The sequence below is a fragment of the Engystomops pustulosus genome, chromosome 6 (assembly GCF_040894005.1).
Source record: "Engystomops pustulosus chromosome 6, aEngPut4.maternal, whole genome shotgun sequence".
Taxonomy (NCBI): domain Eukaryota; kingdom Metazoa; phylum Chordata; class Amphibia; order Anura; family Leptodactylidae; genus Engystomops; species Engystomops pustulosus.
This window is the reverse complement of record NC_092416.1, coordinates 56062924-56207102: the sequence shown is the minus strand read 5'-3', so window position 1 is coordinate 56207102 and position 144179 is coordinate 56062924. Positions and strand designations below refer to the sequence as shown.

Here is a 144179-nt window from a genome sequence, read left to right as displayed (position 1 = left end):
TATGCCCCTTGTTTCCCACAAAATAGTTAGGGATCTCTAAAGTTTTTATAGATCGTCTGCATTTTCCTTCCACACACATGTATTTCTCAAAGCAGTCAGTTGACCACCCTACCATATATCTTTGGTAGAATATGTAAGCTCCTACAACATCTCTCAGAGGTCTAGTATAGATTAGATACATCTTAAATACATGTTCTGTTTAGTCTAGTAATATTTGATGGGGTTCCCCTGTTACACTGAACTTGTACAGCTCCTTGCGCTTTGGAGCGAGACGTCTTCCTGTAGCTGATGACATCTCCCACATTCCTTGTAGCAGACACTTACATGACACATAGTATGATAACTCACCTCTTTGGGCCTCAGATAACTGTATCTCACAGTAGGCAGGGCGAGGGCAGTGCCACTTCTGTTATGTGGGTTATAAACTCAGGGCTGCAATGCATATGACAGGGCTCCATGCACTGCTCAGCTGACTAGAGTTAGTTCCTTTCTGGAACAAATCCAAATTCTTCCTTTGAAAAGAGAGGAAAAAAAAGGAGACTTCTCGGTTTAAGCCAATAGCAAACCTGAGAGCGGCAGTGGAGGAGTTGTGCAAGAATGGGAAGATATTCAGAAGGGAGGGGGGCTGAATATGAGGCTCAGGGGGAGGGAGTAAGAAAGGATTACTGTTACTCCGCTCTCTATGGAAATACTATGTATTATTATGTACAGTATTATATAACACTAGTGTATTCTGTTAAGAATAAGGGTTGACACACTTTATAGGGGCCACTGGTAAGGGGGTTATAAGTAATGCAATTAAATATGAAGATATGTTTAAAGGAGTATAATTAGAAATAAGTGAAAAAAAGGGTTCCAGAAGACAGGGGTAGCATGATAAGAATGGACACTCCCAAAAAATTCCTGTAGGAAATTATTAAAATGAAAAAGTTATTATTTCGAGAATGTTGAATACATACAAAATAGTTTGGGGGTCACCTAGAAAAGAATCCTACATTAGTAACATGGCACTTATAGTAGTAGCGTGTTCCACAAAGAATGTGTACAGTGGATTGCAAAAATATTCATACCCTTTAAACTTTTAAACGTTACAGCCAAAAACTTAAATATACCGTATTTTCCGGACTAGAAAGTCTTGCTAAAAAGTGCCTTCTTCTTATGGTGCAAAGTCAGAAGATGTCCTGCCACCCTGACATAATAATAATCTTTATTTATTCCGTAGCTCTTTAAAAATTAGAAGGGACATATACAAATAAAATAATACATTACAGAGTATAATTGGCATAAACCTGTACAGGAGGACCATGAGTGACATCATCGGGTCACATGACACAGAAGCATAGGCAGGAGTAGTTGAGGCTGGTAATTAAGAAGGAATGAGACGCTGGAGGGGGCTGTCGAGGCTGATAATATAGAGGAGATGAGATGCTGGAGGCAGCGGCGTAACTTGAATCTGTTGGGCCCCTGTGCAAAATGTGTGCCAGGCCCTCCATTACAATGTATTGTTTATAGTACTAGTCAGCTCATATTGGAAAGTTACATCATATGGGCCCTCTAGGCCTCTTGGGCCCGTTTGCGATCGCACACTCTGCACCCCCTTAAGTTACGCACCTGGCTGGAGGGGGCTGTGGAGGAGAAGTGGAGGCTGGTTATAGTACCGTGTGCATATAGCAGAGCTGTCTATATTGCAGAGTTGTATGTGTGTGACCACCAGGAAAATTTTCAGTTGGTGTCAAATATATTTTCCTTTCATTTGATGTCCAAATATAGGGTGCGTCTTATAGTAAGGTGTGTCTTATAGTCCGAATAATATGGTGTGTTACTGATGTATCTTGTCCATTAAAAGTAGACACTCAGATACACTGCGCCACAACTTAATTCATGAGCTGTTTGGTGTGTTCCATGGTTTCATGATGTTGTTTGTTCACTAATGTTTTCTATCCTCTAAAGCAGTGATGGAAAACCTTTTGGAGACTGAGTGCACAAACTACAACCAAAATCAACTTATTTACCATGAAGTGCCAACATGGCATTTTAAGCAGAAACTTATTGCTACCTGTTCATCCACATCTTTCAATCGTATCGGCCCCAGGAGGCAACCAATACACTTGAAATAAGGAGGGCAAATTCAAACTCTCGTTGTAGCTTCTCTTCAGGGTCTCTCTGTTGAGGAGGAATAGTGGGTCCAGAATGAGAGCCTCTAAAGATAATGCAGTTCTGTCAACACCTTCTCACTCTTCCCACAATTCCAAATAGTCAATGAAGTGTCGCTTTAAAATAGCGCTGAGAGCAGCATCTCTTAAGTTGCCTGGGACTGCAGGAAGATTTGGTGGATTTGGTCTTATTTGGTAAACTCTGTCCTGGAGTGATGGTCTGAGTGCCCACAGAAATGGCTCTGAGTGCCACCTCTGGCACCTGTGCCATAGGTTCGCCACCAATGCTCTAAGGCCTTCACAAAACAGTTGTAGGTATGTTGAGAAGTTGGGCTTTATTGGGGTATCCCATGATGCATTTACAGTTTTTATTGCACATTTTGATGTGTTTGTCAATGTAATAAATTCTCTATGTAATACCCATGCTGTTGGAAGATGCTGCTGCACTACTGTACATCTATTAGCAAGACACAGAAGAGAAACTCTGAGTTCAGCTGGAGGGCTCATTCATTCCAGAAAAGATTGCCTCTTATCCCTATGAATGAGAACAACTTCTGTTTGTTTTACTGCCCCATCACCTCCCAAGTGCACGTCTCGCTAAATATACAAAAAAGAAGTGCTCTGATTTAGTCTACAGCAGATCCTAGCTTGGATTAGAATTACCATAATACTATTATCTGCGCCACAAGGTTCCTGGGGCCGACTATGAATCAGCAAAGGGTCTCCCCGGCCCCCCCCTCCAGTACCAATATGATTTAGGTGTTCTGGGTGACAAACTACCATTCTCCCATTACAGGCTATAACTTTGGAAATCATTTTATTTACTTTTGATCAGGCTCGATATAAGCAAGGCAGTAAGGGAGTGTTACGCCATTGAAGGTGTATCTTGGGCAGTTTGATGATAACCACCGGGAACAGTCTTAAAATGTTAGGTATCAAACTTTACATCTTGATGAGCTACATGGAAGTCAATATCCCAAGATATTCACCCTGAGAATATCTGGGGATCTGTCAAGATGGGAATAGAAATGTAAATATGGAAGGAGAGTATTCCATAGTAAAGCATGAATCACAGCCACCGTATTAAAAACCCCACTACGTGGGCGTGACCTGACTGCCTATGAGAGAGGACGTGTGAGCTCGTGGCTCCGTCCCTGCACTCACCTTTCAGCCGCAGACCACCGCTAACTTGCCTCTGATGGGGAGAAGTAGGCAGAAGAAGACCCCCAGCAGCTCCGTGCCAGCTCCGGTGAGCCCTCCCGGAGGCTCCATAGAGCCGTTCCTGATGAGGAACATGGGGTCCGCTCGCGGACAGGCGCCATCTTGGCCTGAGCCACAGCAAGCAGGCTCCCCTCTCATACAGCGCAGCAGCACCCGCTTGGCAACCAGTCCGGGCAAAGAAACAACGCCCCCCATCTGCTAGATCGACGCCTGGAAGGTCCCCAACTGTCACTTCGATCGATTGACTCTATAGCACACAGTGGATGGCTTAGAGGGTTTGACTCATATGCGCTTTCATCAACTCTGTCTATTTTTCTTTTCCCCTATAGGGGTATAATAGCTTCGTACTAAGGCTTACGAGGTGGTCTAGAATTTATGTTTAATATCATAAGGGTATGTCCCTGATTAGGGGACGAGGTGGGTGTGGGGGGGGAGAGGGGGGGGGGGAAGTTGCGGGTATGTTGTCTCTTGTTGGCCTACGGTTCACCTTCCTAATACCTAGGGGTATTGCCACTATCGGAGACCCATTTGGGATCCAGTTGGTAGTTGGGGGGAGTAGAAGCCCAACGCCATTTTCCCCCTTGCCAGGTGCTCCAGGCCTGGCTTTACTAATTCAATTTCTTTTTGTTTTAATGTTTTTTCTATGTTTCTTATTCAATGTTGAGATATGTGTAATGTCTTACGTGGCCCCTATTTCCTCTTTGTTCTTTCCTTCCCCCAGGAGCCGCAGCTTCTCCAGAACAATGGTCTGTATAGTGGCCAGCGGGCCATATACTAGGTGGTGTCGGTCTCGAACACACGCAGGAGGGGTGAGCATGACTGGATTGCTAATGTTTATCCTTGTCCTATGAAATGGTTAACTGTGTCACGTTAAACGTCAACATTAACGTTAAATGCCGACTCTTACTAAGAGAGCTCCGTCTGTTGAAAGCTGAGGTTGCTTTTATACAAGAGACCCACTTTGACCAAGCAGGGACCTTCAATTTTGCCCGACACCACTTCCCACATGTATACTCAGCCTTCCAGGATAGGAAAAGAGCAGGGGTGGCGATCCTATTATCAGGTAACTGCCCAATAACTGTCTCTACCACTCACATAGACCTTAATGGCAGATATGTTATATTGGAGGGTACACTGAGGGGTCAGCCTCTTATACTAAGTAACATATATGCCCCAAACACAACCCAGATCCCATTCCTGAAGCGCATACTCCGGAAGTTACAGTCAATGCCCCCGGCGGCCCTGATATTGGGAGGGGACTTCAATATGGTCTTCTCCCCTACAGTAGATAGGTTATCCTTGTCTAGTATTCCCGCGTCAGGGGCTCAGGAGCGGTTAGCAAGGGAATTCATAGTTTCATAGTTTCATAGTTTATACGGTTGAAAAAAGACACTTGTCCATCAAGTTCAACCAAGGAAGGGAAGGGATTGGATGAGGAAGGGATTTAGGGGAAACAATCCTATATAACATAACCATCAATGTTATTTAGGTGTAAAAAGGCATCTAGACCCTTCTTGAAGCTCTCTGCTGTCCCTGCTGTGACCAGCGCCTGAGGCAGGCTATTCCACAGATTGACAGTTCTCATAGTAAAAAAGCCCTGTCGCTTCTGGTGATTAAACCTTGTTTTCTCCAAACGGAGACAGTGCCCCCTCGTCTTTTGATTTGATCTAATCTGAAACAACTTACCACCATATTTTTTGTATGGACCATTCATATATTTAAATAAATTAATCATGTCCCCTCGTAGTCGTCTCTTTTCCAGACTAAATAAATCTAGTTGTTTTAATCTTTCCTCATAACTAAGACCCTCCATACCCCTTATCATTTTTGTGGCTCTACGTTGAACCCTCTCCAGCTCCAGGGCATCCTTTTTATGGACCGGTGCCCAGAACTGAACAGCATATTCCAGGTGTGGCCGAACCAATGCTTTGTATAGTGGTAATATTACATCCCTATCACGAGAGTCCATTCCACTTTTGATACATGACAAGATCCTACTAGCTTTAGAGGCAGCTGATTGACATTGCATGCTGTTATTCAATTTATGATCTACTAGTACCCCCAGGTCCCTCTCAACAAGGGACTCTCCCAGATTTACTCCCCCAAGGACATATTTTGCCTTTGGATTATTGGCCCCCAGGTGCATAACCTTACATTTATCCACATTAAACCTCATTTGCCAAGTGGATGACCAAACATTCAGTCTGTCCAAGTCACCCTGCAGCCTATGAGCATCCTCCATAGACTGTATTACACTACACAGTTTGGTGTCATCTGCAAAAATAGACACGGTGCTATTAATTCCTACCTCTATATCATTAATAAATATATTAAAAAGTAGTGGGCCAAGCACAGAACCCTGAGGTACACCACTCATAACTGGTGACCATTCCGAGTATGAATCATTGACCACAACTCTCTGGATACGATCCTTCAGCCAGTTTTCAATCCAATTGCAAATTATTTCTGCCAAACCAATAGCCCTAATTTTACCCATCAGGCGTCTATGAGGGACAGTGTCAAATGCCTTTGCAAAGTCCAAGAACACAATATCCACAGCTGCTCCTCCATCCAGGCATCTGCTCACCTCTTCATAAAAGCAGATAAGGTTAGTTTGACAACTTCTATTCTTAGTAAACCCATGCTGGCTATCACTTATTATTCTATTTGATGTCACATACTCCAGTATGTAGTCTTTTACTAACCCTTCCAATACTTTCCCCACAATGGAAGTTAAGCTTACAGGCCTGTAATTGCCTGGCGAAGTTCTAGAGCCCTTTTTATATATTGGCACCACATTTGCCTTGCGCCAGTCACTTGGCACCACACCAGACATTACGGAATCCCTGAAGATGTTAGACAGTGGTACAGCAATAACAGAACTGAGTTCTTTAAGAACTCTGGGGTGTAACCCATCTGGTCCAGGAGCTTTGTACATATTGATTTTATTGAGCTTAGATTGGATAATGTCTACATTTAGCCAGTCTAGTATATCACAGGGTGCATGACCCGCACTGGCACCACCCAAGTCAGAAGTGCGCAAGTTAATTAGAATGCACTCACTATATGACCTGTGGAGGGTCGACCACCCAGGAGACCGTTTGTTCTCCTTTTATTCTCACCCGCACTGCTGTCACACTCGCATTGACTACTTTTTTGGAAACATATTAGCTTTGCGTCTTTTGAGCTCGGCAGACATTGGCACCATATCATGGTCAGATCATGCGCCTGTCACAGTCACCCTCTCCCGCACAAATTTGCCAACGAAACTATGCAGATGGAGACTAAATGAATCTCTGCTCAAAGACCCGGCGCTCCGTGAACAAATGCGGGCCGCACTCAACACATTCTATGCAAAAGAGAGTTTAACTCTCCCTTCTAAAATGGCACTATGGGAGGCGCACAAAGTGGTGGTGAGGGGCGAGTGCATGGCTATGTCTGCTAGACTGAAAAAGACAGCATCGGCCTATTATTTAAAGATAATGGCAGCAGTGAGGGAGTTGGAGGAGAAGATGGTGTCCCGGCCTAACACTACTACTTTGCAAGCCCTGATAGCAGCAAGGGAACGTTTGAAGGAGCATGCGCACCAGAAGGTAGAAAAGCTCCTGATATTTTCCAAACAGCGTTACTATGAGAAAGGCAATAAGGCTCATACAATGCTAGCTCGTATGCTTAGAGAGCGGCACACGAATGGCACTCCGCAGGCGATCAGAGATGAAAAAGGGGACCTTAGATATCACCCTAGAGATATAGCTCAAGCATTTCAAAAATACTACACTAAGTTATATTAAATGGAGAAAAGTCTCTGGCGGGCACAGCCCCAACGATACCGCCGACAGTCCAATGCGTGGCCCGACTCTCCAGGGGCAGGGGTGATCACGGCAGGACTTTCCAGCGGTGCTCAATCAATGTATATAAGAAGATATCCATACATAAACATAGAAAGAGATGACGGCACTCACCGGTTCCAAAAGCATGAAAAGCGTCCTTTATTGGTGGGGAAGCATGCAGGGGGGTATATTCACTACCAAGTGGTCTCCCACAGGATGTTAAAGTAAGGCAGCAATTGCTACAAGAATACCTGTCCACTTGCCATTTGCCGAAGCTGACGGAATCCGCGGTGGCCGGCCTTAATGCCCCTATCTCTAGGGAGGAATTAGATGAGGTAGTGAAAATACTACCATCGGGAAAATCCCCGGGCCCGGACGGGTTTACCTACCTATATTATAAAGTCTTCATCGACGACTTAGCTCCACATATGCTTCCCCTATTTAACTCCTTTATGGAAGGGACATGCCTACATAGGGATATGTTATATTCCTTTATATCCCTTATACCCAAACCTGGTAAGGACATAACAGCCTGCAGCAATTACAGACCCATTGCCCTCTTAAATTCAGATTTGAAGATCTTCACCCGCATCCTGGCTAATAGGCTCAATAACCTACTCCCCTCCTTGATTAATAAAGACCAAGTGGGTTTTATACCTTGGAGGCAGGGGTCGGACAACACTAGAAGGGCAATTGACCTTATAGATGTAGTCAACCTGGAATCAAAATCAGCGTCGCTCCTTAGCCTGGATGCGGAGAAGGCCTTTGATCGCCTTGATTGGTCTTTTATGTTCGCAACCTTGGAGGCATATGGTATAACAGGAAGGTTCCTGACGGCTATACAATTTCCCTACAGCAGTAGTGCGTTTTCCTCACGCTATGTCAGGCCCTCTCCCTATCCGGAACGGAACCAGACAGGGCTGCCCCCTCTCTCCCCTCATATTTGCCCTGTGTATTGAGCCCTTAGCAGGCAAAATCCGACTGCATCCAGATATTAAGGGAGTATTAGTAAGGGACAAAGAATTTAAAGTATCACTTTTTGCAGACGACATATTGCTCACATTAAGGTCCCCCCATATCTCTCTCCCAAATCTGCATACTGTACTGCAGGAATATGGGCGCTATGCTGGGTATAAGGTAAACACCTCGAAGACGGAAGCCCTCCCATTGAATATTCCGACTACGGAATTATTATTACTACAGCAGAACTTTAATTATCAATGGAAGACGGACTCTGTCAAGTATCTTGGGGTACAAATAACAGCATCATACTCCTCTCTACATAATGCTAACTACCCACCCCTCTTTAAGGAATTGAAGGCAATGCTAACTAGATGGAGGGGACACCATATTTCCCTGCTTGGTCGAGTGGCAGCAATAAAAATGTCTTGGCTACCAAAGCTACTATATTATTTCCAGACGTTGCCTCTGAAAATTCCACAGGCGGAGCTCAAGGCTCTACAAGGAGCAGTTTTTAACTTTATATGGGACAACAGGAGGCATAGAATGCCAAAATCAGTCATGCTTGCCCCCAAAGCCCGGGGAGGACTAGCAGTACCGGACATAGCCCGGGAGGGGTATCTCAACAAAAAAATCTCGATAGAGACTTGGCAAATTATATGGAGCAGAACAGCCAAGTCGTCCATTTGTACCACTTACAAAGAATCTCAGTACAAGGTGCTAATGCACTGGTACCATACTCCAGCGCTGTTACATAGGCTGAATCCAATGGTTCCGGATGCCTGTTGGAGGTGTCAGACTGAGGTAGGCACACTGTTCCATATCTTCTGGACATGCCCAATTATAATCCCATTCTGGCGACGAATAGAAGCTCTCACTGGGGAGCTGTTTGGTGATGTCGTCCCATTAGACCCTATGCAGTATCTCCTCAATGTCCCCCCACGCAATCTGAGAAAACATCTTTCTAGTTTCTTCTTAAGTCTCTGCACAGCTTCCAAATGCTTGATAGCAAGGGCATGGAAGCAGAGTACGCCCCCGGCAGAATCCGAACTATTCGCTCGATTGAAAGAGATGTGCTCCCTAGAAAAACTAACGGCCTCCCTCAATAATACAATTGACGCCTACAAGAAGGTATGGGAACCTTGGAATTCCTTTTGTGTACTCAATGATTTGTAAATGCGGTGGGTCCTCCCCGGGTGTGAATGATACATCACCTTTGAATCACTAATGCGGCTTTTACTTGAATGTGCATATACCTCTTATTTACTGCTCTGTACACTGTAAATGCAGAAGAATGTATGACTTATCAAGCAATGCATGCATTACCCGCTGTTTTATACTGTGTTTTATTCTATGTTATAAAAAAAAAAAAAAAACACTACATGGAAACCCAAGGTGCTTGCAGTCCGGTTGTACCTATGATCTATGAGCCCCCAGGTGGAAAGAGGAAGAGACGGTTTTATTTTAAAAGGTAGCTTGCCCAACCTCCATCTGCCATAAGTCCATCTCCCGGGTCTCCCTGTGACTTCCATTAGCTCCGCCTGACCCTCCTGCCTATGATTTCCCAACATGATGACTTGGGCAGAGCACAATGATTTTATCTCAGGAATTTGATCTGAGGAACAATAAGGGTGAGTTGGTTGTGGACTTGGATCTATATTAACTTAATCATAACATCTTGAATTATGGAATTTAGAGACATATTGGGAAGGTTACTACTTGATGGTGATATATTGGGTACATTAGACCTAGAAACTAAGGACTTTCTACTTGTATCCAAGCCAGTTATCCCAGTCTTTCAATCATTACCCAAAGTCCATAAGTAAGTGTTTCCTCCCCCCATGAAACCTATAGTGGCGGGCATTGGGTATTTGAATGCTGGGTCGATTGCTTACTTCAACCACTGGTCAAAAAAATAGCGGGGCAGTAAGTATGTACAATCCTTGAAAAATTATGTGTGTATTACAGTGGATGTTACTGCATAATATCCCATAAATACCTAAAAAATGAGCAATTACTACTCTGGTGAACTTTTTAGGGGGTTACAGTAATTATGCTCATTACATAAAGGAGTTTGTGTTAAGTTGATTAAGACACAATTTTTTTTCTTTAGTGGAGAATATTTTTTTGCAGATTCTCCTCTCTCCGCTTGTTTCTTCTCCTCGTTGGCCAACATCTATATGGCTTGGTGGGAGGAACAGTTTACCTCTTCTTTATATGGAGGATTATCAATGTGACATTCCATACTTCATCAACTACCTTAACAGTAATTTGTTTAATTTACAGTTCATTTCCCATTTCAATTCCCAATCAGTTGCATTTTTAGATCTTACATTATACTCTTCTCTAATGGTCAAATATGTAGCAACATGTACCGTAAACCTACATCATGTAATGCAATATTACTTTAAGTCATATCACCCACAACATACCATCTTTAATATTCCCAAAGGTGAACTCATGGGGGCCAAAGAATCACACACAAAAAGTCGATTTATATCAGGAAATTAAATTACTAGAGACACATTTTAATCATACTTACCCAAAGTGAACGTTCACTAGAGAAATACATCATGTTAACAATATAGAGAGAGATTCTCTCTTAAAGATCATAATTTTGGATTAGAGAAAACATATAAACCTGTTTTGCTTATAGTGATGCCATTAAAAATAAAGTATTGAGACTTATACAAGACAATTATATACAAAAAAGGTCCAAAGGGACCTCACTGAGACCCATTTGTCTAAAATATAACTTTTATTTCTCAGTTTAAAATTTAAATGTTGGGAGCTGATTATTAGTTAATTATAGTGATATGCTACAGCACTGACTAAAAATCTACAAAGGAGTGGAGTGGATCAATTCATTCAAGTACAGTCACCGGTGTCAGACACTATAGAGTGTGAGTGTCCTCCTGATGCTCTAAAGGAGACTAGTCTCCTATAAGTGTAACTGGGAAGGCATCTAGTGTGACTCTATTCAACTTAATAGCAATATGTGCTTGACCAAAGCTACAGATTGCCTTAGAGGGTAGGTAATAATAACCCACCTCCACAGTGGTGCCTAGCTATTAGTTCGAAGCCAGAAGCACCTGGTTGATAGAGATTCCCTATTTAGGGATATGTGGAGTGAACCACCTTGCCATGTACTTCCCAGTGAGTATCACTGTATCATGCATAATCATAAAACACCATATCATTGAGCCTCAGGTCTTCTTATAACTAGTATACTCAGTGACTGATGGTGCCACTGCCACTACCTATGCTAAATAAAATGCTCAACAATTATAGTCCCCCCGACATGTTTCGCCAACTGTGTGGCGTCTTCAGGGGTGCCGGGGCTATATTTGATAAGTGGATGGGTGCGTCGGACTAATAAAGGTTCTGTTTGTGTCGTCATTGTTGGCCGACTTCCATATGATTGGCCATTTCGGGTTGGAAATGGCCAATCATATGGAAGTCGGCCAACAATGACGACACAAACAGAACCTTTATTAGTCCGACGCACCCATCCACTTATCAAATATAGCCCCGGCACCCCTGAAGACGCCACGCAGTTGGCGAAACATGTCGGGGGGACTATAATTGTTGAGCATTTTATTTAGCATAGGTAGTGGCAGTGGCACCATCAGTCACTGAGTATACTAGTTATAAGAAGACCTGAGGCTCAATGATATGGTGTTTCATGATTATGCATGATACAGTGATACTCACTGGGAAGTACATGGCAAGGTGGTTCACTCCACATATCCCTAAATAGGGAATCTCTATCAACCAGGTGCTTCTGGCTTCGAACTAATAGTTAGGCACCACTGTGGAGGTGGGTTATTATTACCTACCCTCTACAGGCAATCTGTAGCTTTGGTCAAGCACATATTGCTATTAAGTTGAATAGAGTCACACTAGATGCCTTCCCAGTTACACTTATAGGAGACTAGTCTCCTTTAGAGCATCAGGAGGACACTCACACTCTATAGTGTCTGACACCGGTGACTGTACTTGAATGAATTGATCCACTCCACTCCTTTGTAGATTTTTAGTCAGTGCTGTAGCATATCACTATAATTAACTAATAATCAGCTCCCAACATTTAAATTTTAACCTGAGAAATAAAAGTATATTTTAGACAAATGGGTCTCAGTGAGGTCCCTTTGGACCTTTTTTGTATATAATTGTCTTGGATTGAAATAGAACCCAGTCATATCTTTCCACCCTTGCCTTCGTTGAGACTTATACAGTACCTGTTTTACAAGATGAATTTCTAGTGGATGTTTCGAAAACTACTCCCCCGGTGTGCATCTACGAGAGCACCCACACTTGGGAACATGTTATAGTCTATGTATGGACAAAAGGGTTGCGTCACAAAGGGTTTTGCAAAGGTTTGCCACTGTATCAAGAGAATTTCCTTGTCACTACTGTAACATACCAAATTAAAACTTATATTAACTTTAATACAACCTTTGTTGTGTATTTGATTGACGGCTCCATTTGTAATATCTAATACGTGATATTGCACCAATTTAAAAGTACATATCAGGAGAAATCTCTCAGACATAAAAGATCTCAGGCTCCAGGGGTAGTGGACCCAGTGGACCACTGCAGATGATGATGTAAGCTTACACCTGGGACCGGAATCTAAGTGGGCATCCGGTTTGCACCAGAGCCCGCCGCATAGCAGGTCTGACTTGCTATGGCATGGTACCACCAGGTCGTTCCACAGGCAGGGGCGGACTGGCCATTGTACCCACCGGGAATTTTCCCGGTGGGCCGGTCGGCCCTGGGCCGGTGTGGGGCCGGTCCGGAGCTGGTGCGGGGCCGGTCCGCACTCCCTCCTTCCAACTTTTAACATAATCTATAGTACCGGCATCGTACGATGCCGGTACTATTGATTAGTACACAGACGCAGCGCAGCACCGCTGCGTCTGCGTCTGTGTACACCCGCAGCTACACAGGTCACGCAATTGACGTCATTGCGCGACCTGTGTAGCGTGGAGGAGGCTGACACCTACCTTGTCAGCTGTCCGGCCCTCCCCGCAGCTCCGCGGCTTGGTGTAAGGGGCGCGGAGCAGTGACGTCACTATCCCGCGCCTCTTACACCAAGCCACCAAAGACCGAGGGAAAGGAAGAAACCTGCTACAAAGAGGTGAGTATGATGTTTTTTGTTTTTTTTAATGATAGAATGGGGCAATAATGATGTCTGGGGCGGGGGGTGCATTAGGGCTGGCAGGGGGCATACATTATATGTCTGGGGCGGGGCATTAGGGCTGGCAGGGGGCATAAATTATATGTCTGGGGTGGGGGGGGCATTAGGGCTGGAAGGGGGCATAAATTATATGTCTGGGGCAGGGGGGCATTAATTATATGTCTGGTACGGGGGGGGGGCATTAGGGCTGGCAGGGGGCATAAATTATATGTCTGGGGCGGGGGGGGTCATTAGAGCTGGCAGGGGGCATAAATTATATGTCTGGGGCGGGGGGTATTAGGGCTGGCAGGGGGGCATAAATTATATGTCTGGGGCAGGGGGGCATAAATTATATGTCTGGGGCGGGAGGGGGCATTAGGGCTGGCAGGGGGCATAAATTATATGTCTGGGGGGGGCATTATTCTATATCTGGGGCTGGCAGGGGGCATTAATCTATATCTGGGGTAGGCTGGGAGCATAAACTCTATGTCTGGGGTAGGTTGGGGGCATAAATTCTATGTCTGGGGTAGGTTGGGGGCATAAATTCTATGTCTGGGGCAGGCTGGAGCCATTAATTCTTTTTCTGGGGTGGGATGGGGCCATTCATTCTATGTCTGGGGTAGGCAGGGGACATTTATTATATGTCTGGGGTAGGCTGAGGCCATTCATTCTATGTCTGGGGCAGGCTGAGGCCATTAATTCTATGTCTGGGGCAGGCTGAGGCCATTCATTCTATGTCTGGGGCAGGCTGAGGCCATTAATTCTATGTCTGGGGCAGGCTGGGGGCATTAATTTTTATGACTGGGGTAGGCTGGGGCCATTATTATTACACCTGGGTCATAGTCGGAGCTCTATCAATACTGGGGTGGGAGGGGGGGGGGGTAAAGGAGGTTTCAGGAGAGAATAGAAGAAATAAATTACCCTTACCATTACAGTGTGTTACATTATGGGGCACTATTTGTGTGGTACTAATATTTTAGGGGGCTCTATTACAGTATTTGGGGCACAGTATTGGTGGTAGCAAAAGAAGGGACAATGGGAAAGTGCAGAACATAAGACGTCTGTGTGGTAAACTCTGCAGGAAAGCTGTGTACCTGGAGGAAGAGACAAGGTGACTATTGGAAAAGATGAGGAACGAGTGCAATCCGGGGATCACCTGATGTCACTGGATGCAATAGGTGAGGATCTCATGTGTTTTCTGTATATTATATGTATATGATAAATACTGATTTTTTGCATGTTCTCTTCTGTGTATATATGTAGTATTATAGTAGTTATACTCCTGTACATAGGGGGCAGTATTAGAGTAGTTATATTCTTGTACATAGGGGACAGTATTATAGTAGTTATATTCCTGTACATAGGGGGCAGTATTATAGTAGTTATATTCTTGTACATAGGGGACAGTATTATAGTAGTTATATTCTTGTACATAGGGGGCAGTATTATAGTAGTTATATTCTTGTACATAGGGGGCAGTATTATAGTAGTTATATTCTTGTACATAGGGGGCGGTATTATAGTAGTTATATTCCTGTACATAGGGGGCAGTATTATAGTAGTTATATTCTTGTACATAGTGGGCAGTATTATAGTAGTTATATTCCTGTACATAGGGAGCAGTATTATAGTAGTTATATTCCTGTACATAGGAGGCAGTATTATAGTAGTTATATTCTTGTACATAGGGGACAGTATTATAGTAGTTATATTCCTGTACATAGGGGGCAGTATTATAGTAGTTATATTCTTGTACATAGGGGGCAGTATTATAGTAGTTATATTCTTGTACATAGGGGGCAGTATTATAGTAGTTATATTCTTGTACATAGGGGGCAGTATTATAGTAGTTATATTATTGTACCTACGGGGCAGTATTATAGTAGTTATATTCTTGTACATAGGGGGCAGTATTATAGTAGTTATATTCTTGTACATGGGCAGTATTATAGTAATTATATTCTTGTACATAGGGAGCAGTATTATAGTGGTTATATTCCTGTACATAGGGGGCAGTATTATAGTAGTTATATTCTTGTACATAGGGGGCAGTATTATAGTAGTTATATTCTTGTACATAGGGGGCAGTATTATAGTAGTTATATTCCTGTACATAGGAGCAGTATTATAGTAGTTATATTCCTGTACATAGGGGGCAGTATTATAGTAATTATATTCTTGTACATAGGGAGCAGTATTATAGTAGTTATATTCCTGTACATAGGGGGCAGTATTATAGTAGTTATATTCTTGTACATAGTGGGCAGTATTATAGTAGTTATATTCCTGTACATAGGGAGCAGTATTATAGTAGTTATATTCCTGTACATAGGAGGCAGTATTATAGTAGTTATATTCTTGTACATAGGGGGCAGTATTATAGTAGTTATATTCTTGTACATAGGGGGCAGTATTATAGTAGTTATATTCTTGTACATAGGGGGCAGTATTATAGTAGTTATATTATTGTACCTACGGGGCAGTATTATAGTAGTTATATTCTTGTACATAGGGGGCAGTATTATAGTAGTTATATTCTTGTACATAGGGGTCAGTATTATAGTAGATATATTCTTGTACATAGGGGGCAGTATTATAGTAGATATATTCTTGTACATAGGGGTCAGTATTATAGTAGATATATTCTTGTACATAGGGGGCAGTATTATAGTAGTTATATTCCTGTACATAGGGGGCAGTATTATAGTAGTTATATTCTTGTACATAGGGGCAGTATTATAGTAGTTATATTCTTGTGCATAGGGGGCAATATTATAGTAGTTATATTCCTGTACATAGGGGACAGTATTATAGTCGTTATATTCTTGTACATAGGGGGCAGTACTATAGTAGTTATATTCCTGTACATAGGGGGCACCATTATAGTAGTTATATTCTTGTACATAGGGGCAGTATTATAGTAGTTATATTCCTGTACATAGGGGGCAGTATTATAGTAGTAATATTCTTGTACATAGGGGCAGTATTATAGTAGTTATATTCCTGTACATAGGGGGCAGTATTATAGTAGTAATATTCTTGTACATAGGGGGCAGTATTATAGTAGTAATATTCTTGTACATAGGGGGCAGTATTATAGTAATTGGCTTGTATATGGGAGAAGGTATTGTAGTAGTTTTATTTTGTATATAGAAGGCAGGATTGAATGTGTTATTCTAAATGTGTTATTGCAGCATTATTCTTGTACATAGGAGGCAGTATCAATATATTATTTCTCTGAATTGTACATGTATGGCACAGGGGAAAGGTATTTAAGGCTTATCGGGTCGTGTGTTTGCATCATTTACTGATCGACAGGTCACATTCTTTGCACATTAGATTCACTTACTAGCAAAACATGTTCTTGTTTTGCATTAAGGCCATCTACCAACAATTTGTCTGTTATAACCCCACCCACATTATATGACCACACCCACTTGTTTTGACTCCGCCCATAAAATGGGGCCACTTTTATAGTTTTTTCCAGGGCCGTTTTAAATTCCCAGTCCGCCCCTGTCCACAGGTGTGACTCTGTCTGCGGTGGCATCCAAAGCAAGGTACACAGACATTAGGCAGAATCATAGTCGGCGACAGGCAGGAGCTCAGGACGGGCAGCACGGTCGAGGCAGGCAACAGAGAAGCATAGTCAGGAACGTAACCGGGGTCCAACAGGAAATCCCAATAACAGCGCAGGACATGAGATAAAGCTTTTTCTAGGGCACAAGGCACGAAGATCCATCAGGGAACACAGGAAGGGGCTGGGAATTTATCAGAAATGGCAGCGAGACAGCGCAACAAAAGAAACACCTAAATCTAATTCATGGAATGTGTGTAAGCATCTCTCTACAGTTCATACATGTGACACTTCTAGGTATAGCTCTTGTTGAAAGGGCACATAGACTAGTGAGGGTAGGTGACTACCGACACAAAGTTATGGACAGGGGAGCTTTTTGGATTTTTGTTCTCGGTACCCGATTACCCCATGGACTCAAACAAGTAACTTAACCATCATTAATTATATTATCCCGTTTATTGGTTTTGCTCACTAGGTTTTGTTATGGGTTACAGGTCCGTGTACTCCTTCATGAATCTTTCCTTCAGGTCCTCACACTCTCTTGGGAGTCTGATAAACGCTTCCAGTTCGCTGATACACTTTCTGTGTTCTTTATAATCAATCAAAAGAGCGAAGAAGGAAATCACGTAATGTGTTACTGATCCCTGATTAGTATATTTGTATTTTAAATATAGTGATTGTATTTTTTTCATGTATCTATGTTATGACTAAAGGACAGGAGTAGCCTGAATTGTATCAATTTATTTTTATTATGGTTGGTTTGAACTCATGCAAAGAATAGAGATTGTCGTTACACAAAACATTGGAGTGTTGGCGCAAACCTGACTTTTTGTGCTGATGTATGTACGTGCATGTCCTGCATTTTGCTTTGTGAAACCTGGCATCCTGTCTCTGTGTAGGGATTAACTTTATGGACTGAGTTGAGACAGATTATATGTTCTATATACATATACAGGTAGTCCCCGGGTTACATACAAGATAGGTTCCTTGGGTTTATACTGAGGTTGAATTTGTATGTAAGTCTGAAGGTGTCTGTAGCTCCAGACAAAAATTGGATTTTCTAAATTTTTTGCTTTAATGGGACCAAAGATGATCAATAAAGCTTCATTACAGACACCTTACAGCTGATCATTTTAGCTTGGAACTAAAGGAAAGTTTCCAGAGAGCTTCACCAGAGGTCACAGTGGGCAGAGGGCTCCATCTTTAACTAGGGGTAATCTGTAAGTCGGGTGTTCTTTGTGTTGCTGTGACATCATAATGGGGCAGATTTATCAAGCAGTCTGAAAGTCAGAATATTTCCAGTTGCCCATGGCAACCAATCACAGCTCAGCTTTCATTTCACCAGTGCTCATGAATATTTTAAAGGGGAGCTGTGATTGGTTGCCACGGGCAATTGGAAATATTCTGACTTTCAGCCTGCTTGATAAATCTGCCCCAATGTGTTTTTCGTTAGAAGTCGAACATCAAAATGGAGTTTCAGTAAGGTAAGTTTGTATGAGGTATCGAATCTGTCCTGACATTGTGTGGGTTACAGTCGGAGCTACACATGGAGATCACATGTGGATTTTATGTAGTGTTGGTGAACATCTGTGACATCATCATTGGATTTAGATAATGAGGACCTGTCACCTATAAAACGGCACTAGGAGCTTCTTACTAAAGTGCTAAAACAGACGCAGCAGTGTTACACTGTAAGTGTTATCAGAACCCTCCGATAACACTAACAAACACTGCTACACTGTACACTAGAAACCCCGGACCGCGCTGGAGTGGTCCGGGGAATAGGTGTTGCCTATTCCCTGGACCGCTCCACCCACTCCATAGGCCAGCGGTGACTGCCATGTGTCATGTGGCAGTCACCGCCCCTAAACCCGCCCCCTCATGAATACACCGGACTGCTTCCAGCGCGGTCCATTGTTTGTAGTGAAGAGCGTGGCAGTGTTGTTAGCGGTAACGGAGGATTCCGATAACGCTAGCAGTGTAACACTGCTGCGTCTGTTTTAGCACTAGGAGCTTACTTTAGTAAGGAGCTCCTAGTGCCGTTTTTATAGGTGACAGGTCCTCTTTAAGCTGCTGTGACATGGAAAAGAGCTTTCTTTATCCATACTTAGACTTTTATGAGAAACACCAACTTTTCATATAGTATACATGTCCACCTGCATATATGTGTTACTCATGGGCTCAGATGAGCTTGTGGGTTTATGTAATGATTAAATACCTCCATTAAGGTTCATCTTAACTTGTAACTCATGATTTATTTGTGCATACTTCATGGAACATTAACAGCTTTTCACATGACGGTAGCCAAGTACAGGCGAAAGTGCAGTGGAGATAATAGGAAAGCTGGTGAGTGGTCTTGGCAGATAACATTTAGCAAAGGAAAGCGGTTTACAAGGCCTCAAGACATGGTTCTTGTAAAACTTTTTCTCCAGACATTTTTGAACAAATGAGTCTAGATCAGACCACAGATCCAATATATTATTACCCAGTACATGTTAAAAAGCTTCATTTAGGTTGGGTCAGAGACACCACATTCTTCTGCAAGTATTCCTAGCATCATCCCACTGGATTCCTCACCAGCACCTGATATGCTACAGCTTTACACATCTTCCCTCTTACTTTGAGGAATTTCTAGCAAAATGGACAAATTAAAAGTCTTTTTATTACCACAAGTAATGTTTGCAAGCATCTTGGCACTTACAATGCCCCCACCCTCATAAAGGACAATCGGCTCAGTTTCAGCTCAGTACCTATGCTGAAATATCAATTTTTACTAAGTAGATAAAACATTCTCTAAAATCACATGATGGAAGGATCTGATGTAACGACCAACAGTCATGGGAATTAAAGGAGCACTCCAGTAACAGCTGATTCACTGTAATATACCTTGTGCAGGGCCTGATGGGTGGAGCAGGACTCCAGGTTCTAGCAACAGTCTATTAGTACAGTGAAAATGAGTCCTGCTCCTCCCTTCAGGCCCTGCATCATACAGTACATTATTCAATGTATTAGCTTTCACTGGAGTGTTCCTTTAACTGCAGCTCAATTCTATTGAAATGAATGCTAATACCAGTCCCAAACACTATGCAATGTGTGGCACTCTGCATGGTATACAGAAGTTGTGGATCATTATATGGGGTTTCCTTCTTCTACACACCTCTTCTGGTGGGAATGTATCTCATTCGGTTGTGGCTCTTGAGTGAGAATTTTTGGAAATATTTCTTTGCAGTAAGTTTAGGTCATAAAAAGGGTTCTTCATGAACCCTCAAAAATCTCCAAGGGGACCTTGATAGCTCCCATTTCAAGCATGGTGGCTTCTGTTATTTGGGACAGCCAAAAGTGCTCTTGGTCACAAGGCCGGCTTTGGCCAATCAAATACAAGATGTCACTTCCACTTACATCACAACTGATGTATAGTGTTCTGAAAAAGCCATAGATCAGCTGAAACAGGTCCTGTGGGCCTTGAAATTTTTCGCCAAGACATCAGACTGCCGTGATGCTTGAACTAAAATCCGAAACAGGGTAAGAACACTTCATTTTTTTCCATAGAAGACCCCTTTAAACATTAGTCCAGGACTGGCACTATACAAATGACAAGAGAAAGCAATGCTAAAAAAGATACAAAAACACCAACAATTCAAAGAACAGAAAAGCCAAGCAATGATTCACATCATGTATTGTTTGTTGTACATGTATGTACGTCATGTACAGTACATTTTTACACATGAATAAATTACACTGTGAGAGTCCTCATCTGTGTCCTATATGTCTATATCCTTCTTAAAAGGTGTGAGAATAAACAAAAAGGACAATTAGATGACAGCAATTAGGTCAATAAGAAGCCAATGAGACTTGTACAATGAGAATTGTACAAGACTATGAAAACATGGCTGCTTTCTTCCACAACATTGTCATGCCTGTCTATGCCTTGTCTCTGATAGTGAAGCTCAGCTCTATTCAAGTTAATAGGGATGAGTGAAATACCATATTCAACCTGTGAACAAGGGAGGCGCTGTTTTTGAAAGAAAGTAACCACGTTCCTATAATCTTAGATAACCCCAATTTAACCACAAAGTGACTGAAAGGTAAAGGCCTTACTAAAGCTTTAATGCAGATACTTAAAGAAGCTTGAGAAAACCGATGACCATAGTCTTATGAAGTCGTCACCCTCACAATGCTTTCTTTCTAGAAGCTGATGATGACGTCTGCTTGGCAGGAGAAGTGGTCTCTGATAAATGAAGTGGAGGCACCTTCACTCCCTTCTGCTTTAGTTGTTGGTGAAAATCTGACCGGTCTGTAATTATTTTCTAAAAACGGTGAAGACAAAAAAGAGATAGAGGCATTATATGTGTCCACAAGTCTGATGGAAATCCCATACATTGCAGTAACATCACAAGCCCCATTATTACAGAAGCATAAACCCTGTGGGTGGAATATAATATGTACCAATGCCAAAAATGTATAACTCCATTACTGTCCATAACCAAAGTGTTGGTCTGAGACTCTTTGTCTGTTGTCAAACTAAATGGAGGGAAGCCCTTGAAAGATCCTGGAATCTCTGCGGCTGAGGAAGTCCTGTGAGGCTCTACCTCCTCTAGCTCAATTAAACTAATCAAGATGAGGCTGGGGGAGAGAGGGAATTTGTACCAACACTGATGAGTATAAGACTCCCTTCCCCTGGCCATATTGATCACAGCCATTCAGAGCAGAGCTGATGGGATGAGGGGCAGTTTAGTGCTCAGCAATGTGAGGATAACCTCTCTTTGTGCTTGAAGTAGCTACATTTCTGGAATATAAATTAATTTCTCCCAGTTCTGCTGCTGTTATCACACACAAAGATGTTTTTACACAGCTATCCAGAGCTGCCACCTAATACTGTTTGTACTTTTGCATTATCCTAACTTTAGAGATTCCCATTCATTATTTCACATTCCAGGTAGTCACCCTTTGACCAAGAGCTGTCAACAGTTTTATATTACTGATATAATATATATACACAAAACAAACACTGTTTCACCATCTGCAAGTATATAAGAGTAATCCTGAGAGTGCAGAGAGGATCTCCTTGAGACCTTTTGTACACAATAAATTTGTGACCCACCTTGGGCAAGTAAGAATATGAGTAGTTGCTAGCTGAGATTTTTCCTCCAGAATATTGATTTGAATTAGCATTTTAAATGTGCAGGGTTCAACAACATGTGTCTATGGTGACAATATATCTATGGTCACATCATGGTACCATGATCTGAGCCACTGGTAACAGGCATTATGCTCATTACAACTAAATAGAACCTTGATTTTAGAGTTAACTGCCCACACACAGTGACTGAACTCCATTTATAAAGAGTGTTTACATAAAAGGCTGCCAATAATCATGTGTGTGGCAGTAGGACTCTGACAGTCTCCCGTATGAGACGTATGCTAATGACTCTTTCTATACCTGGAGCATATTTCCCTATAGGATTCATCTCTTGAAGAAGATTAGAGTGAAGTCCAAACTTTATCAGGCTCCTTTATCTCTCAGCTGTCATCGAAAAACGCCAGGAATTTATTTCTTTAATTTCTTAAACGTATATTACAAAGTTTAGTAGTATCATCTGCACTATTGATTTATGCAATTTTAGCAAAAGATATGATACACTTTAAAGTAGGCGGGATACAAGCTGGCGTTCGCATGATATCTGGGGATCCCTGCAGTCAGACCCCTAGCAGTCCTACAATTATACCCTATCGTATGGATACAGAGGTAATTGCCTTTTGTGGCACAGCTCCTTTCAGCCAGGCTTATTACTTGTCATTATTTTTACTACTAGGTCCGGCATCAGAGACCCAGATCAGTACCCTCTTACCTGCATGGTGTCCAGGATTTCATTATCTGAGACTTCCACCTGTGGACCCTTGAATCCCGGGGCTATGTATGCCGCCTGGATTATCTTAGTGCGGAATCTTTCAAACTGAAAGGCAAACATCAAATGCTAAGTATTAGCTCAACTTATCTTCCTGGACCTGGCCATTGCTGGACTGTGCTGCTAACTGTGCAATCCAACAGCTATCTTATATCTAGACAGTCGCTTATCAGTAGTCTCTTCTCTTCTGGCTACTGATGCGTCATGCAGGTTAATAGAAGACATCGGCTGAGCAATGGACAGTAATGTAAATGTGGGAATAGCATAACCGTATATTTTTCTATAAGAAATTGCCTCCCTCCCGAGTATCAGTATTTACAGTGCTATCCATTACCTCTCATTGACTACAATGTGGTACGTCAGGTTTCCCTCTTTGGTACCAGTCATTTCACTTTCTCTAGAAATTTTGAGGAAATAATAGACAGATGCTCCTAACAGATGTCTATATAAATGACAGTTAAAAAGTAAAAAAAGAAATTCTTCCTATATAAAACTGGTGTAGAGCTCCACCCTGTGGTTTCAAATTAAATTGTAGTATCTTGCATGAAGGTTTTATCGTACAAGTAACTTTGTAACTTGCCCATAGTGCCGGACTTGGGTTATTTCCGCTTCACTGCATCTACCTCTTATCTCTAAGTTAAGAAATTGGAGTTTTACTAGTAACTTTCAAAATAAGATGACGTCCTTCTTATCTAAAATAATGACCAAATGAAGACTTTTACCCTGGTCTGCATCGTCTCCAAAGCCACCTTGACGTGTTGCTCAGATGATGCTAAGTCCTCTGACATGCTCTTGATCTGACTTCTCTCTTCCTCTTGCTTTCTCACTTCGGTCTGATATTTGCTGACTTCCTTCTGTAGTCTCTGAACTTCATTCTTTAATTCAGCAATCATTTCATTCCTCCTCATCACCTCAGATTTCAGGTCACACATTATCTGCAATGTAACATGGATTGAGTACTAGGGGTCATGTCCAGGCATTGAGCTTTCACTGCTGTTACCAGCAAGGTCTCCACTCTTAATTTAGCTTCAATTCATGTAATTTATCATCTTTGCATGTATTAAAGGGAGCCTGTCATCAGTGACCTCATTTTCACTAAAGGCAGTTTGCAGAAGCCCTTTACAGCTGGATTGCAAATATGTCTTTCTGCCTTCTCTAACATAATTGTGTGTTATCCTTACCTGGCTTTCTGACAAAATCCTCTGTTTACATGGGGCAATTTTGACCGCTATCTATTGGTAGGTGGGGCTCAATATAGAATTCTCAATCCGCTTTACTCCATATAGAGAACATGGCACACACCAAAATGAATTTTATGATTTTATTTTAGTGAATTTTTCACATAGCATAGCCTTCACCGTGGTATACGATCAAAAGAAATATAATTTACACAGATCAAAGTAATATAATACGTTTTGGTCATCTTGACCTTTGTCAAGCACAATCTGGCTGGTGAGGCAGCGTCTGTGTAGCCCAACCCTTAGGACTACACAGAGGATTCTGTCAGGAAGCCAGGTAAGATACACAATTATGTAATGCAAATTCTTAGAGGAAGCTAAAGGCATATTTTCAATGCAGCTGTAATGGGCTTCGGTAAGCTGTCTTTAAAGGGATATTCCCACAAAGACAAGTTTCTTATATGTACTCAGTATAACAAAATAACACATTGGGGCAGATTTATCAAGCTGTCTGAAAGTCAGAATATTTCCAATTGCCCATGGCAACCAATCACAGCTCCCCTTTAAAATATTCATGAGCACTGGTGAAATGAAAGCTGAGCTGTAATTGGTTGCCATGGGCAACTGGAAATATTCTGACTTTCAGACTGCTTGATAAATCTGCCCCAATCTCTTATTCATTGTTATTAACAAAAATGCAGCATTTCACAGATATAAGTCCAACCTGTCTCTATCAGTCCTGCTATGCATCTTGGATTTCTGTGTGAGATTGTGCAGATGAAATTTCTGTCTGTCTATGCCAGTGGTGGCGAACCTATGGCACGGGTGCCATTTCTGTGGGCACTCAGACCATCACCCCAGGACAGAGTTCATCAAATAGGACCAAATCCACCAAATCTTCCTGAAGTCCCAGACAGCTAAAGAGATGTTTCTCTCAGCACTATTTTAAAGCAACACTTCATTGGAACTGTGGGAAAAGTGAGAAGGTGTGGACAGGGCTGCATTATCTTTGGAGGTCATCTTGCTGGACCTTCCATACTTCCACTCCAGAGAGACCCTGGAGAGAGGCTACAATGAGAGTCTGAATTTGCCCTCCTTCTTTCAACTATATTAGTGGCCTCAGGCAGCCGATACGATTGAAAGATGAGGAAGAACAGGTAGCAATTAGTTTGGGGTCTTGGTCTCCAAAAGGTTCACCATCACTGGTCTATGCTGTGTGGCTGTAACCACGCCCTCTGCCCGGAGCTCAGAGACACTCACTGATCACTAGTGAATGGAATTCTGGTTCTTCTTAGTGAGCTGGCTCATTAAGCTCCTCTCGCTAAGAAGAGCCAGCTCTTCTGGCTCCTGAACGGTTCCCTATTAAATATATAATAGGGAGCCGCAGGCCATTTAGGCTCCCTGCACCAATCCACTTTAACCCAATATTATCGGGTTCAAAGGGGCGTGGTGAGCCGTTTAGGGGCGGGGTTTAGTGAGCCATCGGCTCACTGAGGTGAGCCGGCTCAGGTCGTTCATGCGAATGAGCCGGCTCTTTGTGCCGGCTCGTTCGTGAACGACCCATCACTACTCATCACACCCTGTCAGCACATGGTGAACAGAGAGAGAGGCTGCCAACTACAACCTATAAGGAGATTAGTGACCCGGGGGAAGGGGGAGGTAGGCATATATCTGTTAGATGTAGCAGAGCTCACAATGTAACAAGCTACAAGGACATAAGTGATTCAGGGGAAGGGGGAGGCAGGCAAATGTCTGTGAGATGTAGCGGAGCCCACAGTGTAACAGTGTAATGGTCTATCAGCCTCTGTGTAATCACATGCATCTCTGATCTGTCTCATCACTCTATGTGTCAGTGTGTTAGTACAATGCCAGAATCCAGATGAAAGTGTATATACACACTGTACCCCGTTATTGTAACCACATTGTCAGCTCACAGAACTAGATGGATAGTAATGTGTCTGCCTAGTGAGTCCCCGCCTACACCCTAGTATTTTACACTAAGCACCATAGAGAGTGATAGGAGCTAATACAGCAATAAAACTGAGTAACGTTGTAAGGGTTGTAAAGTAAGGGTTTAAAATGATCTTTATTATGTTAACATCACTAAGGGATTTTCTTTTGTGGGAAAGGGCACAAGTCATGGGACCCTCTTTCCTCTCAAAAATCTATGGGACCCAGTGACCGACACAGGTATGGTAAAAATGTTGTAACACTAAACAGGTGACTGCTTGGGGGTCTAAAACTTACTTATAGGTTTCCCTTTAAGATAAAAAAAGAAGAATTTTTGAAAAAGTTGGCAGAGCCACATCTTGATATATTGGAGTTGGGAGGCATTGCCTGCATATCATTTATGATACCTCTCTAAGACTGTAATTTTCCTGCTCAATTGACGCCATCACTTCTTCATGTTTTCTTTCTTCACGTAAACTTGAAAACTTAAAATAAGTATATGAAGCTACATTAATAAATTATTGCAAGAACACAGGTTCAAATTCTAACATAGACTTGGATTGAGTTGCAGGGAGCAGGTAAATCCCCAAAGACCCCCGTGTCACGGAAGGTCCGTAAATGGAACCTGTCATCAGAGTTTAACCCATCCCCTCAGGGAGGGTATAAGATTTAATTTCTACATTTACCACTTTTTTGTTAAATCTCACCTGTTAACCTTTAAAAAAAAACCTCCTTTACAAGAAAATGAGCAAAGAAGAGTCAAATTAGCCTGAGATGAGTCAAGTTTAAAGGCTGCAGCCCTATCTATATCTTATCTATAGTATTGTCATACTAAAGATAAGAATCTCATCTTTCAGAAAGCATAAGGCTTGTGGTTCTGCTCCAAAAAACGTAGTTTATATTTATCTTTTTTATCTTTTTTTCTGCAGCTCTATTGCAACAACTATTTCTTTAACTGTCCGTATCTGAAGTTCGATAGTTCTGTAGAGCATAGAACCACCAGAATAATGTGAGATGTGATGATATTCTTACTTTTATATAACACCAAAAGTAAAAAATCTTTGCATTTACAATAGAGCCATAGAAAGGGGCATCTGAAGTGACACTCCCCCTGCAGCCTCTGAACTTGACTCATATCAGGCAAATATGACTTGTCTCTGCTAATTTTCATATGACTTTGGAGTAGACTTTTTAATAGCAGACATTTCACATTAAAGAGGAAATTCTAGAAAGAATATTTCATACCAAACTTAACAGGCCTGGAAGTTTAATGGGGTAAAGTCTGCTAACAGGTTCCCTTTAAACCATAGTGAGCCCCTAGCCCTTTTATTCTCTGCATTAGCATTACATGGCACATTATAATTCAGTACACACAGTCATGTAATGTCCAGCTGTATGAATATGTACCTGGCTCTCAGATCTGAAACAGCTCTGGTCACAGGCAAGAATCAGAGAGCAGACTTACAATACAGAACATACAATAGAGATGAAATGAAACGTGTGGATTGTAGTCACCCAACAGGTGCAACCGGTGCAGATGATTCAAGGTAATGACTGCTATTGTCTCCAGAACAATAGTGACGTGACCACATCCAATGATGATTTGACCCACAGTCAGGGCCGGATCATAGGGGGGGCTCCCAGGGCTCGAGCCCCGGGGCCCCCACCATCTTGCCCCCCCAGGGGGCCCCCACCAGCTGAGCATTGTCTGACACTGACTGGGAGCGATGTCCAGCCGTGTTGCTGCAGAGCATCGCTCCCAGACAGGCAGGAAAAGTCAGCGCGCACAGAGCTCGCTCTGCAACCCTGCCCGAACTCTGCTGTGAGCTGACAGCCTCTGGATGGAGTGATGTGCTGCACCGCGGCTGCAGAGCATCGCTCCCAACTAGAGGCAGCTCTCAGTGACCACACAAGCCCTCCCCCGATTGAGCCCCCAACCCTTAGATCGGCAGCCATACTCTCCCTCCGCGATCGTCACCCCCCCCCCCCCCGTGATACTCCCCCCCCCCTCCATACCTGTGGGATACTGTGTCAAGAGAACGGACGGAGCCTCCTCTCAGAGCAGGAAGTGGAGGAGCTGTGCTGTGACAACAAACTACACGTGGAGAAGAGACAACTTACAGGGTAAGTGGCTGTATACATGGGTCTGTATGGCTGTATGCATGTATACATGGGGTCTGTATGGCTGTGTGCATGTATACATGGGTCTGTATGGCTGTATGCATGTATACATGGGGTCTGTATGGCTGTGTGCATGTATACATGGGTCTGTATGACTGTATGCATGTATACATGGGTCTGTATGGCTGTATGCATGTATACATGGGTCTGTATGGCTGTATGCATGTATACATGGGTCTGTATGGCTGTATGCATGTATACATGGGTCTGTATGGCTGTGTGCATGTATACATGGGTCTGTATGGCTGTATGCATGTATACATGGGTCTGTATGGCTGTATGCATGTATACATGGGTCTGTGTGGCTGTATGCATGTATACATGGGTCTGTATGGCTGTATGCATGTATACATGGGTCTGTGTGGCTGTATGCATGTATACATGGGTCTGTATGGCTGTATGCATGTATACATGGGTCTGTATGGCTGTATGCATGTATACATGGGTCTGTATGGCTGTGTGCATGTATGCATGGGTCTGTGTGGCTGTATGCATGTATACATGGGGTCTGTATGGCTGTGTGCATGTATACATGGGTCTGTATGGCTGTGTGCATGTATACATGGGTCTGTATCGCTGTGTGCATGTATACATGGGTCTGTATGGCTGTATGCATGTATACATGGGTCTGTACGGCTGTATGCATGTATACATGGGGTCTGTATGGCTGTGTGCATGTATACATGGGTCTGTATGGCTGTGTGCATGTATACATGGGTCTGTGTGGCTGTATGCATGTATACATGGGTCTGTATGGCTGTGTGCATGTATACATGGGTCTGTATGGCTGTGTGCATGTATACATGGGTCTGTGTGGCTGTATGCATGTATACATGGGTCTGTATGGCTGTATGCATGTATACATGGGTCTGTATGGCTGTATGCATGTATACATGGGTCTGTATGGCTGTATGCATGTATACATGGGACTGTATGGCTGGTGTGGCTGTATACATGGGTCTGTATGGCTGTATGCATGTATACATGGGTCTGTATGGCTGTATGCATGTATACATGGGTCTGTATGGCTGTATGCATGTATACATGGGTCTGTATGGCTGTGTGCATGTATACATGGGTCTGTATGGCTGTATGCATGTATATATGGGTCTGTGTGGCTGTATGCATGTATACATGGGTCTGTATGGCTGTGTGCATGTATACATGGGTCTGTATGGCTGTGTGCATGTATACATGGGTCTGTATGGCTGTATGCATGTATACATGGGTCTGTGTGGCTGTATGCATGTATACATGGGTCTGTATGGCTGTGTGCATGTATACATGGGTCTGTATGGCTGTATGCATGTATACATGGGGTCTGTATGGCTGTGTGCATGTATACATGGGTCTGTATGGCTGTATGCATGTATACATGGGTCTGTATGGCTGTGTGCATGTATACATGGGTCTGTATGGCTGTGTGCATGTATACATGGGTCTGTATGGCTGTGTGCATGTATACATGGGTCTGTATGGCTGTGTGCATGTATACATGGGTCTGTATGGCTGTATGCATGTATACATGGGTCTGTGTGGCTGTATGCATGTATACATGGGTCTGTATGGCTGTATGCATGTATACATGGGTCTGTATGGCTGTATGCATGTATATATGGGTCTGTATGGCTGTATGCATGTATACATGGGTCTGTATGGCTGTGTGCATGTATACATGGGTCTGTATGGCTGTGTGCATGTATACATGGGTCTGTATGGCTGTATGCATGTATACATGGGTCTGTATGGCTGTGTGCATGTATACATGGGTCTGTATGGCTGTATGCATGTATACATGGGTCTGTATGGCTGTGTGCATGTATACATGGGTCTGTATGTCTGTATGCATGTATACATGGGTCTGTATGGCTGTATGCATGTATACATGGGTCTGTATGGCTGTATGCATGTATACATGGGTCTGTATGGCTGTATGCATGTATACATGGGTCTGTATGGCTGTATGCATGAATACATGGGTCTGTATGGCTGTATGCATGTATACATGGGTCTGTATGGCTGTATGCATGTATACATGGGTCTGTATGGCTGTGTGCATGTATACATGGGTCTGTATGGCTGTATGCATGTATATATGGGTCTGTATGGCTGTATGCATGTATACATGGGACTGTATGGCTGGTGTGGCTGTATACATGGGTCTGTATGGCTGTATGCATGTATACATGGGTCTGTGTGGCTGTATGCATGTATACATGGGCCTGTACGGCTGTATGCATGTATACATGGGTCTGTATGGCTGTGTGCATGTATACATGGGTCTGTATGGGGGCTGGTGTGGGTGAGTTGTATGTTACATGGGACTGTATGGCTGGTGTGGCTGTATACATGGGTCTGTATGGCTGTATGCATGTATACATGGGTCTGTATGGCTGTGTGCCTGTATTCATGGGTCTGTATGGCTGTGTGCATGTATACATGGGTCTGTATGGCTGGTGTGGCTGTATACATGGGTCTGTATGGCTGGTGTGGCTGTATACATGGGTCTGTATGGCTGTATACATGGGTCTGTATGGCTGTATACATGGGTCTGTATGGGTGGCTGGTGTGGCTGAGTTGTATGTTACATGGGACTGTATGGCTGGTGTGGCTGTATACATGTATACATGGGACTGCATGGCTGTGTGGGCTGAGGAGTATGTCACATGGGACTTCATGGCTGGTGCAGGGTGAGGTGTATGTTACCTGGGACTGCGTGTCTGGTAGGGGTGAGGGTAGATATATAGATGTATTACTTGGGGGGGGGGGGGCGAGGCGGCTGTGTGTAACGGTGTTGCTGGGGGCGAGGCGGCTGTTTGTTGCTGGGGGCGAGTCGGCTCTGTAGCGGTGTTACTGCTGAGATAGTGGAAAGTGAGAAGGAGGATGTGTATGCACGCTGCACACAGTGGGGGCCTCCGCCAGATTTTGCGCCCAGGGGCCCCCACCAACCTTGATCCGGCCCTGCCCACAGTGAACACTTGGAGCACCCCTGCAAGTTTCCGGGTATGATTGACGCATGTACCTTTTTGGACATGGCCTGTATCTGACTCTCTCTCTCCCTCAGTTCTCTCTGTAAGGCTTCTTTTTCAGAGGCAGATTTTCTCAGTTTGGACTCTTGAGAAGAAACAGATTTCTGGAGGGAGGAAACGACTCCTAAAAATAGTGAAAATACTATATAATAATATGTAAAGAAGGACATTACAGGGATACATGTATTGTATGGGCGGTCCATAACAGGGGTCCAAGTGCCTGAGGGGCTTCAATAGACCTCATGAGGGAGGCAGTATAATAAGTGTTATGTGAAAATGATGGGAAGCGGTTACGAATTTTACATCGAGACACAAGATACATTTGTGAAAAACTTAAAGGAAATCTACCACCAGAATCAAGGATTGTATACCAAGCACACTGACATACTGGTGTGTGTGTCCTCTGGCAGGATCCACTATTCTTTAAGCTTCTTATGCCCTTGTTTAGAAGAAAAAAAATCTTTTAAACATTATGCAAATGAGACTAAGGAGAATAGGATTTTAAAATTATTAAATGAGCCTTAGGGGCTCCAGGCTCCATAGGTTTGAATGGAGCCCGGAGCCCCTAAGGCTCATTTAATAATTTTAAAATCCTTTTTTTGTAAAAATCAGGGAATAAGAAGCTAAAAGTAGAGCAGATCCTGCCAGAGTGGGCACACACCAGTATGTCAGTGCTTGTCTTACAATCCTGGTAGTAAATGTTCTTTAATACAATGAGGAAGGTGTTAAATGTCAATGATGTCAGTGATGTTGCACAGTAGTCTGCATATGGCATTTTTAAAATCAGCATAGTGTTGGCTATTGAAACCTGACACCAGCTAAAAATGACATTCCTAGTGACAGTTTTTCTTCAAACTTAAACAACTTCTCCACATCTACTGTATCTGAAGTCTGTGTCACCAAAGAGGGAAAGCTGATGTAGACACATTGCTAAGTGGAAGGAAAAAAAGTAACAAGAACCATTTTTGTATAATTTGTATAATGAAGTATATGACAAAGTTTACTTTTATCACCTGCATAATTCAATTATTGAGCAAAAAAAACATTTTAAAGTACTGTATATACTCAAGTATAAGCCGACCGGAGTATAAGCCGAGACCCCTAATTTCAACACAAAAAACTGAGAAAACCTATTGACTTGAGTATAAGCCGAGGGTGGGAAATGCATTGGTTACAGCCTCCCAGTATATAGTCTGCCAGCCCCTGTAGTAGGAAAAAAAATAACACTTTTCTCATCTTTCCGACATCCCCCATAGGTCCTCTTGTGTCTCAGACTGTCTCAGACAGAAGAGGACCTACGGATGACGTCAGAAAGGTGAGTTTTGTCTTTATTTTTTTAGTTGACTAGAGCAGTGATTTTCAACCTGTGTGCCGCGGCACACTAGTGTGCCGCGACACAAGGTTGAGTGTGCCGCGGGGGAAAGTTGCCCGAACTAGGCTGCCCCGGTGTCGAGCTGCCGCCGCGCCCCCGTATTTCTGCCCCATACTTACCTCCAAGTCCCGCGTCGGCGATCCGCCCACCTTCTGTAGCTCCTGTACCGCGCGGCCCATGTCACGTGACTGACGCGACCTGACGTCAGGTCGCGTAAGTCACGTGACCAGAGGCGCGCGGTGCAGGAGCTACAGAAGGTGAGCGGATCGCCATTAGGAGTGACGGTACGCGGAAGAAGACATCAAGGGTAAGTATATAAGGTTATTATTTGTATAAGGAAGGTAGCAAGGGTTTTTTTTTTTTATTAGTAAAGGTAGGCTGGGGCTTTTTATTTGTTAAGGGGGGCCTCTAGGGCCTTTTAATTAGTAAAGGGGGGCCTCTAGGGCCTTTTAATTAGTAAAGGGGGGCCTCTAGGGCCTTTTAATTAGTAAAGGGGGGCCTCTAGGGCCTTTTAATTAGTAAAGGGGGGGCTCTAGGGCCTTTTAATTAGTAAAGGGGGGGCTCTAGGGCCTTTTAATTTGTAATGGGAGACCGCTAGGGCCTTTTTATTAGTAAAGGGAGGCTGCTAGGGGCTCTTGATTAGTAAAGGGAGGCCGCCAGGGGCTTTTTATTAGTAAAGGGAGGCAGCTAGGGGCTTTTTATTTGTAAAGGGAGGCCGCCAGGGGCTTTTTATTAGTAAAGGGAGGCTGCCAGGGGCTTTTTATTAGTAAAGGGAGGCTGCTAGGGCCTTTTTATTAGTAAAGGGAGGCAGCTAGGGCCTTTTTATTAGTAAAGGGAGGCATCTAGGGGCTTTTTATTAGTAAAGGGAGGCCGCTAGGGCCTTTTTATTAGTAAAGGGAGGCAGCTAGGGGCTTTTTATTAGTAAAGGGAGGCAGCTAGGGGCTTTTTATTTGTAAAGGGAGGCCGCCAGGGGCTTTTTATTAGTAAAGGGAGGCCGCCAGGGGCTTTTTATTAGTAAAGGGAGGCTGCTAGGGCCTTTTTATTAGTAAAGGGAGGCAGCCAGGGGCTTTTTATTAGTAAAGGGAGGCCGCCAGGGGCTTTTTATTAGTAAAGGGAGGCAGCTAGGGCCTTTTTATTAGTAAAGGGAGGCAGCTAGGGCCTTTTTATTAGTAAAGGGAGGCAGCTAGGGCCTTTTTATTAGTAAAGGGAGGCAGCTAGGGCCTTTTTATTAGTAAAGGGAGGCAGCTAGGGGCTTTTTATTAGTAAAGGGAGGCCGCCAGGGGCTTTTTATTAGTAAAGGGAGGCCGCCAGGGGCTTTTTATTAGTAAAGGGAGGCTGCCAGGGGCTTTTTATTAGTAAAGGGAGGCAGCCAGGGGCTTTTTATTAGTAAAGGGAGGCAGCTAGGGCCTTTTTATTAGTAAAGGGAGGCCGCCAGGGGCTTTTTATTAGTAAAGTGAGGCAGCTAGGGACTTTTTATTAGTAAAGGGAGGCAGCCAGGGGCTTTTTATTAGTAAAGGGAGGCCGCTAGGGCCTTTTTATTAGTAAAGGGAGGCCGCTAGGGGCATTTTATTAGTAAAGGGAGGCAGCCAGGGGCTTTTTATTAGTAAAGGGAGGCCGCCAGGGGCTTTTTATTAGTAAAGTGAGGCCGCTAGGGCCTTTTTATTAGTAAAGGGAGGCCGCCAGGGGCTTTTTTATTAGTAAAGGGAGGCAGCCAGGGGCTTTTTATTAGTAAAGGGAGGCAGCCAGGGGCTTTTTATTAGTAAAGGGAGGCAGCTAGGGGCTTTTTATTAGTAAAGGGAGGCAGCCAGGGGCTTTTTATTAGTAAAGGGAGGCAGCCAGGGGCTTTTTATTAGTAAAGGGAGGCAGCCAGGGGCTTTTTATTAGTAAAGGGAGGCAGCCAGGGGCTTTTTATTAGTAAAGGGAGGCAGCCAGGGGCTTTTTATTAGTAAAGGGAGGCAGCTAGGGCCTTTTTATTAGTAAAGGGAGGCAGCTAGGGCCTTTTTATTAGTAAAGGGAGGCCTTTTAGTGTCATTTTGTGCTATTTTGGTTGGTGGTGTGCCCCAGGATTTTCTAAGTATAAAAAGTGTGCTGCGGCTCAAAAAAGGTTGAAAATCACTGGACTAGAGTATAAGCCGAGTTAGGGTTTTTGAGCACAAATTTTGTGCTGAAAAACTAGGCTTATACTCGAGTATATAAGGTATTTAATTTTTGTCAAGGTAGAAAAACATGGAAGAACACTTAATTGATATTTTTATGACGTTATCTCAATGAAGTTTTTACCTTTTGAAATCTCATAGTCCTTCCTTATGGTCTCTATGTCAGTCTGTAGTTTTTGAATCAGTTGATTTTTTATGTCTTCAAGTTGATCTATGGACACAATGGGCGTCTCTTCACCTTCTTTTCCAGGAGATCCAGAAGATGCACTTCTCTCATTGGAATTGAGGTCATCAATTAAAATCTGAGCGGAATTAAGCACATTGCTAGATTTTTATCAATGAGTTATCATTAACAATATTTTGTTTCTCTACTGTCAGCTGACTGTCTGTACCAGCCCAGGACCACCCATATTACAATACGGAACATCTGTAATACATCTGTAATCTGTCAGGACCCAATGTGCTAAGTAGACTCAGCTGTCAGATTAGTGGTCCTGAGCCTAGCGCCTAGATAGCCCAGCACCGCCCACATGACTGTAGAGAATTTAAAATATTTACATTGATCTTTCACGAACATATGGGGCTGGAGTGAAAATTCCAATTACCCTGGAATCATTGGAGCAGCGACTATCAAGAAGTGAAGACTTTGTAGTGACCTTAATCTGATGAAGATGCTGTGGACTTAAGCACTTAGCACTTCTTGAAATACTGCATGGAACGCTGTACCTTAGCGCTCTGTGCAGTAATAGTATGTCATGGTATAACTGGTATCCGAAAACACGGGGTGTAAGTTGTATCTTAGGGCCTGGTGAGCACATGTCAGCACACTGGAGAGGAGGAGGGATGAGTACTGCTCACCCCTCCCCCTCTCCATAGAGGAGCGCAGGGATGGCACCATAAAATGGCGAAACATAGGACATGTCCTATATTTAACTGTGCACGGTCACTGTGCGATGAGGCAACGTGTACTCACTGCACAGTGACCGAGCCCCATAGGCGTCCATGGGAACCGATATCTAGCCGCAAATGGTGTGTGCGAGATATTGGTCCACAAGTTCCTGTGAATGTACCCTTACAGATGACATCAGTGCAGTGTGTCAACCCATGCAATTTTACCTATATTGTTCCAAACAAAATGCAATAAAAAGTGATTTAAAAATATACAAATGGTCTATTTCATTCCACTCAACAGGAAAGCTGGGTATATTTGTATTGCTACTTTTAGCCGCATCACGAAACTTGTATAGGAACTTTTATTTAATTTTCCGTCAGATTAGGTCACAATTCCTCTCCCGGACTGCAGGGGATGGAGTAAATCCACACAATGGGGGTCATTTACTAAGGGCCCAAATTGCGTTTTTCCGGCGGGTTACCCGAATTTTTCCGTTGTGCGCCGATTTTCCCTGAATTGCCCCGGGTTTTTGGCGCACACGATCGGATTGTGGCGCATCAGCGCCGGCATGCACGCGCCGGAAATCCGGGGGGGGGGGGGGGGATGGGGCGTGGTTGTACGAAAACCAGATGGATTGGGAGAAACCGCCGTATTTAAATAAAAAAAGTGTCGCTTACCTGCATCCGGCCTGGCTTGGTGAACTTCAGTGCACTCCGACGGAATTCTGCGCAGCAGCGACACCTAGTGGACATCGGGGGAACTACCTTAGTGAATTGCCGGAAGACCCGAATCCTCCACACAGAACACGCCGCTGGATCGCAAATGGACCGGGTAAGTAAATCTGCCCCATTGTCCTGTATATTTGTACCCGAGCAATAGGATAATGGACTTATAAATGACAGTAGTTCTTTGAAAAAAAAAAATAACAAATTGCAAAAAAAACATTTTTAATGTATATTTCCAGCATCTGTGTACTGAGGAAATAAAACACTGAAATAAAGACTATTCTGAAATCCTCACTAAAAAAAAATAAAAAAAAATAAAAGAAATATACAAATGGTTGTGCCTAGCTGTGAACCCACGTACACTGAAGTGTGAAAAAGTTATTGGTCTCTTTATATGGCAAAATGAATTTTTTCTGTTCTTGTACAAAAGATGACAATTTTTTTAAATCACTAAAACATAAAACAATAATAGAACAATAATACTTATATAAATCTGGTATATCCATGATCGTACCGATCCAAAGAATAGGGGAGGTGCCATTTGGAGAGTACAGTGAAAGAAGTTAAAATAGAGCCCAAAAGAAAATGGCGCAAATCAGTGGTTTTTTGTGAATTTCACCCCATTTGTAACTTTTTTGCAGCTTCCCAGTACACAGCATGGTATATTAAATACCATCTCTAGCATGTACAAGTTATGAAGAAAACAAGTTACAGCTCTATACATGGAAATATTAAATAAATTATGGAATTTTGAAAGTGGGGAATGAAAAATTGAAATGCAAAAACAAAAAAGAGCTGTGTCCCATGGATAGTGCCTAACTTTTGTTAGTGGGAAATCCCTTTAAAGGGTTAATATAATAATTTATTATCCATGGGTATTACATCTATGTCAACAGAAGAAGGGTCTCTCCCCCAGAACTAGTTGTCAGATTAGATAAGGTTTGGGAATGTTGGATAGTTTAGTTAATGCTGGAGAAAACTCCCAACCAGTACAGAAGAGTAACAGTATCTGGAAGAGGAGTTGCATGCTCAGCCGTGCCAAATGTATATAAAGGGAAAAGTAGCTGTCAGTAATAAATGTGGCACTAACTAGGAACACGCACCACCACGTACCTTTAAAAAGTTTAGGAAAAAATGCAACACACAATTGTGGCACAAAAACATAACAAGTACATGTGCAAGCTCCAAAGACACTTTTTCATGCAAATGTGGACAAAATAATATGTCTGGGCCAATGAGTTATTACCTCGGCTTCCATGGGTATACTCTGGCTTTTTTTCTGCTTCCCAGACAGACTTTCATCCAAGGATACAACTGATGCACATCTTTCAGGACTTGCCAATGGATCCTTATGGCTTGATCCTGACAGTGATTTTTCATCGGTTACACCTACAGGGTGTTCATCAAAGGGTTGCACTTCATTCTGCATGTGTGAAGTTAGATGATCAGACTGATCCATAGAGTGCTATTGATAGAATAATATAGATTGTCAGCAAAAAGTACTAGTTTTATTCTGAAGAAAAACAATTAGTGGAATAGCAATATTCCACTAGGCAATCTGTCTAAACTGAACCCTTGGAAACCAACAGAACCCCCTATAGGAAGAGTAATTATACCCATCTTTCTTGTCATTTAGTGAGACGTTGACTACAATTTAAGAAATATTGTCACGCTTGTCGATGTCTGACACTACCTGTGGAGAGGTGTTGTGGTGTTTCTGGAAGAAAGGTATTCCAGTTTTTCTAAATCATCCATTGTGGACGACAAACTCTCAAAAAATAATTTGTTTTGATGAAAACTTTGAGACACCACAAGGATACCATAGGTGGAGAAGTAGATAGTGGGGCAGATTTACTTACCTGGTCCTGTCGCGATCCCCGCTGTGCGTTGTCCGACAAGGATTCGGGTCTGCCATGATTCACTAAGGTCGTGCGTCCAATTTCCTTCATCTGTCTCTTCCCCGCTGAGGTCCGCCGGAGTTCTTCTTCCTGGTGCATGTAAGTGCTTGATCTTGCGACACAATTTAGTTTTTAAATTCCGCGGTTTGTCTGAATCAGTTGGGCTGTCCGACGACATGCCCGCTGATTTCTGTCCCATGCAAGCCGATGTGGCCGATGTGCCACAATCCGATCGCGTGGGCCAAAAACCCGGGGCAATTCGGTGCAAAAAGGAAATATTCGGGAAACACAACAGAATCACGGTCCGTGGACCCTTAGTAAATGTGCCCCATTGTGGTTTTATTTTTTTGACACATAGCCACATGACTCACCTCTTCTCTTCCAGAGTAAACAGGTCTATGGACATCACTCTGAAGATGAGATACTTCACTTCTCAGATTGGAGATGATCTGATCTTTCCTCTTGCATTCTACTTCAAATCTGGAAAGTCGGTTTATCTCTTCTCCCAGCTTGAGAAGAGAACGCTCCTAAAAACATGTACATTTTTACTCAAATGCATCTGAAAACTTAAAAACATATGAAGAAAGCATGTCTTTTTATTCTGTCACAGAGTTTGGTGTCTCTCATAGTCCTGAGCTTATCTTCCTCTTATAGCTGGGTCACGGAAGTAGTCATGGAACGGTAGCTATTTAGCAAGTATGGAGCTACTACGTTCCCAGAATCATCCAGGATCCTATCTAATGCTTGAACTCCTTCTCCATCTTGCCTAAAACATTAATATCCAGTCAGTAGAGGTCTGACCTTTGTGACCTACTAATTGCTGAAACTAGGTAAGTACATGGTAAGTAACGGCTCTTGACAATTATGCCTGGTTTGTTTTGGAGGGCTGGTCCAGTTTAGCCAAATGATAGAGTATGTTAAAGCTAATTGGTAGATAAAATAGTGAAAATAATAAAGAGATACAGTTTGCCAGAGAGATACATGTTGGGATGGTTGAGAAGATAGTAAGATATTACGAGCGATGGATGGAGAGTTTGATAAACCTAACTAGATGAATATACAGATAGAAAGACAGATACTGTATATAGATATATATTCTTTAGCTCCCTGAGGCAGTGATAACATTGCTTACCTTCTCGTTGAGAATACTTATATACCATGGAGTCTTGATCTCCACCGAGGTCAGGTAGGTTTGGATAGTTGGATTTGCTGAGTAATGTACATTTCCTGAGGAGCAATCTATGGATGTGTTACTCTTGGAGAGCTCAGTAGAATTATGGATGTGAGGAAGTTTTCTGTCTAAATATGATGACAAGAGAATACATAAAGTTATGCATGTGTATATATCTCAAAATACTAGAGGTTTGCTACAAGAAGTTACCTGTGGAGAAAGGGGAGTTGCTATATTTACAGGATCCATGTGATGTTCCATTAGATGTGTGTAAGTCAATGACTTGAGAAGAACCGTAGCTTTCAAATGATGTTGCTGAAAATGTCGGAGACTGCAAAGAAATTAACACTGTCAGCCCATTCACTACATTCAGGCCAGATGCCTATGGGCTCACGTAAACATCAGAACCAAGTGTACTCAGCCGATAAGCTCCTCAGTAGGGGCCAGCCATATAATCGTCTTACACTGTCATACAGGTTCAGCTGAATTCTACATACAAGGAGATAATGTATCTTTGTGCCTAATACAAAAATATGAAACCTAAATAAAAAAAATGCAACCATATACCAACCCATATGCTTTTGTGGCATCAAAACTGCATACGTAAAGTGGCCCCCATTTAGGGTTTGTCCACATTTGTATTACGCTTACAGAAGTGTCTAGCAGTAGCCTAATAACAACGTATACAGTGGTTATATCATACTGCAGGTCACATACATGGACTTCGAAGTTATGGCTGTGTTCCTGTGCTGACTTGCTATAGTTGTCCCTGCGTATATCTGATTTAGGGATCTTCCATACGGCTGTTTGGGGTCTGCGGGTTCCCGTCCACTGAAGCTCATAGTAACTTCCCATCTTCATCCTGGGACTTTCCTTCATCTCCACTTTCGGGCCTGAGACCATTTCAGCGCATTCTGAAAAAAGTCACACTAGAGTGAGTGGGCTTATCAGGAAACGGCTTGTACTTGAGGTTTTGAGTCTGCAGGTAAAGTTGTTCAGGCTTTTGTACTGGGAAAAATAAAACAAGATTTTGGAAAACAAAAGATCAGGCTAGTTGTTCAGAAATGACGGCGCAATGAGAGAAGGGAAGGAATGGGAGTCCAGTATTCCTTATAGTCACAAATTGTCTAAGAAGCTTTTCCCTCTGCATCAACGTCTTTCAGGTATTCAATGTAGATGTGGGACAGTACCTTAAGTCTGGTAAGCGATGTAATAACAAGGTAAGATCATCAGGTTCTCCATGTGTCACTGGCTCTGCGATGTTCACGTGGATCCCATGTTTCCACTTGCAGTATGCAGCGGGTGGCTGTGTGAGTTACTATTTCCTCCAGATGGAAACTCGATCGCAGCCCTTTTGGTTCCGCTTTACTCCGTAGTGGTCCGTATAGGAAAGAAAGGGATACGGAAAAATAGTGCAGCAGAGCTTCTATTTAGTGAAGAAAATGTTTTAATATTATACTCACAAATATAGATAAAAAACAGGCCTTAAAAATAAATTGTGGTGCACGTTCGGCGTCAATACCCGACTCGAGTTTCGCCAGTAGCGGCTTCTTCCGGGGTGGCCTAACTTGTGCACGACGGCCACCCCGGAAGAAGCCGCTACTGGCGAAACTCGAGTCGGGTATTGACGCCGAACGTGCACCACAATTTATTTTTAAGGCCTGTTTTTTATCTATATTTGTGAGTATAATATTAAAACATTTTCTTCACTAAATAGAAGCTCTGCTGCACTATTTTTCCGTATCCCTTTCTTTCCTATACGGACCACTACGGAGTAAAGCGGAACCAAAAGGGCTGCGATCGAGTTTCCATCTGGAGGAAATAGTAACTCACACAGCCACCCGCTGCATACTGCAAGTGGAAACATGGGATCCACGTGAACATCGCAGAGCCAGTGACACATGGAGAACCTGATGATCTTACCTTGTTATTACATCGCTTACCAGACTTAAGGTACTGTCCCACATCTTTTGTACTGGGAAGTTTCCTTGGATACATATTAATGAATGAGCAACCTGGAATTAGGGAAGGTCTCTGCTAATTGAGCCTGAAAGCCTTGCATAGCTTATACATGGAGTGTGTTTATGACCTGCCAACCTAGGTAACCCAAGAAGCTAAAGGAAATCTACCAGCAAAATCAAGTATGATAAACCAGGGACACTTACTCATATATCCAGGCACCGTGACTGTGGTAATCTTCATATATGTGTTATCCAAAATCGACTTTTAAAATTATGCTAATGAATCTTCAGGGCTCTGGGGGGTGTTACCAGAGCACTGCCATGGTGAATATCTACAGACTGTTAAAGTGTACAGGGAGCACTTCTCCCTCCCAGTGTGTGGTGAGAAATAACATCAGGCAGTAGGAAGGGGAAGTGCTGAGGCAGCAGAGAAGAGGGGAAGACAGTGTAACAGACTCTGAAGCCACAGCATGGAAGGGCTATGGTAATGCCCCTCAATCTCGCTCAGGCTCATCAGCATAATTTTAAAAGTTGATTTTAGAAGAACATGGATATGGAAAACAAATATAAGGAGATGGATAACAAATATAAGGAGGTTACCACAGACATGGTGGCTGGATCTATGAGTAAGTGTCCCTGGTTTACCCATGCTTGATTTTAAAGTTGAATTCTTATCATTTTTTAATTAGAGGTGCAGCAAACAGCATCCTGAGTGCATTTACCAGCCTGATCGCAGCTAGGCTGAAATAGCTGCCATGTAAAAGAAAACAAGGTAGCAAACAACATAGGGCATCATTCAGCACTGCTAAACTCTGTTGTGTATGGGGTTCCTTAGGTGATGTAGCCACAGTGAACCCACTGTGAACCCTATCCTCAATTAAATACAGTAAGTAAAATTCAACAAAACCCCTAAGGCAGTAATGGCTAACCTTTTAGAGCTGGAGTGCCCAAACTTCAACTAAAAGCCACTTATTTATTGCAAAGTGCCAGCACAGCAATTTAAGAAGTAATTTTTTTCTCCTTTTTTTTCTTTGACAATTTTCAATCCTTCAGCCTCATAAGGACACCAAAACAGTTGAAAGGAGGAGGGCACATTCACCTATCATTGTAGGAAGATTCTGCAGGCAGATTATTTGAGTCCTGTCTGGGGAACTTCATGTTGGGGTGATGGCCTGGGTGCCCACACAGGCCATAGGTTTGCCACCACTGCCCTAAGGGCTTCCTTACCCGGGTAGTTGTTTAGTGCTGACACCATGCATATATTTACAGGCAACCATAGGTTATTCTAATAAATAAATATAGGAATAGTTGCAAGACACACATACCCAAATATCAGTCAGGTGTGAACTCCTGTATGGCAAGAAGTAGGTGAACAGATAAGCCAGTTGGTCATCGGAAAAGCAACAGAGCAGACATAGGAAAAAATCCTGAATGCTCCTACTGTGCCAAATGTTGACTATATAAACAAATTGGGCTACAGTGCTTGGTGGGGGGCATTAACAGAGCACCTAAGGGCTCTAGTTCCACAGTAATAACAATGCCCAAGGTATGGATAACATGTGTGGGCATAGCCCTACATAACATAGCAGTTAGTTCTAGGAGATAAATTGCGGTAACGAATTCCCTTTTACAGCTATGTAAATGGATATTTGCGTTCCACTGCTAGGTAACTGTACATTTCCTTTCTTCTACTACAATGCTGTCCTTATATATATATATAGACAGTGTACAGAAGTTTTGCAATACATAGTTGATTTATTATAGTCTCTAGCATTACAATGTCATAGCAATGGGAGACACAGGTTGTAGATGGCGGCTGTGCTGGGACAGTGAATTGCTCCTTGTTATCTCATATCTTATCTTAGAGCACCAGAGATGGAATACCACTTACATGAGGCTAAATAAAAATTGTGGGCCCACTACTAGCCAAAATTTTTTTAATGTTTTGACATTCACTTCCTACTTCATTTACTTCCCAGAACCAATCTTCTTGGTAAAGGAGGGGAGTCCCTTATGTCTACTTTCACTCCTGCAATTTAAGTACATTCATAGGTACTCGAAGTAAACATGTATTTCTAGAAATACATGTATGAGAATCTCAGGGCTTGAGGTCCTTCTCTTTATTATTTCTACAGCACAGAATCAAAATCACTTTTCCGTACACCATTAGTACAAATTGATGTTATGGAGATTTGCAGAGTCAACAGCGTTGTGGCTTCTAGTATCTAGGAGGCAGATATGAGCAGGAATACAATCAAGGTTGTAATGAGATTTGGGTCATATTTAGCAGTGATTCTTTCACCAATTCAAGTACAGGCAGTCCCCGGGTTACATACAAGATAGGGTCTGTAGGTTTGTTCTTAAGTTGAATTTGTATGTAAGTCGGAACTGTATATTTTATCATTGTAATCCCAGCCAGAACTTTTTTGGTCTCTGTGACAATTGGACTTTAAAAATGTTGGGCTGTCATAAGAACCAGGATTAACACTAAAGCTTCATTACAGACACCACTGATAACTGTTACAGCTGTTTATTGTAGCCTAGGACTAAAGTACAATAAATTACCAATATCCAGTGGTCCGTTTGTAACTGGGGGTCGTATGTAAGTCGAGTGTTCTTAAGTAGGGGACCGCCTGTAGTTAATCTTTGACTTTTGACTTGTGAGTTATAAAGGACATTTAATCCTGACTTTTTCGTCAAATAAACATAAAAATCTCAGGATTTGTCCAAAACCTGCTGGTGGGACTGGCCCACTATCGATCCCATCATGTGGCGCCCTGACTCAACCCAGATAGAGGATGTTGGGTAAATAAGAGTTGGGTTTTAGGGACATAAGCAGAGGTGTTGGAAGGGATGGATTCATCTGGCAGGGGCCTCTCTTCTCTATATTCAGAACATGTGCAGATTTTGCCAAGCACACATGTTTAGGGAAGAGGGTTTTTTTTTTTTAAATATGTTTTGTCCATGGCCAGTTTCACATACCTTCTACCTCCTAAACTCAAGAAGTAACTATCCTACTTAAGGTAGTATTCAGACAGACAGCCCTATATCATTGCCTTTCACCCAATATTGATTTGCATTATGCAGTTGTTCTTTAATGTGGATGGGACCACTGGGGCCACATATGTCTACAACATGGGCTGATATTTATGCACCCTATACATCAGATATCCATCTGTAGCTCAGACATCCTCTGTGTCCCCTCTTATGTTCTGTTACATAATTTTAGTGGGCATCTGAATGAGAGTAAATGAGGGTAGGTAATTGGTATATTAGGTAGGAGGTCAAATAGCAAAGATAAAATAGCCAGACATTTCACCAAGTCAAATGTATTCCTTGTCCACTTCAGACAGGATTATTGAGCTGCCATGGAGGCAAATAACAAACATATCAATGGAGTTGGACCAGAGCCAGTCAGTGTGTGATATGGAGATCTGCCTGCTAACACATGGTAACTCATAACATTACTGAATGCTGAGAAGTAACCTTGACTAACGTGTACAATGACAATTAACCTACGACCATGACAAGTACTTTCTGCAATACAATGACTCACTGTAAATATACAATAATAACACCGACCCTAGATGAAAAAAAGTCAGAGGCACTATCTGGCCAGCACTGTTTTTAAGGTGATGTGGCTGACACTATTATCAAGGGCACTGTGGCTGGCACCGATAATGAGTTACTGTGGCTGGCACTATTAATGAGGCACTGTGGCAGGCACTGATAATAAGGCACTGTGGCTGGCACTGATAATAAGGCACTGTGGCTGACACTATTATCAAGAGCACTGTGGCAGGCACTGATAATGAGTTACTGTGGCAGGCACTGATAATGAATTTCTGTGACTGGCACTGTAATATACTTTGATACTGTAATTGAAGCACTGCGGCAATCACAGTTAGGGTGGTTTCACATTGGCGTTTTTTTCGTCTCAATGATTTTTCAATTAACCCATCCTGGCTAAGAGTGATGCCACATGTTAGCGTTTTGATTCCGTTTTTGGCCCGTGGGCGATCACATATGCGTTTGTATGCAAACGCATACAATCGTCAATCAGCGCCCGGTGTCTCGAATTTACACAATGCAAGGTCCCGGGCCGCTGATTGCCGATCACATGCTTTTGCATTAAAACGCATATGTGATCGCCCACGGGCCACCCCAGTGCACTTTGATTCCGTTACAAAATGGAACCAAAACCCTAACGTGTGGCATCACCCTAAAGGACACATACAGATTGTTTTTCTCTTCCTGGCTTTAGGGATTTTTTACTGATGCCTTTATGAACCATTCTTTTTAGTGGGTTTTTTCACATGTCATTTTCTGATATCTGAAGAGAAAAACAATCTGTATGTGTCCACAAGCCAAAATGGGTTTAGTGATATGACTGATATGAAAAAAAAAACGCCAATGTGAATCCTTATTGAAGGCACTATGGCTGATGCATTGTTGCACGAAACCAAACCCTGTTTGACATGATTGGCATATCCATTAATTTCCAATATCAGCTTGATGTCCTTCCCAACTGGAAGTCAAATCTTGTGTCTTTTAGTGCAATAATGCCATGACTTGAGACCCTATGATTCAGTTAAGTAAATTTGCATCTAAGATTTTAAAGTCCTATAACTAAGGCCATTATGAGTTGATTGAAGTTTCCACATAGTTTACCAGTATGACAAAGGTTAGCCCTACTGGTCCCAGAACATCATGACCCCTGTGTCCCCCAAGGATTTACTCCTACAAGTAATGCATGGTAGAGACAGCACTTGTAAATACGTGTGCTGGATCTACCACTCTTTTTGTATTTGCACCATTCACACTAGGAGACGGAATCCTCATATTAGAAAGAACCGTCTATTGTGTTGACCTGTCGCTTTTTCTTTTTCATCTTTGATAAAATTCCCAATACAACAGAAAAATATAATACCACAGATTTTTTTTTTCAAATCAAAATTTTTGCAAAAACCTAATTAAAATTACAGTGATTAAGTGATTAAAATACCCTGATTCAAAGGGTTAGGGTAACCTCCGATAAGGAACCTTATGATGTTCTGTGATGTATTGACTTATGTGTTCAGGCATTTATTGTATTAGACTGATTGCTTTTGTATACTTGTGTTTTATTATATTTTATGATAAAAATAAAGTTGTTAAAAATTGAATTGGCTATAGAGAGGCAAACTATGGTGTAAGTTTAATGTGGATTTGACCATTTGTAATGTAAATCATCCTGAGTGTATCAGTCCTATATGGACTTAGAAGGGTCCATAAATGAACATTGATCACGGGTTGCTGAGAACCCCTGTATGTAATCTATACAGGAAGAAATATCTCTATAAGCGCCACCACTGGAGAAAACTTACACAAGCCCTAATTAAAGCAATATGATTTTTAAGGCTGTCTAGGTAATGTATGGACAAGTTGGGACCTCTAAAGAGACACTTTTTGTTATTTTGGGTTACAGAAAAACCTGCCATTATTTGGTTAGAAAACTTGCCAACCCTTTAGGTCTCACCTGATCTGGAGGACAGGAGGCTCCTACAGCTGGTGAGGCCGGTGCCCTCCTATTCCTGGGCTAGTAGAGCAGCAGCTGTGATGGAGCAGGGAGCCCAGGCAGGTCTGGTAGGTGCAGGGGGCTGACCACGTGTCGTGTCACCTCCACAATACAACTTGTTACATTCTCTCATTGAAGAATGTCAGGGTGAAGCAGGGATTGGTCTGTGTGATCGGTTGCTAGGAGATTGATTGTTTGCTGGTGGGGACCCAGCAGTGAGAGCACAGATCTGTGCCTTGTTTGTGAATGACACAGGCGCAGTGTTGAAGGTACAAAAGCAGCTAAAATATATATTAAATCCACCTTTAGCATTGGGAGTCTGCTAGCTCCTAAATCACCCCACAAGTAAAACCAGCATTGTGTAGGAACTTTATACTGTAAGCTTTCCTGGAAAGTCAGTCTCTATGTAAATAAGCTTTTTTGTTTACCAGGTACAGTACATGTTTCTTAGTGCATACTGCTTTTCTATACTGCCCAGAAACCTCTAACATCCACTGTAACTGCCCAGCCCCCTCTAACATCCCCTGTGACTGCCCAGCACCTTCTAACATCCCCTGTAACTGCCCAGCCCCCTCTAACATCCCCTGTGACTGCCCAGCCCCCTCTAACATCCCCTGTGACTGCCCAGCACCCTCTAACATCCCCTGTGACTGCCCAGCACCCTCTAACATCCCCTGTAACTGCCCAGCACCTTCTAACATCCCCTGTAACTGCCCAGCCCCCTCTAACATCCCCTGTGACTGCCCAGCACCCTCTAACATCCCCTGTAACTGCCCAGCACCCTCTAACATCCCCTGTAACTGCCCAGCACCCTCTAACATCCCCTGTGACTGCCCAGCACCCTCTAACATCCCCTGTAACTGCCCAGCACCCTCTAACATCCCCTGTAACTGCCAAGCCCCCTCTAACATCCCCTGTAACTGCCCAGCACCCTCTAACATCTCTTATACTGCCCAGCACTCTCTAACATCCCCTGTAACTGCCCAGCCCCCTCTAACATCCCCTGTAACTGCCCAGAAACCTCTAACATCCCCTGTAACTGCCCAGCACCCTCTAACATCCCCTGTACTGCCCAGCACCCTCCAACATCCCCTATACTGCCCAGCGCCCTCTAACATCCCCTATACTTCCCAGCACCCTCTAACATCCCCTGTAACTGCCCAACACCCTCTAACATCCCCTGTGACTGCCCAGCACCCTCTAACATCCCCTGTAACTGCCCAGCCCCCTCTAACATCCCCTGTAACTGTTCAGCCCCCTCTAACATCCCCTGTAACTGCCCAGAAACCTCTAACATCCCCTGTAACTGCCCAGCACCCTCTAACATCCCCTGTACTGCCCAGCACTCTCCAACATCCCCTATACTGCCCAGCACCCTCTAACATCCCCTGTAACTGCCCAGCCCCCTCTAACATCCCCTGTAACTGCCCAGAAACCTCTAACATCCCCTGTACAGCCCAGCACCCTCCAACATCCCCTATACTGCCCAGCGCCCTCTAACATCCCCTATACTTCCCAGCACCCTCTAACATCCCCTGTAACTGCCCAGCACCTTCTAACATCCCCTGTAACTGCCCAGCCCCCTCTAACATCCCCTGTGACTGCCCAGCACCCTCTAACATCCCCTGTGACTGCCCAGCACCCTCTAACATCCCCTGTAACTGCCCAGCACCTTCTAACATCCCCTGTAACTGCCCAGCCCCCTCTAACATCCCCTGTGACTGCCCAGCACCCTCTAACATCCCCTGTAACTGCCCAGCACCCTCTAACATCCCCTGTAACTGCCCAGCACCCTCTAACATCCCCTGTGACTGCCCAGCACCCTCTAACATCCCCTGTAACTGCCCAGCACCCTCTAACATCCCCTGTAACTGCCAAGCCCCCTCTAACATCCCCTGTAACTGCCCAGCACCCTCTAACATCTCTTATACTGCCCAGCACTCTCTAACATCCCCTGTAACTGCCCAGCCCCCTCTAACATCCCCTGTAACTGCCCAGAAACCTCTAACATCCCCTGTAACAGCCCAGCACCCTCTAACATCCCCTGTACTGCCCAGCACCCTCCAACATCCCCTATACTGCCCAGCGCCCTCTAACATCCCCTATACTTCCCAGCACCCTCTAACATCCCCTGTAACTGCCCAGCATCCTCTAACATCCCCTGTGACTGCCCAGCACCCTCTAACATCCCCTGTAACTGCCCAGCCCCCTCTAACATCCCCAGTAACTGTTCAGCCCCCTCTAACATCCCCTGTAACTGCCCAGAAACCTCTAACATCCCCTGTAACTGCCCAGCACCCTCTAACATCCCCTGTACTGCCCAGCACCCTCCAACATCCCCTATACTGCCCAGCACCCTCTAACATCCCCTGTAACTGCCCAGCCCCCTCTAACATCCCCTGTAACTGCCCAGAAACCTCTAACATCCCCTGTACAGCCCAGCACCCTCCAACATCCCCTATACTGCCCAGCGCCCTCTAACATCCCCTATACTTCCCAGCACCCTCTAACATCCCCTGTAACTGCCCAGCACCCTCTACCATCCCCTGTAACTGCCCAGCACCCTCTAACATCCCCTATACTGCACTGCAATCTCTAGCATCCACTTTACTGCCCAGCACCCTCTAACATCCCCTGTAACTGCCCACCCCCCTCTAACATCCCCTATACTGCCCAGCACCCTCCAACATCCCCTATACTGCCCAGCACCATCTAACATCCACTATACTGCCCTTCACCCACTAACATCCCCTGTAACTGCCCAGCACCCTCCAACATCCCCTATACTGCCCAGCGCCCTCTAGCATCCCCTATACTTCCCAGCACCCTCTAACATTCCCTGTAACTGCCCAGCACCCTCTAACATCCCCTATACTGCCCTGCAATCTCTAACATCCCCTATACTGCCCAGCACCCTCCAATAACCCCTATACTGCCCAGCACCCTCTAACATCCACTATACTGCCCAGCACCCTCTAACATCCCCTGTACTGCCCAGCACCCTCCAACATCCCCTATACTGCCCAGCGCCCTCTAACATCCCCTATACTTCCCAGCACCCTCTAACATCCCCTGTAACTGCCCAGCACCCTCTAACATTCCCTGTAACTGCCCAGCACCCTCTAACATCCCCTATACTGCCCCGCAATCTCTAACATCCACTTTACTGCCCAGCACCCTCTAACATCCCCTGTAACTGCCCACCCCCCTCTAACATCCCCTATACTGCCCAGAAACCTCTAACATCCCCTATACTGCCCAGCACCATCTAACATCGCCAATACTGCCCAGCACCATCTAACATCCACTATACTGCCCTACACCCTCTAACATCCCCTATACTACCCAGCACCTTCTAAGACCCCCTATACTGCCCAGCACCTTCTAACATCCCCTATACTGCCCAGCACCATCTAACATCCCCTATACTGCCCAGCACCCTCTAACATCCCCTGTAACTGCCCAGCCCCCTCTAACATCCCCTGCAACTGTCCAGCCCCCTCTAACATTCCCTGTAACTGCCCAGAAACCTCTAACATCCCCTGTAACTGCCCAGCACCCTCTAACATCCCCTGTACTGCCCAGCACCCTCCAACATCCCCTATACTGCCCAGCGCCCTCTAACATCCCCTGTAACTGCCCAGCCCCCTCTAACATCCCCTGTAACTGCCCAGAAACCTCTAACATCCCCTGTAACTGCCCAGCACCCTCTAACATCCCCTATACTGCCCTGCAATCTCTAACATCCACTTTACTGCCCAGCACCCTCTAACATCCCCTGTAACTGCCCAGCACCCTCCAACATCCCCTATACTGCCCAGCACCATCTAACATCCACTATACTGCCGTACACCCTCTAACATCCCCTGTAACTGCCCACCCCCTCTAACATCCCCTATACTGCCCAGCACCCTCCAACATCCCCTATACTGCCCAGCACCATCTAACATCCACTATACTGCCGTACACCCTCTAACATCCCCTGTAACTGCCCAGCACCCTCCAACATCCCCTATACTTCCCAGCGCCCTCTAGCATCCCCTATACTTCCCAGCACCCTCTAACATCCCCTGTAACTGCCCAGCACCCTCTAACATTCCCTGTAACTGCCCAGCACCCTCTAACATCCCCTATACTGCCCTGCAATCTCTAACATCCCCTATACTGCCCAGCACCCTCCAATATCCCCTATACTGCCCTACACCCTCTAACATCCCCTGTACTGCTTAGCACCCTCCAACATCCCCTATACTGCGCAGCACCCTCTAACATCCCCTATACTTCCCAGCACCCTCTAACATCCCCTGTAACTGCCCAGCACCCTCTAACATTCCCTGTAACTGCCCAGCACCCTCTAACATCCCCTATACTGCCCCGCAATCTCTAACATCCACTTTACTGCCCAGCACCATCTAACATCCACTATACTGCCCTACACCCTCTTACATCCCCAATACTGCCCAGCACCCTTTAACATCCCCTATACTGCCCAGCACCCTCTAACATCCCCTATACTGCCCTGCAATCTCTAACATCCACTTTACTGCCCAGCACCCTCTAACATCCCCTGTAACTGCCCAGCACCCTCCAACATTCCCTATACTGCCCAGCACCATCTAACATCCACTATACTGCCGTACACCCTCTAACATCCCCTGTAACTGCCCACCCCCTCTAACATCCCCTATACTGCCCAGCACCCTCCAACATCCCCTATACTGCCCAGCACCATCTAACATCCACTATACTGCCGTACACCCTCTAACATCCCCTGTAACTGCCCAGCACCCTCCAACATCCCCTATACTTCCCAGCGCCCTCTAGCATCCCCTATACTTCCCAGCACCCTCTAACATCCCCTGTAACTGCCCAGCACCCTCTAACATTCCCTGTAACTGCCCAGCACCCTCTAACATCCCCTATACTGCCCTGCAATCTCTAACATCCCCTATACTGCCCAGCACCCTCCAATATCCCCTATACTGCCCTACACCCTCTAACATCCCCTGTACTGCTTAGCACCCTCCAACATCCCCTATACTGCGCAGCACCCTCTAACATCCCCTATACTTCCCAGCACCCTCTAACATCCCCTGTAACTGCCCAGCACCCTCTAACATTCCCTGTAACTGCCCAGCACCCTCTAACATCCCCTATACTGCCCCGCAATCTCTAACATCCACTTTACTGCCCAGCACCATCTAACATCCACTATACTGCCCTACACCCTCTTACATCCCCAATACTGCCCAGCACCCTTTAACATCCCCTATACTGCCCAGCACCCTCTAACATCCCCTATACTGCCCAGCACCATCTAACATCCCCTATACTGCCCAGCACCATCTAACATCCACTATACTGCCCAGTACCCTCTAACATCCCCTATACTGCCCAGCACCATCTAACATCCACTATACTGCCCAGTACCCTCTAACATCCCCTATACTGCCCAGCACCATCTAACATCCCCTATACTGCCCAGTACCCTCTAACATCCCCTATACTGCCCAGTACCCTCTAACATCCACTATACTGCCCTACACCCTCTTACATCCCCTATACTGCCCAGCACCTTCTTACATCCCCTATACTGCCCAGCACCCTCTAACATCCCCTAACTGCCCAGAACCCTCTAACATCCCCTAACTGCCAATGTACACAGACACAGAGGTAACATCTCATGTTGACTTTAACCATCACAGGCCTCAGCAGTACTGGCCAGTTGTAGGTTACGTGCACACGAACACTGTTTTTGTCCATGTACTCTCCGTTTTTTTATAACTGATGGCACACATAGAATTGAGCTTAGGGGTGTGCAGGTTTTCCAGTTGATTTTTTTTAAATGGTCAGCAGAAAGGGTTTAATAAAAAAAAGTATACTCACTGCCTATCCCTGTATATTCAGCCCTGACTGCAGCTTTCAGTCTAACTGTTAAAGGTGACCTGTGGACAGGTTGGTGTCCCAAATGTCATTGACAGATTCCCACTGAAAGCATATTAGGTCTGCATTCACATTAGTGGTGCTGTTCTGCAGACCATGCAACTGCTGTGGGGAGCACAAGGGCCATTCATTTCATCCCATACTGTAGATCCACAGCATTTTGTAGCACTCGCCACTAGAGGGGGCTCAGTACAAAGATTTCTGTAGTAAAAAAAAAACTGCAAAGAGAAGATTTTTTTCATTAATAATAATAATTATTTATTTATATAACGCACACAGATTATGCAGCCCTTGCCAAATCAGTCATAAATAAAGTAATGTGTTTCACGAAAAAAAATCTGCTATTGGCAGAAAAACTATCCAGATAATATCTAGACAATATAACTTGTAATAAAACGTCACTTTTATTTTAAGCAAGTTATAATATCTATAGTTGGCTGTGCTACAGTGTGCTCCAAGAGAAAAGTGCTTTAAAAACACAGTGTCAGATACACCCCATCACTTGTCAGCTTAGATTTAATTATTATAGGAGAGCGCAGTATCAAAAGATTGGGGCAGAGGCCAATGGAAACTACACAAATGGTAGCTGCTACGTCACATATATTGGAATATTGATTTATTATTGAGAACTAGTCAACACTTTATATAGAAGGTTCCTGGTAGGTATATAGAAAGATCATCTCTAACACTATGAGTGGAGTTTGCAAGTTTTGCTGGTAAGTAATGGAGTAGAACAAACACTAGCATGCTCCTATCAAAGGTATAGGCTGAATCGGGAATACATCCGTTATACTGAGAGAGAGAGGGGGGGGGGGATCAACACTGCCAGTTAAAATTCACAAAGATTACCCTCCCCCAACATGTATTAGCCCTGAACCCCTGATTAAGCCAGTTTACTGGTAAAACATGTTGAGGGCTAATCTTTGTGAATTTTAACTAGCAGTGTGGATATGACTTGGAGCTCATTCAGATAGATGTTCCAAAGTGACTGAAACCCTCCGACAGCAGTTTGTCCATGTAAAGGTCAAAGGGGTAACCATATCCTCAATAGCAAAAGAAGTTGGTTGTTCCAAGCCTGTGATTTCTGGAATATTGCATCTTTACAACATCACAAACTCATTTAAGTCCCTCAAGAAGGCTGGTCGCCATCAAAAGACAAATGCAAGAGAGGATAGGATAATGCGGAAAATTTCCATGGCTAATGGTTTCGACATTAGCACTGAACAAGGTAAGGATCTGACTCCTCATGTAGTGTTATGAACTTTATGAGCATTTGGATTGATAGGCCAACCTCAAAAGAATCAAAAAGAATCAAAAGACTCAACTCACCTTTGCTGAGGAGCATCTTGTGTGGACAGAGGAGAAGTGGTTCTGTTCATTTTAGTGATGAAAGCAATTATAATTTATTTGGGTCTGATGGGAAACATTGGGGCATATTTACTTACCCGGTCGTGATCCAGCAGCGCGTTCTCCTTCGAGGAGTCGGGTCTTCCGGCGATTCACTAAGGTAGTGCGCCCGATGTCCACCAGGTGTCGCTGCTGCGCTGAAGTCCGCCGGAGTTCGCTGGAGTTCACCATCCTATCCTGGGTGCAGGTAAGCGCGTGTCAAGCAACACATTTTTTTTTTAAATTCCGCGTTTTTTCCGAATCCGTCGGGTTTTCTAATGGCCATGCCCCCCGATTTCCGTCACATGCATGCCGGTGCCGATGCGCCACAATCCGATCGCGTGCACCAAAGTCCCGGGGCAATTCACCGCAAACCAGTCATTTTTGGGAAACCCAACGAAAAATAAAAGTAAATGATCCCCATTATGTTCATTGACAAACTGTGGAAAGACTGAGCCCACAGTATGTAAAGAAATCAGTGAAAGGTGGTGAAAGAAGTGTCATGGTTTGAGGAATGTTTTCTGCATCAGGAGTTGGACCTCTCATACAGCATACAGCAATCTTCTTAAACACAAAGTGGATTCTTCCTTGCGTTCTTCATGCAGGAATGCATGCCCCAAAACGGCAAAGCAGTTCATTGAAACAGAAAACATTGAAACAGTAAAATGACCTGGACACAGTCCTGAATTAAATCCAATACCAGGGTGAGAGACTAGTGATGTCCTGTGGCTGCAGATGCGCTGAAGTCATTCAAAACAAAGGCCTGCACACTTCCTACTGATTGGTCACAATAATCTCTCTCTGTGCTTCATTGCTGTTCTGTTCTTGAATTATGATCAAGTATTTTACAAAAGAAACTTAATGTTAATATACGTTGGTAATTTTGTAAAACTTTATTTTTGCTAATTAATATACACTCTGTACCCCATCTTGACAGAAAAAACTGAAATGTAGATATTTGTGCTAATTTTTTAAACAAGAAAAACTGAAATATCACATGGAATATTCAGACCCTTTCCACGACACTCATATGTAACCTACATGCTGTCCATTTCCTTCTGATCCTCTTTGAGTTGGTTACACTCCTTCATTGGAGTCCAGCTGTGTTTAATTAAGCTGATTGGACTTGGTTAGGAAATACTTACAACCATCTATATTAGACCTCACAGATCACAGTGCATGTCAGAGCACATGAGAATCATGAGGTCTAAGGAACTGCCCAATGAGCTCAGAGACAGAATTGGGGCAAGGCACAGATCTGGAAAAGGTTACAAAAGAATTTCTGCAGCACTCAAGGTTCCTAAGAGCACAGTGGCCTCTTTCTCGACCTGGTCGTCCAGCCAAACAGCAGAGTGTGCCAACAGAAGCCTCTCTTCAGTACAACATATGAAAGCTGGCGATCAATTTGAATAAAATCACATGAAGGACTCTCAGACTATGAGAAATAACATTCTCTGGTCTGATGAGAGGAAGATTAAAAATGTTGGTGGTAATTCTAAGTGGTGTGTGCAGAGAAAACCAGGCACTGCTCATCACCTGCCAAATACAATCCCAACAGTGACACATGGAGGCGGCTGCATGATGCTATAGGGGTGTTTTTCAACTGCTGGGACAGGGCGATTCTTGACTGGCCTAGCCAGAACCCTGACCTAAACTCAATTGAGCATTTCTGGGGAGACTTGAAAATGGCTTCCACCAACCATCACCATCCAACCTGAGGGAACCGGAGAGGATCTGCAAGGAAGAATGGCGGAGCAATTGGCTAAAAGAGTGAACATTTTTATATATTTATATATATATATATATATATATATATATATATATATATATATATATACCATTTGGAGTCATCTTAAGACCATTGTCACCAGTGCAGTATCTTTATATCTTTATAGCACATGGGAAGGGGCATTATACAGTATAGGAGGAAAACAACAAGGAGGTCATTATGCCATGGGGGGCACAAGGGGTTAAAAAAACATGTGGGGATCCCTAAGGTGAGCATTATATTGTGCAGGGTCAATATAATATTTTAAAGGGGAGTAATATATATAAAATCATTCTAAACTCTATATATAAAATTAGTTTACACTAAACTCTTGCAGGGACTATGAGCATTTGTGGCACTTGCTTTTTTGTGGCAATCCAATTTTAAATACATGGTAATGTGTGTTTAAATATTCATAATTTTAGCCTTAATAATTTAGACTCTATCATCGAGGCGGTCCATGAAAAACCAGCAGTCCAGCCAATAAAAGTCATTGATTGTCTGACCCAAACAGAGTGACCATTATGGCACTTATTTGTGGTAGTTTTTTACTCTTGCAGCAAGACCCTTCTGTAGAATGATAATCTGCTGAAAAAAACTCTTGACAGCCAGGACATGGAGTATACTAGCTGATCTCCCAGTATATCTGATCTGTCAGCTCTCCTGTGTGGCGTAGTATGGGAAGATCTGCCAGTTCTCCTGTGTGGCATAGAATAGAGAGATCTGTCAGCTCTCCTGTGTGGTGTAATATAGTGGATCTATCGGTTCTCCTGTGTGATATTGTATAGAGGATTTATCGACTCTCTTGTGTTGTATAGTATATAAAATAATTGTCAGCTTTCCTGTGTGGTGTAGTATATAAAGGATCTCTCAGCTCTCCTATATGGTTTAGTATATAAAGGGTCTGTCAGCTCTCCTGTGTGGTGTAGTATATAAAGGATCTCTCAGCTCTCCTGTGTGGTGTAGTATATAAAGGATCTGTCAGCTCTCCTGTATGTTGTAGTATATAAAGGATCTTTCAGCTCTCCTATATGGTTTAGTATATAAAGGGTCTGTCAGCTCTCCTGTGTGGTGTAGTATATAAAGGATCTCTCAGCTCTCCTGTGTGGTGTAGTATATAAAGGATCTGTCAGCTCTCCTGTATGTTGTAGTATATAAAGGATCTTTCAGCTCTCCTATATGGTTTAGTATATAAAGGGTCTGTCAGCTCTCCTGTGTGGTGTAGTATATAAAGGATCTGTCAGCTCTCCTGTGTGGTGTAGTATATAAAGGATCTGTCAGGTCTCCTGTGTGGTTTAGTATAAAGAGACCTGTCGGCTCTCTTGTGTGATGTGTTATTTGCTTTATATTGATGAATAAAATAGCTGCTGCCTGGTCCTCTGCCACAGGCTGAACACACAAAACTACCTATTACAAGTTAGTGTAAATCTTCTGGCCAGCAGGTGGCAGCCTGCTTCCTCTCAGTGCACGGCACTGCATCATTATAGCATATTAAACAAGAGTCCACTGCCTTGTGTAAGATGCAGCTTAGTGTTGTGGCTACTCATCATATTAATTACTGACCCTGTACCTAAAATAAGCAGCTTCTTTTCCTTGTAGTTCTATGGAGAAGGTATCTAAACAAGGATATCTTTTTCAGGCAGATAGAGCATCCCATGGTCAATGAGCCACCCATGAATTATATATTAGAGTAGCTCTTCAATGCCCCTCACTTTTGGTTGTGAGGTTGAGACCGTCTTTGGAGTAGATGTCAATAGAAATATAGGGGGAAATGTATCATATGCTGATGCTCATGCGCCTTGCGTATGATAAAGGCCTCGCCTTCCTGCCGCCTCTGCCCGATGAATATATCATGAATCAAAACCGTTTGATGTATCTGTTGGGCAAGGCCTGTATGTTTTCCAAAAAGTATTTAGAAGGTGTGCAGGCAATGGGCAGGAACACTCCATGCTGGACCACTCCACAGGCGGGCGCGTTCCTCCGTAATCACAAAATAATGTGTGCAAGAAATCGTTATTATTTTAGGGCTTCTACGAAGGAAAACTGGTGTGGAAGTACTGGTAGATGCCCCCCTTAATATCTTTAATTAAAAATAAAATTGATTCATTTGACTTTTTGAAATGGTATTAACCCCTACACGCACCAGGATGTTATAGTATGTCCCTGTGGGAAGATATCTCCAACATGGGGACGTTCTATAACGTCCCGCTTCTGGCACTCACGAATGGAGTCGGCACCAGAAGCAGCGGCTGTCAGATTTATATTACAGCTGACACCGCGCTCTAACACCCACAATTGGAGCCAACTCTGATCGCAAGTGTTGACCCCTTACACGCCACGGTCAAGCATGATCAGTGTGTGATCAGAACATCGGAGAATCGCTGGTTCAAGTTCAAGTTTGAAGAAGTAAAAAGGTTAAAAACACTAAACATTAGAATAAATAAAAAATAAATAAATAAAAATATAAGCCCCTAAAATGTCACTTTCCCATAAAAACTACTAAAAAGAAAAATGCTTCTCGCTAAAAATATGCCCTTATCCAGATTTGTCAGCTGAAAAATTGATGATTTTCATTTCCTCCACCAACAAAGAGTTAATAAAATCTATAGATGCCCCAAAATTATGTACCAGAAAAGTGCATCTCAAGTGGCAAAAAAATAAGCCCCTATAGGTCCACATTAAAAAAAGAAAAAAAAATTTTTTGTACAATTTGACAATGGAGATCTGCTGTGGATGGGCCTCCTTCCATTCTGCCCGGCCGTGCGCCCATACAACAGGTTACCACCACAGGTACAGGTCAATCTAAATGTGGGTTTTGGTGATTTTCTTAAACATTTGAAAATTGGCACCTAAATTATAAGCCTCATAACATTCTAGTAAAATATGTGGAATCTTAAAAATAAAACATAAAGCAGACATTAAGGAAATGTAAGTTATGAATTTATTTGGGTGCTATGACTATCTGCATCAAAAGTAGAGAATTTAGAACTTTGAAAATAAAGAATTTTTCCAAATTTTTGCCAAATTTCGTTTTTTTTAATAACTAAACACAATAGATAGCATCCAAATTTTTTAACTAATTTGAAATACAATGTGTCATGAGAAAACAATCTCAAAATCCCCTGGATATCTTATAGCGTCCCAAAGCTATAACCGCTTGTAGTGACACAGGACAGATTTTGAAAATGGGGCCACGTCCTAGAGACCAAAATAGGCTGAGTCCCGAAGGGGTTAATAGTAGTCAATAAAAATTGCTATTATTACTTATTATACAAGTCCATGAAGTGGGAGTCAGAGCTGGTGTCCACAGTGAAGCCCCTATTATTGTGATGCTGTGTCCCATGGTTCAGGGGCGGGCGAGCTGCATGTGCAATCTGTGAAATGCACTAAGGCCCCTTCCACACTTGCATTGCAGTTCACGTCAGAGTCTGATCAGGGTGCGATCAGGGTTTGGTCAGAGTTCAATCAGTTTTCAGTCAGAGTCTGTTCAGTGTCTCATTTTTACATGCAGGTTTTCAATGCGATCTCAATCTGTTTTCATGCGCAGATAATGCACGTGAAAAGGACTGAGCTCTATATTTTCTATGGCAATTGATGTGTGAAAAACGCATTGCACTTGCACGTGTCTCAGAGTGCGATGCATTTTTGATGCATCTCCATAGACTTGTACGGTGCATTTTTCCTCACACGTGACTTGCAAAAGTAGAGCATGCCGAGATTCAAACGTGCATTAAAAAAATGTGTGTGTGTGCGTGAAAAAGAATGCCAGTCCAAAAAAGCCCATTGATTACAATGGGTCAGTGCAATGCGAATTATGCGCGTCAAAAGTACACGCAGAACACGCACGTGAAAAAACGCAAGTGTAGAAGGGGCCTAAGTAACTACAACCTCTCTGATGGCTTATTCACACATCCGTTTTGTCCTTGGACAGTATGCTGACTGCTTTTAGTCAGTGGGGCAGATTTACTTACCCGGTCCATTCGTGATCCAGCGGCGCATTCTTCGTTAAGGATTCGGGTCTTCCGGCGATTCACTAAGGTAGTGCGCCCAATGTGTCGCTGTTGCGCTGAAGTCCGCCGGTGTTCGCTGGAGTTCACCGTCCTATCCTCCGCGTTTTTTCCGAATCCGTCAGGTTTTCCGACGGCCACTCCCCCTGATTTCTGTCCCTTGAAACCCCGGCGCCGATGTGCCACAATTTGATCGCATGCGCCAAAAACCCGGGGCAATTCGGCACAAAACAGTAATTTTCGGGAAACCTGACGATAAATAGCGATTCGGGCCCTTAGTAAATGACCCCAGTATATTTTGTTTCCACATCTGTTCTGCATTTTTTTGCATCCGTTCATTACATTTTTTAATGTCCCCCAAAAAACTGATGGTTTACATTGATGAAAAGGCAAACCCCTGGTTCCCAGCAGTATCAGTGACTGAACACACACGCCATAAGGTTTTATTTGCGTAACAACAGACTTCTATTGTCATCAGTGATCAGCAAACGTGAAGAAAATACGTCCGGCTCTAAAATGTTGACCAGTGACCACGGATTTGTGGAAAAAAACAGAAATGTCCTTGAAAATCAAGGATACTGAGAAAAGAAACCCAGACATTTGAATAAGCCCTAAACGTGCTAAGATAATGAAGGATGAATGAATAATAAGTTTAATAATGAGATTACATAACACATAGGGGACTTGTGTATAACAAACAACTAATCCTAAACAATCGCTTTCATTATTATGTTCCAGTCTATTTTGTTCGCACAGAATTTTTGTTACATTTGTGATAGTTGTGATGGGTTTGTCTACTTTTTCCCATCTGTTTTATTGGTAGGTCGCTGACATGAAACATTTAGGAGAATAGAGATGTTGGACAGGATATAACACCAGCTCATGTGAGACATAATGAAGCACATTGCTCTCATTGTATCAGTTCCTGTATGTGTGTGATGGGGGGGCTGACACCTTTACCTCAGACACAGAGCCCACTGGATACTGAGCTCTAGCAAAGCCTACTGGTGGAGAGTGGGAAGATTGTCCCCCCGCGGCCTCCGTCTCTCCAGCTTCTTACATTGTTGCAGATACAGCTGTGTGGGAGAAGGAGGGAGGAGAGAAGCGCTGTCCGCCCAGCACACAGGCACCAAGGAGGGAGGAGAGCCTGGAGCCAGCCGGCCGGGGAGCCCCGCATCTGTGCAGGTACAGGGGGGCACTGCACTGCTGCCAGGGGGATCCATTGTCCTGATCACAGGCAATCACTGCAGCCTGCACATCACACAGGGGCAATAGTGCAGCTCCATCCTTCCAGGATCCTATAGACATTTCCTTATATGTCATCCCTATCATAGCAATGCGGCAGCTGCACCAAGCTCCCAGCATAGGCAGCAGGGGTGAAGGGGTTAATAATGTCTACAGATCTGCAGCGAGTCTCCATTCATGTCCTCATTGATGAATTATATGGTATCTTATTGGTTTCTGCACCCTGGCCCTGAACAGGTTAATCATTCTGGAGGCAATACAGCGGGCCTAGCTAGGTCTCCATCTATCTAATGGTGTGGCAGCAGTGGAGGGGTTAATAATTATCTAACCAATTTATCTAATGATGATTTTCTAATCACAGTATCTTCCAAACTCTGCTGCTAAGTGGGGGGTCGCAATTATCGGCAGGGAGCTTTCTCCTTTTGTCTCATGTTCCATAGATGTTTGTGTGATTGTGTTTTGTACATTTTGTTACTTCTCTGTTGTTATTGTTGCAAATAAATATTGCAATAATTGTCACTGTGATGGGTCTTACATCGGTGTACATATGGCTCTATATATTACCATTGTCCAGGGTTTGCGTAGGATAATATACCGTATAGATTTATGAATACTCAACTCGGGGTGGGAGGGTCCCTAGGAGAATCAATATAATGATGAACCTGCAAAACGAAGCCATGAAGGGGTTAGATTTCTTTTCAGCAGAATGAGAAGATTTTAAGAAATCTATATTATTAATAGATTCTTCAATCTGGAACTGAAAAAGTTAATTATAAAGTGTCTTTCATCCCGACAATGGTAATAATTCAATCACGCTTAATAACACTTTTGAAGGCCTTTTTTTGTTGTTGTTTTTACAGCTTTGCTTTGGCAATTTTATGTATTTACAAATCTGACCAATGAAATCTACTTGGAGTACTATGGTGTTCCCTACTCCAAATCTTGTATCAGTTATTTGAGAACAATTATGTGACCTTTCAAGGGGATAGGACGAAATAGTGGCAATAATTGGCAGCATTCCCCTATAAAATGACACCAGAACTATGTTTCTAGGTGCCACTGACAAGAAGATATAACTCTTTTAAAGTGTGCTCTCCTTCGGCTGAAGGGAGACAGATTTGACAGTTTGCAGGAGTACTTGCACACTCTGTATTTGCAGCTGAACCTGGGAAAGGGTGACTGATTGATGCAGTCAAAAATTAATGGGAAAAATTGCCAAAAAAACACATATTTTTAAACCGTTTTAGTTATTGGTCTGATAATTCTATAGACGAACAAATGTAAGTAATAAAAAATATCCTATCAAGTTAAAATTTCCTGTGTCATGTAAAAGAATAAAGTAAAACTATATGTATTTATATGTAAAGATATTCCAAAGATATTGTCATTTAAAAAAGAGCAGAACAGAACGGCAAAAGTTGATCCGGTCATTCTTGTTCCAATGACTCTTGGTCGATAAAGAGTTAATCTTATAAAAAGATAAAAGTTCTTTTCTGTGGTAGAAGAAGGGTGAGATGGAAGAATGTGTCACTTCACGATCAGACTGCACAGGGTCTGTTTGTAGTCTGTAACTATGGAAACACAGTGGGCTCTAATTCCAAAACAGTAGATTTATTTATCTATTATTTGGAACCAGTAGATCTATATATATATATATATATTTATATATATATATATATATACAGTAGTATTGCCACGTCCTGTGCTATATGTAGCTTGTTACAGTAGCCTTTATCCATGGGTGTATTGTCTGTGAAACTTGCTATATAGTTAGTAGTATAAGGTCTGCACACAGCGGATCGGATTGCATTCTTTTCTCTAATCATAAAAGAGACTTTTTCCAGCCATCACTCAGTACAGTTCATCAACTCCCGCAGCCGTCACCTTCCCCCGTCCTGGAAATTAATCGTAACCTCACTGCTCTTAGCTCCAAAACAATAGATCCAGGTATTTGTCCTGGAAATTAGTATCTGACTATGGAGACTTCCTCACTTCTGGACAGTCCTGACAGGAGACCTGTGTTCCCCCCCACTACTCTGTAATCCACATTCACTTGCACATATTAATTTTTAACTTGTAGCCGGTTTCATTTTTTTCCCCCTAAGTATAAAGAATTGTGGAAAATAATAGATTTTTCTTTGTATCCGTGACATAATTTCCTGACACTGAACCTGTTTGGTGGGATTCCTATTTGTGCTACATATTGAATAATGTAATCACTGTGGAGTGCACTGTATGGCGTCCATACTGTCAGTAAAGATAAAATTTGCAGATGGGGAGATGACTTTACACTGATTGTATTAGTGCCTAGTTGGACCACCTCCACCTTTCTATACTGTACTTTAGCTTTTGTTAGCTGGAGTTTACCTTTAGTTTTGACCATGTATAACTCGGCACGGTGTTGGTTAGCAGTCCTGGAGTGATGTGTAACAATACATTTTGTAAATGTTGCTGATATCTGCATAACTATTAAAATATAAACCATGTCTGCATCTCTGCAGTGGTTAGTGGTTGTCTTTCTCTGGTCCCCTTTCCTCTGATTAAAAGCTTATTTCTGGCTGGATACTACAGCTTTTACTCAGAGCAGATGGGTGTTGTGCAGCAGTTCAGAGCAGATGGGTGTTGTGCAGCAGTTCAGAGCAGATGGGTGTTGTGCAGCAGTTCAGAGCAGATGGGTGTTGTGCAGCAGTTCAGAGCAGATGGGTGTTGTGCAGCAGTTCAGAGCAGATGGGTGTTGTGCAGCAGTTCAGAGCAGATGGGTGTTGTGCAGCAGTTCAGAGCAGATGGGTGTTGTGCAGCAGTTCAGAGCAGATGGGTGTTGTGCAGCAGTTCAAAGCAGATGGGTGTTGTGCAGCAGTTCAAAGCAGAAAGCAGAGAGCTCTTCAGGCTAAAAGACAGTCCAAAGATCTTGCAGAGCTGCAGGCATGGATCAAATGTTAATTTTTGCACACATGGCTGCTGTCTAATACTATCTACAGATTTACTATCAATGCCAGATTCAATTTAACCTCTTAGAGGGTTTTTTTCCACGAACTAAAGTTGGGCCCTATCCACGGCATAGGTCCTAACTTGCTGAGCAGTGGGGGTCTCGGTGCTGAACGAGGGGTCTGTCGTGATGGTTGGATCCCACAGACCAAGCACAATGCACTGGATGGGAGTCTTTACATCATAGTAACACTGCTCCTGGCAAATAGCAGTGAGTGTCTTGCTGCAAAGTGTCCTTTTCTGCAGACCGAACATGCCTTATACCCAGAAATGTGCCTTATACACAGAAATTATTTCTGCTGCATGTTTAGATACTCGGGATGTTAACTATTGCAGTGAATTCTAGGTTTGTAAGTCAACTGTTACATGGAGAGGCTGGACTTTGCCTTCCTTCTGCTGCAGAAAAACTGAAAGCTGCAGCAGAAACCAAACCTTTCCACTGAAGTTGGGCTCTTTGTGGACATATTTCAGAGACTCTGCGCTGTATTTTCTGTAGAATATAATGGCAATAATATGCAAGGACCCAGTGGTGATACTAGAAGAGGCTGCCTTCCCCTTAGAAAATATACATGTTTGTACACTCAGACAAATATATATACAATCACAGATATTTACTGTATATATGGACACATTTATACATTGTTACACACATGAATACATTTACACATTCATGCACTCCCATATTCGTTTATACCCTTTTTTACACACATATAGTATATGCACATATTATACCCACATACTTGTATTTACACATCATAAAGTATATTTATATATATCTTATACATACAGTATATACACATACATGCAATGTATATGCACCATATATACATACAGTACCATATAAACACATATGGCATTTGCACAAACACATACCGCATATACACATTACACACATACACCATATAGATACATTGATACGGTATATATGCACTATACACATCCACCCATTCATTTATGTATAGTACTCATACACACATTTGCATATACTCGATGTATGGCAGATCTCTTATCCCAGGGCCCAGTAGCTGTTGACCACAATCGGGAAGTATAGATGGAAGCTCCCTAGTCCTGGCGTCCTGCTGTCCCTTCCTCCTCTCCTGCCGTTTCTAGCTGCAGATTCAGCTGTGTACTGTGGGAGATGTGCACTTCTATATACATATTATGCTATTATGTGCAGTATAATATGAGTATAATGGTGCACATCCTCCATTCTGTCAGTCTATAAGGTTGGGTGGTGGGGGCCCCCTGACACTGCGGGCTACACAGCCGCTGCTATCCCTGTAGTTATGTGCCCTGCAAGGACTCAATCAGACCTAGTGAACTTTCTTGTGTCTGACTTATTGTGACCACATTTGTTTTGTTTTTTTATAACTTTTTTTGTAGAGAGGAACACTATTCCATGATGTCTTAATTTTGCAGGCAAAGTCCTCATTTAGCCCTGGTCTAGCCCTGAACCCTCTACTTTGCCAAATTTTTCTGTCCCTTAAGCTATAAACACATTTATACAAAACTTCTGAGAATTTTACAATATCCCTTTTAATAAAATCTGGCTATAATATAAATGCAGTTTTCCTGTAAGGCAGGTATTTACTATTTGGCCGCTCATATATGAAGGGTGTGTGTGTATTCCTGTTGTGTCTTGTGTTATGTCTTGATTTCACGGTGGCAGGGTGTTCACCTTGAGTAATTCACTGTACTAGAAATGTGTGTTTTTTTTCCCAAGCATTTCTTTGTGGTTTGCCATGTATAGATCTTGACATTTCAGGCCTCACCCTTAATAGGAGCGATGAGTTTGTTGACACTTTTTGTCGTTTCTTTAAAAGGGCATTAAATGAGCAAATCTTAGGTTATGTCCCCAAGCCTGTTCTCCGACAGGTAAAAAAATACATGCCAAGACTGCCTGCTTACCACACTGTACTCCAGGGCTATATTCATGATTATTCAAACTTCAGAGCTGAAATCCCAGGATATAGTAAAGACTAACTATTCAGGGTGATTTTAAGGTATGTATGGAAACTAATGTACATAGACAGCAATACAGTGAGTGAATCTCTAGTTAATTTCTAATATAGTCTGTAACTCTGGTGAAGAATAGAATAAAGTAATGTGAATGGTCACTTCTACCCTTACAGAGCTAAATTATCCTGTACGATTTTGCCAGGTATGTAGGGAGTAAAACTTTAGCCTCCCCTCTGTATCGGCCTGCTGTACATGAACTTGAGAACATCTTTCAGATACACTGTTCATTGGCATGAAGGAGGAAGAATAGATCAGAGAAGCAGTTGTCTTTAATATAGTTTATAATAAACTATGATATTTACATTACTAATTCATGGCTTAAAAGATTTTATATTTCCTGTATGGCATGGCTAATTCTAGTCAATTGTAGCTGTGTGGTTGTTGCCAATATCATACAAAAATATATGGGAAACAGAAATAATACAAACAAAAAAATATACCCAATGTTTTCCCATATCCACAACAACATGTATAGTATTATTTGTCTTGGATGTTGAGCAGTTAAAAAATAATCCAATTACTATTTTTTTTTTCCCATTATTCCCCATTCTAAAACTGGTAAAACTAAAAAATATTATTTGGCGCAATGCTTTTAAAAATGCTGATTCCGTTATTTGTTTTAAATTTTAATGAAAAAAAAATCAGTCATATGGCGTGAATGATGACTACAACACTCGCATTTCTGTTGGCAAAAATAAACCTTTTATTGGTCTTGGAATGCAGAAAACATTTTTTTTTCATTAAAACAAGGTTTTTGTTTTGCTATAGTAGTGAAACGAAAAAAAAAAAGGGGGACACGTCTGGCACTGCAGGATCTGAGTCTCTGGCGGTGTAGTACTGATGGTAGTCTTTGTCCCGGCTTTCTGTAGGTCATTCAGTAGCCCCCCCCCGCTCCCCCACTGTGGTTCTAGGATTTTGCTCACTGTCCTTGTGATCATTTTGACTCAACAGGGTGAGAACTTGTGTGTAGCTCCTGATTGTAGAGATTACCGGTGGTCTTTTTTTAGTCTTTCATTTTCTAATTATTGCTCCCATAGTTGGTTTCTTCACACCAAGCTGCTGCCTATTGCAGATTCAGTATTCGCAGCCTGGTGCAGGTCCACAATTTTGTTTCTGGTGTCCTCTTTGGTCTTCCCCCATAGTGGTATTTGGAATGTGACTGAGGTTCTGGACAGGTGTCTTTTATACTGATAACAAGTACAAACAGGAGGAGTGGAGGACAGAGGAACCTCTTAAAGAAGTAACGGGTCTGTGAGAGCCAGAAATCTTGCATGTTAGTAGGTGACCAAATACTTATTTTCCAACATAATTTGCAAATCAATTCTTTACCAATCGGACAATGTGAATTTCTGGATTTGTTTTCAGATTTTGTCTCTCCATAGTTGAGGTTCTACCAAAGATGTCAATTACAGACGCCTCTCGTCTTTTTAAGTGGGAGAACTGGCACAATTGGCGTCTGACTAAATACTTTTTTTTTCCACACTGTATATGCCTGGATAGTTATGTTATTAATAAGAAACTAAAAAAAACAAAAGCCTTTAGGCCTCACTGCTCCATATTCTGTGCCAAGTGTTGTTCTCCAATTTATATTTTTTAGCTGAATTTAATTATGATGAGCCTTACCCGGCAGGTGACGGCTGCAGTCAGTCGTAGGCCTCGGCGGTTGTCTGTAGTCTTCTCTTGGCAAGAATAAAGTGAATAAAGTTGCTGTCTATGTTCAACTCTATAAAAGGGTTGTTCGATATTATTATTTTTTTATACTTAATCAGGGAGTACCAGAAAGTGATGACATTACAAACTTCTGAAGTGAGTTCTATATGAAGGACAGTGACACTTGGCCTGTTGCCTTTATCTAAGGCTGCATCGACACCTGTATTGCTTTACAAAACACATCCAGATGGAATAGCCCAGTACATTTGCATTGCATTTCTAAGCGCAATGCAAACGGAACGTGTGAATTCAGCCTCGGGGTTACACACACAAATGTGCTTGGTAGGTGGTGGCCAAATTTCACAAACCAAACACTGGTTTCTTTGTCTGGTTTCTTGTACTGTTTTTTTAGGACTATTTTTTATTTTTTTGTCTCCGCTGTGGCAAATGAGTCTGAAAACATAGTAAAAGAAACAAGACAACTGGGTGATAAATTGCCCTCCCTGCTTCTTGGACAGGAGAATCACAGTTGGGGTGCATTTACACATCTGTCAAATTTGCGGCCACATATACGTCCTCATAGACGGCAATGGCGGCCCAGCGGCGGTGCGGTGCCACACATGTGTTGCATGCTCTAACTTTTCCCTAGTGTGCACCGCTGTTTCCTATGGGGGGGTGGGGGTCACCTCCTCTCCAGTGCACGGCGGTATACCGGTGTGAATGTACCCTTAGTGTGTGGCCATACATGGGGTTTGTATTGCGTTTACATACACAATGCAAATGCCAGGGGGAGGGGCTTTGTCTGATCACATATGCGTTCCCATTGAAAACATGCCATCGATAACCAGCAACCGGTGTCTTGTATTAAAACAATGCAAAATAATGAGTGCTAGTTACCGATCACTTGCTTTTCAGTGGAAATGTTTTTTTGATTAACCGAACTCTCCCCCTGACGTTTGCTTTGCGGGTTTTTAATGCAAATGTGGCCGCACGCTTTTACATAATACAAGGAGGTCCGGCAGAACAAGAGCACTGAACTGAAAAAATTTTAACAGTTTCCACACAGATTCACTCCTTGAATCCTATATAACGATGATGCTTAGAGTCGTTGAAATATGGCCACCAAACATTTGGGCATTTACAGACCTAAGGCTTTTAAACTAAGACTGTGTGTTTTACCTCAGAGGGGTGTTGCAGTTGTCTGCTTGAACCACATATGGCCCCCTAAGCCTTTGTGGACACATTCAGTCTGCCCTAAAACGTAGATGGCCATATGACCTCTTCGGGCAGGGAGAGGGCACTGTGTGGCCCTATCATATTCCCAATACTCCGATTGTTCCCCTAAGCAATATATGGGAGATCCTTGTGTGGTCTCGCAGGATGTTATATAGATTCTAACCTTCTCTTCTATATTCATCCTGTAACAATTATGCACCTGGATTAAAACTTTATACTTCATATTTGATAAACTGGACGATTGTGGCATGAGTTACTACTGATCACTGATTGTTGTAGGCACTTGTTATGTAATACTACACATCTTTCTAAGGCATGATGCATAAGTGGCATACTTCCTGGCAGATTCCATTCATGAACCGATGAAAGGCTGTGATCTTATGTTTACATACAATAATGGGGACAATTTTGTGGTATTTATGGAATTTCCATAAATTGCTTTATTTGATCTGTGAAGACGAGTAATGGAAATAACATTGCCACATTATAAGCAGTGACATGATGGTTTTTTGGCTATCTGTCACACAGTTTGTTAGAATTCTCATGCAGACTGAACAAATTAGGTGTTAAGTTGCAAAGATAATATACCGTGGGGGAAGAAACTTTTTTTTCTTTCTAAAATCTGTGTCCTCTTTTTCAGCTTCTTTCCATGATTCTTTTATGTGAAAAACACTGGAATTAAAGGCGGGTTGAACCAAGAGATAAATCATGACCGATATTCCGATTGATAAATCAAATCTTCCTCGGGTCAATGAAGGTTAGTAAACACTTTTTTTTATATCATATTAAACTGGTATTAGGTGAAACAAGTCAAAATATTGACAAAACTGTGTCCCTAATGTGGCCCAATCAGCTGCCCTACCAGTACAGTAACCCTAATGACAAGCTGTTGCCTTCACCTCTTTCATTATCAGAATGATATACTTCTTCGACAGTCACACAGAAGATACAAAACCCTCATTCTCCCTTCTTTGTACAAGTCATCTCTGTGACACAAGGATTTATGGCCAGCACTGACCTGCAGTGCATTGTGTGATGTACATGTAAAATTTATCACCATGACAAATCTATATTGTGTGAAATATTTTTGTAGTATTTCCTGTATGTGGGTTCAATTTGAGATTCAAAAACCAAACCGAACCTGGTAGTCATATTTCTTAATCGTTCTGTGACATTTTTGCCCCAAAATTCCACTAGGTTAGAAACAAGTACTGCTGACTGCTTACAGATCCAGTGCCTGCCCCCATTCATAGTAATGCTGCAGAGGAAACCTCTGAGACTTTCTCTACTAGCCCTAGTAAAGAGCACAGGAGGTCTGTGTGGCTGTAAATTTATCAACTGTCTGGTCAAAGTTCAGCAGAACAGGGGCAGCTGTTCACTGGAGTTTCTTTACTTTGCTTCCTCTTTTAAAATGTGGCAAGAAGTGTTCCTAAAGTACAACTTGATACTGTATCAACCTCCCAATTTAGGATTTATATTCAACATCGGGTTGAAACAGATTTTTAGAGAAAAATGATCTTTTCTTTGTGGTTGTCATTCCTTTTAGAAACTGAAATGATATTGTAGGAGATGGAAGGAAGGAATTGCCTTTGGATTAGAGTACACAGGGTTTGTTTGTAGTCTGTTACCATGGGGACACAGAAATAAAACAATAGAAATTTCCTTTTTTTGAGGTGCAGGGGCAATGACATTAAATTTAGTTGCATTTGCCCTTAATGAAGGTTTAATAATAATAATTTTTTTATATAGCGTACACAGATTATGCAGCGCTGCACAAATTTTGACAAATCGGTTCCTGTCCCCAATGGGGCTCACAGTCTAATCAACCTACCAGTATGTTTTAGGTGTGGGAGGAAACGGAGGAAACCCAGGCAAACACAGAGAAAACATACAAACTCTTTGCAGATGTTTACCTGGGTGGGACTTGAACCCAGGACCCCAGCGCTGCAAAGCTGTAGTGCTGACCACTGAGTCACCACGCTTTCTACAATTTTAATATTTGAGTATGTATTTTTCAGATCGGTTTATATCAACCACTACGGCTCTAGTTAAAAAAGGGTTCACAGAGCCAAAAGCAGACAGCCCTGTAGGCTTTGTATGTGAGTTGCTGTTGCTCAAGTCCCAAAGATTTCAAGGCTGGCTATGTACATTTTGTTATAGGCATTATCAGAGGATTGTGATATTGGATATCATTGGGAGCTCTCTGGACGCCCTATGATATGATATTAATGATCCGTCTAAAGCATATAGTCTAGTGCTATACATGTGCTAGAATCCATTGGCATCACTCATCAGCTTTTCTTTCCATCACGGTCTATTTCTAAAGAATTGCAGTGCACCTGTCTGCGGACAGGTGTGACATTCTGCAGCCGTAATAGGAAGTTGCACACTTATGGTGATCTGAACTTTATCAAATTCAACCATAGAGTAATAGGCGAGTAGTTTCAAAATGACAAACTCAGCTCTGTTATATATCTATGTTTTGCTGATACTCTTTTGTTATGCGTGACTAAGCTGTTACAGAGGAATATGGAAAAACTGCCTTTGCTGCTACACGTTCCTTTCCTCTTTTATGGAATGAAGCCTGTTTTGTCACTTAGGCTCAGTCTCGTTCCTTGTCCCCCATGTTACATGCTGGCAGATTTGCTCTTTTTCCTTTCACACCTCTGCTTCATTTAAGACCAAATCTGACACGGTGTCTCTGCCAGCATCTTCTAAAATATGCAGCAAGATCCTTAAGAATAACAAAAGAACAGCAACCAAATGTTCCACAAGCTTTTCCTACCGCTAATAACCTGGGGGCCAAAATGGATGAAAAATCTGTGGAGTAATTGGGAAAAAAATAGATTTGCACATTATTAGGGTTATACATTTGTCTAGTTTACAGGATAGAAATGGCTATCCATAGAGGCTTATATTGCTGTATTCATGGGATTTAAAGGGAACCTGTCCTCCGGATTTCACATGTTCACCTAATGACAGGTTTACCTAGCCTTTTTAAGACATAACTAAAGTTATAATGAATTTACCAAATTATTATATGTGATTTCACCTTTAAAAACAAACAGAATAATGTCTACTTTGTGCTGCTCTCCATTTTCTTTCCAAAGTTATGGCATTTTCTGTTCTGAAAGTGAAATGGGCGGAGACTAATATCTGTCGGACTTTTCCCTCAGGCTGAGGCCAATTAGCTTGCCCACGGATCCCATGATGCCATGTATTCTCTCTCAAAGTAATTTTAGCATTAAATCCACTGAACGCTTCACAGTGCACATACAGGATGTATATGGTGACAGCCTGGCAGCTGTTATCACATGGAGGAGCCCTACGTACCTGAGTGGCTGACTGAGCACGACCTTGCGGTTGTCGATACTCACGGTGCTTGGTACCAGGAAACTGAGGCCTCGTCCACAGCCTGGCAGTTCTCTGGCAGGAAGAATGAACAAGAAAATTGAGGGGAGAGGCTGAAGGTGTAGATGTGTAGCTAGGGATCCCTGATGATGAAGGATGGGGTGCCTTTGGTGTTAAACAGTCTGGCACAGGGATCACTCAGAGGCAAGTGGGTAAAACTTTCAACTTACAATCCTTTATTGGAATTTGGAAATGGCCAAAACAGCAGCAACTTCTGCTGGACAGAGATGGCTGGATGGATACAGTTCCACAGGAATTCTCTCAGCCTGGTAAGGTAGCTTCAGGCTGGAGAGGATAGCTGGCTGCTTCTGCAGCAAGTTAGGTCAGCCTCCTAAGGGTGGAGTTCAGTTTGGGCCTGGTGTTCTCTCTGGCCAAGTGTGTCAAGACCTCATGCCACAGACACCTGTGCTTCTATGACTCTCTGGTGAGAAGAACCTCTGCACTGAACTCCAGAACTTTCCAGCCACAATGGATTTTATTAATTTCCCTTGTGAGGTGGCAAGCTCACTGCCCAACCAACTTTTGTCCTGGCATTACATCATATCTCATTGGTCGAAATGATTAACATTGCTCCTCATGCAGAGAGTTATCAGCTGCATTATCATTTTCCAGCACTTAAGACTCCTAGTGAGTTGATCAAGTTTCTTAAAAGCTATATGGCATGGACAGGGATTTAGTTTTGCAACAATAGGTTTAACCCCTGCATTGGCAGGGTTGTTGCACTTGCATCCTGATTTTTTTTATTTTTTTTTGCAATCTAAGGCTACCTGCACACGAAAGAGCCAATATTCGGCCATGAAAGATTGAGCGTTTTCTTCAGTTTTGCACAATTGGTATGTTTCAGTCTTGCATCCGTTTCTCAGTAACCAGTGAAAAAGTGACTAGGACATGCTTTACTTTGCAACAGATTGTTTGCACCATCAGCAAAAATGACGTCTGTGGACACTGATCCATGAAAAAGAATTTTAAATAGGGCTGTACGTGGCTCCCATTGCAAAAATGGATTTTTTTTTTTTCCCTGTCTGGTGTATTTATCGTTAGACAGGAAAGTTGGACAACCTGTCACATGTTTTTATTTTATACTATTTTATTTATGGCAAAAAAACAGTTTCATCCCAAACTGCAGGCCAAATATCTGGGCAAACTGCACATGGCTCTGTTCACACAGGGTTCTGGTGAGTTGCAGTTGTGACTAGAGCATTGAAAAACCGCAATATAGGAGGGTCTCCCCAGGACTCATCCTTTGTGTAGAGTTGTGGTCTATCTTATGTGTTGCCTCTCTATCCAAATACTGACTAAAGAAGGTGACTGCTGCTGTCTGTGGGTGTCTGCTTGTGTCAGCCGGTTTCCAGTGGTTCTTGCCAGAGTGTATTGGCAATCCATACTACAGATGGTTATACAGAGTATAGCAGTATTGTGAGGAAGGGAACTATAGTAGTGGACATGTTTTATGTCATCCATAGGACCTGATATGTGAACATAACTGACTGCCATTGGCCCGATTCACACATATCCATGTGTAGAACCAGGGATTGTTAAGCCCACCCCATACACGTGATAGTGATAACATACGACTACAAAATGTGAACACAAAGGGTCATTGACCAGACAGATGCAACCATATGGGGATGGCATATGGGATTGTAGTATATTGATTATATATACAGTGTAGAATATGCAGAATATTATAAATGTTGCTCTTCCTGCCTGGGTCCGCCATACAAAGCAGACAACTTGTATATGCACAAGGCAGGATAATTGCTGTTGTCTCCAGGCCTTGACTGAATGGTACCAGATGCTCAGGAAATTGGAGCCTCTTATTTGCATCAAACTTTGGGGGCTGTGGGGGCTCACACAAGCTGCCACATCACATAATTTGATAGTAATTTGATCAGATTGCATTTCTAGTATTCTAGTAATCTGATATCGGAACATTTGCTTTTTTGGCTAAATGTTTTATAACTTTGTACTTGTTTTTGTGATCTGCACTTATCTGTAGCTGTGATGGAGTTCAATTCACTTTTACATACTCACGTTTACATCTTTATCATTTTTATGTTGGTCCATAAATTTCTTGCCTATTTATGCTTCTATATGTTTTTAATTGTGCCAAAATAGCCCCTCCTCCCCAACTCACAAAAATGGAAATTACTAAAGATAATTCCAACTATAAGAAACAACAAAAATAACAATACTGGAGCATCACTTCTATATTTGGCTCCCACTTGGCTTGACTACGACTTATAAAGAAATAACAGGTGAAGTACAAGAGTGAGAAGGAAAGATGCTCCATGTTGGCACCATAAAACCCAATTTTGGAAATTCCAATTGTCACCGGGACAAAAAAGTTGTCTTGGGTTACACTTGCAAAATATACTTGCTCCAATTTGCATACAAAATCAACTTAAGAAAAAGACCTACCTATATTGTCCTTAACCTGGAGACTGCCTATATTTGGCCTCTTTTTCTTTGAGGGCCAGGATATGGCAGGACTTGCCTCATGTTCCCTTCGGCAGCAGCCATAGTAAAACATCCTGTCTCGCTCATCTGTTGACTGGTCAGTGACCAATTATATCTATCTTGTACCAGAAAGAAGAAAAGAAAATAATTTGTTTTGTGATTGTGGTGTTTAGTGTCAGCTACTGATACTAAGTGTTAGCTGACACCAAAATAGCAGATTAAACCTCTGACTATTCTGTTACAGACTCCTGCCCACGATGATCCAAGACAGAGGCAATTGTTGCCCCAAATCCCAACTATATTTTGGTGAAAGTTTAGATATCAATCTTTGGAGGGGACTGAAGATTTCTACCACTAAATCTTGCTGAAGTATCCTGAACAGACAGGTGCTTAAAGGGTTTGTCCAGAGGATGAAAATCATGGCTGCTTTGTTTGAAAAACTTCTCCACACCTGACTATGGTTAGTGTTGTTATTACAGCTCAGCTGTATAGAGGTGAATGGATCATAGTTGCAGTACTATGCACTTGCCAATGGCGAGGAGAGGAGGTGTTTTTGGAAGAAAGCAGGCATTTTTGGTTTTTGTAACTTCTGGACAACCCCATTAAAGACATTTATTGTCCCTGCTACTAACAAGTAGCAGTCTATGGCATGAATCTATCACACTCCTCTATTGGCAAAAGGTAGCTTTTGGCATGCCAAATGCCACTTTATTTGGTGACTACACAGTGACCAATTGTGACCATTTTTTTTAAAAGTAAAAATGTGTACAACCCTGCCCCTTCTCAGTTGGGTTTGTGAATCTGGTATGTACACTTTTTGCACTCCTCAGACATGTCAAACGATCTTGCTTGCATTTGAAACCCATATATTTAAAGGAAATCTACCATAAAAATCCATCATGACAAACCAGGTACACTTACTCATAGATCCAGACAGTGTGACTGTGGTAATCTTCTTATATTTGATATCCATAGCCTCTCTCCTTCTGAAATCAACTTTAAAAAATATGATCATGACAGGATACCCTGCAATCAGCTTTATCAGGTCTCGCACTCCCCCCTGCGTCCTCAGCACTTGTGCAGTGAGCATATATAAGATTACCACAGTCCAGGTGCCTGGATCTTATGAGTAAGTGTCGTTAGTTTATCATGATGGATTTTGATGATACATTTTAAGGGTCTTTTTTGCCTTTTGAATAGGGATTGGTAAGGTAAGACATTTGGCAACACCTGATCTTTATAATGAAAGTACATTTAAAGAAACAAAACTTGAATCGTGAGTGGTCTGATAAGTACCAGTTAGGATTGCTGGTCAGTGGCTGGTTATGAGTTAATTCTTCCGGCAGTAGTTTATAAAGTCCGTTCTCTGGGGAATGGGCAGAGTAATGAAGTGGTTTGGCAGTTTACGATGATTCCATGATCTCACTGCAGTCTCCTGTGGGCAGCGGGCAGTCCGGCCATCACGAAAATCCTTTCATTTATGCATTTTAATGTGATCTCACCAAACATCTGCTGGAGTGTACAAAGGTTTATGTGTGTAGCTCCCTGGCAAGGCTTAATAGAGCTTCCCCTATCCTCCATGCTATCGAGCAGAAGTATCTTTAACTGGACCCTGTGTGTAGCCGTGTGGCCCCATTCAGCCCATAATGCTCAGGTTAAATATAGTGATGGGCGGGACCAGTCTGTAATGCGGTGGGGGGGGGGCATGCATAAATAATCTGGCTCATCTGTATATTTTTATAAAGATTTTTTTAGACATAAGAAAGATGTTGCCATCTCCTAGATAAAAGAACAAACAACATTTGGACAGTCTACCATCAATTAATCTGAAGGGACAGAGATTTATCTTCCAACAAGACAATGATCCCAAAACTAAAGCAAAACCTACAATGGAAGGTTCACAAATAAAAGGATCCAGGTGTTGGAATGGCCAAGTCACAGTCCAGACCTGTATCCGCGCGAGAATCCGTGGAAAGAGCCGAAAACTGCTGTTTACAAACGCTCTCTATCAACATCCCTGAGTTTTAGCTGTTTCACAAGCAAGAATTTTCAGTCTCTCGATGTGTAAAACTGATACCCTAAGCGACTTGCAGCTGTAATTGCAGCAAAAGGTGGCACTACAAAGTATTAACCTAAAGAAGCCGAATAATATTGGCACACCCTACTTTTCAGTTTATTATTTTTTAAAAAATTTCCAAAAATTTCCAATAAATTTTCTTTCCACTTCACAATTGTGTCCCACTTGTTGTTGATTCTTCACCAAAAAATTATCAATTTTATACCTTTATGTTTTGAAATGTGGCAAAAGGTAGAAAAGATCAAGGGGGCCGAATACTTCCGCAAGGCGCTGTATATTATCTACTTAGTACGCAACAGTTTGAGGATGACTCCTATGACGCCCTAATGCTTTTAGTGTGCATTACCTAAGTGTGATTGTCTTATAGACCCCCCACATGATGGGCAACTGAGGGTTTATTATCCAGATTCTCTGTAGACACTGATAACATTTTAGGTGCACCAGATACATATCTTAATGTGTAGACAAAATATATTCTGTAAGAACCGCCTTGATCTATTTCCAGTACAAGAGCAGATGGTTACCTGTCTGGGATTTTCTCATTTGAAATCTGATTTTGCTAGATTTGTTTGACATTTCAGAATCTAATACATTTTTTGCATTTTTGCATATATTTTAGTCATTCACAATTTTTTTTTTATATTTCTTATTGGGAGCCGTGATATGGTCGAATAATTGGAGGCCAAATCACGGCCCCCATAGACTTCTATGGCTTGCAGTCACGGTATGGTGATCACACGGCCGCTCGTCTGCCTATGGAGGGAGGAGGGGTCAGGAGCGCTCACCCCTCCTACCTCCTCCTCCACGTGCTGTGCTCGCCCGGGATCTGGTCTGGGCGAGGCCACGGCTATGTGTATGAGCCCTTATGCGCTCAATAGTGAATAACCTCAATTTCTTTTGGACATTCTGGAGGAACTTTAACTACTATATATGTAAATGTTTCAGTTTTGGATGACACTGTACTTGGTTTTAAGATATTTATGGAAATAAATTGATATGTTTGACATCGTGTTGTTTGCAATGACAACTCCACCACAAACCCATACAATTTTTTTTTTTAAAAGAAAATCTACCAATACTATCAAATGTGATAAACCAGGGAATCTTGCTCATAGATCCAGGCACTGTTGCTGGGTAATCTTCTTCTATTTGTTAGCCGTGACCTTTTTTCCTTCTAAAATTAACTTTTAAAATGGTGATAATGAGCCTGAAGGGCTCTGGAGGCGTTACCAGAGCACCTCAGTCCTGGAGCTTCATAGGCTGTTACAATGAGCAGAACATGTTTTGCACAACCCCATAGAGCCTTCTTAGGAATTTGCATGTTGATATAGATTCTATCAAAACCCCCAGACAAAATAGTGGAAGGCCAAACAACATGGCGTAAACCCAACGTCCATGGCATCAGATTCAAGTGTCAAACGGTCCACCAGTGATTTTGGTGCTCTAGCCTATTAAAATATTTTCATTTTCTAATATACTTATTATTAAAGACCTAATTGATGGCAATGAACTTAGTCAGTGAAAGCAGACTGCTTTCAGAGGCTGGACAACCATCACAAACCTGTACTGCTGGCACAGGGTTCCAATTTGTTATACATAGGAATAGATTTTAGACTGCAGAGACACAAGTTATGCATACATTCACTGACAGTCAGCAGAAGTCTTGAAGTTGTTCTCTACATTATTCAATGTAAAAATGAAGCAAATTGCATGATATTTTAATATATATTATTTAGTTATATACTGTATATTAAACTAGAAAAGTTCTGGATTGCCCATTTTTAAATGTGGGGGGTGGGGGGGACAGCCTGCGCACCACCAAGACCCTGTGAACGTTCACCTTGTAAGTTCACATGAGCAGCCATCTGCTGGATACTACAGGAGGGCTAAGATACGTACCCAAAATAGAAAGCTTCTAATTGTCATTCACATGAATGTATGGGGGTCGTACATGCGTCCCCGGAGACAGCAATAGGTGCACACAGCGAAGCAGGGCCACACACGCCGTGTCCTTTTTTTCCCCGTGTGCATGGCCGTGCGGCGTACATCCCTATGGCGAGGGGAGTATGAATGTACGTGTGAATGTAACCTGTGGCTGTTCTTGCAATATATTGATGACCATTCCCTGCAGTGGCGAAATTGTTACCTATTCCCTGCTAATTGGACCAGCGACCGCCATTGGAAGCAAAAGAAGACCTTTTTTTTTTTTTTTTTTTTGCTTACAATAAAATCTTGTAATTAATACTATTTTATGATTATGTTCACTCCTAGGTGTCAGTGAGTGGAGCCGGTCACATGCCCTGTCTTGTATTTTATCTTCTCCATTGTTTAGACACAGTTGGAGCATTCCTGTGCGTCTTCTGCTATTTGCCATTTGGTGTTTGTTTTCATTCCCACTCCGTTGCAAGTTTGTGTTTTTCAGCTCACATTTTGTGCTAGGGCACAGGCGGCTAACATTGCTGGAAGATGTGTGCAGTACTCCATAGAAACCAGATGCATGTTTTTTGTTTTTTTTTTTTTTTTTTTTTGGGGCCTAACTATGTGAAATCCACTTCTTGGTTTTAATAAACTTCTATTTGATTCTGTTAAACTACAACGTGAATCTGTATTCCCGGTCACCCCATTAGATGATTTAGGTGTGTTCGGACACACAGGATTAGTAAAGGTCATAGCGGACCCCCTATAGCAGTGATGGCGAACCTTTTAGAGCCTGAGTGCCCAAACGTCAACCAGAAGCCACTTATTTATAGCAAAGTGCCAGCAAAGCAATTTAAGCAGCAATTTATTTATCCTCGTTCTTTGACAACTTTCAGTCGTTCAGCCTCCTAAGGACACCAACACAGTTGAAAGGAGGAGGGCAAATTTGCCTATCATTGTAGGAAGATTCTTTGAATCCTGTCTGGTGAACTTCATGCTGGGGTCATGGCCTGGGTGCCCATAGAGAGGGCTCCGAGTGCCGCCTCTGGCACCAGTGCCATAGGTTCGCCACCGCTGCCCTATAGTCATAAAACATTGGGCCTGGATTTACACATTGCATATTGGTCATCTTTAACTTCATTTTTTATTTCTATTTTATTTTCTTTTGATTTTATAGAGTCTGCAGCATTAATCGACATTGGGTACATGTATCAAACTTTTGGTTTGCCTTTTTCTTTTTGAGACTTTTCATGGTGTGGTGTTGGTGCCCATTTGTGACTTTCTTTTGCAGTCTCCCTTTGAATTTTGCCACTGTCTATATTTTTTTTTTTATGTTCCCTGAGTAATCACCTGCAAATCTACAGCTGCCCCTGACCAGGGTCAGAAATTAGCTTAGTAATGATTAATAAATTTGCGTCTTTTTACAACAAAAGTCACAAAAAGTCATAAAGACCAAACGCCACGAGTATGAATAAGGAAAAACATCGTAGATACATCTGACCAGCAGAAAAGCCAAAAAAGCCAGAGTTGTGGTACATGTGATCCATTGTCTTGAATACTTTTGTGCGCTGGAATTTAAAAGGGTTGTCCAAGATTTGCAAAACATGACTGCTTCCTTCCAAAAATAGCACCACACTTGTCTTCCGGTTGTGTGTGGCATTGCAGCTTGGCAACATTTATGTCAGTTGCAATACCAGAGTCCATGCACAGGGGGGATGATATTACTTTATGGAACCTGTCACTAGATTTTACACCATTTAACTACTAGTTCCCTCAGGTAGGGTATGAAATATCCTTTCTAGTAATATTTTATATGATATCTTACCCATTTAATTATATAAAAAAATCTCCTATAAGGTCATGTGAAAATGAGCGGAGAAGAGTATTTGGCTTGAGATGAAGTTAAGAGGCTACGGGGAAGTGTTTATTAGATGCTATGGGGGGGGGGGGGGGAATGTCACTACTCTTCTTTGATGTTATAGCACCTTCATGACCGAGTCCTATAGATCACAGTAACATAGGCCTGATATAATCTGATATAATCTGTTATTTTAGACTATTGTCTTTAATATGACACCAAAAGCATGTTTTTATGTATTATAGAAATGAAGATAGGTGAGTCTGAAGTGACATTCCCACTGCAGCCTCTAAATTTGACTAATCTCAAGCCTAATCTCTTCTCTGCTCATTTTCACGTGATTTTGGAGGAGATTTTCTTTATAGGTTAAAGGGCGAGATTTCACATAAATGAGAGAGTTCTAGAAAGGACATTCGTAAGGGCTAGTAGTACAAGGCTGTAAATCAAAGGAAATCTACCACCAGGATGAAGGATTGTAAACCAAGTTCTCTTACATGCTGGTGAGCACCCCATCTGTCAGGATTCACTCTTCTATTGGCTCTGAGCTCCATATCTATAGTTAATAATAATAATTATTTATATAGAGCACACAGATTACGCAGCGCTGCACAGAGCTTTCCAGATCAGTCCCTGTCCCCATTGGGCTCACAATCTAATCAACCTACCAGTTTTTATTTTGGAGTGTGGGAGGAAACCGGAGAACCCAGAGGAAACCCACGCAAACACAGAGAGAACATACAAACTCTTTGCAGACGTTGACCCTGGGACTTGAACCCAGGTCCCCGAGCCCCTCCGGCTCATTTGCCTAATTTGTAAAGCTTTGTTGTAAAAACAAAGGCATAAGAAGGTAAAGAAATGTGTATGTCATGCAGGGCATCTACCATCGGTCTCACTGGTGGTAGATGTCCTTTAAGCAAGGCAGCCATGTGTTTTATAATCCTGTAGAACCCATTTAAAGAGTAATACAATATGCAGTGAACCCCTGTTCATACCTTTTGAACATCATTTTGAATTCGGGATCACTGTAACTTATAAGATATAATAATAATAATTCTTTATTTATATAGCGCACACAGATTACGCAGCGCTGCACAGGCATGTCAAATTGGTCCCTGTCCCCATGGGGCTCACAATCTAAACAACCTAACAGTATGTTTTGAAGTGTGGGAGGAAACCGGAGTACCCGGAGGAAACCCACGCAAACACGGAGAGAACATACAAACTCTTTGCAGATGTTGACCTGGGTGGGATTCGAACCCAGGACCCCAGTGCTGCAAGGCAGATGTGCTACTCACTCAGCCACCGTGCACTTTGTGTACATTGCTTATTTTCTAGCCTGTATTGTGTTGCGGAGCTACATTCACAACGGTCCATCCCTCAGAGCTGAAATCTTCCAAAATTCTTGTTGTGCATTGTCTGATGTAGCATAACTCCTCTATAACACAGATTTATAGGAGCTTAGATGTGCTGTGATGGTTTGCAGTAACAACACGCTCCAGGCTATATTACAGATTGGTGTAGGGTACAACAGGCTGATTGTAAAGATGTGTACAGTATATCTAAAGTCCATTACTGATTACGTTTTTCTTTTTTTTGTATTATTTTAGTTTGCCGGGACTTTGCAGTTCTTGAAGATGGCGCTTTGGCTCACTGCTTGCAAGAACAGGAAAGTGAGTTGTATGAAAACATGACACTATGGTATTAGATGAGGTTTCACGTAGTAATATAAATCAGTCAAGGCCTCTTTAAGGTGTTTGGTGGAAGTTGAGAAGCTCCCAGCTTTTTACAAGACTCTCGAGTTTCCTTTATGAATGGACTGGCAGATTGCGCAGGCATATTTATTAATAATTCTTTATTTATATAGCGCACACAGAATATGCAGCGCTGTACAGAGCTTGCCAAACCAGCCCCTGTCCCCAATGGGGCTCACAATCTAATCAACCTACCAGTATGTTTTGGAGTGTGGGAGGAAACCGGAAGGACCCGGAGGAAACCCACACAAACACGGAGGGAACATACAAACTCTTTGCAGATGTTGACCCTGGGACGTGAACCCAAGTCCCCAGCGCTGCAAGGCTGTAATGCTAACCACTGAGCCACTGTTCCTCCCAATTGTATCTACATTCATCTCTGTTGGACTGCTGGAAATCCCCGAGCCTTGTACATGGCTATCATTGGCAGTTTTTCACTTAGATATTTCATTAGTTTTATGTTTTATGGACCAACTCCTACATTCATAGTGGGGTCAGGGGGCTCGATTTCTCTTGATCAATGGGGTCTCAGCTATCGTATGGAACAGTTATTGCCTCATAGACTTTATCCACACTTTGGCAGGTTTTACAGACTATTTCTCCCTAGACAACAAGAAGATAGCCGCATTTCCAAAGTCCTGCCTAATATCCTAGTATGTTGCCCATATAATACTGCCATGTGGGTTGTATATTACCACTATAGTGGTGCAAAATAATAGCAGCATTCTGACAAATAACTCATGGAATGTTGTAAAATAGTTCCCACATAATGCTGCACTGTAATTCCCTAATTATATCGCTATACACCAGTAAAAAATACTGAGTAATTTTTGTTTGATTTTATGGTTCCTAACATTGATCCCTGAATGACTGTCCTGTTAAATCCTCCGGATCTGTTAAGAATGGTTTGTCACGTGAATACTATACTGTGCCTTCTCATGAGAACTGTTTGTTTTGGTGTGCTGGATGCCGTCCCCACATTTGTATGCGTCTTTGTAATTTTCAGTTGAGCAACACTATGCCTCTAACGTCCGGAAGAATAAGCTGGTGCAGAAGGACATCCGTATAGCAAAGAAGCTTCAGGACGAAGAAGATCTGCAGAGCAAAGTGTTCAGCCTGGAGCAACAGAAGCAAATGTGAGTGAGGGAGCCATGGGTATTAAAGAATTTGTATGAATCCTCCAGGGTTCATGGGCTGCTCTGGTAGAAATGTTTGTCTCGCCCGCTCCAACAAAATCCTTGTTTTTTGAAAAAAAATGTTCTTGCATACTAACAGCAGAAACTGCAGAGTACATACTAATGTCTGAACCCATGCAGCGGGTAATTATTGTGAATAACTGGTAGACCCCAGTACTGTGCCCTGCCTGCAGCCAGCCAGGTATTCTTACTTATTATCTGCGGCACAGGCAGATTCTAGCCTTTTTACTGCCTGAGGTAAGAACTGAAATGCTGTCCCCTATGTATAAGAATATAACTACTATAATACCGTAATACACCCCTCCCCTGTACAAGAATATAAATACTATAATACTGCTCCCTATGTATAAGAATATATCTACTATAATACTGCCCCTACGTACAATAATATAACTACTATAATACTGCCCCTAATGCCCTAATGTATTAGAATATAACTACTATAATACTGCCCCTTTTGTACAAGAGTATAACTACTATAATACTGCCCCCTATGTACAAGAATATAACTACTATAATACTACTCTCTATGTACAGGAATATAACTACTATAATACTGCTCCCTATGTACAAGAATATAACTACTATAATACTGCCCCCTATATACAAGAATATAACTACTATAATACTGCCCCCTATGTACAAGAATATAAATGCTATAATACTGCCCTAAAACTTCTCCCCCCCCCCCCCTCCACATAGAGCTAGCCCCCACAAGTGCCTCGGCAGTTGTATATTTTTGTAATATCCACTGTTGAATAGTTGGCTGTACTCCCCCACGACGTACAGCACCCTCATCTCATGGCCCCCAATAACTGCAATGTGTATAAATCTACCCCTGCGAATATACCAACTCTCATCAACTAGTCTGACTACTCTAAGACCCATTACTTCTGCTCTTCTTTTCACTGAATTGTCCGTCTATATTGCTGCTTGCAGCGATTCACTGCGATCGTGCGTCACAAATCATGAATCGGTCGCTTCCCTGCACTGTTCCGACAGAGTTCACCATCTTTTTTTGTGGTGCATATGACACAATTTGAAAGTTAAATACGGCGTTCAGTCAGTATCAGTCGATTCGTCTGACGGCATGCCCCCTAATTTGTCGAATGCAAGCCAGAGCAGAAAAGGGCCATGTGCACCACAATCACAGCGCAGACACTTCTTAAATACCTGTACAAGCAGTTTTAGCCCCTAAAAAGGTGCACAGTCCGACAAAAGTGACCTCATCACTTTATGACAATCTCACAATTTGGATGAGGCTTTTGCTCTCCTTCCTCTAGTGGATAGAAAATAGACATTGGGGTGTCCTGTGCTGTTAGTTGAGACCACCTAGGACATTTAGAAATTGCTGCATCCTATCCGTGAACCCTGGATTTATCCCCTTCTTGCTTTCTATCATTGTGCACCCTTTGGTGAAGGAATAATTGCATAGAATAATGTGTCGTGTGATCGTATACTATTGATGGACTGTGATCATGGCTTTGTTTTTGCACTTTTAGAGAGGAGTTGGATTCTGAATACGCCCGTGCCATTCAGGAAGAGCTGCAGAGGAAAGCCCAGGAATGCCTGCAGAGAGAAGAGGAAGACAAGGTAAGCCACCGCTACACAGACCAAAACCAAATACAAAGGAAAAAATGCCAGTTTTCCTATTTCAACTCTTCAATGGTGGAAATACTGAAACTATAAGGCATAAGTACAGATCATATGAAATATCTAATATTCAGCTCAGACACCGTGCAAATGTTTATGGAGGTTTTCCAAAATATGCAGGGGAAAGTATTTTTTCCTGGGCCAAACATTTCTTTTATAAATTTTGCCAGATGAAAACAGATGCTATACTATGGACGCAGCCTTCTGCTTCAGCCTCCCTCTGATTTACCCCAGTAGAGGTACTGTAGGACTTTTAAAACTCCAGTGAGTTAGTTTTGAGCTTGTGGTAAGTTTGCATAGAGTCATTTTGTTGGGATTTTCTGAGATGTGTCTGGTGATCCAAACGCTATTGACTGTGATAAATGCACTTTTGTTTGTTCTAATTAATATCCAAATCTCCATCTAAATAGATTACAGAGTGAGGAATGTGTTCACGAAATCCAACACATGACTCTTATTAGCAGCTCTATTTTTACATCAGGCTCTGTGTTATTGGTTGGGTTATACCCAATTATATCTTCCTACATTTTGTTGGGGGTGATCACTATTTTATTTTAAGCTGGAAAAGACTTATAAAAGCCACATATTGGTACAAGGTCATTTATGTTGTGTCTACTGGACTTTTAAGATCAGTATTATTTGTCAGAATACCCATTGAAAAGGGTGGGACAAATATGAAAAGGATACTGTTTGTCTCTAAAACAGCACAACATGTGTCTTAAGGTTGTGTATGATGTTGCAGCTCTGGTCTTTTAACCCCTTATGGTGAGCTTTGTTTTGGCCAACATGACGTTCCCCAACGTCATGTGGATCGTACAGGCGCAGAAGCATAGCCTGTGCAATCAGTGCCGGAGGCCTGCTGTATGTGACAGTCGAGCCTCTGTACAAGCAGCCTGGATTGCGATGGTCAAGATCCCAGCTGTTTCACGCTAAGTATGGGGGTGCTGAACATCTCCATGACCCCAGGGCTGTGTTGACTGACTGCCTGCTGGGTCGGAATGCATTTCCTTGATCACTTGTTCAAATCCCAGAGGGAAACAAGAAGAAAGGGAAATTAAAAAAAAAGTTTAATAAAGATTTTTTTTTAATACAAAATAAAAGTCCCCTAAATGCCCCATATTGTGTAAAACTCCCAAACACAATATAACCTGAAAATCGCCACTGAAACAGCACATATAGGGTATCGCAATGTCCGTAACAACCCGTACAATAAAATAAAATCATTACTGAACCCATATGGTGAATGCCTTAGAACAAGTCAACATAAAAATGCTATATAAATGGGATATCACCATAACCGTACCGTACTGACCCATAGAACATAAGTAACATGTTCCTTTTTTTTTTTGTGGCTCCCACCCCCAAAAAACGGTAATATAGCTTAAAAAACGGGGTATTGCTTCCCCAAATATAACGCTACTGCAATCCTTAGGGTGAAGATACACATGGCGTTTTTGGGGCGTTTTTACTAAGTGCGTTTTCAGATCGTTAAAAACGCATGCGTTAAAAAACGCATGCGTTTTCAAAAAACGCATGCGTTTTTTGAAAACGCATCCGTTTTTGTCAGTTTTTCTGAAATTGCGCAATGAAAAGCGGACAAAAACGCATGCGTTTTCAAAAAACGCATGCGTTTTTAAAAAACGGATGCGGTTTTTAATGCATGCGTTTTTAACTATCTGAAAACGCACTTAGTAAAAACGGCCCAAAAACGCCATGTGTGTCTTCACCCTTAGGTGGTCTAATTTTTAAAATGGGTGCACTCTTTGGTTTTTATTGCCCTACTATATAAGCGGCTCAGCCAATGTGACATAGCACCTGAAATCTGTTCCACACCCCGCAATGCACCAAAAAAGCAGCTTGTGATCACCTGTGGGATATTACTGCATTTAGGATAAATTGGGTAGCAAACTATGGAGTGCGTTTACTTCTTTAACCCCTTCAAAAAATAAAAATTTAGGGGCCAAGAGGATTTTTGGAAAAAGATTTTCACTTACATCAGCCAAAGCAAATAATTTCTGTAAAACTTCAGTAGTGGTAAAAAGCTCAATATAACCTTTGATAAAATCTCTGGGTGATGTAGTTTCCAAAATAGGATAATTCATAAGGGACGGCAGGGGGGGCACAGCTCAGGAACTCTTCAAATATATAATGGCACCTGAATACAATGTCATAAAAAATTCCCCTCTAAAAGCTCAATGCCTCCTTCCGTCCTGTTTTCTGCTGTGCAGTTTTAAAAATGGGGCAATTTGTGGGGAGTTTCTAATAAATAGAACTTTGAAAACCCTTACAAAGATGAATTGTCCTCTAAAAATATTGAATCTGAAAAGTTGGAAAATTGCTGTTCGAACGGTAAGCCTCCTACGTCCTAATAAAATAAATTGACATATAAAAAATGTCAGCATAAAGCAGGCATATGGTAAATGTTAGTTAGTCTAACTGCCCAAATTTGGTTGCTAACTGTATGATAAGTATAACATTTTTAACATTTTCACCAAATTTCCATTTTTTTATTTTTTTTTACAAGTGCAATATATTTCAACTAAAATATAGCATTAATGTGAAGTACCGTATTTTCCGGGCCATTAGGCGCACCGGAATATAAGGCGCATCAGTCCGATGCGCCTTATATATGGAATAATTCCATATATAATGCGCATCGGACTATAAGGCGCGGGGTCCGGGGGCGTGGAGGAGGTCCGGGGGCGGAGCGGAGACCCGACGAGAAGAGACGCGACGCAACCCGAAGACGAGACCCGACGAGACGCGGCAACGCGGGGAAGGTGAGGGGGTGGTGGAGGAGGGCAGCGGACCATACTTACATAGGTCCCCGCTACCGGAGACAGCAGATCTCCAGCGGGAACTGCAGACCGACGCGGCAGAAGTTGTTTGTGCCGCGTGGTCTGCAGTTCCCGCTGGAGATCTGCTGTCTCCGGTAGCGGGGACCTTTGTAAGTATGGTCCGCTGCCCTCATATAGGGCGCACCGGACTATAAGGCTCACTTTGGATTTCCAAGGAAATCCAAGGCTTTTAAGTGCGCCTTATAGTCCGGAAAATACGGTACAACATGTCACGAAAAACCTGTCTGGAATGCTATACCTTATTTAGTTTATTTTCAAAGTTATAACTGCATATCCTGACATAAGCAGATTTGAAAAATCGGGCTATGTGATAAGGGTGAAAATAAGCTTAGTCCTTAAGGGATTGTCCCAAGTTTTCAAGTTGTACCCTATCTGCATGATCGGGAATACCAAACTGATCAGTGAGGGTCTAACTTGCAGGGGTCCCTGCTGATCATGAGAACAGGACCCCTGTAATCCTTAGAACAGGGGACTCATTTAATAGATTAGAAATGGAGAACATAGGCTGTCAGACAGAAGAGGGATGTGCTCGCAATTTCTTCCACACCCCTACTATTGAATGTAACTGGAGGAAGCATGCTCATTAGTGAGAACTTAACCACTGTTCTCCAGTGTCCCATCCTTGTGATCAGTGGGGGACCCAGCAATTGGACCTTCACCGATCACCTTGCTATCCCCTATCCTGTGGCATAACTTGTACACTTGAACTTGAACTCGGAGAGTTCCTTTAACCCTTTCACGACCCATGACGTAATAGCACGTCACGGGTCGGCCACGGGTGGATGGAGAGGGCTCACAGGCTGAGCCCTCTCCATAGCCGGTAAGTACCCTAGAGAGTCTGAAAAATAGTAAATGTAAAAATTTAAAAAGTTGAAAAAAAAAATTATAATAAAAAAAACATAAATATTCAAATCGCCCCCCTTTCGCCAGAACTGATATAAATATAAATAAACGGTGAAAATCAGTAACACAAAATGTCCGTTCTACCAAAATATAATAATGGGTTTTCACTGCATTTAACCCTGTAATGGCACTTTTTTGCCATTTTGAAAAATATAAAAAAATCAATAAGGTCATACAGTCCTAAAAATGCTAGCATTGAAAACTTCATCAGAAATCGCAAAAAAATGACACCATCCACAGACTTAGAAATCTTAAGTCTGAAAGTAAATTTAGTTGGAATAAGTTCTTATACTTCTGCTTTTGAGCTCTTCTTTATTTGATACTCTATTTCCTGACTACACCAGTCACAGAAATTTAGCAGGTGGTACAAAGTGTCTGAATGGTTCTGATAGAAGGTGCCCTTTTAAGACCTTGAATTCCTATGCCAGTAGCTATTTCTGCAGTGACGAGGAGACATTGAGTTTGTGCTATGATGTAGAAGTACAGTCTTCTTTTTTTGTGTGTTCAGTCTTCCGAGTTGAACATTTTGAAACATTTTCCTAATTTAGTGTTAACTGTTTTTTTTGTATTTGAGGATGGATGAGTCTTGGCAGAGCGTGGGTGTTACTTTATGGAGTAGGTCAAGCGGCTGCCAGCGTCTGAGTCAGGCTGCAGTTCTTAAATGCCACCCTGTTCAGGAATTAACGTGTTTACCTGGAGTATGGTGGATCTTCTATTATAGTAATGCAAAAAATAATATTAATAAATTATAACAATGATGTTAAAATTATAAGATTGCTTTTAGATGCCTAAATTATTGTGACCACAGTAAAAAATGAAACCTGATTTAGACCTGTCCACTTTCCTTTCCAGGATTGTAGCAGCACTTAGTACACTAGGGTATGTCCTCACACTTAGGCTACATTCACACGAATGTATGGGGGACGTATATATGGCGTATATACGCCTCTCATACACGGCAACGAGCGCACTGCGCCCTACAGGAGTGGTATGGTGCCGCACTGTTATGTAGCCGGGAGACAGAGGGGACATGTTCTATCTTTCGCCGGAATGCGTGCTATGGTACGGCGGGCACACGTTAAAGCGAATGTAGCTTTATGCTGTAAGATCTTTACACTGAGCTATGCTACAGCCTCCCCTTTGCCCTGAGAGACCGCTGAAGCAGGCTTGATTGAATACTATAGCAGTAACCTAGAACAGAGGAAAGGGGCTGTAGAGCAGCTACATAGATGCATATAGCTAACTGTACGAAGCCTAGCTACAATCCTGGATTATAAATTGGACAGGTTGCTTACCAACAATTATATACAAATGTATGATAATACAGGCGGTCCCCTACTTAAGGACACCCGACTTAAAGGAAACCTACCACATAATATGGTAGGTGTAAGATGGAAATACCGAGCACCAGCTCAGGGTGAGCTGGTGCCGGAGCTTATTTTTGTTAGTGTCCTAAACCGCTGTATTGCACTTTAAACACTTTTTAAACTTTATAGGCGAAGCTGCTTCAGCGCACGGTGGTACGCGCTTGGCGCACCATGTGCGCGACCGTGCGCGCACCTACATAGCAAGTGAAGGAAAGCCGCGCGCACGTTCGCACGCATGGTGCGCCGAGCACGTTCCACCATGCGCCAAAGCAGCTTCGGCTATAAAGTTTAAAAAGTGTTTAAACCGCAATACAGCGGTTTAGGACACTAACAAAAATAAGCTCCGGCACCAGCTCACCCTGAGCTGGTGCTCGGTATTTCCATCTTACACCTACCATATCATGTGGTAGGTTTCCTTTAAAGACGACCCCTAGTTACAGACGGGACCTCTCTGCCCACTGTGACCTCTGGTGCAGCTCTCTGGGTGCTTTACTATAGTCCCAGACTGCAATAATCGGCTGTAAAGTGTTTGTAATGAAGCTTTATTAATAATCCTTGGTCCCATTACAGTAATAAATTTTGAAACTCCGATTGTCACTGGGGCAAAAAAAAAATTTGTCTGGATCTACAGACTTGCATACAAATTCAACTTAAGAACAAACCTATGGACCCTATCTTGTATGTAACCCAGGGACTGCCTGTACTCTTCAAGGATTGTGGCAAACACTGAAATGTAGTATAGACGACACTGCTGATAAACTATAAAAATTATGCAGTGTGTACATTTTTCCACATTTTGTTGTACTGGTTCTGACTATGGATGGCCATCAATGCGATGCAGATACTTGCACTTCTGCTTTGATCGTAGTGAATGCAGTGTGTAAATCCACAGTCTCTTCCTTCTAGCTGTCTTTGTCCCAGAACAACTCCCAGAATTGTTGTGTGTGTGTATGTATATGTATATGTGTATGTGTGTGTATATATATATAATATATATGTATACCAGCAGTCGCTGGTATTGTCAGATTGAATATCCTTTGTTCAGCCAAAGGGTCTACATATATGATACAAATTTTGTTTTCTGCTACAGCCCAACATTTTCAGAACAAGGCGATTTATCATTGCTTCAATGCCAGTTTGTGTCGTAGAGGCGTTGATATAATGGCAGATTTTTGCGCATTGCTTATATAATAGCGACTACAGCACCTCTAGACCATGTGGAGGGGTGCGACTGCCAGAGCAATGGGTGGACACGGGGCGTTCCTGCTCCTTGCCTGCGTACTATTTAAGTTTTATTCACAGTTTTTTACAAAAACCTACATCAGGTCGGACCTGGTGTAGTTTAGATAAAAAACCAAAAGAAGAAGCAAAAGAGGAAAAGAAACACAAGGCTACAAAATGAGTAATGGAAAAGTGATAATCTTTATTCCATATCAAAAGACATATAAACTATATAAAAATAAAAGATAAATGCATCACAGGACGAGATACATAATGCACGCCAGGTAATAGGTCCTGATAAAGTAAAGTATCAGAAGAGTAGTACAGATAATAAGTAATACAAAGTCACAAAAGCACATATAATATAGCAAGAGGTAATAGACCATAGACACTAGTGTATGTATACATGCTTACAAAAAGCAATAAGGTGAGGAGTGTTTCATAGCTACCAACAGATGTACATCCTGACAAGAGACATAACATGATCAGTGATAGATAAATAAACGCCAAAAAGTGGCGAAAATAATGTTGGAGAGACAATAACAGGACAGACTATTACCTGGCGTGCAACCTGGTGTGGTGTAGTTTAGGTCTAAACCTCTTGATATATTCGGCGGGGCATGGAGAAGGGGGGGCTGCTATAGTATGTCGACGCAAGATAAATTTTCCCCACTAAAGTCTAGATTCTCAAACTCCTATCCCTGGACCAGGAGTTGGACTAGAGATGTTTTCTTCCCAAAACTTGTAGGGTGTATTCTATTTCAGCGGAGTCACTTTCATTGCAGTGGAGATTAACTACAACATCAGACAAATCCCACGGTCAGATGTAGCGCTAATTTTTTTGTGGGGATTTTTTTAGGACCTCCTAGAATGAAACTAATAACTGATCAAAAAAGATGAGCATTTCTTCAGTTTATTAGTTTTTTCATTAAGGGGTCACTACATGGTTGTGGCCATTTTGTGAAAGGAGCTGTTCCAACTACCTATCATTAAGTGCCAGTAATAAAACCACCACCGAGCAGCCAGTTATGTCCCCAACAATCAGGAGAATGGAGGTGCTGTTCTCACCAATAAGTGGTTGGTCGAGCACGTGTATTGCTGCTCCTCTCTATTGTATGGTAGTGCAGGGCTGGCGCCAGCAACGGGGCCCAAAGCTGCTGGGGGCCCACATAACCTAGCAGTGGTGTAACTAGGAGTGGCAGGGCCCCATAGCAGGCTTCGGCATGGGGCCCCCCTTCCCGCTAAAATTTTTTTACATATTTGTATGCTTACACATGCAAGTTACAATCACACATTTATACACTTATGCACACTCATATAGAGCATATACTGTACACACATACAGTGACATATACAAGCACACAGCATATATACACACATACAGTATATGCAGACGCCATACACCATATACACGGATGCAGTATATATACATCACATATATGTTATATACATATTATGATGTACAATGTGCAGCATAATATGGATATAATGATTTACATTCTCCTTTAGTGTGTCAGGTCGGGCCCCCTGACAGTGTTGGCCCCATAGCGGTTGCTATGGCTGCTACCACTGTAGTTACGCTCCTGTAACCTAGAGCCGACCCTTTAGTAGTATTTGTGGAAGAAAGCTCAGCGCTTTATCTTCACTCTCCTACAGTTGAAGCAGGACGCATACATGAAATGCTGCTCTGACAATTTGGTAGAATGATTTTCTGTTCTCCACATCGCTGATCAGCTTATACCAACTTAAGGCACTAGTACAACCCCCTTTAATGGTAGTGTTTTCAGCGAATTAGTTTCAATAAAAGATTTTTGTGATCTTTATTCTGTAGTGTACGATGAGTGACGGCTGCTTGGCTTGACCATCAGGATCACAGTTCATTGAAGTTCTTATTGATGTATTGGGCTAATTTGGTGGAGATACGAAGTGACTGTCTTATATACGGGCACAAATTATGAGTATTGCTATTTTTTAGACTCCAGTGTCTTGTGCTATTCAGAGACATCAGCACATATCCTAGATCTTTTTATAACCCGCAGCAGAACAAACGATTCTCTGCTATTAATAACCAGTCACTGGCCCCCTGGAAGACGGTGAGAGGTGCCGCCAGGCTGTCGCATACTTCCTCTGGGTCTCTTATACTTTTGGAAGTGTTATCAGCGGGATTTCAGAGCGAGATTCACTATTTATTGCGCAGAGGTTTCCTGTAATTGTTTTACAGGGATATTTTTTTTTAGTTCTAAGTGGATCGTAAAGTACAGACATGTTCATTTATTTATGTTTTCATTACGTATAATCTAGAATTATTGTTATTGCAGATTATTGTACATAAGGCCACATGTCTGCTGATTCCTGTCATTGGGTGTGTTACATGGAGGCCTTGTGGGTATCCAAATCACTGTGTACATCATTTTCTACATGATCAATATGAAGGTCATAAATTTACACTGATTGTGTGGGATTCAAGTCATTTTCATGACCGATGGCAATGTAATCGCCGTAAATCAATATGCCATTAGATGGCAAATACAGTAGTTGGGGGAGTTTTGTTGGCCATGAAGTTGCACCAACCACTAGGTCTCGGATTTGAGCACAATGGACCAAGTGAAGCACTTCTGACTGCCTACAATGGTCATCCCTTTCTGTATGTAGTTAGAGATCATCCTCCACATGCAAAGTAACCACCACCAAAAAGCTGAGCAGAAGACGCACAAGAAGAGTTTCTTGGACTCAGTGAGAGAACCTCTTATCCATCTACCAAACATGATGTAATTGAAAAGCTAGATACTACATGCAGTTGCTGAATCTAGCCTCTCTAGGAGATGTTAATATCACATTGGGGCAGATTTACTTACCCTGTCCATTCGCGATCCAGCGGCGCGTTCCCTGCGGTGGATTCGGGTCCGGCCGGGATTCACTAAGGTAGTTCCTCTAACGTCCACCAGGTATCGCTGCTGCGCTGAAGAGCATCGGAACGCACTGGAGTTAACCGAGCCATCCTGCATGAAGGTAAGTGCACGTCGAGCGCCACTTTTTTTTTTGTTTTAAATGCGCCGGTTTTTCCGAATCCGTCGGGTTTTTTCATGGCCACGCCCCCCCATTTCCGTTGCGTGCATGCCGATGCGCCACAATCCGGTCGCACGCGCCGAAATCCCGGGGCAATACAGGGAAAACCGGCGCAAAATGGAAAAATTTGGTTAAAAACGCAAATCGGCCCTTAGTAAATGACCCCCATTGGGTTACCAAGTGTGTCAAGCTGTGTAGAAGGGGATCCCATTGTGGATAAATGTTATTTCTGGACCAGAGTGAAAGGAAATAGAATTATTTTCTCGCACATCCCGGTCACTGTGCACAGTCCTAGCATTTCATGTTTTATAGAATAAAGTGTTCTTTTAAAGGCATCGCTCTACTACTCATTCTTGTATCTTGTGTAATGGAGCCTAGACTTTGGGCGGACACAGTTTGTATCCCCTGATGCTTCGCTGTTATCTTTTTTCCATCAAAAGAATGTAAAGCAGAAGGGACTTGTGTTTTTATGTTAACACTAAAGTGAAGAAGTGTGTGTATATAGAGAGACTTCTGTTGCCCAATGATCAGAGAAACTTTAAAGAGAACCTACCATTTAAATTAACCCACCCAATATAAATACTTCATTAAAAACTATTATTTAAAAGCCTTGCCCTTACCCCTAAATGGCTCCTTTCTATGGCTGCAATGTTTGTAAACTTATATGGAACTCACCTGATGTCAGTCCAATGATGGTATGGGGTCAGGCTTATGCAGTGTCCACTGATTGACAGTTTTCACTGCTAGGACATGCTACTGTGAGAGCTCTGTTACAATATAGGCCACTTCATGTCATGTGACCCAGGGTGATGTCATCTAAGGTCCTGCTACATTTGCAAGGCCTACCCCATGAATGTATTTGAACACACAAAATCACAGCAGCCTCCATGGAGGATGGGGAGTAGTAGAAGTCCATGGAAGCTGCTGTGATATCATGTGATCAGATACATACATGGGGTAGACTTTGAAAATGTAACTAGGTAAAGTACCTTAGTTGCCATTGCCCTGGTCACATGACCTGCTGAGATATGGGAAGTAGTAGATAGGACGGGCCGGCCGAGCAGGACACACCCTCTCTGATGCCAGGTAATATAAAATAATTTTGATTTATGGGGATGTAAGGGAAACAATTTTTAGCTAAAAGAAGGGTGACTAGCTGTATTTCTGGTGACAGGTTCCCTTTAAAAAAAAAAAAAAGAAAATCATACATGGCTGAGAGGTGGTAGACTTTAAAAACTAAGCTTGTTGTAAGCCCCTCTTCCAGGGGAGAACAGGAGCGCCAGAGAAGGTGAGCATAACAAGTTTATTTTTTTAATTCAAAAGCTGTATATCAAATTTTTTTTAATCCCCAGACAACCCCTTTAATATCTGTTGAGTGCAGAACAGCAGATGTTCACCATGAACTTGGCACAAGCTCACAGTGGATGCAGGTGCAGCAGGCAGTATTGGATCTGCCTAGGTTTATGTAGTGAGCAATGAAGATACAATTCACTAACCACAAGCATAGATATTGATTGGAATATTACGTATTGATGTACAAAGCATAATAGAAAGTCATAATTCCCATTTATCTACCGTAAGAGAAGAGGCCCCTTTTAAAGTCAACAATTGTCAAACTTTTGCCCAATGTGGTCTGCAATGCCACCTAGTGGTCATTTTCAAAGTTAATTTTATTTTCTAGAGGTCCCATACACAAAGGTATGTACTGAACACTAGTGCAGTTATATTCAGCTGAGAAATAGGACATACTAATTTTGTGAAATGGTAATTTGGATTTTACGTAGACCGTGTAAAATATTTCCTATCACATGTGCCAAGTCATAGCAGCCGCCAGTGGCCCTCCATAACCACTATGGTTAACCAGAATCATGACTCACCCTTGTGAAACCTGTTTAAAGTTGTATTATGCGGGAAGTTGTGATTTGTGTCTGGCACACAGGGTGACGCGAGACTGGAGTTTTCTTCTTCATTCCCGTTAACTTATTTCACCAAAATGTGGTTTATAGAAGTTTTGTGGCTGTGGAGTTTGGTAAAATGAGTTAGATTTCTTCTTCCTTTACAAAAACAATCCCACCTCTGATTTTACATTTGGGACCTATGAATGATTTAAACAGGAGGGGATGGAGGGTTTTGCAGGGCACCCTTATTATAAACAAGAGGTAGAATCTCTGTTTGGGGGGGGGGGGGTGCACGTGTTGTCCATAATGTAGGGGTCATGCACGGAATTGTTCTTCAAAGAAATGACTTTATTTGTAGCTTTGTAATTTCATGGTTTGCCGCTAATATTATAGTTACTACTGCTTTAATATGAAGGAAAACAAGGCAATGCACTCACTACATGAAACTAGAAGCAACTAGACAAGAAGTAACCAGTTAATGAGGAAGTAAATCTCATATATCGTATAACTCTGTGTTCTCACTCGTGTCAATTACTGATGAAGCTGGATAATTCCCATGTAAATTACCATGTGGCTCATTTGAGCCTTCTAAGAAATAGGAAAATTTCTGTCTCTTTTATATTACAGGGGTATTCCCACAAATACAAGATTCTAAAATATACTCAGGATAACAAAATAACACATTCTCTAATTCACTGTTATTAACAAAAATAAAGAATTTTCAGCTATAATTCCTGTCTCTATCAGTCCTGGTGTACACAATTTTGGTTGTCCCTGATTCCGACACTGGATCTTCTAACTTGAGGGTCGGCAGACATATTGGGGCTCATTTATTAAGGGTCCGCGGATCGCATTTCCATCGGACTTCCTGGCGTTTTGGGGGATTGCATTGTTGGGACAGGTATTTGGAAGGGGATTGTGTCACACGTAATTGGATTTTGGCTTTCATGTGACAGAAATCGTGGGGTGAGCTGTCGGATGATCCGACTGATTCGGCCTGAGCGCGGGATTTAACTTTAGAAATTTTGTCGCAATCCAATGCACTTACATACACCAGGAAAAAGAAGGTGAACTTCGGCGGACCTGCGCGGGGAAGCAACAGATGCAGGATATCAGGTACATGATCTTGGTGAATAGCGCCAGAGTGCATTATCATCGGAACAATGCACTTTGGGTAAACTCCTCGGACAGGTAAGTAAATGAGCCCCATTGTTCTCCAGTTTGACGCTGAGCCGCTCTCTCCCGCTAGACCCCACCCTTGCATTCCAACACACACACACTCTGACTTCATGACGGAAGTTTGTGAGGAGAGTGAAGCTACAGACAGATGAGATCTTTTATCCAGGGAGGAACAGCAGATCTGACAGTATGTGCTACAGGTGAGATATAGCAGAGCTGTGTATGTGATGCCTGTAATAGTAGAGCTAAGGATGTCATGTGTAATATGCAGGTCATGGATCTTATCGTCTCTCATCTGTTGTGATACTAGTGAATGTTCAGATGCTAAATCAGAGTGTATATAATCCCGTACCCTGATAATCTAACCTCATTGTTAGGACACCGCACTATAGGATGAAGTGTCTACTTCGAGAGCCCCCTTCCACACTCAAAAAAAACAGCAATAAAACTGAGTAAAATTGTAAAGTAAGGGGTTAAAATGATTTTTATTGTTTAAACATCATTAGGGGATTGAAATGAAGAATTTTCTTTCATGGGCAAACCCCTTTTAAAGTCATGGGGAAGTTGTAGTATTATGTCACATGTGAGTTGTGGTTATCTACTTGCTGGGAGAATACTCTAATTTAACTTTGCAGTACAAATTCTACAAAATGGTCCTCAACACAGTAGCTAATAACAATTTCTCACAAACGGGACACAGCCGAAACATCTCTATCCCTGGGCACCATAACGCTACTAATATTTTCATCAACATCATAGTCTGCACTTTCTCTCTTGCTATGTATATTTATTTATATTTTTAATGAATTTTTAGTGTTATATATTTTGGACTTTCTAAAGGGGGGTGGTCCACCCTGAAACACGCAGTCTCTATCCTATGAAGCAAATAGACCCGTAGATACATCTTCCAAATCTATTAATTGGGGCAGAACGTCCACCACCTTATCCCAGTGACCATAGATGACAAGGGGTCACATCCTCCACCAAAGCTATTACTGAAGTTGTGCCTATATACAGTCATGACCATAAGTTTTGAGAATGATACATGTGTTAATTTTTAAAAAGTCTACTATAATGGCAATTTTCATATACTCCAGAATGTTATAAAAGGTGATCAGCTTAACAGCAATTAATTGCAAAGTCAATACGTGCCTAGAAAATGAACTTTTTCCCCCAAAACACATTTCAAATTCATTGCAGGCCTGCCTTAAAAGGAGCAGCTAACATAGTTTCAGTGATTGATCTCCAGTCCTCATCAACACCCACACATGTGTTACTGGAGCAATCTGTCATGATTTAGTAAGAATCACACCACTGGACACTTTAAAAGGAGGCTGGTGCTTCGCATCATTGTTTCTCTTCTGTTAACCATCGTTATCTCTAAAGAAACACGTGCAGTCCTCATTGCACTGTACAAAATTGGCCTTACTGGGAACAGTCACCAATCTATCGCATCATCAAGGAATTCACGGAGAGAGATTCTATTGTTGCCAAAAAGGCTCCAGGGCGCCCAAGGAGGACCAGAAAGCGCCAGGACCATCTCTTAAAAGCTTTGGGATGGGGCTACCTGCAGTGCAGAGCTTACTCAGGAATGGCAGCAGGCAGGTGTGAGGGCATCTGCACGCACTGTGACACTGCGGAGACTCTTGGAGCAAGGCCTGGTGTCAAGGAGGGCAGCAAAGAAGCCACTTCTCTCCAGAAAAAACATCAGGGACATACTGATATTCTGCAAAAGGTACAGGGAGTGGACTGCTGAGGACTGGGGTAAAGTCATTTTTTTGATGAATCCCTTTCCGATTGTTTGAAACATCTGGAGAACAGCTTGTTCGGAGAAGACAAGGTGAGCGATACCACCAGTCTTGTCTCATGCAACTGTTAAGCATCCTGTGCATGTGTGGGGTTGCTTCTGAGCCAAGGGAATCTGCTCTCTCACAGTCTTGCCTAAAAACACATCAATGAATAAAGAATGGTACCAGAATGTCCTCCAAGAGCAACTTCTCCCAACCATCCAAGAGCAGTTTGGTGATCAACAATGCCTTTCCCAGCATGATGGAGCACCTTGCCATAAAACAAAGGTGATAACTAAATGGCTCAAGGAACAAAACATTGAGAACTTGTGGTCAATCATCAAGAGACGGGTGGACAAACAAAAACCAACAAATTGTGACAAAATGCAAGAATTGATTGTGCAAGAATGGACGGCTATCAGTCAGGATTTGGTCCAGGAGTTGATTGAGAGCATGCCAGGGAGAATTGCAGAGGTCCTGAAGAAGAAGGGGCAACACTGCAAACATTGACTTGCTGCAGTAACTCATTCTAACTGTCAATAAAAGCTTTTGTTACTCATAATATGATTGCACTTGTATTTCTGTATGTGATAAAAACATCTGACAAACACACATAGAAACCAGAGGGCAACAGATCATGTGAAAATATAATATTTGTGTCATTCTCAAAACTTATGGCCATGACTGTAAGCAGATTCAAAAAATGTGAGCACTTACCACCCATCACCATGTGTTCTTCTAGCTAACACAGAAAATAATGCACAGTGGTAACAATGGGTAATTGGGTAATTTTATACACTTAGTAGCAAAGGTATTCATAACCCCTGAACTTTTTGTCTTTTTAAACATTACACCAACAAACTAAAGCTCCAAGCACATATCCGCAAATGGCAGCCATTAGCTACCCGCAGAAAAGGTAGCTAGCTCAAGACGGCCATAGATGTACAGTGAGCCAGGAAAGCTCACCGCAGAAGATAGGAAGGGGTCCTATTCCTGTCCTGATTTGCGGTACAGCCACGGTACGGCTCGCTTTGGGGAGGGGCGAACAACGCTTATGCCCTCCTTTCTCCAGTCAACTTGTGACTCAGAGCGCATGGCTGCTCATGCGGATGTGTGCATGCAGCCTTTTTTATTTTATATGACTAAGCAACACAAGCTGTCAAGTATTTTTCAATGGTATAGTAAATGTTACAGACCATTTCACATGATCACAGCCACTATTGATTTCTATTACACAAAGTCAGGGTGCGGTGAACACACTGCATCTCACCGCACCGTAACCTAGCCAGGCGGTGTGCCATAAAATATACAACGGGTCCTATTTTCAGATGGATTTGTGGAGCAGCCACTCACCTTCCATTGGAGAGGGATGGGCTGAGCAGCATCACACTTCTCCATGCTTCAGAAAATGGGCCACACACTCTGCTTGGTTGGCAGGTTGTTTTAGCACAAGGTTGTGCTTAGGAGAGCTTAATGGAAACTAAAAACCAGAATGTGAATGGAAAGTCTTCATTCACCTTCCTTTCCCCATTGACCTCAATGTAAAGAAGGGGACCAGTGGTGTGAACTGAGCCTTAACTGTTGAATGAAACACACAGGTCTATCACGTATAACCCATAATTCCACATTGTCGGGTGGTGAAATCCCCGATAGGCTGATGCCATTTGGGTGGGGGTAGGAGAATTCCTTCCCGACTATAAATATGGGGGCAAGACTAAATCCCTGGATCAGTTTCAAGAATCTGCTTCCTATTCCATGTAATATTTTTCCCTTTAAACATATCCAGGCCCCTCTTGAACATGTTCAGGGTCTCAACCATCACAATTTCCTCAGGTGGCTTGTTTAGCTGCTGCAGTCTGTTACAACTGCTGAACAGAAAAGATGATGGGTGTCGCACCCCCTCCGATCACATATTGATGAACTAACCTACGGATAGATCATGCAACTCTATGTCCTGCAAAACCCCTTTACTACCATAACACAGGCAAGATGCTGGGTGACCTCCACCACAGTAATGTCACTAGTACAGTATCTTTACTAGTCAGGTGCATGCAGCCAGCAGGCCTCTATGGGGATTTCCAGCCTGTCACATATAACATTTGGTGTTTTTGGTTTCATTTTATTTTAGAATAATGACATAGTTACCATATAGTAATTGATATAATGTTAGATGTGCACCTTCTGCAGATTGTAAAGGTCATTCTAAAATTCCCCTGGGGGTGTTGGACCTTTCAATTACGAACAAACACAGGAAATGTGAGATCACAGCATTGTCTCTATCTTTCTTAAATTGTGTCATAAGTAGGAGTACAGAGACATTGCTGTATCGTATAATGTTGACTGAGGCAACGCCTAATTTTAATTACAGCAAAAAATTCCAAAAAGGTGATTTACCAGAAGAAAATTGCAGGGCATTTTATACTCGGTACACAGTTCAAAACATTTAGAATTTAGAAAGTTTGATGCTTATGGCGTGAATCTGCACTACTGAAATATTCTAGGCGCTTTGACATGAATGGAGGCAGATTTTAGGAAATTTTTGTGTTTAAGGACCAATTTCATCAATGTTTACTAATGTGCATGAATAATGGAGGTGCCTATGTGGTTTTATGACATTACAATCTGTCAGTTGTGTAGCCTTCGGTTTTTAGTCTATAACATAGGGGGGGAAATCTTAGCACGGTGGCATAGTGGTTAGCACTACAGCGCTAGGATTTGTCATTGTATGTTCTCTCTGTGTTTGCGTGGATTTCCTTTGGGTCCTCTGGTTACCTCCCACCCTCCAAAAACCTACTGGTAGGTTGATTAGATTGTGAGACCCATTGGGGACAGGGACCGACTTGGCAAAACTCTGTGCAGCGCTGCATAATCTGTGTGTGCTATAAAAAAAAATTATTATTATATAGATACTATTTAGCGTACACAAATAACATTCCATTGGCTTTTGGACAAGGGATCTGCTCTATGTTGTTTGAACTGCATCAGACTGTGGCGCCTTCTTTGACCTTTACAGCCACCTACCTTTCTTTTGTTACGGTCCACACCTCCATAGTTTGTGGCTTTTTCAATGTTGATGGTGAAGCCCCCATAGTAAAGGAAACCAAAACAGAAAACTTTAGAACACAAGTTATTAGGAAAATTCCAGGTGTCCACTAGAGGGCAGCAGTAAACCACCCCTCAAAATGCTGAGCCAGAAATCATTCCTAAAGGAGTTGTACCATACAAAAGAATGAAAATGAAATATGGGAAGATCTTTTTTTTTTCCAGATTCTGAATAACCCCTTTAAAGAAATGATATTATATAGTGATAGTCTTGTGGCATTTAGAATAGAATACAGTGGTAATATGTGACCTGCATGTGATGGGCGTATAGCTTGTGCGTAGATGACTACAAGGTACTTCCCTTTCTTGTATCCATAGCACCACATCACTTGTTGGTACAAGGTTATGTGTTTGCTTTAATTTTTACTACTTCTACTAACTACCACTTACCACGACTACTTTTTTTTTTTTTTTACTGATCCCTCTGGAAAGCCATAGAGCTAGATCCTAAAACACCACAATAATGTGCTTTGTAGTTTATTATAGTGTACAGTACTTTTCCAATGCTAGTGCTTTATGGTGCTTTCTACATATTGGCCTACAGCAATAAAGTGTCACACATGCAGTATTAACTACCATATATACTCGAGTATAAGCCGTCCAGAGTATAAAGCGAGGCACCCAATTTTACCACCAAAAACTCTGAAAACATGTTAACTTGAGTATAAGCCGAGGGTGGGAAATGCATTGATCACGGCCTCTCAGTATATGGCCAGTCGGCCCCCTGTAGTATATGGCCAGTCGGCCCCCTGTAGTATATGGCCAGTCGGCCCCCTGTAGTATATGGCCAGTCGGCCCCCAGTTTGCCCAGTACAAAACTAAGTACTCACCTTTCCGACTTCCCAGGCAGGTCCTCTTCTTGCTTCAGCTGCAGGACAGCTCCCGGTCTGTGCACACGCACACTAGCTGACGCCATAGCTGCGCGCCCGCTGTGCACGGACCTGCCGCTGCCGATGGAAGAAGAATAGATCTGCGGGGGGCGAGTTTCAGTTTTTCAGCACTTGTACTCGAGTTTATAAGGTACTTCAGACTTTTTGGGGAAATCTTTTAAAGGAACACTCCAGTCAAAGATAATTCATTGAATAATGCATGGTGCATGGCCTGAAGGGACTCCTTTTCATTGTATTCCTAGGACCTTACTAAAACCTAGAGTCCTGGTCCTGCCTTCAGCTGATTGTATTCCAGTCCCTTTCACTGTTGCTATGGATGGATTTGGTGTTGCTGATAGTTTAAAGTTTTCCGTCGTCCTCAAACCACCATGGATGATCGATAGTGTTCTCCATCTGTTGCCTCAATTCAAAGTTTTCCTTTTTCAAAATGATTTTTTAAAGCCATGGCTTCACCACAGATGCTTAGATACTTCAATGAAAAGTTGACTACTGTTGGTTCAGCTCCCCACATAAGAAAGACAATATTGGAACAGGGAAGATGGGATCATTAAAATACTATTCACCACTAGTGTGGATCCCTGGATATTGCACCTAAAGTTATGGCTACTAGTTATGCATAAAACCTATTGTCCTCAAAGGAAAAAATCCCTTTAAGGAAAAGAAAGCCAAACTGAGAGGTATGTAGAAATGTAGAAACACTTTATTACATACAGTACATTAAAACTTTAAAACATCTAGGTAATGGCAGAGGAAGAAATAGGGAATCACCGGACACAGTATGGAGGATAGTAGGTACTTATATAAAGGGGTATAGACTAGGACAGTGATGGGCAACCTTTTGAACTTGGTGTGTCAAAATTCGCCAAAAAACCATCCATAACTCGGGTGGTGTGTCACCTTTAGAAAAAAAACCCCCTTATTTTGTGATATTTAGAGTTTAAATAACAAATATGTATAGTTATTTAACTTACCTGCTTAGTGGCTTCTTTGTTAATTGGTTTCTTTTGTTGGTCTTGCTGTTATTTAACTTGTGTGGGGTGCCATGAACTAAGATAAGCGAGGGGGAGGGGGAATTATTCCAGTGATGGCGACCTGTGGCAGTCCAGCAACAGCTAGTTTTAAGGACATTTTTGTCCTGCGAAGTGCCCCCTAAAGCAGTGTACATCACAGCCCAGCCCAGCAGAGCTCAACTCAATAATTTAACTTACCTAACTGGCACAGGCTCCAATGACACCACGGACCTCCGTTACTCCTCTTCAAGCCGCTTCAGCTCCTGTGTAGATGTTCCCGCGGAGGCACAGCATAGGTTTCGTCTTTGCAAGCTGGGACTGCTCTGTCTCCACGCTCCACTCAGGAGTCATTGCGCGGCCTCCGCAGAGCAGGACTGGAGGACAGGAGCAGCAGCTGCGATCTCTCTGACTGAGATGCAGCCGCTCGCTGCAGACCACATCACCGACCGACGGCCTGACCGGCCCTAGGAAACGGCACTACAGCAATTTTTCTCCAGCAGCCGTGTGTCACTGAAAATGGCTACGTGTGTCAGTGCTGACACGCGTGTCATATGTTGGCCATCACTGGACTAGGACTTCAATGTGGGCAATCAGTATGGCTGTGTAAAATACAAAGGTCAAGCCGAAAAAACGCCAATCACAGTACTGCAGTATTGCACATGTCTTACCCTAGTATTAGAACTCACGCTCCACTGGCCGGGATGGCACCTTCCCCGACGCGCGTTTCGGCTCGATTGAGCCTTCGTCTGGGGGTTTCGTTTTAAAGTTTTAATGTACTGTATGTAATAAAGTTTTTCTACATTTCTACATACCTCTCAGTTTGGCTTTCTTTTCCTTAAAGGGATTTTTTCCTTTTGAGGACAATAGGTTTCCCCACATAAGAAGCAGTCGGATAACATTTGTATTGAATGCTTATGCCTCTAATCTTGTAAAACCCCTAAAATGACCACAAAAAACTTCCAAGGCAGAAGGGGACTATACATAATGTATGGTGAAGTAGAAAATCTGTGAAAAGGAATATTTTATGGGTAAGTAGGTTATGTGTACAGGTATACAGAATGGACCTTTGCTTCTCATTCTCTCCATCCAGAATGGGGAAGTGGCTGCCGATGTCCTTTTTTTTAGTCCATTGACCTTTCATACGGTTACCATGACTCACTTTATTAAGTGTTGAAGATGAAACGTTTTACCACATTGCTGATGTTCTGTGGACAGTTAGCTGACCTAGCCAGACATATTCTAAATTTAGTAGAAATAAAAATGTGTGTGGGAAGGGTCTCTGCTTTAAAAAAAAAAAAAAAAAAAAAAAACCTCTTTGTTGCATCATAAGTCAGAATTAATGTGCACAACCAATAAGTTAATTGAATTTCTAAAAAAAAAATGGACGCTTCCACAGTGGCTGAATATGGAAAGATTTCTGGCACCATAGTTAAAATTTCAATTCTTTATTGGATCCTTTAAAAATATATGTTTAGAGTGTGTTTTAGCTGATGCGTTTCAGGCAGACATGAAAGCACCTAGGGTTACTAAGTGTTTGGCGGAAGCATATATTATGCAGATATCGCGTCTTCAGGCGACATGATGGTGGCCCAAATGGCGATGTCTCCTGAGCGGCGGCACCTAGAAACACACCTTTTTAATGTATTCCCGACTGAAATTTTAACAGTAAATATCTCTTGTTCGGTTACACCTAGAAACACAAACTTGTGTGATATTCTGCTATTTGTATATAACACCAAAAACTGTGTTTCTATATTCAGGAGATATAGGTGTTTGCTTGTACACCGTGACCGTGCATAATGGAAGTCAATGCCATACAGGCAGTCCCCGCAATATGTACAAGATAGGTTCTTAAGTTGAATTTGTATGTAAGTTTGAACTGCTTTCATAGGAAATAGGATTATCAATAAAGCTTCATTACAGACAGTTACAGCTGATCATCGCAGCCTGCGACTAAAGTAAAACACACAGAGCGCTTCACCAGAGGTCACAATAAGTGGAGGGGGCGCCTGTAAGTTGCATGTCCTAAAAAGTGGTGGGACCGCCTATAAATGGTTGTGTGCTTGAGGTCTAACTACGGTGCTGGAAATCATTCTATATTCAGCCCATTGGACAACCCGGCATTCCAAGCAGAACTCCATCCATGCATAGTAGAAGCTGTGACATACACTGCATGAAAAGGGGTGAGCTGTATAAAAATATGTTTTTCTTAGTGGCTTAGTGGTCTGGCCTCTCGATTAGCTTCTCATTAAGGGGCAGCTCTGGGAGAGGGGGACTATTTTCCTCATCTTTTAGGGTTCCAGAAGAAGATTTTTGAAAAGTTTAATTTCCTTTCTGTGTCCTAAAGCATTGTGAATGAAGCTCTGAAGCATGAGTAATGTAATGTATGCGCGCATACTTTGTTACAGGAATAGTAACTAAAGAGAATTTAAAAGTGATGTATATAGAGTTATTTTGCTCACTGCTTTGTCGTAACAACAAATCCAATTATGAAACTTGGAAATTAAGGATGATTTTTGTCATGTATATGAAATGAATGAATGAATTACAGTGGTGGCACTGTGTGAAATGATGTGCCATTTATTTCTATTGTTCTTAGAGGCATAAAAATGTAAATTGAATATATTGATGGGGCCCAGAAGAGCCCTAAAAATCTTATTGACTACTATATTGTGTTTGGTGTTTTGCTCTACATGTCCACTGATGCATTACTGTTGTTTACTGGGATACATTATTAAAGGGAACCTGTCACCAGGGCACAATTTTCTATCTGTCACAGGTTCCAAAAGCCCATAACATGACAAAACCATATGTGCTTTTGTCATGTTTGTGGGATGTATACAGGCAGTCCCCGGGTTACATACAAGATCTGTAGGTTTGTTCTTAAGTTGAATTTGTATGCAAGTCGGAATTGTATATTTTATAATTGTAATCCCAGCCAGAACTTTTTTGGTCTCTGTGACAATTGGATTTTAATAATGTTGGGTTGTAATAAGAACCAGGATTAACGCTAAAGCTTCATTACAGACACCTGTGATAACTGTAATAGCTGTTTATTGTAGCCTAGGACTAAAGCAGAATAAATTACCAATATCCAGAGGTCCGTTTGTAACTAGGGGTCGTATGTAAGTCGAGTGTTCTTAAGTAGGGGACCGCCTGTACTTCATCTAATAAGGTCCCTGGCTCCCTGCCAACTTCCCCCTGAAATCCCGGGGCTTGGATTCAAATTTAAACATTTATCTCCTCCAAATTCATAGTGCAGCCCAAACACTGCATTTCCTTTCTCTGTGACCTCGCGGAAGGTTGCCTGCTAGGAACCAGGGGAGGGATGCCTAATTCTAGCAGGTAAATGCACAAGATTTGACATAAGAGGGAAAATATTGAAAGGATATTTCATACACTACTTGAGGGGGCTGGTAGTTTCATGGAAGAAAATCTAGTGACACAGACTCTTCTAATATCATATCTGTAAGGGATACCCTACAGCTGCTGATAAACAGAACACAACAGGAAGCGGACAGCTGTGATCTCTGTGTAGACAAAGTTCTTTTGAATAGGGCTGAACTGCAGTGCTTCAGCCACTACACCATGAGTGGAGCTGAGATCAGCTGATTAGTGGGGGATGATGGCTGTTGTACCCCACCAATCTGATATTGATGACCTTTTCTGTGAGTAGGACATCAATATTTTTAGTACCATTTAAAGTGTAAAATGGGTAGTACCATCTTAGTGGTTAGGTTGACCACCGTGGGCTGTGCTGCGTGCTTAATTCCTTCACGCTCACTGACGGATATATCTGTCAGCGATCTATGAAGGGTGTATGAAGAGGACTTATGGGGTGAACCCTCCTCATACAAATATGGGGTTTGAGCATATTGCAGCATCACGGGCGGTGCTAGCGGCGGCATTTGAAATACTTGGGCGCCGCCATCTTTGTTGAGATCACCGCTCCACCTGATGTCAACGGGGGCTGTAATCGGTTGCCATGACTGCATTGGGTCTTCATCAGGCCCAAAGCTGTCTGGTTTCTGCAGGTGTCCAAGTATGAAACGGCTATTAGCTTCAGAAGATGGAGAAACAATTTTTTTTGTACACATTTTTTAATTTTTTTGTGAAAATATGTTAAAACACAATAAAACGTACAAAAATTTGGTGTCACCGTGATCTTGTCGAATCAAAGAATTAAGTAGACGCATCATTTGGAGCACACAGTGAAAGTCGTAACAACTCCCACAACCCACAAGAAAGTGACGCAAATTTGGTTTTTGACCTATTTCAACACATTTGGAATTTTTTTTCCAGCTTCCCATTACACTGCAGGGAATAATAAATAACATCACTGAGGAGTAAAGTTTGTTATGCAGAAAATAAGCCCTCACACAGCTCTGTACGCCATAAAATGAAAAAGTTATAGATTTTTGAAGATGGGGAGTGAAAAATGGGGCGAAAAAAAGGCTGCGTCCTTAAGGGATTAAAATTCTTCCCCAGAATTATTAAATCTGTATGTTAAAACTGTAGTCTAGTAATTTGAAGCGTCACAAGTGTCTTCTCCCTCTTCATATACGGTAATTCCTTCCTCTCTTTTAGGAAATTGCCAAACGGTTGCAGCAGCTGGAGGAGGAAGAGCTGCAGAGGAATGTCCAGGAAAGGTCCCGGGGAGGTATGAGGACTGCTTTATCTACCCCCAGGGGGCTTTACATGACAAATCATTGTGAAACTCTACCATCTGCAATCAGATTTAAGTAATGACACTGATCAGATGTTTTTGTGAATGAGGGGGCTGAAAACAAGCACAGTACTGACTCACTGGAAATTCTCACTACCCTGTAAATCCTTTTACTCACGACTCACTGACAACACCTTGTTTAGTCCTGTTATAAAAGAAGCACCCGTGCCACACCTCGCATTTGAAGAGTGGTATGTTATGTATACTACCATACTATATATTCTTGATGAAGGGGCTCTAAGACCCCACTATTCCCACTATTATAATTATGTAAGTATGCTTGGAGATTGCCTTGGTCCATAGACTCGGGACTCCTGTAAAGGTGCCCTTCAAAGGCAATCTCTTAAGGAAAATCAACTAAAACCTGTTACCTACACTGTTCTGAGGAGATGTAATAACATTCAAACAGAGCTGTCTACAGTTGGGTGTCTCTTACTTTTGGAAACGTCTTGCCGGTTTGGCCACTTCATCTCACTGGGTTTCATTGGGTCAAGCATTGATCTCAAGGGAGCTGCCTTATTCGACAGGGAACTGAAGGTTTTGTTTTCCTGACTTGCATTTTAGTTTAGATATTCCTAGATCGTGAGGAGTAAACTGGAGAGACACAGTTGTAAGGCTGAGGCACAAGAAACCTACTGACTGTACTGTATGCAGCACGCAAAATGTGTCCCATTATAGGTAGATACAGGATAAAATTCAGTGACCACAGCAGAATACACAAAATTCTGCAGTTTTGTGGTTGTCACCCACTTTAACATTTTTACATTGTTTCAATACGCCAGCCCGTACTTATTTTATTATTCAGAAACCCATAAGATACTGCAGTGTATTAAGAGAACAGTTGAGAACTTACATGGTTAACTCTACTTTTTATGACTAAAATGAAAGACCACTATTGACAAGGATTTCATCAGAGTAATTGATGAGTAAGACCGACCTTACAATTTATCCCACACCCATCGGATAACAACAAGTGCTTTGCATGTCACTTTCGTTGCCAATAAAGTCTTGTTACTTGCAGTCCAGCCTGTTTTATAATAGTATTATATGTACCTTTGTGTTTTGTCTGTACATACTATTAAAAATGGGGTGAGTCCATAATAAAAATATTATGAAAGGCGGACTTGGTGCTGAAAAATTCAGCTAATTCTAATAATTATAGAGTCTGTCATGTTGGCGTAGCCATGCCTTGATGGATCCTTCTATATTTGCGGTAGAAGTTTAACCATTCTTGGTGAATAGGTGTCATATAGGACTGTAGGAAAGAGGAGTGTGCCCCTTTGGCAGGATCTTTTAGTTTGCTTTTCTTTTTACTTTGTTATGCCCTAGTTTTTGAAAAAAAAAATTTTTGATGCAGGCTCCATTGCTATCCTGGAGCCCTCGGGCTCATTTGAATGCCTTTTTTTTCCTTACAAATAAGGACATAAGAAACTAAAAGAAGAGCCAGAGGGAGCACACACCAGTTTGTCAGTGTGCTAGGTTTACAATCCTTCATCCTGGAGGTAGAGTGAATAAGCCGTTGCACCAAACATATGGATGCCATAAGTACCTGTCAGCATTTGCCACTGTTGAATCTCTATAACACCCTTATAAGTCGCTTAAATCCATGGACACCTCTCCATTTACTTGGATGGGAAGATGAAGTGGATGAGAATTGGAGTTTCTTTGGATGTACCAAAAATTACCTCAAGTGGGAATGCCCCTTTTAGACGAGCTCCACTTATAAGCATGCATAATAATGTTCTTCACCAGTGGTGAGGACCTATATTGAAATTTTATTTTTTGTGTGTGTGCTTCGCTGCAAACTAGGGGAATTTTTGCCCTGACTTAACCCTTCCCACCCTAACCCACTTTGGCCATACACGTTCACTGTGGATTGTATGTCTCTAATTTATGTGTTGGACAGTTAAATTATAGCTTTTCTGATCATGTTTAAGCCATTGCTCACCTCACTCACCCACTTGAATGCTTTTCTCTGTAGTCAAACCTGTTCTGTGTTAAATGTTACGAGATGATGCATAGATCCTTCTGTGCCTTAAGCAGTTGTTTCTGTGTATGTGCACGCTTACTAACCTCAGCTTTGTGTTGTTGCATGTATACACAAGAACACAGCAGCCGGCAGCGGCAATACCTGACGTCTTTGGACAATGAGGAGGAGGAAGGATTTGCCTTCCGAAATGATAGTTCTAAGCACCATAATGCCTCAGATTACAGTCGAGGGCACAGAAGTTCTGAGAGGGACCATAGCTCAAAAAACGCAGAAGAGCACCCTGGAAGAATGATCTCCAATCGTGTGTCCTTTGGCCAAGTCTATTATGACAGTAACAATTCCAAAACACCAGACGTTTGGAAGGAGCCCAGCCGTAAAGATCAACCAGTGCAGTTTTCTTACAGGAGTCATAGGAGCTCCTCAGAAAGAAGCCCAGGTCATCCTAGTAGCTCAGAGGGAACGTCTAGCCATGAGCGGGACATGGTTCGAAAAGAGGAGAAAGTAAGGGGCCATCGAGATAAACATTGCAGGCATCACTCTGACCGATGTAGACGCTCCAGCTCGGACAGTGATGACTGCCCTGAACACTGTGTTAAGGATAAGCGGAGTCGACGCTCACAGTGGAACCAAAACCATGATCCTCGTCACCATCGACCATCAAATAAGCCTTCATGTAGGATATCAAGTCAAGCTCTGAGCTCAGGTATTCTTTATTGTAATTACTAGGCATAAGGTACATGACTGAGGCACTAAATATATGGTATACTTACCATGGCTAACAACATAACACGTGCAGTCTGTCTAAGTGATTCATTTATGTGGGGTCTATGTACAATGGAAACCAGGGTGTTTGTTTGCACAGTGGAGAACATGGCATTAGATTTAGGACACATCCGCTCTCTCTTAAGTCACGATGATGGAGCATTGATTTGTTACTCGAATATGCAACACACTTGTAGGTGGGAGAGACCAGACCTACAGTAAAAAATTTACAATGCAGGAGAACATGAGAGACCATGTAAAATGTGTAAATTTATATGTATAGTAGTGAGAGTCTAAGGAAGTAGGACAAGGTACAAGAACAGGGATGTGAAAGAAGATGCCGCAGACAAAACTCACTGCCAAAATGTATTTCTTAATAGTCTTCACATGATCCCCATGTACCATAGATGAAATCATAGTCTAAAGTATAAATAATCCAATTCAAGATTTTGGGCACAATCCTTGGCTAGGAAACTTTGCAAAACTTCAATTGCATTTATGTTGGGTATTTCCTGCCCATTACTCTAAAGCTGATTTAAAGGATTTGGAGCAGAAGAACAGAGAAAAGTTTGTTTTGATGGATGGAAATAGTAGGGAGTTTCTGATGTGTTTCATGTATGTTTTTCATCATTGGTCGCAGTATAAATCAACTGTCCTCCCTTTTCCATACTCTATTAGAATTTTATTGAAATGTTGAGTTATTTTTAGCCTGTGACAATGACCTCATATTTGCAAAAAAAATGTATTATTTAGGGATTTACTTTCTTACGAAATTCTTGGGCTTTAAATGCTATGAAATTGTGGATCGTGGAATTTTTAAAAGAAAAGCGAGTATTGAATATGTACAGAATAAACTGCAATGTAAAGGGTTAAGAGAGAGTTTAGGGATTCTGTGATTCTTGGTTTGAATGTGATAAATCCAGCCTGACTGCTTTATTATATCAACTATTTATGTGTAAAGCCTGAGCAGACCCTTAGACTTGCGTGATGTCCTATGAAAATAAAAGTGAGTTGATATAAGCGTGTAATTATACATTGGGGTTACTCTACAGCCATTCCCCGGGTTATGTACATGATAGGTTTTTTTAGGTTTGTACTTAAAGGGAACCTGGCACCAGGAGACCCATTTTTAGCACTCTTATAGTCCCCACAGAGCATAGTACATACACTGCCAAAGTGTTTTTGTATAAAAAAAAATTGGTTTTACAGAAAAAAAGATGTGTTATATTGTACCTTTCATTAGCATCTGCTGTGTAACTAGGCAGTTGCCCAATGGGAGGGGCTGGAAAGGAGCAGTCCCCCTTCCCCCACCCTTGGGAAACATGTGACCTTTTCAAATATATGAATACAGGCAGTCCCCGGGTTACGTACAAGATAGGGTCCGGAGGTTTGTTCTTAAGTTGAATTTGTATGTAAGTCGAAACTGTATATTTTATGATTAAAGTTCTAGACAAAATTTTTTCTTGTAGTAGGGGACCGCTTGTAACTCCCCACACTCAGGATTGACTGTAGAGGAGCAGGGGGCGTCGCTAACCAAGTGATGGGTGTTTTCATATATTTGAAAAGGTCGCATGGAGGAGTGGTTCCCCAAGGGTGGGGGGGACTGCTCCTTTCCAGACCCTCCCAATAGGCAACTGCCTAGTCACTCAGCAGATGCTAATGAAAGTACAATATAACATATCTTTTTTTCTGTAAAACCAATTTTTAATACAAAAACACTTTGGCAGTGCATGTACTATGCTCTGTGGGGACTGGGGGAGTGCTAAAAATTGATCTCCTGGTGACAGGTTCCCTTTAAGTTGAATTTATATATATAATTAAAAAAAAATTCTTCCTGTGACAATTGGATTTTCAGAATTTTGTTCTGTTGTGGGAACAAGGATTATTAATAAAACTTCATTATACACGCCTAACAGCTGATCAAAGCATCCAGAGACTTCACCAGAGTCCTTAAAGGTAACCTGTCACCAGGAGACCCAATTTAGCACCCCTGCAGCCCCAACAGAGCATATAGTACATACACTGCCAAAGACTTTTTGTATAAAAATTAGGTTTTACAGAAAAAAAGATATGTTATATATTACCTTTCAATACCATGTGTTGTGTGACTAGGCACTTGTCACCTGGAAGTGGCTGTAAAGGACCAGTCACCCGCCACTCTTGAGAAACCGCTCTTCCATGCATCCTTTTCAAATATATGAAAACGCCCCACACTTGCCTTAGTGATGCCCCCTGCTGCTCTACAGCTACTTGGCGTTTTCATATATTTGAAAAGGACACATTTGAAGATTTGATACCCCCACCAATCATCTGTCCTTGACAATCCATGTAGCAGAACTAAGAATGAAGCTATTTACTATTTAGGAAAAATACAATATGCATAATCAAATAGATTCATTTGGAGCAAATCACCCTTCTTAACACCTTGCTCCAGTCCCTAGATGCATTGGTTGGGCACTGTTCTTATATGCTGGGCTCCTTGTCATTCTTTGGCGGATTTCTGAGTTCAGACGGCAACCAGATCTTTTATGGCATATTTTATGTCACATCTGCCCTGAAGGCTATGTGAGTGGCCCCTGTCACATATTCCATTTATAGATTAATTTTTGGTATAAATAATGGACTCTCCAATAGGAACCAAAGGGGTCCCATTGTAATCGAAATGGTCTTTTGGGCACGTTCAGTGTCTATTATGCGTTCCATCAAGGGTTTATATTATTTAACCATTCTGCTCCTATAACACAGCAGAATAACGGAAGCCTTCTTCGGACAACTGAACAAAGCCTTCGTTATGTACCAAGGTACTGACTTGGAGTAAAAACACCCAAAAAAAATTTTTCTGGTTCTTGTAGGTGGCATACAGTAACCCTATATTTGTAGTTTCAAGTTCATACCTTTTTTATTTTTACCCAAGGAAAAGTTTACTGTTTCCAACTAGTTTACATTTATCTGTTGTTGGGGAACTTTTGGCAGCATCCGCTCTAAGAATAAGGTAGATTTTTAACATGCAAATATTATAACCAATTTCCTTTGAGGAGAAATTATGTTGCGTATAATAATTGTAATTTCCTGGCAGCCACCTCTTGTTTGGGGACTTATTGTCAAATTGTCTTACATTCCCGTATTTTGTCCAAATTTTAGAAAGTGTAGTTGAAGAACTGGCACAAAACGGATCACAATCAAGTGGTCAAACTCCAGCCATTTATGCTTTGACTTTAATTCTTCAAACGATAGTAGCGCTACACCCGTTAGGGGAGACTAGGTTAAATGGAATGGATTTCCAGTATTTTAAGGCCAGAGCTGATGTCAGCTGATCAACGCTGGGGTTGTCTAATGCGCAATTCTTCATCCCATAAATACCCAACATCCCTGTAAATTTGTATTAAAGCCATTCTTTTATTTTATGGCAAGGTGAGGAGACCAGATCAAGCTTCAGTATAGAACCACTTGACTGGAAGATGGCAGAGCTTCATGTCCAGAGTTCTGACCAGCTCTTAAAGGATGAGGAGTTAGCTCGTCGCCTCCAAGAAGAGGAAGAGAAGCGTATAGTAAGTACACCAATTCTTGTATAGCATAAGAGGCTCATGGGAGATCCACAGAAGATAAGTATCATCCATTCTTAATCTTTTCTACAGGCCAAGCTGAAACGTCATGAACAACATGAGGACTTTCGGGCAGCTCAGGTGGCACAAGATGAAGTAAGATCAAGATACTTGACTCAACTAACTTCATTTCATTTGTGTACATGTATCCAGGTCTTAATCTTCCTTAGATTCCACTTAATCATCTCCACCAAATTATTTTCCATTTCACCCAATAGGGTTCATGTTGGATATGTTTCCGTAGCAACGTGGTGTAACCCTTAACCTTCTGAGTGATGCTCCAACTTTTAGCATGCTTGGACAAAAGCTTAAAATAGATTGGACTTTGTGGAGTTGTGAACACTTCTGATGCATCAGGAGGACTGCTATATACTCTGATGCCATCTGTTATATGGGCAGTATCTGTAACTCGTCTTGCCTATCTCTGCAGGAAATAGCCAAGTATATTCAGCAACAAGAGCTGAGAGCTCACAGGAAATCTGAGGAACTGGACCTACCTGGAGACAGTGATGATGATGATGGAAGTATTTGTAGCTTCAGTGAAAGAAAGAGCATAGCGATGAAGGCAAGTCCACAAAACCTTAAACAAAACCACCTAAAATACAGTTGTATATAGCAACGACCTATAGTGAACAGTTCAGTTTTCACATCTTAGAAATGCTATAAAGTCCAGAGGGGTCAGTCGGGTAGAAGAATACCTCTGCAATCACAAAACAATCTATCTCGAAGTGCTAGAAGTGCTTTGAGGACATATAAAACTAGTTGGGGATGTTCTTTTAAAGTGTGACCTACTGTACCTATATCCATGCATTCCTTCCATAAAGGACTGGACTTTTTATCTCTTCAGACTGGACCATTCTGTGATTACATTGGAGGTTGCCTTGTTAGTGAGGTCGCCCATGGCCCTGTGGGAAGGGAGCAGGTTTTTTGCTATTGTAATGCATACCTCGCCTTTAAATAAACCTTTCAGAAATCTGTATTCCGGTGTGTTTATATGAGGATTAAGACCACTTCTGTTATTACATAAGATGCAAATATTTCTAGCTTCTCTCATGTGCACTGAGGTGTCAGAATACACAGAGGCTCTTTCCAGAGGAAAGGGAAAGCTAGGTCTGTACCCAGCAGATCGGAGAATACTGATCTGTATGTTCTCTCATCTGCTGGATAGAGACCCAGCTGTCTGTTTTCTCTGCAAAGAGCCTTTATATATTCTTACACTTCAGAAAATTCTGTCTGTCTTGTTAGTAGTGCAACGCAGATAAGTAAGAAAGGAGAAATAAGAGCCGAAGTAAGTGAAGGAAGAAGGACTTTGTTCTAGTAAGATATTACAGAGTTTCATGTTTTCACTTGTTCTACAGATTTATTCAAAGTTTGCTGAAAAGATAATAACCATTTAAAGGAACTCTGTCACCAGCCTTTACACCTCTAATATCCTCTCTCTCAGATATTATAGGAATAATTTATAGCGTTTCCTCTTTTATATGTGAAATGCCACCTATTTACCTATAAAAAGAGAACCAAAAAAACCAAATGGTAATGAGAAGAGTAAATTTTAGCCTCAGATGAGTCCCTTGTAGAGGGTATCGGTCATTTCACATACCCATATATTGGGATCTATATATAAAGTTATAGTATTGTATTAAAGAAAAGAATCTCATCTTTCAGATCACATCATGTCTGATACAAAACTTGAGACAGGGCTGCCACTAGAAATTTTGGGGCCCCTAACTCAATATTTTTGGGGAGCACCCCCAAACACATGTGTTTTCTGTTTATATACTGAGATGAGCGGACCTTACGTTCCTGTACCCTGTGTATAGATGGCCCCAGCATAGTAAAAAGCACTTCCCGTGCTCTCAGCAGCCTCCTCCGTGCTCCCGTGTTCTTCTTTTCCAGAGAGCTGACGGATACGTCCTCCACTCTATAACCCAGGCACAATCTCTCTAAACCCCCTATGATTGTGGCCCTAACTGGAGACACAGGCAGTGCAAAAATAGGCAGGAATTGGATTTTTGTTTGCAACTCCCATTCACAACACGACTTTACTGCCCATTTCTCTGAATTGATAAAAAGGTCATTATTTCAAACAGTTGGAGTAGAACCCTGCTCTCAAGAGCTTACAATCTATGAGGGAGAAGGTAGAGGATGGAGGTTGAATGACTCCTTTTTATACTGTATGATGCCTTAGATCTCTAGGACCCCAGCCATAGATGAGAGACCCTGTTTTAATACCTGTCAAATATAGGAGGGCTTGACAACCCAGGGCAGCGCAACCTCCGGAGCAAGAGGGGAACTGGTGGTGAATACATGTCAGCTCTTCTGTACTCACTGCTTGGGGCCTCTCCTGCTTTGGGCTCTGCACTGGGTCCTGGTGACCCTGAGAAGTGCAGCAGGAAGGAGAAGAGTATTGTAGTCAGATCTGGGGGTCTCCACTATTACTGTATGTGTTTGCCTTGGAGGTCTCCACTATCGTGTGTCTGCTCTGGGGGTCTTCTGTATTATATGTCTGCTAGTGGGATGGGGGGTCTCCATTATTATTGTCTAGTGCACTTGGGTCTGTATTAGTTATTGTACAGATGCAGTACTTGGTTTCTGTGGTGGTATTTTTGCTAATCTGCGGCTCCTTGACTATTGTTCAGGAGGGTCACTGGTTTCCTGGGGCTGTGTTCTCTGGATGCTGTATATATGACATGGTGCACAGTCACCACTAGTACAATTCTACCTCACTATTACAGCCCTGCATCCTATGACTATTTATAGTCCTGCATTGCCCACATTCACTTCACTTACCAGAAGGAGCTGCCGCTGGTTTGCTCGGCAGCCTTTATCTTCAGCCGCATTTGCAGCTTTGTGGTGATGGTGCTGTGGTTCCTCTTTGTCGTTACGTACTAATCACTCTGATGGAGATGAGCAAATTCTTGTAAGTCAGAATAACCGGACATCTCTGCAAATTGCTTGCAATGTAACCTGAGAGAAATGTGACCTTGAGATGCAGGAGTGTATAGAAATCAATATGGTGTCTCCTGGTCAGCTACTTCTGCAAAAGCTTTCCAGCGAGCAATATTCTGGAGCTGTATCTACCACCCTCATAGGAGCTGTCATCCAGCCTTACCGGAATCCAAATGTGCAATTTTGATATGCAACTTTACAAGTATAGGCTGAATAATAGTCCGATAGTACTCCCGTAGGAGCTATAGTGGCTGTTGGCTGAATCGCAGAAAAGCAATGACTTGGACAGAATTTTGATGATGATGGTTAAAAGGGATTGTCCACTTTCAGCAGTATTATACCTGGATGATCTCCCAAAATGGTGCTCCAAGTATGTCAGGCCCAGGGCTACATGTGCATCTGAAGACTTACATGTAATAATGTGATTTTTGCTTTTATAGAACGACGTGCCTTCTTCTAATCAAGGACCACTAGACTCAGAGGGTCTGGCTTCCCCAACAGAGTGTCGTACTCCTGAGAAAATGGAGTTCTCGGCTGTAGAAGGAAGTCTTGACCAGACCAAGTATGTACTTCCTCTCACCATACCTTCTTGATCACATAATTTCTACTCTATAACATGCTGCTTGTTGGTAGAGTACTATGTACAGTATGCACAGCTCCACCTGCTCTATAACATGCTGCCTGCAGATAGGACACTATGAACAAGCTGCTTGGCTTCTCCTGCTCTATAGCATGCCAGCATGCCACCTGCCTATGGGAGGCTTTGTATCATCTGCTCAGCTCCTCCTACTGTCTTGGGCCTTAAGATAGGACATTATGTAGAATCTACTCACTCACTCCTGCTCTATAACATGCTGCCTGCTTAAGGGAAACGGTACAATCTGCTTATATCCTCTTACTCTATATTATGCAGTCTTCAGACAGGATATTATATAAATCTGTTTGGTTATTGCTGCACATAGGACGCCTATGTACAATCTGTTGGACATAAGAATAACCTTTTGTAACCTCTGGATTTAAACAAATATGTTTCCATTCACTGAGGGCAAGCAGAGATCTCATTGACAAACTATAGTGAAGAGGATACAACATTGAATGTAAACCTTTTTCTTTAGGCTTAGCCATGTTTCTAGTACAGGTAAAGGAAGTCTCCTTATATTTAGATGTACCGCTTGTGTCATTTTCAGTGCAGACATTTCCTGTCGTTCCCATCTTTGCTTTCTTTTATCTCATTGCAATACAGGTGGTCCCCTACTTAAGGACACCCGACTTACGGACGACCCCTAGTTAAAGACAGACCCCTCTGCCCACTGTGACCTCCGGTGAAGCTCTCTGGATGCTTTACTATAGTCCTAGACTACAATGATCAGCTGTAAGGTGTCTATAATGAACATTTATTGATAATCCTTGGTTCCATTACAGAAAAAAATTTTGAAACTCCAATTGTTACTGGGGAATTTTTTTTTTGTCTGGATCTACAATTATAAAATACACATTTTTGACTTGCATACAAATTCAACTTAAGAACAAACCTGTGGACCCTATCTTGTACGTAACCCAGGGACTGCCTGTATCTCAGATCTGCTTCTTTTGATCTGATTTGCTTGTCTAGCAGGCAGCATTTCTTTCGCTGTATTTTTTCACTGCTTATGGTTCTTACAAAAAACAAAGCAAATTCTAAAAATAACCGTAGTTTAGACCCACACGCTGTGGGCTGTGCTACCCAAATCACTCTGAACGACACTATGGAAATTATTACACTTAGACATTTAATTTCAGCTCGTTATATCTTGTAGGACAAGGCTGCTAAAATGGTACAGGAGGGGTTAATGGAAATCGCTTTGGGTTTTTGTATGAACTGTAACTATAATGTTCCCTTTTCTTTCTTTGATTCCTCATTGCCTAATATGTTTTGTTTTGCCGTTATAAATATATAGGAAGGTATCCTTGTGTAAAGAAGCTTTCCAAGACTTCAGCATGGCAAAGCTGTTCTTATTATTAAAGATATCCAGCCACTATTTGGTTAAAGTAAATCTACCATAAACCAAAGACATTTCCTCGTAGATCCAGGCACCGTGACTGTGGTAATCCTCTTATATTTGTTATCCATGGTCTCTTTCCTTCTAAAATCCCCTTTTAACATCATGGATTTACATCATGTTACCAGAGCTCCTTCATGCTGCAGCTTCACAGGCTGTTACACTGTTTCACTCATTCACTGCTCCCTTAGCACTTTACCCCTCCCTCTGTCTGATGTAATCTCACAGAGTGGGAGAGTGGAAGTGCTCCTGTAAAACAGCCTGCAAACAGTTGAGTTTAGGAGGAAGAAGGTCATGGATAACACATATTACGGTCACGGTGATTACTACGGTCACGGTGCCTGAATCTATGTGTAAGTGTCCCTGATTTGTACTTATGAATTTTGATGGTAGATTTCCTTTGATTTACCATACAGTTGAGCTCTGGTTGTCCCCCACATTGGGAACCTGGTGAACCATGTGTTAAATTGATATTTTTTGGGGGTTTTAATGTCACCCATGGCTTATAGCTTGTCCTTGTTTTTTCAGGCTCCGATCACCTCGAAATATTGCAGAAGAACTTGACCCCACATTTAAGTCAAAGAAGGACTCCCAGCCTGACGTTTTTGCAGTCTGCCCACCAGGTACCACCTCCCATAATAATATTCTTTATTTATATAACTTATACAAATAAGACATTACAGAGTAGAAACGGTCATATGAAACAATAGGAAGGAGGGCCCTGCTCACAAGAGCTTACCGTCTATGAAGAAGAGGTGATGTGCAAAGCCAACCCACGTGCTGGGTAAAAACCCACAATGACAATTATTTCGGATGATACTTGCAATAATGAAACTTTGCTCCCAGCGCTGGGAAAGTGTAGCTGAAAGCTGCGGCAGTTGCCAAAGGGGCGTCTTTTTTTTCCTGTGGCCATTTTCCCTGCATGTCTCAGGAGTAAAGGTACCATAAAGTCTTTCTTCCCTATATAATTAGGAGACCCGTCCTATGAGCAATACATTGTTGTTGAGTTTAGAGTTTGGTACTGCTTTTTCATTGGGACCCAGCAGATCCTCTTCACTCTACAATTTATTACCTAGGGGTAGCTGTACCGCATGCACAGGGGAGCAAATCATGACTGTAGGATCAGACTTCACGGTGTAGTCCATATAGACCAGCATCGGGTAAAGAAACGAAACAAGACATGAATTACTGACAAATTTGTTTCATTTTTCATCTTGGATGTACTTGAGCAATATGAATTCTTCCATCTGCTACATCCCCCACCGGGGCCTAGCCGTTTCTTGTGGGCCTGGAGGCAGCCGGGGCCCCGAATACCGAAAAGGCTGGCTAGTGCGGTCTAGGGCACACTGTGGTCACGGTGCTTGGTATCCTACAGCCTGGCAGGTCTCCAGCAGGACGTGTGTGCAAGAAAATAAGGAGGGAGAGGCTGATGTACTGGTTTTTCCCTGTCTCAATCCCTGAGGTGTCTGTAAGATAAGTCCCTGGGTAATGGATAGGGAAGCCCGTGGTGGTAAGCAGTTGTACCCAGGGATCAGACGGAGGCAACGTTGTGCGAATCAACTTACAGTTCTTTATTGAACAGCAGATAGCAGGCAACGGCCCAAACACGATTAACATCGGATTCCGACTTTCAGACACTTGATAAATCTGCCCCACTATCTCTATCTTCACTCTGACTCTGCAGTGTGACACAGCTAATACCATGTGCTCCCACTGCACAGAGGTTTTATACTCCCCCTGGTCAGGTGGTAGCACCTCTCCAATCACACTCCAGCTAACAATACAGCCAAATAATTGGATAATTACTTACACCAGTTTAACTGTTGCCTTTCCAGGCAGAATCTACATCTGCAATTACACTATATTCTCCTAGCATTATCCTCTGGGTGAGTTGCACAGGCTCATCAGAGAAATCCTGACATGGAGAGGGCTCTATTTGCAACTACCACCTTGCCTATAAGTTGGCAGGGTTGTTGCACATCTATATAGTTGCCAAGATGTATACCTGGAAATGGTTTATTTTTCTGATCTTTATCTGGTAATCAATGTGAGGTCCTTGTATATGACTGTTATAAGGATTTATCATACTCTGTCTCAGTATAGATACCCCCACCCTTGGCAGATGTGAATTTAGCCTTGGCCACATGGGAGTGCTGCACATTAAGTTCTTCGTAACATAAACGCATAGGTATACTAGGTGTGTGTGTGACCCTTCAGGTTTTTAGGACGGCTTGTTTTTTTATGTTAGCTTAGAAATCTTGGACTCCCCTTTATCTCCCATCATGTGACTAGGGAATAACTACATGATCATTAAGAGGCTGACTGTTGGGACCCCCACTGACCATCAGAACGGGACCCTGAAATATGCTCGTCCTACCACTCCATCAAATAGTGAGAAAGGGATTCTCGTTCTCCAGATCGCGGTCTTCTTGGGGTTTTTTTTTGTGATCGTTGGGATCCCAGCACTCGAACCCTCACTGATCAACTAGTTACCCCTATCCTGTGGATACATTTATAAAAGGAAGCCCTTTAAAGGAAATCTACCATCAAACACAAGTATGAAAAACCAGGGTCAATTACTCATAGATCCAGGCACTGTGACTGTGGTCACAAGAACCCCTCCATGCTGTAGCATCACAGACTGTTAAAGTGTGCAGGAGCACTCTCCCCTCCTTTCTGTGAAATGACAGCAGGCAAAGGTAGGGGGAAAGTGCAGAGGGACCAAGGGTGTGAGATGTGCTTCTGCAAAGTGTAGCAACCTGTGAAGCCAGAGCCTGGAAGGGCTGGTAACAACCCCAGAGCCCTTCAGACTCTAGCATAATATTAAACGTTTATTTTAGAAGGACGGAGGCCATGGATAACAAATATAAGAATATTACCACAGTCACAGTGCCTGGATCTATCAGTAAAGCCCCTTCCACACTGGCGTTTTTCACGCGCGAGTTCTGCGCTTGCATTTGACGCGCAGAACTTGCATTGCACTCTGTCCCATTGTATTCAATGGGTCTTTCTTCATTAGCGTTGTTTTGCACGCGCGTGCTTGCGTTCGTTTTCACATCTGCAATGTGTTCTTCACACACCTATATATTGTTCTTCACATGCTATTTTGGGCGCACCGTTCCGCGCGTATCTCCCGACATGTAAGCAGATGTGCCGAACATCTGTAATCTATTCTGCACTGTGTTCTGCACTGTGTTTTTATCTTAAATGATCCTGTGTTCACTGTGTTCACTGTTTTTATTCTATTCTTCACTGTTCTTCACATCTGCTAACTTGTCGGGAGATAATATACACGGGGAACAGTGAAGAATAGATCGCAGTTGTTTGCAACTTATCAGAAGACATTATTTTTCAATTAAATAACACATTTTAATCCCAAACCATGGTCCCTTTGAAAAATGCTCGAGTCTCCCATTGACTCACGCGTGAAAAATGCGCCGAAAACGCAAAAAAAACGCTAACAACACGCGCGTGAAAAACGCAAAAACGCTAATTACTCCAAGGAAAAATGGAACAAAAACGCAGCCAAAACCGTCAGTTTTTCACGCATTGCACCCTGACGTGAAACGCAACGCTAGTGTGGAAGGGGCCTAAGTGTCCCTGGTTTTCCATTCCTGATTTTGATGAAGATTTTTTAAAAGATTACCCCTCCCCTCTCAGTTGAAAGCTGAGCAGCCACACGCGGCCAGATCACGGTGTGGTGAGACGCTGTGTGATCACCGCACCATGACTGGTTGCCATAGACCTCTATGGGTGCTCTTATATGGTCAGTGTCGCTGGTTTTTCATGCTTGGTTTTGATGGTAACACTATAGTTCTAGTCATCACACTATTTCTCATCATTACAGAATTTCCAGTATCAACGCAGACCCAACCTGTCCCAGTTGACGGATTCTACGACTTCATGGAGGACGGCACAGAACCAATATTTATACCACCGACCAAGCGGCAATCGGAGAAATTGGGGCGCAGCAAACCCAAAGACAAGAAGGAAGGATGCAAACAGCAGTGACTTGTGTTACCATTCATACTATTATTTGTAGCAGTCATCTTCTTGCCAAACTTTTTGTGTTCAATGTCAATTCATCATTGTGGACGATCTTCAACGTGTGTCAACACAAGTGGTATTAACTCATTCAGGGATGAAGACGATAATCTGAATTTCTTGCATTCAGGTGCCTTAGGCATTTTTTTGACTCTAGAGAATGGCTGTTTTAATAATATAGAGCTGAATGTCCCAGTTCAGCAACGAAAAAGCACATTTTAGATATCTTCTGTCCAGTCTATTAGAACAATATTAGCTGTGTGCTATTGACTCTGCATATGACAAGCATCGTGGCTTATTCATTTAAACCATCAACTTCATGGATTTTTCTTCATTTTTTTTCTATAAATTTGCCCTGCCCCTTGTCCGCTTCCCAATGGAAATGAAAAATAATCTAAAACTGTATTAATCTACAGAGGCGACCTGCAAAACATTACAAATATTAATCGTATTAATATTATTATTATTTGCAGTTATTCTCATATCAATATCACTAATTTGCTTATTTTCTTTCATTTTAGGTTATTATTTAATTTTTTTAAGATTTTACTGACTACAGTGTTTATCAAACTTTGTATTGAGACAAAATGCAGCGTTTGATAGGAGTCCAGTATTTTTTTTTTAAATATTTTTGCACTGATTTTTTTTTTTTTTTTTTTTAATTTTAATTTCAATAATTATTTCTGGTGCTTTTTGTGTATAGATCCCAAATGCCTTTAGAATTTTACGTTAAAGGATTTTTTTTATATATAAAAATATATATGAAATACAAGAAGTATTATTTGTATTTCTAGTTGGTCTGATTTCTTTTACAAAGAAGGAAATACTATTGGAATTAAAGGGTAGATCCATCCAAAATCTGAAGTCTGTTTTGGCTAGGGTTTTAGCCTTCTACTATCTTACTAAGATATAGTTATAAAAAGTCATCAAACAAATGAAGTAGATTTCAGACAGCCAGAAGCGAGCAAGATTTAATGGGTCCTGACATTTTGGTGAAGCCCTTCCTTTTCCTGTTCCTGTTATAGCTAAGCCCCCTGGTAACATCCCTTGTCATTTTACTTGGATCTGCCAAAGGTATTTATTTCATGTGTCTCATACATGAGATTATTTCATATTTGCCAGTCCAAAGGGCAAAATTGGTGCTTCGACTGTTAGAGCCAGCAACTGAAGCATTATGGACTATGGAGATTCAGTGTCCTTAAAAACATAAAAGAATAACTTGTACAAGAGATAATGTCTCCTTCCACCCACTTGACCTTCCACACAACTCCCCCCTATGAAATTTATAAATAGTGGCTCAAACTTCTTTTAACAACATTAGGAACTTCCCAACAGATGATGCATAGTTTATGAGTCCAGTCATTTCCTTCCTAACGTGTTTCACTGGAAAGATGTTGTGACCCCCTCCCCCCTTACTAATACTACAGTGAAGCTGCAGAGGTTTAGAGGTTTTAGGACTGGCTAATATTTAGTAGTCGGATCCATGCCACTTGAAATATTGGTGTGATATTATATACAAGTGTCTAAGCTGAGGGACATGGGAACCTACAGTTTTGAAAATGCAGATCAATATGCAGAAAACCTGTTCTAGAACTGGCAGAACTCAGCAGATAGAACACTATGTACAGAGAAGGAGGAGCTGATTGTACATAGTGCTCTATAACATGCTTCCTGCAGTCAGGACACTATATTAATAATATTCTAAACACTTCCCACTGTATAATCAATGTACAATCTGCTCAGCTCCTCCTGCACTATAACATGCTGCCTCCAAATAGGACACAATGTACAATCTGCTCAGCTCCTCCTGCTCAAAAATAAGCTGCCCGTGGATCACTCTACATTTTACACTAAAATAAATAAGAAATATATATAAATAATTATAATTTTTTTATTTATTTATAATATATAAATAATAATTCATTTTATTTATACGGAGCTTGACAGGTTCGCCCCTACACCCTCAAAAATATACATATTTCTATACTCAAACTTTTATACACTCTTACACACATTTATACATTTTATGCACACTTATTTATGCCCTGATAAATATGTTGTACAATGTGCCACATAATATGTATATAATGGTGTACATCCTCCATTCTTTAGTGTGTCAGGTAGGATGCAGGGGCCCCCTAACACTGTGGGCCCCATATAGGCTGTTATGGCTGCTGTAGTTACGCCCCTCGTTGTCCTCTTCACATGATGATTGTTCCACAACTTTTTTTTACCCTATAGAGGGAAGGTTACAATAACTTCATCACTGAGCGACTTTAGAGTTAGTGTCCTATAACATGGAAATGATCTTTAAAAAGGCTGTTGGTGAGTTCTCCCATAAGGAGGTTTCCACATGGTGATACAGTTAATAGACAATGCATCGTGTCTAAAGCTAAAATACTTCTACATGAGCTGGATTTATTCTGATATATGCATACACAGCAGATTACTGTTTACACTCCTGAATAAGATGAGTTTTTCGGTACAAAAATATGCTGAAAAACCCCAATTTAGCTTATACACGAGTATACAAAGCGGGCAGAGACGTACACACTATGATGTGGTGGTGTTGCTGCTGGCGGGTGGACTGCATGGTCGTGTCTCTGCCCACTTTGTTACACATGAGGAGCTGAAGGAAGAGAAGCAGCACAGAGCATTGGGAAGTTTTATCGGTAAGGTTGTTTTTTTATACACCCATGACTGCTGGGTATTTCATCATCATAAGTGGGGATGCAGGGCAGTTCATCATTAGGAGGCTCGCTGCAGGGCATTTAATCTGTGAGGTGGGGGGGCTCATTGCAGGGCATTTAATCAGTAGGGGGAGGGATGGCTGTAGGGCATTGTATCATTGGGGCGGTTGGCTGCAGGGCTTTTCATCATCGGGGGGATGCATCAGCATTTCATTACTCGGGGGAGGCTGTGACCAATGCACTTCGCACCCTAGGCTTATACTCGAGTCAATAAGTTTTTCCAGTTTTGTGGCAAAATTATGGACGGTTGACTTATACTCGAGTATATACAATAACGCCAATTACTTGAGGTCCCACGATTTGTTCACTCCTGGATGTAAAATAAATCAGCACTGATACAGTATGCAGTGTTACACGGTCTCCCCCGGATGTAATATAAATCAGCACTGATACTGTATGCAGTGTTACACGGTCACCCCCGGATGTAATATAAATCAGCACTGATACAGTATGCAGTGTTACACGGTCACCCCCAGATGTAATATAAATCAGCACTGATACAGTATGCAGTGTTACACGGTCACCCCCGGATGTAATATAAATCAGCATTGATACAGTATGCAGTGTTACACGGTCACCCCCGGATGTAATATAAATCAGCACTGATACAGTATGCAGTGTTACACGGTCACCCCCGGATGTAATATAAATCAGCACTGATACAGTATGCAGTGTTACACGGTCACCCCCGGATGTAATATAAATCAGCACTGATACTGTATGCAGTGTTACACGGTCACCCCCCAGATGTAATATAAATCAGCACTGATACAGTATGCAGTGTTACACGGTCACCCCCGGATGTAATATAAATCAGCACTGATACAATATGCAGTGTTACACGGTCACCCCCAGATGTAATATAAATCAGCACTGATACAATATGCAGTGTTACACGGTCACCCCCGGATGTAATCTAAATCAGCACTGATACAGTATGCAGTGTTACACGGTCATCCCCAGATGTAATATAAAGCAGCACTGATACAGTATGCAGTGTTACACAGTCACCCCTGAATGTAATATAAAGCAGCACTGATACTGTATGCAGTGTTACACGGTCACCCCCGGATGTAATATAAATCAGCACTGATACTGTATGCAGTGTTACACGGTCACCCCCGGATGTAATATAAATCAGCACTGATACAATATGCAGTGTTACACGGTCACCCCCAGATGTAATATAAATCAGCACTGATACAATATGCAGTGTTACACGGTCACTCCCGGATGTAATATAAATCAGCACTGGTACTGTATGCAGTGTTACACGGTCACCCCCGGATGTAATCTAAATCAGCACTGATACAGTATGCAGTGTTACACGGTCATCCCCAGATGTAATATAAAGCAGCACTGATACAGTATGCAGTGTTACACGGTCACCCCTGAATGTAATATAAAGCAGCACTGATACAGTATGCAGTGTTACACGTCACCCCTGGATGTAATATAAATCAGCACTGATACAGTATGCAGTGTTACACGGTCACCCCTGGATGTAATCTAAATCAGCACTGATACAGTATGCAGTGTTACACGGTCATCCCCAGATGTAATATAAAGCAGCACTGATACAGTATGCAGTGTTACACGTCACCCCCGGATGTAATATAAATCAGCACTGATACAGTATGCAGTGTTACACGGTCATCCCCAGATGTAATATAAAGCAGCACTGATACAGTATGCAGTGTTACACGGTCACCCCTGAATGTAATATAAAGCAGCACTGATACAGTATGCAGTGTTACACGTCACCCCTGGATGTAATATAAATCAGCACTGATACAGTATGCAGTGTTACACGGTCATTGCCAGTTTATTACATAGGTAAAAATAATCAACTATTGGAGGCGGCAGTTGTGGATCAACAGTGTTGAGAAAAAGCTGTGCGTAAAGCTGTGACGCAGAGCAGGAAACGCCATGTACAGTGAGAGATTATTTTATGATTTATTATTTCCGTACATAGTAGAACAGAATGGGGCAGATTTATCAAGCAGTCTGAAAGTCAGAATATTTCCAGGTGCCCATGGCAACCAATCACAGCTCAGCTTTCATTTCACCAGTGCTCATGAATATTTTAAAGGGAAGCTGTGATTGGTTGCCATGGGCAATTGGAAATATTCTGACTGCTTGATAATTCTGCCCCAATGTGTCCATAAGTACTTCATTATTGTATTTACTTCTCCATTTTCCATTTAAACATATGGTTGTCCCATCTACACAAAGACTGTCCTGTTGATTTCAAGTCAGTCCTGCTCCATCTTTACATCATGTATTACTCATATGGAAACTAGATTTGCTTCTTAATTTTCCCCAGCAAATTTACAATAAATAAAGGGTAAATTCATAATTTGCATGTTGTCAGAATTTCACAAACTGAGAACCTCTGCCTGTGAAATAACAGACATTACACGTAAATATCACTTTTCTAACCTATTCAGCTGTTGACTTAAAGAAAAGAAAAAAGCACCTTTATCACACGTACCCCATATATTTCTATTACTGTATTACACTAACGTTTAATTGTATACTTTCTCCTATAACTACTATAATTCGACGCCTTGTGTCCAAGAGTTGAACTCCTATGTACAAGAATATAACTACTATAATACTGCTCCCTATGTACAAGAATGTAACTACTATAATACTGCCCCCTATGTAAAAGAATATAACTACTATAATACTGCCCCCTATGTAAAAGAATATAAGTACTATAATACTGCTCCATATGTACAAGAATATAACTACTATAATACTGCCCCCTATGTACAAGAATGTAACTACTATAATACTGCTCCCTATGTACAAGAATATAACTACTATAATACTGCCCCCTATGTAAAACAATATAACTACTATAATACTGCCCCTATGTACAAGAATATAACTACTATAATACTGCTCCCTATGTACAAGAATGTAACTACTATAATACTGCCCCCTATGTAAAAGAATATAACTACTATAATACTGCCCTCTATGTAAAAGAATATAACTACTATAATACTGCTCCCTATGTACAAGAATATAACTACTATAATACTGCTCCCTATGTACAAGAATATAACTACTATAATACTGCCCCCTATGTAAAAGAATATAACTACTATAATACTGCTCCCTATGTACAAGAATATAACTACTATAATACTGCTCCCTATGTACAAGAATGTAACTACTATAATACTGCCCCCTATGTAAAAGAATATAACTACTATAATACTGCCCTCTATGTAAAAGAATATAACTACTATAATACCGCCCCCTATGTACAAGAATATAACTACTATAATACTGCTCCCTATGTACAAGAATATAACTACTATAATACTGCCCCCTATGTAAAAGAATATAACTACTATAATACTGCCCCTATGTACAAGAATATAACTATTATATTACTGCCCCTCTATGTACAAGAATATAACTACTATAATACTGGCCCCTATGTACAGGAATATAACTACTATAATACTGGCCCCTATGTACAGGAATATAACTACTATAATACTGCCCCCTACGTACAAGAATATAACTACTATAATACTGCCCCCTATGTACAAGAATATAACTACTATAATACTGCCTCCTATGTACAAGAATATAACTACCATAATACTGCCCCTATGTACAAGAATATAACTACCATAATACTGCCCCTATGTACAAGAATATAACTACTATAATACTGCCCCCTATGTACAAGAATATAACTACTATAATACTGCCCCCTATGTACAAGAATATAACTACTATAATACTGCCTCCTATGTACAAGAATATAACTACCATAATACTGCCCCCTATGTACAAGAATATAACTAGTATAATACTGCTCCCTATGTACAGGAATATAACTAGTATAATACTGCTCCCCATATACTATGCCATAAACTTTAGTTTGCTGCCAGTAAAGTAGGATTGTTAATACTGGTACCAAGTGCTGGTTGTTGTTTGTGTCTTAGTCAGCTGGAAAAGCGGTGCTGAGAGTGACATTCAGAATAATCTACAAAACCTTTCATTTCATGACTGTTGTAAATGATGTGAGAAACCACAGTTGTGGAAACAAAATGTAAAAATGTTCCTACAGAGAGGTACAGCATTTGCTACAGAGTCACACAGGATCAGAGAGCCCAGTGAGAATTTGTGGTTTGCTTTTTACTACAGCTTTATGAAAACGTTCATGTACAGACAGCGATATTCCAAGAGTTTTTCTTTTTACATTTTATTAATCACCTGTCCTTTGATCCTGAACCTTTGAAGCAAATCCTTTATTATATTTTTTATATCAGAAATAAATAATTCAGGAGAAAATAGTAAACTTTGTACAAAGCTTTATAAAAGAAATGACTTCTGTTCTGCTTCTAACTCCTGTAGTGAGCAGTGTAACTCTTTCCATGCTTTCATGTTTTTCATGTTTCAGCTCTCTGAGGAGGGACTGTCTATAAAGGAAATCTACTATCCAAATCCATCAGGATAAACCAGAGACACATACTCACAGATTCAGGCACTGTGACTGTTGTAGTCTTCCTAAATATGTTATCCATGGCCTCATTCCTTCTAAAATCGACTTTTAAATTGATGCTAATGAGCAAGAAAGGCTCAGGGGAGTACCAATATCATTAGCATAATTTTAAATTAAGAAGGAAGTAAGCCATAGCTATAACACATATAAGAAGATTATCACAGTCACAGTGCCTGGATCTATGAGTTAGTGCCCCTGGTTTATCTATGCTTGATTCTGATCATAGATTTCCTTTAACCCCTTTCTGAACGAGCTTTAAAAGGTTTTACTGACTGGAGTATTTCTAACAAATTTTCATACTTAGTTTTGTGATGGTACATGTGTCCTGATAAGAAGCTCCGGAGTAACATTGTTAGTTATGCTAATTACCCTATGTCACCCAAGCGCCTCAGGGAGCCTCATATTTTAGTTTGTTCACTTTGAAGCTTTAGTGGTCCCACCGGCTACCTGCTCTATTTACTCGGGGGAATGGGAGGGAGTTGGAGGGCGGGACCACTAGCACGTTTCGGGGGAGTGCATAAATTAAAATGCGAAATTAAAATGCCTGGTCCTGCTCCCGTGATTAGTGCAGGAGCAGAAGAAAACTTCAGTGACGTTGCTGCAGTCTCCGGACCCGCGTCTTTTGCCGTCTTTTATCAGTGGGCCAGTGGACGGTCGGGGAGGAGTTAAGTTATCAAAGTTTATTACAAACTACCATTATCGTCTGTACTACTGATATACTATATTGTTTAGTAGCACCTTAAAGGGAAACCTGTCACCACATTTTCACAAATACAGCTTGTGACAGGTTCCTCTACAGAGTCCTATTAACCGATACCCTTCTTTTTAGCTAAAAACTGTTTCCTTACATCCCCATAAATAAACTTTATGTTATGTTCCCTGGCATTAGAGGAGGCATGTCCTGCTCAGCCAGCCCCTCCCATCTACTCCTCCTCATGTCTCATGCCTCCTCTCAGCATGTCCTGGGGCCAGGGTTATGTCATCTATGGTCTTGTTACATCTGCCATGTCTACCCCATGTAATTATCTGATCACATGAAATTACAGCATGCCTCCATGGAGGATGGGGAGAAGTAGAAATCCATGGAGCCTTGAGGGGATTTCATGTGATCACTGAATATGCAGGGCTTCATTGAGTTGACATCAGGTGTTTTGCATATAAGTTCACAAAATGGTTTTCAGAAAAACCCCAACATCACAGTGGCTTAGCTCCAGGAATGCAATAGGGAGATGGGAGAAAGTTCTACAAAGTCAACTATGACTGCAGCCTCCACCAGTCGGGGCTTTATGGCATGACTTGTGCCGAAAACCTCTCCCCATTGCAAGTGACATGAAAACTTGCATACAGTTTGCAAAAAACAGATGAAGGACTTTCAAACTATAACATATAGGATGCTCTGGTTTGATGAAATGGATATTGAACTTTTTGGTGTTTATTCTAAATGGTATGTGTGGAGAAAAGCAGGCACTGCTCATCACCTGCCAAATACAATCCCAGCAGTGACACGTGGTGGTGGCAGCGTCATGCTATGGGGGTGTTTTTCAGTTGCAAAGACTGGTTGCAAATGAAAGGAAGATGAATGTGGCCAAGTACAGCGATATCCTGAATATCCTGGATGAAAACCTCTTCCAGAGTGGACTGGGCCAAAGGTTCATCCAACATGACAATGACTAAGCACACAACTGAAATAACAAAGCAGTGGCTTCAGAACAACTATGTGACCATTCTGGCCTAGCCAGAGCCCTGACCTAAACCCAATTCAGCATATCTGGAGAGACTTGAAAATGACTTGCAGCAACGTCCACCATCCAACCTGAGGGAACTGGAGAGGATCTGCAAGGAAGAATGGCAGAGGATCCCCGAATCCAGGTGTGAAAAACTTGTTGCATCATTCCCAAGCCACTGGGGTTGGAAGCGATGGCCACTCCGGTAGATCAGGAGCTGGAAAGTCAGGTCGCTACTGAGGGCACATCCCTTGGGTGACGAATCATGTGGGTGAGACCGCCATGGCATACCTAGAGCCTGAACGGGAACCTACAAGTGTAAACAGTCCAAAAAAAAGAGTACACTCACATTTCCCTTGGCAGGTCTGGATGTCGGGGTTCTCCAAGGCAGGTGCTGCAACGGCGTCTGGCAAATAGAGTAATCCAAGGAAAAAACTGTGGTAGCCGGAGCACATGTTATAAATTCAAAACATTGCTTTATTAAATATCCATTAAAAAGCACACATTGAGTGCATGGACGGTGCAGGTTACAGAGGCAAAAAAACCTACGCGTTTCAGCTCACTGCGGAGCCATGGTATGCACTGCAACAATAAAAACAAACCTTTAAACCCTAAGGTACACCTGAACAATTAGTGGCTGCCGACATCACATCCGGCAACATAGGCGTCGACACAACAGTTAGCTTGTGTAAAGTTTGTGTAAAGTTTACAAAAAGTTAACTTGTATAAAGTTTACACAAGAAATGTAAACTTTGTGCAAAGTTTACAAAAAGTTAACTTGTATAAAGTTTACACAAGAAATGTAGACATAAATGTATAGAAGATATATCTAAGATACATACACTTGTCCTCATAAGAGTTGTTACAAACATTACATCTATTGTGTTTTTGCAGCCAACAAAACAGTAGAATTTACAACTGACACGGGTGCCAGTAGAAAGATAAAAACCTTCATCAACTGCAACACACAATACGTGGTGTACATTATTCGTTGCACATGTTGTTCTATTATTTATGTTGGATGCACAATACAGAAGTTAAAAACAAGGATAGCTCAACATTTAACTAGCATAAAGAATGGAGATGTTAATGCCTCAGGAGCTGCCAAACACTTCATAGAGACACACAATAAGAACCTTTGTGGTTTTTCCTTCTTTGGCATTGAACATGTTAATCGACCCTTAAGGGGAGGCAATTGGAGAAAACTCCTCCTTAGGAGGGAGGCTTTTTGGATCTTCGCACTAAATTCCAGGTATCCTCATGGCATGAATTTTAAGAATGACCTGTCATATATTTACTAACAACTCTTATGAGGACAAGTGTATGTATCTTAGATATATCTTCTATACATTTATGTCTACATTTCTTGTGTAAACTTTATACAAGTTAACGTTTTGTAAACTGTGCACAAAGTTTACATTTCTTGTGTAAACTTTATACAAGTTAACTTTTTGTAAACTTTACACAAACTTTACACAAGCTAACTGTTGTGTCGACGCCTATGTTGCCGGATGTGATGTCGGCAGCCACTAATTGTTCAGGTGTACCTTAGGGTTTAAAGGTTTGTTTTTATTGTTGCAGTGCATACCATGATTAAGGCTCCGCAGTGAGCTGAAACGCGTAGGTTTTTTTGCCTCTGTAACCTGCACCGTCCATGCACTCAATGTGTGCTTTTTAATGGATATTTAATAAAGCAATGTTTTGAATTTATAACATGTGCTCCGGCTACCACAGTTTTTTCCTTGGACTACAAGTGTAAAGGACGTTGTCTCAGGATCTCCAGTAGGGTTCTGAGGGCTTTCCTTTTGAGCAGTGTTAAGCTTGAGAGGTCAGGTAGTAGCTGGACGGTAGACCCGTGGTATGAGATTCGGTATTCAGCTGGTATCGGAGTACCCTGCAGATCAGATCACAAGGGGGATCAAGTGTTGAGGGACGAGCCTGTAGAGCCTGGTGGGCCCGGTCCAGTTCTACGGGGGTGTCCTCTGGTACCTCCAGGATTGAATTAAAGAGAGAATGGAGAGTATTGTGCAGGTGTGAAGATTACACTGTTTACGATAGCCCCTATACCCATATGTTATTCCTTCTACTCCTATTTTCGGAATCATCTAGTTGATCTGATAGGTATAGCAGCTGGTGGGCGTGGGTCGCCAGTATGGCTGCATGTGAGTCTGTAAGTCAGCCTGGACTGAGAGACAATGCCGGGAAGGAGTCTGGTGGTCGGGGGGACCTGTCGGCTTCTGATCTGCTATGGCCCCCGCAGTGGTGCTGCCTTGTGTGGCAGGGGGGTGCAGGCTTGGCCTGCGGGCTCCTCTGCCACTCCACTCCGGGGCCTCTCTGGAGGCACCCCCATGGTATCCCGGTTGACCTGCATTTGCTGGCTGAGTGCCGAGGTGTGGGTCTCCCCGATGTCTCCGGTTGTCCGCTTTTGGTCGGGTCCGGGCGGGCCTCCATGCTCTGGCGCACCGGCAAAAGGTATCCACGGCTATCTCCCCCTCAGGCTGTATGATATATCCGGACCCTGCCAGCGCCATCTTCAGACGTGCCTTCGCCATCGGGCCCTGCTGCGAATTGTGGTGTTTTTTTCGGGAGCCATAACTTTAGATCCCTGGCACCTAGAATCTCTTGGCAGCTTGGAACTGAAGGAAAGACATGAAGGTGTGGAGAAGACCGGAATATCTTTGAAGGTTCTCCTGCTGGCCCTACAACTCTTCAGCAGGACCCTGGAGAGAAGGTAAAGTGATAGTCCGGATTTGCCCTCCTGCTTTCAACTGTATCAGTGTCCTTAGGAGGCAGGAAGGTTAGGAGAACAGTTCAACAAATAAATAAATAAATCACTGCTTATATTGGCACTTTGTGATAAATGCATGGGTTTTGGTTGTAGTCTGGGCACTTGGTCTCAAAAAGGTTCGTCATCACTGTACTATTATCTCACACATAGAAGGAGAGATGAGACAGATCAAAGATGAGATGATGACATCCAGGAGATGCATATTACACACAATGTAATATATTTACTGTTCCACAACCCACTTCTAGATCTGCTGTGCCTTCCTCCCCCTCCCTTGATAAAGAACTTATCTGCCTGTAGCTCCTAGCTCTCATAGTATCATAGTATATAAGGCTGGAAAAAGACACAAGTCCATCAAGTCCAACCTTTAAGAATTAGATAAATGTGTTATTCCCATAACCCATGATATTTTTTCTCTCCAGAAAGGCATCCAGGCCTCTCTTGAACATGTACATAGAGTCCGCCATAACAACCTCCTGCGGCAGAGAGTTCCATATTCTCACTGCTCTTACAGTAAAGAACCTTTGTCTATGTTGATGGTAAAATCGCCTCTCCTCCAGGCGCAGAGGATGCCCCCTTGTCCTGGTCACAGGCCTAGGTATAAAAAGATCTTTCGAGAGATCCTTGTACTGTCCGTTCAGGTATTTGTACATTGTAATGAGGTCTCCCCTCAGTCGTCTTTTTTCTAAACTGAATAATCCCAAATTTTTTAATCTGTCAGTGTATTCTAATCCCCCCATTCCCCTAATAATCCTGGTTGCTCTCCTCTGCACCCGTTCCAGCTCTACTATATCCTTTTTATACACTGGTGCCCAAAACTGTACACAATATTCCATGTGTGGTCTGACCAGGGATTTGTATAAGGGCAAAACTATGTCTTTATCATGAGAATCTATTCCTCTCCTGATACATCCCATAATTTCATTTGCTTTATCAGCAGCCGCCTGGCTCTGGTCACTAAAATTAAGTTTACCATCCATCAATACCCCCAAGTCCTTTTCAGCTCCAGTTTTACCAAGTAATTGACTTTTTAGAACATAATTATACTTTTTGTTTCCCTGGCCCAAGTGCATAACTTTACATTTATCTACATTAAACCTCATCAACCATTTCTCTGCCCACTCCTCAAGCTTCCACAAATCCCTCTGTAATGCTAAACTATCTACCTCAGTATTTATTACTTTACACAGCTTAGTATCATCTGCAAATATTTAAACTTGACTGTGTAAACCCACTACAAGGTCATTAATAAAAAAATTAAAAAGAAGTGGCCCCAATACTGACCCCTGTGGCACTCCACTGGTAACTTCAACCCAATCTGAGAATGTGCCATTAATGACCACCCTCTGTTTTCTATCACTAAGCCAATTACTTACCCAAATATACAGATTTTCCCCTATTCCCAGCAGTCTCATTTTATATACCAACCTTTTATGTGGCAAGGTGTCAAATGCCTTTGAAAAGTCCAGATATACAACATCCACAGCGTCCCCCAGATCCAGTCTTGAACTTACCTCCTCATAGAAACCAATCAGATTAGTCTGACAGGACCGATCTCTCATAAACCCATGCTGACGCTGGGTTATAAGGTTGTGCACAGTGAGATACTACAGGATAGCATCTCTAACAAACCCCTCAATTATTTTCCCCACCACAGAAGTTAGTCTGTAGTTTCCAGGATCACTTTTTGATCCTTTTTTGTATATTGGTACCACATTTGCTATGCACTAGTTCTGTGGAACATAACCAGCCCTCAGTGAATCTTCAAATATTAAAAATAACGGTCTGTCTATCACGGTACATAGTTCATGTAGAACCCGGGGGTGTATGCCATCTGGCCCTGGTGATTTATCTATCTTAGTGGTTGCGAGGCGGCGCCGTATCTCTTCCTGGGTTAAACTGTTGACATTCCAAAAAGAATTTACATTATTCCTCATTGTGTCTTCCACCAGGAGATTTTCCTGGGTAAAGACAGTTGAGAAGGCGACATTCAGTAGATTGGCCCTTTCCTCATCTCCTTCCACCATGACCCCCATGTTATTTCTAAGGGGACCCACACTCTCTGTTTTTAGTTTCTTATCATTTATATACTTGAAAAATAATTTGGGATTATTTTTGCTCTCCCTGGCAATATTTCTCTCAGTCTCTATTTTTGCGGCCTTTATCTGCTTTTTACAGGATTTATTTTTCTCTCTATAATCCTGTAACGCCTCATCGCTACCTTCACGTTTTAGCACCTTAAACGCCTTGTCTTTCTCGCTTATTGCTTTCCTTACAAGACTAGTTAGCCACATTGGCTTTTTCTTGTTCCTCTTATGCTTTTTCCCATAAGGTATGTGTTTCTCACAGGACTTTTTCAGAATATATGAGAAAAAGTCCCATTTTTGGAGGGGCCTTTTGTCTTTGAGAACATTATCCCAGTCTATGCCTTTAAGGTCTTCCCTTAGTTGCTGAAAATTTGCCCTCCTGAAGTTTAGAATGTTGGTTGCCCCTTCCCTAACGCTCTTAGTAAAGCAGAATACAAAATCAATGATATTATGATCACTATTACCCAGGTTCCCCCCAACCTGTAGTTTTGTTACCCTATCAGGTCTGTTGGTTCGTATAAGGTCCAGGAGAGCCCCCCCTCTTGTTGGCTCCAGGACTAGTTGCGACAGGTAATTGTCTTTTGTTGTTGACAAGAACCTGCTACCTTTGAAGGACCTGCAGGTTTCTGCCCCCCAGTCAATATCTGGGTAATTGAAGTCCCCCATGATAAGTACTTCACCTTGCTTTGAAGCCGCATCCATTTCACTTATCAGCATTTCCTCTGCTGCCTCCATTATATTTGGAGCCTTATAACAAACCCCTAGTAATATTTTATTATTCTTTTTCCCTCCCCTTATCTCCACCCATAGGGACTCCACATTTGCATTTGCGTTACTGATGTCATCTCGCAGGATGGGCTTGAGGCAAGAATCTACATATAAACAAACCCCTCCACCTTTTTTATTTATACGATCCTTTTTAAAAAGACTATAACCATCTATAGTAACCAGGCCCGGCTCCAGGTTTAAGTAAGCCCCTGGCGCCAGTGCCTCAGTGGGCCCCTTTACTATGCCTCCAAAATTTCAGTCAGAGAAAGTGACCCACGGCCCACTTTTGCCTGTTTGCCTGTTGCCCCACCATACGTTTTTCATGTTAACATGTGTTTTGCTGCTTTTAAAGCCGTTTTCTTCATTGATGGAAGCGTAATCTGCTGTGTTAACATTTTCACACCTGCTTACATTTCCAGTAATGAAAGAAAACTCTTTCTAAGCAGCCAAACACATGAAAACACATGCGGTGTTATGCATACGTACAAATGTGTGCAGAAAACACTGTGGGCCACATTTATCAAAAGTAGTGCACTAAGAGCAGTTTGCCTATGGAGTGTGCAGGATGCGGCACATTATAGAATACTGCCGCACAGTCTTCATTAATCTGGTACCTCCTGCACTATTTGGGAAGTGTCACCAACCTTTTTTGGTGCACTGTTAACATAGACCGTGCAACGCAATTCGGTTGTGTCGCAGTAATAAATGTGGTGGAGGGTCCAACTATGCACTGGACGCCCCTTTATGTGCAGAATTTTGTGGTGCGGCGGCTACAGAGCGGCTGCCACACAAAACTGGTGCAGACACTTTATAAATAGAGGTGCAAGCAGTTTAGACATTCAGACAGAAAACTGGCTCAAGCGCTTTAATATATGTGGCCCATGTGTGAACGCACTTTCAGGGTTATTGTTTTTAAGGAATAGGAGGGGTTCAACAGGAAGGGAGACATTGGAAAATAGGTAGAACAGGTGACACAGGGGTAAAATGGCAGGGGGCAGAAAGTGGGCAATAATTTACACTGTAGGAGGGAGAAAATGATTGGCAGGCATCAACAGGGTGTAATGATACAAGCCGTTTTAGACTACTCTGCATAGATGGACAATAAAAGTAAGAGGTAGGCAGTGGCATGAGAACCTGACTGTCAGGGGCAAGACAGCAAAGGGTTAACTGAACAGACAGCAGCCTGACTCCTACCATGCTGTACTCTGGAGCCTCCTCACACAGGGTCACGGGTGTCACCATACATGATTGCCGACAGAGGTGACAAGTTCAGCACATGCTGCCTCTGCCTGTGTCCAGCCTGTCTTCCTCCGTGCAATTCCTTGTACAGCCGCCGGCCGACCCCCGAACAGTGGGAGGTTTGCCCGCCCCCTACAGGAACCCGGGCACACGCTGCACAGGCACTGATGATGCAGAAAGTGACTCCCCTCTGCATCATTATTATATCCGTAGGACACAGCTCCCCCGCCTCCAGTTGACCCTGCCAGAACCAGTGGGCCCCGGAACTTTCCCAGGTATGCCGGGTGCTGACGCCGGCCCTGATAGTAACCGCCCAGTCATAGCTACTGTCAGGGCCGATTCTAGCCTTTCTGCTGCCTGAGGCGAAAATGGAAATGGCGCCCCCCTCCCATGCAACGGACCCCTGATCCCTGCTACATTCCGGTTACCAAATTTATTGACACGGATCAGTGGCATCTAGTACCTTTATAGGATATGATCTATTCCATCATACAGAGGAATTCATTACAATTTCTCCCTCCTATGGTTTATCACTGCTGTGTTAATCAACAGTTGTGTTTAGCTCCGTGAAGCACATTTACGCACTGTGCATCCAAATATACCACAGTCAATTACATTATAATGTCGGCTGGATAATATATACCCCAAACAACAAAACTGACAACACAAATAAAACGTCCTATATATCACCTAAAAAAATAGATAGTATATACAGCCATACCCCCTCACAGATATGTATATACATGCAGGACCACTCCCCAATTATAGTATATACAGGCAGGCGCCCCTCATAGATAGTATATACAGACAGGCGCCCCTCATAGATAGCATATACAGACAAGACCCCCATAGATAGTTTATGCAGACAGGCGCCCCTCATAGATAGTATATACAGGCAGGCACCCCTCATAGATAGTATATACAGGCAGGGGCCCCTCATAGATAGTATATACAGGCAGGCACCCCTCATAGATAGTATATACAGGCAGGCGCCCCTCATAGATAGTATATACAGGCAGGCGCCCCTCATAGATAGTATATACAGGCAGGCGCCCCTCATAGATAGTATATACAGGCAGACACCCCTCATAGATAGTATATAGAATAGAATGCTTTATTGTCCCCATAGGGGAAATTGACTTTGTCACAACGACAACAGCAACACCTCCATTCATGATCACAATTATACATATACAAACAAGTAAAATACAACATACATATACATATAGAAAATAACAGTTATTTTAAAAGAGTCAGTAAAAAATATAAAAAGATGAAAAACACCATGATTACAGATATTAATTACTTGCCCATGTTAACTAATGCAATTGCCCTCGGTATAAAAGAATTTTTAAAACGATTCGTTCTACATTTCATATGCAGAAACCGGTCACTAAATGTGCTACGTTGACCCATCAGTGTGTTATGTAACTGATACATATACAGACAAGACCCCCATAGACAGTATATGCAGACAAGACCCCCATAGATAGTATATACAAGCAGGCGCCCCTCATCGAGAGTATATACAGACAAGACCCCCATAGATAGTATACATAGGCAGGTGCCCCTCATAGATAGTATATACAGGCAGGATCACCACCACATATAGTATATACAGGCAGGCGTCTCTCACAGATAGTATGTACAGAGAAGACCCCCATAGATAGTATACATAGGCAGGATGCCCACCATAGACAGTAAATACAGGTAAGTTCCCCAAAGATAGTATTCACATGCAGGACCACTCCCCAATTATAGTATATACAGGCAAGACCCCCATAGATAGTATATAGAGACAAGACCCCCATAGATAGTAAAAACAGGCAGGATCTGCACCATAGACAGTAAATACAGGTAAGATCCCCATAGATAGTATTTACATGCAGGACACACCCTATATACAAACATATATATATATATAATGTGTACATTATAAACATATATACATAGAAATAAAGTATATACACACCCTATGTACAAACATACATACAGTATAAACATTACAATATAAACACTGCATATACAAAAAATAGAATATACACACATAAGTACAGTATATAGAGATCATACATACATTATATAATGTACATGCACATACAGAACATACTCACATATATACAGTATATAGACATCATACACAAATATATATAGTATACACACATATAGCATATACACAACATACACACACATATATACAGAATATATACTTACTAGACTTGTAGTCTTCGTCTGCACCATGCTCCACTGGTAGATGTTGGCCGGCGGGTCAGGTCATGTGACCAGACGGCGGGCAAACAAGGTGGGCAGAGGTCCGGGCGGGAACGGAGGGGGAACATCACTGGAGGCCTGGGCAGGGACAGACTATGCTCCCTCCTCCTCTCTGAAAGGGGGGGAGGGGTTGTGGGAGTGAGCGGGTGCCCGGGCAGCCTAAGAGGAATAAACCTCCTCCTCTCCGACAGCGGATGCCGGGGTGGGACCGGAGGCGTGGGCGGTGGTTGTGGAGGGGTTTGATGCTCGGCCGGGCTGGGCAGGAACGTGATGATGGATGGGCCTTGTGGGTGGAGACTCCTATTCTCTACTGCCAGCTTGCCGCGGCCGCCGGCGACGCTGTTAGGGACCAAGCGGCTGTGGTGTTCATGAGCATTAGGTGAGCGGCGATTGGTCTTCGTGCCGCTTCTTAAGGGGCTCAGCAATCTGCCGCCTGAGGCGGGATTTTCATCCCGCCTCATGGCAGATGCGGCCCTGGCTACTGTCCAGCCATGTCTCGCTGATACCCACTATATCATATTTCCGCTCCAACATCAAGAGTTCCAGTTCCTCCATTTTGTTTGTGAGGCTTCTGGCATTTGTGTACATGCACTTTTCCCTATTCATTTTGTTCTTATTCCCCAATCTCATTCCAGCCCCCCTTCCTCCCCCATGGACTATGACTCTTCCCAGCTCTCTATCTACACTGTCTATTTGCCCTGCACAAGTGAAGTTGCCCTCCCCCAGGTCTCTAGTTTAAACACTCCTCCAACCTTCTAGCCATTTTTTCTCACAAAACAGCTGCACCCTCCCCATTGAGGTGCAGCCCATCCCTACTGTAGAGCCTGCAGCTGACACAAAAGTCAGCCCAGTTCTCCATGAACCCAAAACCCTCCTTCCTACACCAACTTTTGAGCCACTTATTTACCTCCCTGATCTCCCGCTGCCTTTCTGGTGTGGCACGTGGTACAGGTAGTATTTCGGAGAAAACTGGTTACAACTCCAAATAATTTATTGATAAAACCAGAATGGTAAAACAAAAGTACAGGAATGTATAGTATATCCTCCTAACGCGTTTCGGGTCGGACGACCCTTTCTCAAAGATAGGAATGCTGTAATGGTAAGTATACAGGTATTTAAACAGGAAATCACATGTCTAGGACAGCTGGACAATTAGTGACATCACTA

At 42.3% G+C, this 144179-nt stretch overlaps 3 protein-coding genes across 8 annotated transcripts in view; 1 reads left to right on the top strand and 2 right to left on the bottom strand.

Moving 5' to 3' along the window:
- Positions 1–584, bottom strand: part of SMIM1 (small integral membrane protein 1 (Vel blood group)) — a 10608-nt gene extending 10024 nt beyond the window's left edge. The window contains exon 1 of one of the 2 annotated variants that reach the window (XM_072113280.1): positions 349–584. The gene's annotated coding sequence lies outside the window, so the exon portion shown is untranslated. The remainder of the gene's footprint in view (positions 1–348) is intronic. The other variant, XM_072113278.1, reaches the window with a different exon arrangement.
- Positions 585–19167: 18583 nt separating this feature from the next.
- Positions 19168–47107, bottom strand: CCDC27 (coiled-coil domain containing 27). 4 transcript variants are annotated; one of them, XR_011856470.1, is made up of 13 exons: positions 46858–47095; positions 40096–40292; positions 39589–39709; positions 39340–39506; positions 38579–38734; positions 37556–37774; positions 34817–34994; positions 31158–31288; positions 26362–26439; positions 23549–23761; positions 22770–22874; positions 21019–21227; positions 19168–20502 (listed from the first exon to the last, which is right to left on the bottom strand). XR_011856470.1 is itself a non-coding variant. In XM_072156193.1 (12 exons), the coding sequence occupies exons 2-12, from the start codon at positions 40279–40281 to the stop codon at positions 21090–21092; spliced, it is 1650 nt and encodes a 549-aa protein (XP_072012294.1). In that variant the 5' UTR covers positions 40282–40292; positions 46858–47103; the 3' UTR covers positions 20580–21089. The 4 variants fall into 4 exon arrangements, 3 of the variants coding, with proteins under 3 accessions (XP_072012294.1, XP_072012293.1, XP_072012295.1); XM_072156193.1 differs by lacking the exon at positions 19168–20502 and having other exon boundaries at positions 20580–21227; positions 37556–37732; positions 46858–47103; XM_072156192.1 differs by lacking the exon at positions 19168–20502 and having other exon boundaries at positions 20580–21227; positions 46858–47094.
- Positions 47108–60971: 13864 nt separating this feature from the next.
- Positions 60972–125630, top strand: LOC140135124 (coiled-coil domain-containing protein 50-like). 2 transcript variants are annotated; one of them, XM_072156199.1, is made up of 13 exons: positions 60972–61185; positions 69776–69892; positions 82466–82528; positions 83616–83745; positions 85308–85398; positions 109327–109399; positions 111571–112158; positions 115629–115765; positions 115853–115915; positions 116250–116384; positions 119209–119330; positions 121336–121430; positions 124655–125630. In XM_072156199.1, exons 2-13 carry the CDS (start codon positions 69844–69846, stop codon positions 124816–124818), a joined length of 1710 nt encoding a protein of 569 aa, XP_072012300.1. In that variant the 5' UTR covers positions 60972–61185; positions 69776–69843; the 3' UTR covers positions 124819–125630. The 2 variants fall into 2 exon arrangements, with proteins under 2 accessions (XP_072012300.1, XP_072012301.1); XM_072156200.1 differs by lacking the exon at positions 111571–112158 and having other exon boundaries at positions 60979–61185; positions 124655–125628.
- The last annotated feature ends 18549 nt before the right edge of the window (positions 125631–144179 follow it).

Excerpts from the sequence above, each read along its gene's own strand:
- CCDC27 (XM_072156192.1), bottom strand. The coding sequence starts at position 40,281 with ATGGTCTCAGGCCCGAAAGTGGAGATGAAGGAAAGTCCCAGGATGAAG. Across the intron at positions 26,440-31,157 it reads TACAGGCCATGTCCAAAAAG|TTTTCAAGTTTACGTGAAGA; the intron begins GTACATGCGTCA and ends ACTTATTTTAAG. Across the intron at positions 22,875-23,548 it reads TGGAGACGATGCAGACCAGG|TTTGAAAGATTCCGCACTAA; the intron begins GTAAAAGTCTTC and ends TTTGCCTTTCAG.
- LOC140135124 (XM_072156199.1), top strand. The coding sequence starts at position 69,844 with ATGACCGATATTCCGATTGATAAATCAAATCTTCCTCGGGTCAATGAA. Across the intron at positions 69,893-82,465 it reads TCTTCCTCGGGTCAATGAAG|TTTGCCGGGACTTTGCAGTT; the intron begins GTTAGTAAACAC and ends GTATTATTTTAG. Across the intron at positions 115,766-115,852 it reads AAGAGGAAGAGAAGCGTATA|GCCAAGCTGAAACGTCATGA; the intron begins GTAAGTACACCA and ends TCTTTTCTACAG.